At 43.5% G+C, this 144,179-nt stretch overlaps 6 protein-coding genes, 1 long non-coding RNA gene, 1 other non-coding gene and 2 pseudogenes across 9 annotated transcripts; 6 read left to right on the top strand and 4 right to left on the bottom strand.

Moving 5' to 3' along the window:
• Nucleotides 1-112: 112 nt before the first annotated feature.
• On the top strand, nt 113-2,383 carry LOC123486476 (zinc finger protein 37-like). Its single transcript, XM_045217802.1, has 2 exons — nt 113-432; nt 747-2,383. The coding sequence occupies exons 1-2, from the start codon at nt 237-239 to the stop codon at nt 1,571-1,573; spliced, it is 1,023 nt and encodes a 340-aa protein (XP_045073737.1). The 5' UTR covers nt 113-236; the 3' UTR covers nt 1,574-2,383.
• A 716-nt stretch (nt 2,384-3,099) lies between these two features.
• On the top strand, nt 3,100-17,853 carry LOC123486477 (transaldolase-like). Its single transcript, XM_045217803.1, has 8 exons — nt 3,100-3,288; nt 10,846-10,969; nt 13,760-13,867; nt 14,346-14,477; nt 15,112-15,287; nt 15,490-15,687; nt 16,945-17,090; nt 17,362-17,853. Exons 1-8 carry the CDS (start codon nt 3,189-3,191, stop codon nt 17,392-17,394), a joined length of 1,017 nt encoding a protein of 338 aa, XP_045073738.1. The 5' UTR covers nt 3,100-3,188; the 3' UTR covers nt 17,395-17,853.
• Nucleotides 17,854-18,255: 402 nt separating this feature from the next.
• On the top strand, nt 18,256-23,507 carry LOC123486478. The gene is made up of 3 exons (XR_006659388.1): nt 18,256-18,627; nt 22,768-22,944; nt 23,426-23,507. It is a non-coding gene; the product is annotated as an uncharacterized LOC123486478 (long non-coding RNA).
• A 268-nt stretch (nt 23,508-23,775) lies between these two features.
• Nucleotides 23,776-31,285, top strand: LOC121548227. The gene is made up of 13 exons (XM_045217796.1): nt 23,776-23,786; nt 24,014-24,118; nt 24,645-24,783; nt 25,105-25,246; nt 25,648-25,780; nt 26,471-26,623; nt 26,740-26,777; nt 26,972-27,001; nt 27,478-27,689; nt 29,284-29,714; nt 29,976-30,075; nt 30,505-30,754; nt 30,938-31,285. The coding sequence occupies exons 1-13, from the start codon at nt 23,776-23,778 to the stop codon at nt 31,018-31,020; spliced, it is 1,827 nt and encodes a 608-aa protein (XP_045073731.1). The 3' UTR covers nt 31,021-31,285.
• Nucleotides 31,286-33,363: 2,078 nt separating this feature from the next.
• LOC123486474 lies at nt 33,364-53,229 on the top strand (annotated as a pseudogene).
• A 4,422-nt stretch (nt 53,230-57,651) lies between these two features.
• On the bottom strand, nt 57,652-64,999 carry LOC123486472 (cellular retinoic acid-binding protein 1-like). The gene is made up of 4 exons (XM_045217797.1): nt 64,918-64,999; nt 63,161-63,339; nt 62,134-62,247; nt 57,652-57,932 (listed from the first exon to the last, which is right to left on the bottom strand). Exons 1-4 carry the CDS (start codon nt 64,985-64,987, stop codon nt 57,876-57,878), a joined length of 420 nt encoding a protein of 139 aa, XP_045073732.1. The 5' UTR covers nt 64,988-64,999; the 3' UTR covers nt 57,652-57,875.
• A 2,495-nt stretch (nt 65,000-67,494) lies between these two features.
• Nucleotides 67,495-67,569, bottom strand: trnaa-ugc. The gene has a single exon. It is a non-coding gene; the product is annotated as a tRNA-Ala (tRNA).
• A 2,604-nt stretch (nt 67,570-70,173) lies between these two features.
• LOC123486475 (solute carrier family 25 member 44-like) lies at nt 70,174-73,158 on the bottom strand. Its single transcript, XM_045217801.1, has 4 exons — nt 73,013-73,158; nt 71,332-72,003; nt 70,918-71,045; nt 70,174-70,586 (listed from the first exon to the last, which is right to left on the bottom strand). The coding sequence occupies exons 2-4, from the start codon at nt 71,960-71,962 to the stop codon at nt 70,395-70,397; spliced, it is 951 nt and encodes a 316-aa protein (XP_045073736.1). The 5' UTR covers nt 71,963-72,003; nt 73,013-73,158; the 3' UTR covers nt 70,174-70,394.
• A 3,454-nt stretch (nt 73,159-76,612) lies between these two features.
• LOC123480971 (proteasome subunit alpha type-4-like) lies at nt 76,613-80,540 on the top strand. 2 transcript variants are annotated; one of them, XM_045217798.1, is made up of 9 exons: nt 76,613-76,691; nt 77,125-77,153; nt 78,140-78,182; nt 78,312-78,474; nt 78,786-78,863; nt 79,030-79,118; nt 79,313-79,443; nt 79,838-79,961; nt 80,292-80,540. In XM_045217798.1, the coding sequence occupies exons 2-9, from the start codon at nt 77,151-77,153 to the stop codon at nt 80,444-80,446; spliced, it is 786 nt and encodes a 261-aa protein (XP_045073733.1). In that variant the 5' UTR covers nt 76,613-76,691; nt 77,125-77,150; the 3' UTR covers nt 80,447-80,540. The 2 variants fall into 2 exon arrangements, with proteins under 2 accessions (XP_045073733.1, XP_045073734.1); XM_045217799.1 differs by having other exon boundaries at nt 76,651-76,691; nt 77,111-77,153.
• Nucleotides 80,541-80,635: 95 nt separating this feature from the next.
• Nucleotides 80,636-86,803, bottom strand: LOC123486473 (annotated as a pseudogene).
• Nucleotides 86,804-144,179: the final 57,376 nt, after the last annotated feature.

A 144,179-nucleotide genomic window follows, 5' to 3' on the forward strand; every position in this document is an offset into this window, starting at 1 on the left:
ATGTGCACTGAGCTATAATAAGAACGGCTATTACTCCAGTACAGTAGGTGGCAGTGCAATGTCGGTTACGACGTTTCAGCCAATGAATGAACCATGAAAGAACAGAGGCAGTGTTTACGACTTCTTTACGACAAAATGGTCTTCATTTTCTCTGTTTACGTCCTTGTCCTGTTCAATCAGATGTATCCCTAATCTTTGCCGTGGCTCAATGTTGTTATTACTTTATTCAACCTAAAATGTCTAAACTACATTCGTTGAATGTGTTTCTTACTGCCCGATTAACTGCGGCTGCTGTGGACATATTTGGGGCAGTGGAGAAAACTATAACAGCGTACCAGGAAGAAGTCTCCAGATCAAAAGAGGAGAACGACCATCTACGGAAGCTGTTGCTAGATTTCGGTTTCAAACCTGATAGAGAATCACAAAGAGCAGGTGTGTAAGATTAATCAGCAACCTATGGTTCTGTAAATATTATTACGAGTATTAGCTAGCTAGTTAGAAAGGACAACCATAGGACAAGTTAATGACTGCTGAACTGTGCTGAACCTCAATTGTTATTAGCTAGCTAATCAGGCATCGGAATTAGATAGTTAACTAGCTAGCCAGTTTCTCAACACTTCTCAATGCTCTCTGTAATGTTAGTGAGAGTCTAGTGTGTAAATGTGTCGTGAGCTAAAGGGAAGAAGTAAAACTGAAGTGTGTTGATATGTCTCAACGGTAAGTAACTTCCCCATCTTTCCTTTCAGACCTCCAGCAGCTCACGCTACCTGTCTCTGGAGAGGAGGTTCCCTCTGAGCAGGAGTGGAGTGATCAAGAGGACACTGAGCCCATATTCATACCACCCTGTGTGGAAAGTGCCAGTGATCAGGACTCGCCCCAGAGCTCACACCTTTACCAAACTGGGAAGAACAGCAAGAAGGACTCCCTTCCCACCAATGCAACAGAACCGATCAAAATCAAACATGATGGAGAGGACTACGGGGCATCAGAATCAACCAGTAACTCTCAGACCATGTCAAAGTCAGAACGTACACGGACAGATAAAGGACAAAGTCCTCCAGACACTGAGACAACCAGTGAGCTGAAAGCACCAATGAGGGCTCAGACAGGTGATAGACCATACAAGTGTCCTGTGTGCAGGAAAGGGTTTACCAATAAGAACCATTTAAAAACGCATCAGAGAATTCACACAGTGGAGAGGCCACATTGGTGCAAAGAATGTGGCAAGTGCTTCAACCGCAAGGGGGACCTGGGCACGCACATGAGGACTCACACAGGAGAGAAACCGTACCAGTGCAGCGTTTGTGGCAAAAGCTTCCGGCGAAACCGACTGAATGAGCATATGAGGGTACACACAGGGGAAAGACCCTATCAGTGTGCCGACTGTGAGAAGGGCTTTATTTCAGTAAGTGACCTAAAACGCCACCAGCGTATTCACACGGGAGAGAAGCCGTTTCGGTGCAACAGTTGCGGCAAATGCTTCAGTCAGATGACAACCTTGAAAAAACATATGAGGACTGTTCATAAGAAGGTTAAATTGCAGAGCAGTGAGGAAAGCCCAGATCTCTGCTAGCATTAGGGACTCCTGTTCATTTATGTGATAATGACAAACAGCACAGGACATATCTTATGTTAACTTGGTACCATCTGCGTGTGCTTTAGACAATTTCTCTGACTATCGCTGTCAATCATTCATGCAATTTTGTGTGTTGGAAATCTCTTCTACAGATCTGCTGCTTTCTGTCAGGACACTGCTCTAACACCAAGATCTTCCAGATAACAATCATAATATATTGTTCTTACTTGACATTAAAGTGGATATACTGGGGGCTTTCAAACTTTGTGCGAACATTGATAGAATTAAATAAATAAAAAATTGGAAGGGTGCTCATATTTGTCCTGTTACACACAAGTGTGTAATGGAAATGTTTCTTGCATATCCCAACTGCCCTTAGACACCCGCAGTGAGTGGGGTCACGGCCAGGGTCGCCATTGTCCAGCGCCCCTGGAGCAATTGGGGTTAAGTGCCTTGCTCAAGGGCACAGCGACAGATTTCGGCTGGCCCAACACTCTAACCCCGAGGCTACCTGCCGCCCAATTTCGGAACAGTCCAAAGCAAGTGCATAAGCCTGCAACTCATTGATATGACCAAACTCTTGGGGTTGGTTTCCTAGACACAGATTATGCCTAGTCCTGGACCAAAACAAACTTTCAACAGTTTCTCCAAAAATAATGATTTTGAATCCAGGACTAGTTTTAACCTGTATTCGGGAAACCGGCCTTTGGTATTTTTGTTTGAGATGTTTTGCCAAGCCTAATGTTGGGCATATAAATGGGTTGTTAATCAGAGCAATGAACTAAAAGGACATACTGTCCAAAAGACTGTTTGTCATATCCTGTATGTACCCTGAATATACACAAAGACATCTATCAAGGTAAAATAGTTAAATTGTTTACTATTATTATTATCTTTATGATAAATATTCACTTTTTCATTTGTTTCTGTAACCCACTTTATCATGTATGATTTACGTAGATAATTGCCTTCCATACTTGAATTTTATAGTCTTACTGAATGCTCCCTATGACTTCTGTGAGTGGCTGACTTGTTCAATAGTGTCATGTGTTCTTCAGCTCAGGTAAATATTGTAAACTACTATGTAGTTAATCAAGTTATGTAGGTATGATTTTTCTTGTTCATTACAGATTATATTCTACATTATCATCTATTACAGATGGACTTTGTACTACATTATATTAATTTATTCAAATATTAAGTGCATGAGCCTATAACCTCTTGACACAACCAACAATCTTGGTATTTTCCTTTGAGGTGCTTTGCTTGTAGTATGGTTTCATAATCAGATAAATGAAAAAGGACATACTGTGTACAACACCTCCTGATGCATGTCCTTAAATATGCACACGAGGGCTATGAACTACTTCCCCGATAAGTCATTATATTGGTCAATTCAAGTAGCAGTACGAGGCGTGAGAGCAAGTATCGTTCTCTATTGGACGAGAGCAACTTCTTGCTTCAAACCGATTTTAAACAGCCAACGTGCGCGCGTCTGTCTCCAGCTTCGGAGCGCCGCCGTCCGCGTCCACACCACTGCGCTTCCGTGGATCCAACATTCCGTCTGTCTCACGTGCTTTGTGAATATAAAAGCTCTCTGTTTCCCTTCATCATGTGTAGTGTGTCACCAGACAAACGGCGAAAGATGGAGTCGGCGTTGGAGCAGCTGAAGAAATACACGGTGGTCGTGGCGGACACCGGAGACTTCAATGGTAACAGATTGGATTGACCCCTATGGCACTAGCCAAGGCCAGGCAGGCATTACCTATACTAGCTCAACACATTGATATAACATGTTGCTAGGGTTATAGCTGCGCTAGCTAACGTTACTTAACGTAATTTTTCATAAACCTGCTTAGGGTCTCCTCGACTATTAATTCCGATAAACTTCTAATGACCTGTTTTTTTTAGCTTTGACACTAATGTTGCTAGCTAGCTGTCTTATCATGTCTGCTGGTTTGGCTAATGATTAACTTACTTCCTTCTTGGCTAGCTAGTTATGACCACGGCTCTTGCACGTTTCATGCATTACAACTTGTTAGCTAGCTAGCTAACTATGGGAAGAGCTATATAGCTCTGGCTAGGGGTTTCTATTTTCAGGTGTTGTCTAATTTGAAAGACTGGTTGTGAGCTATCAAATAGGTATTGCAATTAAAACAGTGCATGCACGTTGACGCTGTCACGCCCAACTAGTCAACATTGGTTCTCCCACGTTACGCTAGGTTTAGTTAAATAACACCTTTTATGTGAAGAAGAGAACCTAAAATACCACATTCAGCATAGTTGGTTAACTACATATGATTTATACAAATGCCATGTTGACTGCCATTTGTCATCCAGATATTCACAGCTGGTTCCTCCATTGATTGAATAAGGAAGTAGTAATGATGTAATCCAATAGTTAATTCCATTGGCGCAAAACAAACATTTCCTCATGCTTGATCTGCAAGTCAGGATGACAAGACAGAAACGGTCTGCCTACCACAGGGTAACGTTAACAAGGCTGAAATGGGGCAAACTGTAAGTGGATAGGCTTTGATGACATGCTGCTTCACAGTCTACACAGAATGTTTAATTTTCTTCTCAGGATAAGTGAAGGTGCGATGGAGCTCCACAGAATTTGATCTCTGAATGCAGGGGTCTTTAGAACGGGGTTATTTTCAAATGTCTGCTCACTCTAAAGAAAATACATTCTTACAGGTTTTCCTGCAACACAGTGTGATATCTATAGGACCAGTCACTCAGTCAAATAGGCTACTATGAATCTGAAGATTGACCAATGTATCAGTGACCTTGCTTCATGCCTCAGCAGTTCCGTTTTTAGACTGTGGTGAGAGGAACCTCGATGTAGCCATAGGCCCAATTTAATGTTGTGAAAGGGTGCACTTGGCCAAATCCCATTGTGAAAGGACCTCACTGGCCAACTCTTGTGAGATGCGGTGCAGTCATTGGCCAACTGGTTTGGACAGTGGTTTGAAGACTGTGAAACCTGTTTACTGCAATACTGAAGGACAGAGGTGAACCCCACCATTTAGTATTCTATGGTGCTCTTCTCATGGTGCCACAGTCATTTTACCAGTGGGTCATGTTCAGTAGGATTTAAACGTTTAAAAACTTGATCAAGTTCAATTAGAAGCTCGCGTCTGGCATATTGTGTATGATTTTTTTTTCTTCTCCATATTGCAAAGCCTAATACTGTTGTCCACCTTAGCTATGTTAAGTTATTATAAAGCTGACTCGTGATGGCTTTTTTTTTTTAACAGTAAGTGTGGCCTCATTGACTATCTTTTGTTGGCATGCAGAATGGTGAACAGCTCAGTAAGTTGTACAATTCTTCCGTTATCCCCAAATGTGAGGGTGTATATTTCCTGTCTCTTTCAATGTAATAAATGCGGCAGATTACATTGTCACAGAACATTATTTCTTGCCAGTTGCTGTGTCTTTGTTCAAATGGGGGTGGTTCGTGTATCTTATCTTACGGTTGGTGTCTGTCTCAGTGTAGGCTTACATGGCTAGACTGTTGATTAGCTAAGCCTTTATTCCTTCAAGAAAATACCTCCCCAACAGACATTAGGGGAGTCCTGTTTTCTGCTGTGAGGATCACAGAAAGAAACGATAACATTGAAACATTTTGATGTTTGAACACTTGTGCATCCATAATTTCTCCAAAAGGAACACACTTTTGCTGTCTTTACCTTCCCTTGAATGCTGTAAAACCCACACCTGTCAATCTTCTGTCAAATATTCACTGGTTGCAAGCACAAGCTTGTTCAAATCAAGCAACACCTTTTTCTTGCCCATGTGAAATTGGTCAGTGCATGGATAAAAGTGCAGCCCCATACTCTTGCTTAGCCATGTGGGAAACGCATGGTTACTCAAGTGTTTATGCATGGCAGTCATCTGGTGTGAAAAACAATTTGGAGGGTAGTATGCAAATTGCAGAAACACTTTAGCCTGAAGTTGCCCTTTTAATATGCCATGTTACTTTGGAACTGCTTTTGTAACTTCTGTAATTACTGAACTACATGTGGTAATTGCAGATATGGCACATAATCATTGAACTGTAGTGAAAGGATGCTGCAATTTCAGTTTCAAATTGGGTACATGTTATATAGAATTCTGATGTATTAATAACTACTTGATATTTGTGCAATGTGATGTGTAGGCTTAATCCGAATAGCTGAACCCCTGGGGTACGACTCGCGTTCTCATTGTGCAGTTACACAATCTGGCTTGACAGTAGCGCAAAAAGTGAATCTAAAGCTCTTGATATGGAGAACAGTGTCTGCATGTCTTCCACCAATGTCTTTTCTGACGGCCTGGATATTCAATCTTTCTCAAAAGACCTGCAACAGATAATTCAGCTACCAGAAGTTCATACTGTTCATTCACAAACCGCTTGTTTTTGGATATGCTGTTTTGAATAGTTAAAATCACTGTCATAATGGCGTTAACATAGGTGGCTGTGGGAATGGATTGCAAATTGCTGCCTATGATGATAGAAGCATCCATAAGAAAGGGCTGGCTAAAAGAGTAGGCTATTTGAACGGAGTGAGATAGTTAGAGCCTAGAATGTTTTTCCCCCCCAGAGAAACACAGGGTGCCTTTGTGCTTCATTGTGTAGCCTACTCTCTGTCAGTGGCAGAAGCTTGGCCAGCTGGTCTAAAGCCCATCGACACAGGCCTCCCTCACTAGCTGTCCAGCTGACACAGCACATCACAACGATGGGAGGACACTACAGTTTTGATTAGTATAACAGGAGAGTACCCTGATCTCCGAAGTAGGCTAACAAGGCTATAGTAAAGGCCCTTGCCAGTGCAAAGTAGGGAAAGCAAACCATTTTTGAGTTGTAACTTGAAGATAAACAAACATTTTTAGCATTGCAATGTCTGAGGAACAGGAAAATGTGGGTTTGATTCTAAATACAAAATGTCACTCTTTCTCCAATGACACAATCCGTGAGGCACTCTGCATTAGCTATACACCTGGATAGGATGCATGACTGCTAGACTACCTCACAGGCTAAAAGTATTTAACCTTGAATGTGTCTTTTGAACATCTGGTGTCATTCTTCTACTGCAGTGTGTTGCAGGTAGACGATAGGCTGTTTTCTCCACCCACCTCTTCCCTCCCAATGTTCTGCTTTGGTTGAGTGCAGTTGGCTTGTATGTACAGTAGAGGTCACTGTTGGTTGAGACCGGTGCTTCTGGACCAGTCCAGCGCAATCTCGTTCTGTCTCCTGTAGAAGTGAATTTATTTAATATAAGCAATATCTGAATGGACCTTTTCTACTGAATTATCTGGGCCGATGCCAGTTATTTCACAGCTAAACAGCTCAAGATAGTATTGTCCATTGGTGAATAAAGATGTCATTTGAAGGCTTGTGTGTACCTTGGGACTAAAGGCGCCCGCATGCTTCTCTGCCGAAACAGTTTGGTTGAGTTCATGCCTATATTATGACGGTTTTTTGTTTTGGACTTCGGTGAGGATTTCTTTTTCGGCTGGTCGGGCACTTTTTTTATTTTTCTCTATTGGCGAGACTAAGTCTACGCCCCTTAGTAGGTGATTGGTCAACAGTAGGGATTCTTCAATAAAGTATTTGTCATTAAACTCTATTTCATGCACATTTTTTCTTTGAGAAATACTGCACCAAACAGATGTAAAATTGCATGACTAAGATCTCCTTTGCAAAAACGTCACCTTGCGAAATCTGTCAATTTTTTTATCTTGGATTAATTCTGATTTTATTTTGAGGAAGTGTATACTGGCTACGGTGTCTCAATGGACAAACAGTACTATGGCTGCTTGGAAAAAAGCGAAGGTCTTTTTAAGGGAGTATTTAAGCACTTGTTCAGCTAAGCGCCAGCTGACCTGAAGCATGCTGACGCCTTATCACTGCATGGTTTGTTTCTGGGAAGCTTCTAGCAGTTCACCTCATGTTACTGTCTTAAGCGCAAACGTATGAATGTCACACTGACGTGTGAGAAACTGGAATGTCAAGTTGACACTGAGCTACGTTTACTCCTAGAGAGTAGAGAAGCCTTGACCTTCCAATCACAACTGGCACAGGGCAGCTCTTCATTGGCTTGGCTGGGTGTTGAATGGCACCTTTTATAGGTTCGGGTTGGTGTCAATCACCCTGAATGCCACCTTTTCTTGTGAAGTCGGTGCATTTTGTGATTGAATGCGGACTGGTAACCATCCTTCGACTGCACCTGGAATGCGGTTTCAACTTTCAAGAGGCGCTAGGCCTTTTCCTCCTCATGTGAATCAATAGCTCTGAAGTAGTTCTAACGTTACCATGACCACCAGGTGTGATGTCCCAACAAGAGACTTGAGAATGTTGCATTTTTTTATTTTTTATTTTTTATTTCACCTTTATTTAACCAGGTAAACCAGTTGAGAACAAGTTCTCATTTACAACTGCGACCTGGCCAAGATAAAGCAAAGCAGTGCGATTAAAAACAACAACACAGAGTTACATATGGGGGTAAAACAAAACAAAGTCAAAATACAACAGAAATACATATAATATACAGTGTGTGCAAATTTAGCAAGTTATGGAGGTAAGGCAATAAAATAGGCTATAGTGCAAAATAATTACAATTAGTATTAACACTGGAATGATAGATGTGCAAGAGATGATGTGCAAATAGAGTTACTGGGGTACAAATGAGCAAAATAAATAACAATATAGGGATGAGGTAGTTGGGCGGGCTAATTTCAGATGGGCTGTGTACAGGTGCAGTGATCGGTAAGGTGCTCTGACAACTGATGCTTAAAGTTAGTGAGGGAGATAAGTGTCTCCAGCTTCAGAGATTTTTGCAATTTGTTCCAGTCATTGGCAGCAGAGAACTGGAAGGGAATTGCGGCCAAAGGAGGTGTTGGCTTTGGGGATGACCAGTGAGATATACCCGGCTGGAGCCGCAGACTACGGGTGGGTGTTGCTATGGTGACCAATGAGCTAAGATAAGGCGGATTTGCCTAGCAGTGATTTATAGATGGCCTGGAGCCAGTGGGTTTGGCGACTGAATATGTAGTGAGGACCAGCCAACAAGAGCGTACAGGTCACAGTGGTGGGTATTATATGGGGCTTTGGAGACAAAACGGATGGCACTGTGATAGACTACATCCAATTTGCTGAGTAGAGTGTTGGAGGCTTTTTTGTAAATGACATCGCCGAAGTCAAGGATCGGTAGGATAGTCAGTTTTACGAGGGCATGTTTGGCAGCATGAGTGAAGGAGGCTTTGTTGCGAAATAGGAAGCCGATTCTAGATTTAACTTTGGATTGGAGATTCTTTATGTGAGTCTGGAAGGAGAGTTTACAGTCTAACCAGACACCTAGATATTTGTAGTTGTCCACATACTCTAGGTCAGACCCGTCGAGAGTAGTGATTCTAGTCGGGTGGGCGGGTGCCAGCAGCGTTCGATTGAAGAGCATGCATTTAGTTTTACTAGTGTTTAAAGAGCAGTTGGAGGCTACTGAAGGAGTGTTGTATGGCATTGAAGCTCGTTTGGAGGTTTGTTAACACAGTGTCCAATGAAGGGCCAGATGTATACAAAATGGTGTCGTCTGCGTAGAGGTGGATCTGAGAGTCACCAGCAGCAAGAGCGACGTCATTGATATACACAGAGAAAAGAGTCGGCCCAAGAATTGAACCCTGTGGCACCCCCATAGAGACTGCCATAGGTCCAGACAACAGGCCCTCCGATTTGACACATTGAACTCTATCTGAGAAGTAGTTGGTGAACCAGGCGAGGCAGTCATTTGAGAAACCAAGGCAATTTGGTCTGCCAATAAGAATGCGGTGGTTGACAGAGTCGAAAGCCTTGGCCAGGTCAATGAAAACGGCTGCACAGTACTGTCTATTATCGATCGCGGTTATAATATCGTTTAGGACCTTGAGCGTGGCTGAAGTGCACCCATGACCAGCTCGGAAACCGGATTGCATAGCGGAGAAGGTACGGTGGGATTCGAAATGGTCGGTGATCTGTTTGTTGACTTGGCTTTCAAAAACTTTTTGAAAGGCAGGGCAGGATGGATATGGGTCTGTAACAGTTTGGATCTAGAGTGTCACCCCCTTTGAAGAGGGGGATGACCGCGGCAGCTTTCAATCTCTGGGGATCTCAGACGTTACGAAAGAGAGGTTGAACAGGCTAGTAATAGGGGTTGCGACAATTTCGCGGCTAGTTTTAGAAAGAAAGGGTCCAGATTGTCTAGCCCAGATGATTTGTAGGGGTCCAGATTTTGCAGCTCTTTTAGAACATCAGCTGTCTGGATTTGTGTGAAGGAGAAGCGGGGGGCATGGGCAAGTTGCAGCGGAGGGTGCAGAGCTGGTGGCCGGGGTAGTGGTAGCCAGGTGGAAAGCATGGCCAGCTGTAGCAAAATGCTTGTTGAAATTCTCGATTATTGTAGATTTATCGGTGGTGATAGTGTTTCCTAGCCTCAGTGCAGTGGGCAGCTGGGAGGAAGTGCTCTTATTCTCCATGGACTTTACAGTGTCCCAAAACTTTTTGGAGTTAGTGCTACAGGATGCAAATTTCTGTTTGAAAAAGTTAGCCTTTGCTTTCCTAACTGCTTGTGTATATTGGTTCCTAACTTCCCTGAAAAGTTGCATATCGCGGGGGCTATTTGATGCTAATGCAGTACGCCACAGGATGTTTTTGTGCTGGTCAAGGGCAGTCAAGTCTGAGGAGAACCAGGGGCTATATCTGTTCTTAGTTCTATATTTTTTGAATGGGGCATGTCTATTTAAGATTGAGAGGAAATTACTTTAAAGAACAACCAGGCATCCTCTACTGATGGAATGAGATCTATATCCATCCAGGATACCTGGGCCAGGTCAATTAGGAAGGCCTGCTCGCTGAAGTGTTTTTGGGAGCGTTTGACAGTGATGAGGGTGGTCGTTTGACCGCCGGACCCGTACGGACGCAGGCAATAAGGCAGTGATCGCTGAGATCCTGGTTGAAGACAGCGGAGGTGTATTTAGAGGGTAAATTAGTCAGGATGATATCTATGAGGGTACCCATGTTTACGGATTTAGGGTTGTACCTGGTAGGTTCGTTGATAATTTGTGAGATTGAGGGCATCTAGTTTAGATTGTAGGATGGCCGGGGTGTTAAGCATATCCCAATTTAGGTCACCATATAGGCCTACAGCATATTGTCTAGTGAGGATATGAACGCCTAGTGTGTTGACTAATATACCATGTGACTAGTTGTGAGCTGCTCTTAACTTGTGTTGTCTCTCTCCCACTTCTCTGAGCAGCCATTGAAGAGTACAAGCCCCAGGATGCCACCACCAACCCCTCCCTCATCCTGGCCGCTGCCAAGATGGCCGCCTACCAGCATCTGGTCGACCAGGCCATCAAATACGGCATCGCCAAGGGCGGGTAAGATGGGCACTCGCAAATGTATACAACCCCTATCATTTCAATGACTGGTAAAATACGCTCAAATGTAATCATATTGCAACTCTGCACTGCTTCTACACTTATACAGTAGTTCAGTGACTCAACTGACCTCTCCTTTTAAACAATGGGATTTTGCGTGAACAAAGCAGGCGTTTGCCATTGTTTGCTCAAGATAAGTGCCCTGAGGGTGCTGATCCGTCTGCCTTGCCTCACACATGCCTGCAAATTATACATGTATTTCACGGTCGCTTCACCCCGTTGTTATGAACGTTGTCTTGGTGACTGACAATCAACTTTGAGGCGTCCATTCATTCGACATTGGCGCTAATGATTTAGTCTAAACTACACTATAGTAAATAATGTAATTTCCAAGCCACTCAAGTAAATCTGACGACATCACAGTTTTGGGGTTTCCTATTAATTATTTGCCTTGTTTAGGAATGTCATTGTATTTCCAAGCCCCTATAATGCACTTTAGAGAATCTTAATCAGTGCCAATTGAGAATGCATTGAGTAGAACTGACGTGAAATCCATTAATACTGGAAAGTGAATGAACATTTCAAGTTCATTACAGCACATAATAAACTGGGTGGTTCGAGCCCTGAATGCTGATTGGCTGACAGCTGTGGTATATCAGACCGTATACCACGGGTATGACAAAACATCTATTTTTACTGCTCTAATTACATTGGTAACCAGGTTATAATAGCAATAAGGCACCCCTTTTTCCAAAATCTGTTACGTTACAGCCTTATTATAAAATGGGTTAAGTTAATTTTTTTCTAAATCGATCTACACACAATATCACATAATGACAAAGCAAAAACAGGTTTTTATATTTTTTTCCAAATGTATTACAAATAAAACTGATACCTTATTTACATACGTTTTCAGACCATTTGCTATGAGACTCAAAATTGAGCTCAGGTGCATCATGTTTCCATTGTTCATCCTTTATGGTTCTACAACTTGATTGGAGTCCACCTGTGGTAAATTCAATTGATTTGGAAAGGCACACACCTGTCTATATCAGGTCCCACAGTCGACAGTTCATGTCAGTGCAAAAACCAAGCCACAAGGTCGACGGAATTGTCTGTCGAGGCACAGATCTAGGGAAGGGTACCAGAACTTTTCTGCAGCATTGAAGGTCCCCAAGAACACCGTGGCCTCCATCATTCTTAAATGGAAGAAGTTTGGAACCACCAAGACTCTTCCTAGAGCTGGCCGCTCAGCCAAACTGAGCAATCAGGGGAGAAGGGCCTTGGTCAGGGTGGTGACCAATAACCTGATGGTCACTCTGACAGAGCTCTAGAGTTCCTCTGTGGAGATGGGAGAACCTTCCAGAAGGACAACCATCTCTGCAGTTCTCCACCAATCAGGCCTTTATGGTAGAGTGGCCAAACAGAAGCCACTCCTCAGTAAATGGCACATGACAGCCCGCTTGGCGTTTTGCCAAAAGGCACCTTAAGGACTCTCAGACCATGAGAAACAAGATTCTCTGGTCTGATTAAACTCTTTGGCCTGAATGCCAAGCGTCACGTCTGGAGGAAACCTGGCACCATCCCTAAGGTGAAGCATGGTGGTGGCAGCATCATGCAGTGGGGATGTTCACCTTCCAACAGTACAACAACCCTAAGCACACAGCCAAGACAACACTAGAGTGGCTTCAGGAGTGGCCCAGCCAGAGCCCGGACATGAACCCGATCGAACATCTCTGGAGAGACCTGAAAATACCTGTGCAGCAATGCTCCCCCTCCAACCTGACAGCGCTTGAGAGGATCTGCACAGAAGAATGGGAGAAACTCCCCAAATACAGGTGTGTCAAGCTTGTAGGGTCATACCCAAGAAGACTCGAGGCTGTAATCGCAGCCAAAGGTGCTTCAACAAAGTACTGAGTAAATGGTCTGAAATACTTATGTAAATGTGATATTTCTGTTTTTTTGCAACAATTTCAAAACTTGTTTTTGCTTAGTCATTATGGGTTATTGTGTGTAGATTTGGGGGGGTCTGAATACTTTCCGAATGCACTGTGCTAAGGGCTGTATCCAGGCACTCCGCGTTACGTCGCGCGTAAACACAGCTCTTAGCCGTGGTATATTGGCCATATACCACACCCCCTCGGGCCTTATTGCATAAATATACACTAAGTATACAAAACATTATGAACACCTGCTCTTTCCATGACACAGACTGACCAGGTGAAAGCTGTGATCCCTTATTGATGCCACTTGTTAGATCTACTTCAATCAGTGTAGATGAAGGGGAGTAGACGGGTTAAATAACATTTGAAGCCTTGAGACAATTGAGACATGGATTGTGTGTGCCATTCAGAGGGTGAATGGGCAAGACCAAAACATGTGAGTGCCTTTGAATGGGGTAGGTGCCAGGCGGACCGGTTTGTGTCAAGAACTGCAATGGTTCTGGGTTTTTCACGCTCAAGTTTCCCATGTGGATCAAGAATGGTCCACCACCCAAAGGACATCCAGCCAACCTGACACAACTGTGGGACTCATTGGAGTCAACACGGGCCAGCATCCCTGTGGAAAGCTTTTGACACCTTGTCAAGTCCATGGCCCGACGAATTGAGGCTGTTCTGAGGGGGGTGCAGCTCAATATTTGGAAGGTGTTCCTAATGTTTGGTATACTCGGTGTAAGTGATTTACTTGCTTAATATATAAAGCCTTGGTCTACTGCTGAAAGCTATGATCACACTTGTGCTGTGCTTGAGCTATTGCACCTCACTAGTATCCTGTTTCTCTGTCCACCAGACCTGAAGAGGAGCAGGTGACCAACACCATGGACAAGCTGTTTGTGAGCTTCGGCCTGGAGATCCTCAAGAAGATCCCAGGCAGGGTTTCCACGGAGGTGGACGCCAGGTACGAGGAAAGCCCCCTGCTCCGCTCGGGCCCACGGGAGCCGGAGTGATGTGGCTACTCCTGTCTTTTCTACCTAAGTGGCTCATGGCTTTGTACCTGCCGATACCAGCTATCAACGTCTGAACATAGGAGTTTCAGGGATTCTTACTTTTGGAGTGAGACAAGACCCAACCCCTCAAAAAATAGAATAATTGATCATGCCCACATGGCTATGGGGAGGTAAATGGTTCTTGTGAAATTGCAGTTGTGGCAAATATGTACACTTTAACAAAGTCGTGTTTTTCTGCATGCCTCAAATGCATCCTGGAGCCTTTTTATAGATCAGGGTAGCAAATTGATCCTTTAACTTGTTGACTCCAATATCTGACTGAACAAAGTATTTGAAGTCCACATAAAATGGCTCTACCAAATAGGAATCATTCATAGTGTTAATATTTAGATGATTGACTAACTCACCCCCCCCACCACTTGACATTAGGCTTTCGTACGATAAGGATGAGATGGTGGCTCGGGCCCTGCGGATCATTGCCTTGTACGAAGAAGCCGGTATCAAGAAGGACCGTGTTCTCATCAAGCTCTCCTCCACATGGGAAGGCATCCAGGCTGGCAGGTGTGTGTGAGATGGAGAGGGAGGGAAGGAAATCAGTCATCTACCTTTTTATAGGTGCATTTCTTCACCTGTCATCTGGGCCCAGTTTTTCAAAAGTTATCTAACTGCATTTTGCCTATCGGATAGGATTAAATGCATAGAAATGGAATGAATAGAACAAGACTTCCCATTCAAGTCAATGATAATTTTTTTTCTGTTCTATTTGTATGCATTTAATCCTAACCGATAGGCGAAATCCAGTTAGATAACTTTTGAAAAACTGGGCCGAAATGATGACTACTGTAGCTGTGTATATATGCAGATCTTGGTGGAATGTAGATGATAACAAACATGATAATATTAGGTCTTCTGTTGGTACACAGTAAAAAGTGGAATGTTTTCCAAACATCCTGTTCTTTTGACTTGGTTTGTTTAGCCAAAACTGGTGTAATTTGATAATACAAATGGTAAACAGCAAATGGTTAAATTTACCTGCTATGTTCTGTCAGTTTACCTCTTACATCTAACCTATGAATTATTTTGGTGTCAGTCAGTCTCTATAGGAAATGTTGGTTTTGACAGCCATGGAAGCTTAGTGAAGCTCTGCTGTTAAGACTGTGCTTTAATGTGCCCGACTGAATGGGTGTACCTGCAGGGAGCTGGAGGAGAAGCACGGGGTTCACTGCAACATGACCCTGCTGTTCTCCTTCGCCCAGGCAGTGGCCTGCGCCGAGGCCAAGGTCACCCTCATCTCACCCTTTGTGGGGCGCATCATGGACTGGTACAAGGAGAACACGGCCCAGAAGAGCTACGAACCCCATGAGGACCCAGGTATGGGCTGACTGATCCATCGTTTGATAGGACAACCGAACACTCATGCTAGCAACTTTAAGTTGGACTCAACAGTCCCAGACCTTACGAATATAATTAAATAAGATGCCTGACGAGTTAGAGGTATTTATTGACTTCATTACTGCTCTGGAGTGGCTTTATTAACCATAAACCTCTTTATTTTATTATTCTCTTCACTCAGGTGTGATCAGTGTGACTAAGATCTACAACCACTACAAGAAGTATGACTACACCACGGTGGTGATGGGAGCTTCCTTCAGGAACACTGGGGAGGTCAAGGCCCTGGCCGGCTGTGACCTGCTTACCATTTCCCCCAGCCTGCTGGGAGAGCTGAGCAAGGACCACAGCGCCATCACGCCAATGCTCACGGTTCAGAAAGGTAATGGGACTCATTGCTACCCCTTACCGGACACTAGTATAATGAGCTCACACTGCCCCTCCCTATAACCGTTAGGAAGTGTTATGATGAGTTTCTCTGGTATCGAGTACTTCAGGATGTAAGAGAATAGTTAAACCCTTAGATGGAGAGTTGATTCATAGTTATTTAATATTACAGTACTGGATTCACATGACAAGCGGTACGGGCGTAGCCTATTGTCATCCGAATGACTTGCATAGAAAAGCTCTGTTTATATAATGCTTTCCGAGCTAATTCCATCCAACAGTTGCCAACCATTATTGAGTTTCACTCATCTCTTACAATAGGATCCCCCTACATGGTATCGTGTGGCACCCTAGCCAGGATATTCCATCATGTACTCCTTCTAAGATTAGCACAATTGGCCCCCAAGCTATCTTGGCACGCAGACCTTCTGGCACCAACCAGTGACAGAAATAGGGCTGATGATGTGTGTCATGCACCAAACGTAATGTTTTCTCAGTAATTGACCATACACAGAAAGCAGAGGTTAAAAATGTACTGTATGAATCAGCACTATTTCAAGATATATATATATATATATAAAATTTGAATTGGTGAGAATCGTCATGCAGTTCAAGGAAAGCTGGTAAAATCGGTGTACTTCAAAGACCCCTTGAGTAGAATCTGAGCCCCATAGTTTAACCTCAAAGCAGGTCAAAGACAAGTTAATTTTTTTTTATTTTTTGTAAAGATGTTGGTTAGACACCTAAGGAGAACTTGCTGAGGCCACTTGAACATTGGTTATGCAATCACTTATGAGTAGGAATGTCTCGTAACCATCTGTCTAGTCCCAAGAATTTGAACCTCAAGCCCAACAAAATGGCTGTACTTCACAAACCTACAGGGCAAAACCAATTGATTGCCATGTATTTAGGAGCTCCAGTGTATTTCAATGCCTGGTTAATCTGAGGCTTCTCAAATGTCTTTAAATTGATGCTTGTGTCTTCCCCTGGGCCAGGTCTGCATTAAAATGAGGTATATTTATCCTGTATCCCAATGCATACAAATTATTTCCTTCCTCATTAAACACCTGAAACCGTTGATGGGGAAAATATGAGAGGTCCTCGATAGGGAAAAGCATTCTGGTGGATTGCAGCCATATTACCAGTCCTTCAAAAGCCTGGGGATGAGGACTGGGACTACGTAATCACCTTGGACCAAGGATGAATAAACTAAATGCAACTCTTAACAGCTCAAACTCTGTCCCCTGTTTAGCCAAGGCCTGTGATTTGGAGAAGGTTCACCTGGATGAGAAGGAATTCCGCTGGCAACACAACGAGGACCGCATGGCCGTGGAGAAGCTCTCTGACGGCATCCGCAAGTTCGCCGCCGACGCCATCAAGCTGGAGACTATGATCAAGGTGAGACTGGAGCACTGAGGTTGTAAATGTATTTCTGAATTCCCTGTAAAGTATCAGGAGTCGGAGAATGGTGCACATGTGAAGAAAGTGCATTTATGAACAGCAACCGTACTGCCCAGTCTTGAACATTTTAAGACTTGTTTGGAACAAAGGAATGCTGGAAATTCTGTCATGGTGTCCTGCTGGTGATACTTTGACAGTTTAAGTTTACATCCCCTTGCCTTTTGTTTGTCTGTTCCCTTTTTCATACGGTTGCTTTCCCCCTCCACAGGAGAAGATGCTGAACGTGAAGAACGGCCAGTAAAGCGGGACCAGACGTTCAGCCCTCCCCGCAGGAAATGGTGATGGTTGTACGACAACCACCACTGGGGGCCCAAGGGACCAAACTCGCCCACCTCCCCTGACCCCAAAGTGGGACCCCCTCAACAACGGAACACCTCGCCACTGTAGGCTTGGGTTGACTATGATTTACTGTGTTTTTGTCTTGACTTTGAACGTAGTCAATGCAGAGATTGATTTCAATTGTTACTCCAGCACTGATTCAATGCTCTTTTTGTAAATTACTGCTACTTGCCCCACTGCAGATTTGGTCAGAGGAGCGAATGCACAACGGTCAGGTTCAGTCCAGCCTTTTTTACTCATCAGTCCTTTTAGCGATGCTCTAGAAAAACAACTTCAAACTGTAACAATTATGAACATTCCTCAGGAAATTATAAAAAAAATGATTTAACGGTTTCACCAATTAAAGTCTTTCCTCAGTGAACCGGTGTTCTGTCCTGAATGTTTCATTAAGCCAGAAGTGGGTTGTCTGTAACGTTACATGAAGCTTCTCTATTTTCTAGCTCTTCCTCTGGCTCACTTGTTGACTTGCAACGTTGTATGAATCTCCCCATTTTTAAGAGATGATTTGGGCATGACATTTAACACATGCTAAATGTGAGCGATTGACTTGCGTGTGATTTGGTGAAAATATGCTAATATTGGTATTTGTTGGTAGTGGCTAGTTTATTAAAAGCAAGGGTGGATTGCAGTCACTGTCCCTAGACTACCTTTTTGAGGCAAGGGAACAAATCTTTGTAAATATGTAATCTCAACTATTCCTTTAATGTGACAAGAAACCGGTCAATGTTACACCTCAACATTTGGTTTCTAGTCCTGCTGGATGTCATCCTAGTGAGAGATGCTGTTCCCAATAGCTTAAGCCTTAATAATAACAAAAACTACAAAATGCTTAATTTCAGTTTGTGCTGAAAATACGTCACTCGTAATTAGTCATACTATTCTCCTCTTAGCCAGTTGCACTGGTCCAGCCAGTTTAGCATCATTCTACAATTTCAATTGCTTTCCCAGCAGTGTACTAGGTAAAATGAAAGCGGAGATGTAGGAGGTTCAAAGGCTTTCCAACCGAACCACACAGGACAACTCAACTTGTTGCAGACAGCTGTCGGACAACACCGAGAGACCCTTGGTTGAGTGACTAAGTTGGTTATTGGCGGGAAGCGACAAAGATTCCTAAAGGACTATAGTTTTATTACAGGTAAAATTAATTTCTTTGTGAGGTTGGGCTTCTTCTCCCTGATAAACATTACTATACTTCTCGGCTGTGACAAGGTGTTATGGGATTTGAGCTTCTATGGCTGTTTACACCGCTACCCTGAGAACCCAATTGTGATTTGTTTTCCATATCTGATGGTTTTTCTGACTGTCCACACTCAGTTTTATGTGACCCATATCACATCAGATATGGGGCAGTAGGTATAAAATAAATGGCAGAAGATCTGAATTGGGCTGCAGGTGTAAATGTAAATGCATACTTGGCACAGACCACCATTAGACCAATGGTCAAAACATCTTCTGGATTCCATAAATGTTCAAACACGTCCTGGTGTTTAGGAAAGAGAAGGGATGGTGTGTCAATGGTATAAGTAGTGCATTAGTTGTTTTAAAGGGGCAATCTGCATTTCAAACAACAAAATGGCCACCACTGATTTGGTAAATAGCTGAGGCATGGGGCTGGAAAAATGTAACCACTCTCAAATTCATGGAGCTATGAATGCTAGGACTGACCATCTAGAATTTTAACCATGTTTTAAAGCTATACAGTTTAATTACAATTGTTTACACAATCGGGTAAAACAAGCTTATATTTTGATGGGGTAAGACAGTTGAACTAAGCTCATGAGGCATAAGTTACGTGATACTCTTAAAGAATCAATGTGTATTGTCTATAATGAACTTAAGTCATAAAATGGATGTAGCAACCGCAGATTGCCCCATTAAAGGAAGTAAAGTTTGTTTTCCACAGTACCATGATGTAAACATGCACTACACAATGTTCTCTCCAGTCATTGTTGGGGCGCTGAGTTTTCCCTGGTCAGCTTACATAGTTCAGGCCCTGGTGGTTGTGTCAGGTACATGGTCACTGGGCAGGTATGCTAGAGTTGTGCTGGAACAAAAGCCTGCACACACTGCAGTCCTCTAGTACCGGGGTTCCCCAGCCCTGCAGTAGAGTTTCATAAATGTTTCATTAAACCAGTGTCAATCCTGGTCCTAGAGATCTTCACACCTGGGCCTGTAATCACAAAGCCTCTTGGAGTAGGAGAGCTGGGGGGTCTACTACAAAGCAGGCTCAATGAGTTAACCAGCTGACTTGGATAAACAACTAGACATAACTATTGATTTTCTGGTTCATGATGCTGAACTTAGATATGTGTTTTTGGTTGTTGAGTCCTTTAGACCAAGCCCATTGGAAGCTTATCTTACAAAAAAATGTAAAGTTATTTCAGAATATGTGAGCAATTTAGCTGGCTAACCTATTGATCCTGCTGAGACGCCCTAATTCAATGTATCTTTACCAACTTACCATCAAGCCCATTGAACTGCCGTCTAACAGGTCATTTATTTCCTTATGCTCCTGAGACTACGTTTCAATCAAATCAAATTGTATTTGTCACATGCTTCATAAACAGGTGTAGACTAAAAGTGAAACGCTTATGGGACCTTCCTAACAATGCAGAGAGAAAAATAGAGAGATAATAGAAAAATAATAACACAAGGAATAAATACACAATGAGTAATGATAACTTGCCTAAATACACGGGGTAAGTATTGAGTCGATTTGCAGGGGTACAAGGTAATTGAGGTAGATATGACTACTAGAAAGTGTGTGCCCTCAGTCCTGGAGGGAAGCAATAGTCATTCTGCTACCTAAGAATAGTAAAGCCCCCTTTACTGGCCTCCTTCAAATAGCCGACCAATCAGCCTGTTACCAACCCTTAGTAAACTTTAGGAAAAACTTGTGTTCGACCAGATACAATGCTATTTTACAATAACCAAATTGACAACAGACTTTCAGCACGCTTATAGGGAAGGACATTCAACAAGCACAGCACTTACACAAATGACTGATGATTGGCTGAGAGAAATTGATGATAAAAAATATTGTGGGGGCTGTTTTGTTAGACTTCAGTGCGGCTTTTGACATTATCGATCATAGTCTGCTGCTGGAAAAACGTATGTGTTATGGCTTTATACCCCCTACTATATTGTGGATAAAGAGTTACCTGTCTAACAGAACACAGAGGGTGTTCTTTAATGAAAGCCCCTCCAACATAATCCAGGTAGAATCAGGAATTCCCCAGGGCTGCTATCTAGGCCCCTTACTTTTTCAATCTTTACTAACGACATGCCACTGGCTTTGAGTAAAGACAGTGTGTCTATGTATGCGGATGACTCAACACTATACATGTCAGCTACTACAGCGACTGAAATGACTACAACACTTAACAAAGAGCTGCAGTTAGTTTCAGAATGGCTAGCCAGTCTCCAGACCTTAATCCCATAGAAAATCTGTGGAGGGAGTTGAAGGTTCGAGTTGCCAAACGTCAGCCTCGAAACCTTAATGACTTGGAGAAGATCTGCAAAGAGGAGTGGAACAAAATCCCTCCTGAGATGTGTGCAAAGCTGGTGGCCAACTACAAGAAACGTCTGACCTCTGTGATTGCCAACAAGGGTTTTGCCACCAAGTACTAAGTCATGTTTTGCAGAGGGGTCAAATACTTATTTCCCTCATTACAATGCAAATCAATTGATAACATTTTTGACATGCGTTTTTCTGGATTTTTTTGTTGTTATTCTGTCTCTCACTGTTCAAATAAACCTACCATTAAAATTATAGGCTGATCATGTCTTTGTCAGTGGGCAAATGTACAACATCAGCAGGGGATCAAATACTTTTTTCCCTCACTGTACAGTGGGGGAAAAAAGTATTTAGTCAGCCACCAATTGTGCAAGTTCTCCCACTTAAAAAGATGAGAGAGGCCTGTAATTTTCATCATAGGTACACGTCAACTATGACAGACAAGTTGAGAAAAAAAAATCCAGAAAATCACATTGTAGGATTTTTTATGAATTTATTTGCAAATTATGGTGGAAAATAAGCATTTGGTCACCTACAAACAAGCAAGATTTCTGGCTCTCACAGACCTGTAACTTCTTCTTTAAGAGGCTCCTCTGTCCTCCACTCGTTACCTGTATTAATGGCACCTGTTTGAACTTGTTATCAGTATAAAAGACACCTGTCCACAACCTCAAACAGTCACACTCCAAACTCCACTATGGCCAAGACCAAAGAGCTGTCAAAGGACACCAGAAACAAAATTGTAGACCTGCACCAGGCTGGGAAGACTGAATCTGCAATAGGTAAGCAGCTTGGTTTGAAGAAATCAACTGTGGGAGCAATTATTAGGAAATGGAAGACATACAAGACCACTGATAATCTCCCTCGATCTGGGGCTCCACGCAAGATCTCACCCTGTGGGGTCAAAATGATCACAAGAACGGTGAGCAAAAATCCCAGAACCACACGGGGGGACCTAGTGAATGACCTGCAGAGAGCTGGGACCAAAGTAACAAAGCCTACCATCAGTAACACACTACGCCGCCAGGGACTCAAATCCTGCAGTGCCAGATGTGTCCCCCTGCTTAAGCCAGTACATGTCCAGGCCATCCAAATGCACTCTAGCAGCATTTGGATGATCCAGAAGAGGATTGGGAGAATGTCATATGGTCAGATGAAACCAAAAAGTGTTTGGAGGACAAAGAATGCTGAGTTGCATCCAAAGAACACCATACCTACTGTGAAGCATGGGGGTGGAAACATCATGCTTTGGGGCTGTTTTTCTGCAAAGGGACAAGGACGACTGATCCGTGTAAAGGAAAGAATGAATGGGGCCATGTATCGTGAGATTATGAGTGAAAACCTCCTTCCATCAGCAAGGGCATTGAAGATGCTTTTTACCAGAATAATATTTCTCAAGCAAGAACTTTGCTAGGACTGTCTGGGAGTGGTCTGAGTGGGGGAGGGGGAAATCTGAAAACTAGCTGTTATTGACAGAGAAGTCTCCAGAACCATGTGTGTTGGAACTTTGGAAGAGAAAGGGACATTGTGCAAGAACAACAGGGATGTCCACATTCATAACATTCTAACCTTGATGTGTTGATGTCCTGTTGACTTTTACTAAGAATGCAATAATTTAAGTTGTGTTACTACTAGCACATTTACGAATGTTTGGTCATTGTCTCAATATTGATCCTGCTTTGTAAAATAAGAGTGAGTGTGTTTGTCTGTGTTTCATGTTTGTGATGGCCCTCTGACTGCCTCCATTTCTGTCTCCAGAGGTCCAAGCTTCCTTCGACACACGTCCCTGTGTGAAAAGCTCTGATGTGGATCCAAGTTTTTCTGGGGCTCCTGGTTGTGGCCCTAGGCCTGCTCCTGCCCTACCCTGTCTGTGAGGCCACCTCCCTGGGTGCAGTGGTCAATGTTGTCCCTCTAGAGAAGAGTGGAGGAAATATGGTGAGGTTACACATTGTCAATGACCAATGGTGTCAGCTTTTAACAACGTACGTTAGGAATTTCAGGATTGACCTAAAATATGCGATGCGATAATGATAGGCTTTCTATGTTACGATGCACATGTGAGCAGCATTCAAATGAATTACAATCCATGTTTATTGGTTCTTGCTGTACCTCTCAGCTGTCAATACACAGCCCCTCAAGGTTACTTACTACGCTGGTATTTTACAGTCTCTGCTATTTATCTGTTGTTGTTTTCTTTGTTTTTGTTTGTTTCAATTTACTTGATAAAATGGTAAATAGCCAATAGTTACATTGTGGTTTAGGCACCAACAACAGGTATAATATAATATAATGTGCCATTTAGCAGACGAAGCGACTTACAATGATTGTGCTGAATTCCTAAAAGCAAGTTTCTCATTGTTACCATGTAATTAATTACATGACCTCCTGACCTCATGCCACCTTTGACCTTTGGCAGGTGAGAGCCCACTACACCGTGATCTCGGCCCTTCCCTGTCCCTACGTTCTCCGGAGTGTGTCAGACAGGGGAAGACTGTGTCGTGCATACCACCCGTTACCCTACACAGGACAGAAGCCCGCCTCAGGCTGGTGCGTCCGCCAATGGCAGAGGACCGTTCCCAGCAACTACAAGGCTAACGTGAATGTGGGGTATGTGATTTGCTGAGAGACCTGTCATTTATTATCACACCATGCCCATTTGATGTGCTTTTGTAGAACATCTATAGAATCAATACACACTGACTGGTCATGTTCAGCGCTAGCTTCCGCAACATTTAAGACTGTAAAGTTTAATGAGTTGGTTTCATAATGGTGAAAATGTCATACAAACTTGCTTTAAAGCAGTTGAACATTAGACCTCCTCAGTCCTCACAATTCAGAACATTACTGTATAATGCAGTTCCATGACTGATCATTCTTACTTTATATCATATGCATTATGTTGTCTCCATGTTATAAAGCAACCATTATGCAGGTTATGCCATACCAACTCAGGAAAAGTGAAAAACAAACATGTTTATTTCACTCCCCTGTAACTGTGAATTAGGTCCAACGTGAATGTGTTTCTGTCCTTGTGGGCTGGACCCTCCAACCAGTCTAACCCATTGAGACTAAACCAGCCACCTTACTGCAGCCTGCCTCCTCCTCTCAGGTAACTCAACACACTCTAACCTGGACATGAGTCTTGTACTGAGCATACAAACATTACACCTCTGTTTACTCTAGTCTACACATTCTTACGGTTTTGACTGCTGATATGTAGTGTTTATTTATTTGGTCATGACCACTGATACGTTTTCACCCTTTTCTCTCCTCTTCCTCCTTCTCTCCCTTTTCCTCCTCTTTCGTTTTCTCCTTCCTTCCTTCCTTCCTCAGCCCCGTTCTCCCTTTCCATACTTTTCCTTTCTCCTCCGTATCTCTTCCCATTGTCGAGCTCTTCAGTTTCGCTATAGCCTCTTCAAGTCTCTCAGAACAGGGTCCCAGTCCTCAAACTGCCTGTGCGTCTGACTTACTGTTTGTGAGATATGTGTAGTCTTGTGATAATGAGGTGATCTGCCGCACACCTGACCAATAGGCTCAAAAAAAGGTGCAGGAGAAAATATATATATAATAAAGTGGGGAGAAAAAACTCTTTAAGTTGCATATGATTGTTAACTGAATGTGTATTCTTGTGTCAGGGCTCGCGTGAACTGCCCACATCACTTCCCACTGACGGTGAAGGACCTGGATGGGGACACGGTGCGCTGTCGCTTTGCCCGGGCTGACCTTGGAGAATGCCTTGACTGCCCCCAGCACAATTTTCTGAAGATGGAGGAGGTGGGTCTTAACTTATTTGTGTCTATATTTTAGTCCACACAGCAGTGACTGTAAGATGCCCCCAAACCTCCAAGAAAATGTGCAAGAAAGAGACATTTTTGTTTCTTATACAGAGAAATAACAAATATTATTAATTGGCCATTATGGATGCATCATGCACCATCTAAATGTGCGGGAAGGTTAAACCAATTGAGAGTTATTTGTTGGACTTGTTTGGTTTGAGAGTTAGGCTTTCGTCTTCAGGCATGCGCTCTGTGGGAAACAAAGAAAATTTGTTTTCAAATAAATTGTAATACATTTGTTTTAATTGCTATTTCATAGGAGTCGTGTACGCTGTTGTACAATGGTAAATCATCCGCTGGCCAATACTCTGTGCAGCTGATGGTGGAGGACTTTCCAAGTCAAACCCAAACCGCCAAACCCAAAGCACTCAGTTCCATCCCACTGCACCTGTCCCTTACAGGTGAGACTGACACACACAAACCATTTCACGCTGTCTCCTCTTTATTGATGGGCCTGTTTTAGGGAAAAGTGAATCAGGTATATTCTGCTGGTCTGCTCTCAATAACTATACATACTGGACTGTATGATGTAGCTGTGTTATTCAGTCTTGATGTGAGGCACCTTGGGATTGATTTATCAAGCGCTCTTGAAAATTAACATTTCAACACAGTAGTAATGGATGAGTTTCCCATATTTATGTACCAGTAACAACATTTTATATTGAGATACATCCAAAGTTCTTGAAAAGGAGCAACAGAAAGACTTGAATTATATTGGTTATATATGATACCTGAAGCCAGGTTAAAAAGAAAGTGGTTTAAAACTAAAGAACCTTAACTTTTGTCTTGTTCTTGGTTTCAGTGGAGGAGGCGTCCTCAAGCTGCATTTCCGAGCTGGTCACTACAGGACTAACACCAACAGGCGGAGCCACCATCTACGTTCTGCCCTACGAGCAGATCAACGTGTCTGTCACCTTTTGTTCTGACCTAGAGAGGTGTGTTATAGCAGTGTTTTCCAAACTTGGTCCTCAACCTAGAGGTGTGTTATACTACTCAACCTAGAGGTGTGTTATACTACTCAACCTAGAGGTGTGTTATACTACTCAACCTAGAGGTGTGTTATACTACTCAACCTAGAGGTGTGTTATACTACTCAACCTAGAGGTGTGTTATACTACTCAACCTAGAGGTGTGTTATACTACTCAACCTAGAGGTGTGTTATACTACTCAACCTAGAGGTGTGTTATACTACTCAACCTAGAGGTGTGTTATACTACTCAACCTAGAGGTGTGTTATACTACTCAACCTAGAGGTGTGTTATACTACTCAACCTAGAGGTGTGTTATACTACTCAACCTAGAGGTGTGTTATACTACTCAACCTAGAGGTGTGTTATACTACTCAACCTAGAGGTGTGTTATACTACTCAACCTAGAGGTGTGTTATACTACTCAACCTAGAGAGGTGTTATACTACTCAACCTAGAGGTGTGTTATACTGAGTTTCCCTCCTTTTGTGTCATGTTTCTCTCAACTATATCTCTCTCTCGCTCTCAGTTGTGTGTAAAAGTTACAAACGGGTTGTTTTCCAAACTTTCATCATGGATTTCTATTGGAGAAGTTAGTCCGTTTCTGTGCATCTTTCTACTGTTTTGACTGGGTTTGCGGTATCTCTCTTCTTCAGCGTATCAGAGATAGTGATGGTTGGTCCCCCTGGCCTCTTCAGGACAGCGCTGGAAACCAAAGGTTCCCTGGCCACCATGAATCTCACATGGATCCGGGGCCCCAATAACCTGCCTCCTCTTTTGCCACTTTGTTTCATGGCCAACACCAACAGGTAACTTTTCGGTGAAGGAGAACAATAAATGTTAGGTTGACATTTCGTCAACAACCAATGTTTTAGCATCTGTTAGAACCAACCTGTCTGATGTATACAACCTCTTGTCCTCACAGTTTGCAGTCTGAACCAAGATGTGTGTGGCTTTACCAAAGTAAGAACAATCACAGTTCTTCCACTCTGTTTTGTGTGTGTGTGTGTGTGTGTGTGTGTGTCCAAGAGTAAGCATGATGAAAGGGTCGTTTCTTAGTTGTTTACAGTGGTGAAAGCGGGGTGAGGTACAGCATAGGTGCAATTTTTTCTAAACATGTTCATAAAATGTTGGAAGTCTCTATTTGTCTTTTCCAGGACAGATGGAGACCATTCCCACTGGAACAGGTATATAACACACTGTGTATGTAGTTGATATCCACTACTGACTGACTGACTGTCTGTCTGTCTGTCTGACTGACTGACTGACTGTCTGTCTGTCTGTCTGTCTGTCTGTCTGTCTGTCTGTCTTGTTGTTGATGTATCGGTCTCTTTGGAAAAGACACACACATACAAGCAAAGAAATACACTAAAAAGACCCTTCTCTCTTCACCATAACCCAAACCCTTACCCTAAACTGGGTTCGTATCCTAACCCCAATCCCGCCCCTTACCCTAAACCGGGTTCGTATCCTAACCCCAACCCACCCCTTACCCTAAACTGGGTTCGTATCCAGATCCCTCCCCTCCCCATACACTGATACATCACACTCTTCCCTTCTTTATTCATGTTTTGGTTTAGTCTGATATTTAGTTTGGACTCCTGTAGTTTGGTTTTTCTTTTCATTTATACAATTTGTAAAGCGACTTTGGGTCCTTGAATAGCGCTAGAAGTCCCACCTATTATTTGTATTATTTCTCTCCTCCCAGAGCTGACATGTGGGAAGACTGAGATTAATCTGGTTCTCCCCATTTCCACCCTGAAGAACCTGATTGTGTCAGAGCTCCAGCTCAACCACCCTTCCTGTAGTGTCACCTCCAACTCCACCCATGTGATGGCCCGCATCTCTCTGACTGGCTGCGGCACTAAGAGAGTGGTACGAGACTCTGCCCACTGTATCAAATGCAAAACTTACATTGGCTCCTTCCCAGTAGTGGTGCCTGAGTAAAAAAAACTGGGGACGCCAAGCCAGAAATAAAGCCATATTACAACCTATGTGTTGTGATAATTGCGTTGTTCGCTCTATAACCTGTTAGTTCATATGCCTTGAGGCCATGATATGCTGTATAGGCCCAAGGCCGAGACAATAAGAAGACACAGTGGCAGAATAAATTCAACCACACCTTTGTTTCATCACAAAACCGGAAAGCAACCTCTGTCCGGTAAAGTCCACAAAGCATATTGCATGTAACAAACAGGTACAATGACCTACAGCATGGTCAAGCAAGTTAATGTTTCCGACATTTTCTGACTACTAAACAACTATTGATTTAGAACCACTGAGAGTTACCGCAAGTCACAAACAAAATAGTAGCTGCCTCCACTATTCCAGCACCATTTCAACTTCAACATTTCAACATTACCTATGCTTAGTCTAATACAGTGACAACTAAAAGATACCAAAAACTATTTAGTCCAATCAACGTAAGCTAAATATGATGTGGCTGTCCATGATTCTGCTTTCTCTGCGTATGTGTGTGTGTGTGTATTCTTGCAAGTAGGAAAAACATGTTGACATGTTGAGAAATGCCAATGCCATCCTCCTCTCATGTTGACAAAACGGTCTATGACTCTGTCATACAGTACATACTTTTAGTTTTGTTGTCCTAGGCTACCTGGCTAAAATGCTTGCTCGCTAGCCTAACTTTCATGGGTAATAATGAGCAAGCTAGTTAATATTAGCCTACTACATCTAGCTACATATTGAACATCCATCCTCTCAGGCCAGGGGCACAATGTATGAATTTATGGTTGGATCAAAATCGCCATTATAATCATTGGCCAGTAAGGAGAATTAACTAATTAATGAAATCCCCATCTCCATCCATGGCTAAGAAAGGGCCAATTTTAGCCTGCTAGCTAGCCACCGGCAGACAACAACACAACGAGATGCAACAAATCAAGTTTTTTCTGCCAATAACGTTTTGCTCTCGATGTGATGTGATTGGTGTGAATCCAAACTGGCTTCTCTTGACACTTTGTTTTGGTATGCCAGGACCATTCACAGTTTTGAGCTCACTCAGTTTAGGTCAACACTGATTGGCTATTATTTTATACTTTTTTTTATCAAGGGAGGCCAAATGCTCGCTGGCTTCCCTTGTGTTTAATGCTACGGGCGGCAACAATGTCACACTCTTTTTGACCAGACAGCATCAGGTAGATTGGCTGCACATACAGAGTCAGATAGGTGCTGTTTCACTCGCGCGGCTGCTTTCACTGGTGAGATACAGTACATTCAGCCTCTTGCCAATTGAAGGAAAATGATGAAACACAGAGAGATGAAAGATACATTCTTTTATATGTTGTTTTCTTTTTTTTTCTTGGTTAATTTTATTAGGAAGCCTGGCTTCCCTTGGCATACATCAATGCACGCCACTGCTCCGTCCATAAAGCAGGTTGAACAGACTGTCTGCTGTGATGTGTGACTGAACCAGAATATTCACACATGATCCCGTCCCTTTTCTCCACAGCACTCTGGTTCAGAGATGGTGTACACCAACACCCTGCGAAGCGTGCGCACCACCGTCATCAGTCGGCTGCCCACCTTGATTATGCCGCTCGCCTGCCGTTTCCCCGGGGTCGAGGCCAAGGGCCCGCGGTACGCCATCAACATGCCGTCGGAGCAGGAGACCTTCGGCATCGTCAAGTTCTGGTTGGAGTTCTACCGGCCTGGGGAGGGGCCCATGGCTAAAAGCACCAAATTCCCCATGTTCCGACACCTCCTCCCTCCCTCCCAGCGTGTCCGCCGAGAGACGTCGGTCCGCACCGCGAGCAGGCTGGACACACTGGACCTGCATGTGTTCTCCAACACCTCTCTGGACAGGGCAGAGCTGATGGTGGGCAAGTGCATGGAGTCCGAGACAGAAGACATGGCTGACAGCTTCTATATCCTGGAACAGGGGTCAGTGCAGGCCAGGGAACCAAGCCTGCTTAAAGGGATAGTTTTCTGAAATGTTTACCCAATCTTGATTGTTTTCTTACCCCAAATGGGGTACTTGGGTTTTTATTACAAGCTCTACGGAAAGCTGTCCTTTTAACTCAGTTGAGGTGGCAGCAATTTGTCACGTTGTTATGAAATTGATTGTTTACTGAGATTTCCGCTGTTTTGGAACCCAATCTCTCACGTACATTAAAAACATTAAATGTCTTCCTTCTTTCTCAGGTGTACGGCTGGAAATGGAACCCTGGAGATTCTGACCTCAACCTCCACTGCCAGGGTGTACCGAATCGACCTGAGCACTATCAACACTAAAGGAACCACGGTGTGTATTTCTGTCCATGTACCTCTCTTCAGGGATATGGAGGGTGCTCCCGTTGATCTCTCAGACATCCGGAACGGCCACATGATTATCCAGTTGAGCAAAAGCCCAGCAACTAAAACAGACTAACTAGCGCCTATATCCCATACTGTTTATTTACAACATGTTTTATTATTGTTATTACTGATTTATCCACTTCAATCAATGTGTCAGTCTGTCACTATGTGTTTGTCCCTTTCAGCTCTGTTTGAATAACAGTATATGTCCATCTGTATAATGCTTATTTCAAATTCTCACAATATGTTTCTCCGAGATTTTTTGGTCTTGGGTCTGACTCTCTCTAATGACATTAGCCTATATGATCACAATATTGTAACAATCAGTAGTACAAGTGTTGTATGTGTAGTTGATTGTGTCTCTTGTCCTCTGCAGATGTACGTGGAGTGTACAGTGTATCTCTGTGTCACCACGAGGCCCTCTCAGAAGTGTCCTGATCAGTGTGACAGGGACAGCAGCAACCAGGTAACGGTTGACAACATGCTGACCAGGAGCTATAGCGTCCGCTCCGGCCCCGTTAGACTCGTACCCACCACCGCTGCACTGGCAACCACCACTGTGTTCACAACTACCATCCCCACCGCCACTAGTACCACAGCAGCACCAACTACCACAGCCTCAAATGGTAGGACTTGTAGACATGCTCAGCTCTTACTCAGTCCCGTAGCTTAAATTCATCTTTGGGGGCTGTAGCCCAGCATTAACCCAACCGATATGGAAAAGACGACCAGCGCTCACCAATAAAGTATAACTATCCAGTGATATTTACCCTCAATTGGATTCTCTCCTCCACTTTCCCCTACTCTAGCTCCAGCTGAGGACTCAACCATGGCAGTGGGCGTGGTCTTGGCTGTCGTTCATGTCTTTCTTCAAGGCCTACTTCATCACTGAAGAAACAAGGCTTAGAATACCTATGATGTTAAATTGTAGCTCTCATGTGGATTTCTGCATACTAATTGACATCATTTAAAGCACACATCACAAGAAGCCAATGGAATTAGTGATATGACACACTTCTTACTTTGAATGGGCCTTTTGAATATTTTTCAAGATACTTATTTTTGTACAGTATACTCCCCATGATGGTTTCTACATTTCCCCAGAGGACATTAGTATGAAATTTGTGCATGTAAAGCATGAAACACTGAGAATCTCACTGCTGATAGGTACTTATCACAGTGGAGGCCGTTCCTTCTCTTGCTTGAACAAAAGCGGTACCTGCTGCGTGCCAACCTTGTAGCGACGAGCCTACCGGTTCTAGTCGTCAGTGGCCAACAACTTGATTTTGAGCCAATCTGAGGGGTCGTCACTAGTTACCACAGCCACAAAGTCATAAACCACAATTGATCTTCTTATAATGTGGTTTTAAACCTAACCTTAACCACACTGCTAACCTTGTTCCTAACCATAACCTTAAATTAAGACCATAAAGCAAATGTTTGTTTTCATGATATAGACAATTTTGGACTTTGCGGTAACTCAATCAGAGAGCACGAACCCCCTGGGAGCCAACAACAAAAAAAGGAAATAAGAGGGCATGTCTCCGCACATCCGCCGATGAGCCAGTCACACTTCATATGCAATGTAGGCTATGTGATAGTAACTAGCTAAGTGCACAGACACAATACTAAATTATTCCTCCAAGCTAGCTAACCACTGTAGCTAGTATTGACATTGTATGTAAATCACAATGGATTTGCTAGTTTCCATGAAATAGCTGCCTGTGTTAGTTGCCGAGTTGTGCAGTTTCCTTAGCTAGCTAGTGAATATGCTAACATTAGCTAGCTAGCTAAACATTTGGCTATGGGCTGGCACTGTGGGATTATGGAGAGTGAATAAAATTGTTTCTTCGTCACCTTGCTAGGTAGTTCTCTAGCTGCGGCCATCTGGCTAGTAGCAACATAAACACAGATATCTTGTAATCTAGACCATAAACAAGACGCACGGATATGCATTGTCAAACAACGCTACTGCCACCTTCTGGTTTGGAGTATTTTAAAAGGCTGAGTGGGTGACGACTTCCAAGGTCTTTGCTGTGTGATCACAAAACAGTGACTGCCGACACTGTTTAGAGTTGCTAAATACTGTCGGCAGGTAAATGTTTGACAATCTTACCAGACAATCTTTTTTGTTTACTCAATATTTCGGTCCAAGTGTTACCTGAACAAAAAATATATAAAGTTGCCCCAAACTTAGCTCCAAAAATGATCATGCAATTAGCAAATTATACTCGATTTTATATATTTTTTAACTGCTGTTGACACATATTTACAAGAGGTTCCTCCACTGATAAGTGAAATTGAAAGGTTTTCAACATTGTTTTTCTTGTTATAGCAACCTCTCTAATAACTCACAGTGAAATCTTCAACATTGAACCAATCAAATTCGATCAATCAAATGTATTTATAAAGCCCTTTTTACATCAACAGTTGTCACATCTTTACAGTAACCCAGCCTTAACTAATCAGTATTATTGATACTACTCCCGCTCCACTTTTACTACAAACATAGATCGTGCTTATGTAAGCACTAAGACGACTCCTGCTGGGGCTTTAGTTCATCTGTCTATCACAGTCTTAAGGTGCAAGGACAAACCAGGTTTGGTACGCAATTGGTCACAAAAAAAGGCATATTGGTCTTCTACTACCTCTAAAATAGTGATACTCTTCATGGATTTCACTTAATTCAAACATTTTATACCCATGAAACATAAACCCTCTGACTGACTACTAGATTCTTCAGAAGTCATTCATAAGAACATGTAATTTACCATTTGGAAAAGCACCAGAAGTAAGCACCTTTTATAGTATGACTTTGGTTATAAATGATTTGTGAAGCACCTATATTCTGGTTCATAAATATTATTTGTAGTGCTTATGAAGTCGTTGAACACTATAATAATACCTATGCCTGTATTGGTGTATTTATGTGGGTGTGCTGTATCCCTCTGTGTCTAGATACGACAGGGCACAAGGTGGTTTAATATGCTCATACAGGTACAGTAGCTATATTTATTACATTATCATCGAGTTTATGGTTCTATAGATTATATTTTGTATTCAATGGTAAAAAGTTTGCCGAGGTCTGAAAATGCCCAAGTAACTATTTTTTGTCTGATCTGAGTGATTGGAAATCTAACCAATAAAGTGATGTTGCTATTGTTTCCTCTGTTGATGAGTTGCCAATTGTCATTTAGAATGGGAGGAGACTAGCCCGACCTCATTGGAACCACGCCTCTGTTCAAGGAACGTACTAGCCACAGGGATTGTTGTTAGCGGGTTTTTGCTAGCAGGGGCAGTTCTTGTTTGACATTTCAATTGGAATATGCACCCTCAATCTTGATACTGTTCAACTGGCGAATCTTTGTTGCATTATTTATGTCATTTGACTGAGTAAATCAAAATTTGGTTCGACAAGTTGTTGTTGGTCGCAGTCGGTTGAGGTGAGTTTTATCTACCTAGCTAACGCTGGTTAGCTAACTAAGCCCATAAAAAAGCAAAACTAAATGGCGTTAGCTACGTGGTGTTACATCAAGTTGCTACATAACCTTGTCAGACAGATGCATCAATACATCTCAGAAAAGGTTATATTTCTGCTGGCAGACTGAGTCCTTAAACATTCACGATGCCTTTAGCATGTAGAAAATATCGCTAATGTTCGCTGGCTAATGTGTTTTTCACGATTAGCTAACTACAGTAGTTACATGAGCATGTGAACAGCATCGTACAACAGTAGTTAGGCTAGCTAAACATTTGGATAGGGTTCGAACAAATTAACGATCTCATAAAAATACACAGTATTTGCTACAGTATTGAAATAATGATAGCAAGGACAGTTGTTGTGCTAGCTAACGTTAGTCATATCACTGGGTTTCACGATGATGACGTTCGAACATGGCTAGCTAGCGTTAGCCACAATGTGTTGCTAGCAGTAGCTTACTAAAAAGACCACCGGGAAGTCAACCATCCTTATTAGCTAACGTTAACTGAACGAAATCTGTTTTTCATCTACATTTTTCTTACTACGACAGTTAAGGCTAACTTGTTATTTGAAAAGGCTAACTGGAGAACTAGTTAACAGTGCTCTATACATATTTGACCTGACACGCTCGTACATTTAGCCACACAAGTTCGGGCGCGCACGACTCCGCTAGCAGTGGATGGCGTCAGGCCCTCTCTTGGCAGAGGGGGAGGGGAATGGGCAGGTCTTATTGCTGGTTTAGAAGCTAACAGCTAGCCAGTTAACATCTCACTGTTAGCTTGTGAATTGTCTTTGGGACGTGTCGTCCCCGCTAAATAAGAAACATACATTAATTGGATTAGACTTGTGGATGTGTTCCCTAACCATATTCCTTATGGCGGTTTACCATGTTGAGCGATGAGAGTAACGTGACTTCCTAGTTATCTAGCTAGCGTGCTTGCTAAGATAAATGGTTGAGTAACGTTCGTCCAGTCGGTAGCTAGCCAATGCGTCCCATCACACTAGCTAGCTACATAGTTATCTATATATCGTCCACTAAAGCACAATATAAATTCTAGCTCATATTCTGGCCAACATCCTTCCTTATCCCTCCAAAGTGATCACAGTAACGTTCATATCATCAACTTTTTGGAAATATAGCCACTAGTTGTGGGAGATACTGGAGAATCCCATAAATGTGTGCCACAGAGTCTGAAATGTGCTAAATGAATGGAATACCAAGTATCCAACTTCAAATGAGCAGTTGTGTCAGGGTGACTATCAATTATCAACCACTCAAGTATGCCTAAATGTTAACTGTGTTGTACCTGTGCATCCTAGCGCTTTTGAGTATGGATATACAATGAAGAGGCGTGCGGAGGATCAGGAACCAGTATTTGCGTCCCAGCAGCAGCAGCGTCGCCCCCCAGTCCCGGGTACTGCGGAGGGCTTCCAGCACCGCGTCCTAGCCCCAGCCGTGTACGAGGCTGTCACCGACAACATGCAGCCATCCCCCGGCATCCAATACTCCATCCCCCAGGGTTACCAGGTATGGGAACTGTTGCCATCTCTCTTGAATCTAGATGAGAGCATGTTGCACAGAAAATAATACTTTTACTAGAATCTACAATGCATTAATTTATAAGTACCAACTAACCAGCAAACTGTAGTTTCTGCATTGGCCTTTTCCGAGGCCTTGTTTACTATTTTATCACAGGCAGAATGCTGATATTTGACTGAATCTTGACCTCCAGGTTCCCACAATGCCCCAGAACTCCAGTGGTCATGGACACGCCTCTAGTCCCGCTGCACTTGTCGGGCCCCACCCCCACAGTCCAGCTGTCCAATCACAAGGGGCTGCGGTGGTCCAGAGCCATGTCCATCCTTTGACCCCTATGGCCCCCTCACAGGGTGCACAGTTCCAGCGACTCAAGGTGCGTTTTTCATTTGTTTACATTTTATTGAACGTACAAAAGAGATTTAAAAACAAGCACATGTACTAAATGCAGAATATAGTGGAGGTATAATGGACTCAATTAGGACCTGTTGATTTCAAAGCATGGAAGATAGTAGGGCTGGGAGTTGCCAGGGATACGATATTATCTCCATACTTAGGTACCGATATTATTGTGATTCTCACGATTCTATATGTACTCTGTCATTTTATTTATTCCATGTTACAAACATTGCTCACCATATGTCTGCTGCAGAGGGACGAGAGCCATGAGAAAATGAGTTTTGATCAGTTATGGAAATAAAATTGCTGAAAACAAATTGGCTCCCAAAAAGGAAAACAAGCTATGAAAGAAAAATACTGGAGTTTAGTTGGTACAGCCAAATAGTGCAAAAATAATATTGAGATATTGTCAAAATGATAGGATATATCGTCCAAAATAATATCCCTATATGTAACTGTATTAACCCCCCCCCCCATCACTAGTAGATAATGCAGCAATGAGATTAGTCAACAATTAAAGTATGGAGCTTGTTGTGATGTTTTCATTATCTTCATCACTTCATCAACTTCTTTTTACCTTTGAAAAAATGTGGTTTAACTGGCATAACTGTGTTTGTAGGTTGAAGATGCTCTGTCCTACCTGGACCAAGTGAAACTGCAGTTTGGGAATCAGCCTCAAGTCTACAACGACTTCCTCGACATCATGAAGGAGTTCAAGTCACAGAGGTCAGTTTCAATTTAGTTAGTTTTTCTAAGCAGACACTGTAAACATCCACATAAGCAATTAACTCTTGTGCTATAGGAATATATTCAATATGTTTGAGGGGATCAGTTTGAGCAAGGCGTGGAATCGCTAATCTTGGTCATATAATTAGTAGTTATTTGAGAAGCAAGGTGATTTGTAGATCAGTGATTCTGCACAGTCTGACTGCGATGTAGTCAATCTTAAACACGCACATTGACTTTCATAGCATCGACACTCCGGGCGTGATCAGCCGCGTCTCCCAGCTCTTCAAGGGCCACCCAGACCTCATCATGGGCTTCAACACCTTCCTGCCGCCGGGCTACAAGATTGAGGTCCAGACCAACGAGCAGGTCAACGTGACCACGCCGGGTCAGATCCACTACATCACCCCGCACGGCATCTCGGTCCAGAACCTCCCCGTCACGGGCCCTCCCAGCCAGCCGGTGCCGCATCATCACCAGGCCCTGCAGCTGCCCAGCGGACCCCCCACCAGCACCGCCACAGCCAACCCCGCTCTACCCACCCAGCCCACACCAGCCAAGACCAGCAAGGTCCCAGCTCACTAAGACCCTTTTCCTTTGTCGTGTCATTCTGTGCGAGAACCTCTTCTCGAGTTCTGTTTCTGCATGTTGAGTTTCCTATTGGAGATTTGAACCCCAAGTCATTGGCTTATTTATTCATTTGTTATGTAAACATGTATTGATTTACTTATTACTGTATAGTTACGTATGTAAAGATATAATTCTACTGTTTTATCCTTGTGACATGCTGATGTGTACTTGGAAGTTGGTGGCAAAACTCATTGCCCTTCTCTGTTTCCCCCCATAGCCGATGCAGTCTCCAGCCCTGACCCCGACTAGCCAGCCCAACCCGTCGATCCCCTCCTACGCCTCCCCACGCTCCCCCTCGGTCCAGTCCCACACCCCGGTGAGCAGCACCCCCTCCAGCGGGCCTCCCCTGCAGAACAACCAGCCCGTGGAGTTCAACCACGCCATCAACTACGTCAACAAGATCAAGAACCGCTTCCAGGGCCAGCCCGACATCTACAAAGCCTTCTTGGAGATCCTGCACACTTACCAGGTAAAAACACAGCGAGAGGGCTGCCCCACACAAAGCATTGCATTCAATAAATCTGGCTTCTTTCTGAAGGGTGATTTTATTTGCAGTATAAACAACAAGCTATAAAATGACAGTGTCCACACAGATTTCTGTTCGTAACCTGGTTCACCATTCAATATGAACTTAAGGTTCCATGCCAGCTCTACAATGAAACTGCAGACAGGGCAGTGGTGCCCTTTGTGTGGTCTCCCTGGTCACTTTCTGGGAACATGGCTACAAGAACCAGAGGTGCACTGGATAATCATTGCAGAAAGAAACTTTAGAGGAAGGAAATTCTGACAATTAATTATATAATTTTGTTTACATTTACCCTATAATGTCATCCTTGGTAAAAGTTTTTGGTATAGTCTATAACCAGTGGTCTGATTGCTGCTTTTGCAGAAGGAGCAGCGAAACGCGAAGGAGGCGGGGGGTAACTACACCCCAGCATTGACAGAGCAGGAGGTGTACGCTCAGGTGGCCCGGCTCTTCAAGAACCAGGAGGACCTGCTCTCGGAGTTCGGACAGTTCTTACCAGACGCCAACAGTTCAGTGGTGAGTGTTTCACATTGACGCTAAAACGTCCTCTATTGCAAGAGATGCATTTGGCTCCATTGGTTGCCAAACTAGATTCAAGTAATGCTTCCTTCACCTGAGATGTTATTTCAGAATGATAGAAGTTGAGTTTAAACTATGTGAGGACATTGAAATACAAACCTGACCGCTGTCATATCATATTATTGTTTTGATATGACTAATACCACCTGTTTTTTTATTTACTACATCATATGACTCAGACAACAGGGTTCATGGTCAAGATGCACTGATAATGCCTTTCAGTTTGATGTAATAACTGTATATTCTGTGCAGATCTACTCAGACCTTGCCTATCTTAAACACTCACGTTTATCTCTGATCCAGAGTTGTCCCCCTTTTCTCCAGCTGCTGAGCAAGACCACAGCCGACCGGGCGGAGTCGGTACGCAACGACCACGGCACCACGGTCAAGAGGCCCCTGATGAACAACAAGCAGCGGCTCAACCAGAATGGCTGTCCAATCCGGAGGCATTCCGGAGCGGGCGCCACGCCTCCCGTCAAGGTAAACTAGCGCCCTTTCGTTGACAGTGTCAATAAGTCTTTGTATGTAAATGTTTTGCCGCCAAACTGATGGCAGTTGTGAAAAAGTCAATAGTTGGAAGAGTTGATTGAAAATAATTATATTTTCTCTTGAACCATATGATCTATCCACTAGAGACTCATGGACAATATGGATACAGATATAAGAAATGAATACTATATATTAATGCTTAAAAAAAAAGAAAAAAGTTATTCAAGTATAAATTACCAAAATGATCATAGATTACCTGTTAATTACCAAAATTACAGAAGATTCCGGTAACTTTGGTAAATTACCGGTAGTTTTGCAACCATATTTGTCAGACATGCGGCTATTAAGAAACGATTTATCAGTAGTAACAGTAACAGTTGTAGTGCTGTTCATACAGCTTAGAATGGTATATGTTTGACTAGAGCATCCCATAGATCTGTAAACTCTTTAAATGTGGGATTTGTACCTTATTTACTAACCCTAGAACTGTAATATGCTGCTGAAACCTCTGTCCCTGGATCAGTTCATTGGTCTACCATGTCAGTGGTAATGGAGTACCTATTTACGCTCAACTCCTCTCTCTTTCCCACCCTTGCAGAAGAAACCCAAGATGTTGGGGAAAGACCATGCCATGGCTGAGGCCAGCAAACATAGCATCGGCACAGAATCTCTTTTCTTTGAAAAGGTCAGTCTACATAAAAAAAACTAATGTGAATGTTAAACCTAATGTGATCTATACAAATGACGCCTATAGAAATAATTTATTCCGTTCCAACTGAACATGATTTGAATTAAATAATTGCCTGGTTGTGATGAGACGCTGTCCCCCTAACCCAATTGTAAAGTCATTCAAATCAAATCAAATTGTATTTGTTACATGCTCCGAATACAACAGGTGTAGACCTTACAGTGAAATTCTTACTTACAAGCCCTTAACCAACAATGCAGTTTTAGGAATGAATTCCCCCAAATACAATATAAAATAATACCAAAAATTAAAGTAACAAATAATGAAAGAGCAGCAGTAAAAATGACAATAGCGAGGCTATATACAGGGGGTACCGGTACCGAGTCAATGTGCGGGGGCACCGGTTAGTTTAGGTAATTGGGGTAATATGTACATGTAGGTAGAGTTATTAAAGTGACTATGCATAGATAATAAACAGAGAGTAGCAGCAGCGTAAAAGAGGGGGGGGGGGGGGGCAATGCAAATAGTCTGGGTAGCCATTTGATTAGATGTTCAGGAGTCTTATGGCTTGGGGGTGGAAGCTGTTTAGAAGCCTCTTGGACCTAGACTTGGCACTCCGGTACCGCTTGCCGTGCGGTAGCAGAGAGAACAGTCTATGACTAGGGTGGCTGGAGTCTCTGGTGCAGCTGTCGAACCTTTTGAGGATCTGAGGACCCATGCCAAATCTTTTCAGTCTCCTTAGGGGGAATAGGTTTTGTCGTGCCCTCTTCACGACTTTCTTGGTGTGCTTGGACCATGTTAGTTTGTTGGTGATGTGGACACCAAGTAGTGTGTATTTTACAGAGCTGCTTTCTAATCACAGGTGAGGAAAGCCCTCCGGAGCTCCGAGGCCTATGACAACTTCCTGCGATGTCTGCTCATCTTTAACCAGGAAGTGATTTCTCGTGCAGAGCTTGTGCAGCTAGTGCTACCGTTCCTGGGGTAAGCTTTAAGCAGCTATCACCTGCGACAAACAACCAGTTAAAAACTTTTCACAATTTATCAGCCAGACTACCGGTCAAGCATTCTTCTCTATTCGTAATATTGGCCTCCTATGCATAGATGGCCTTGCTACAGGTTGTTTGTTAACGGCATGTGAAAATAAAAGCTTTTTTCTTTGTAATTCATCCTGATATTTTGCCGCCCATCTAACACCCATTCTGGAATGTGATCCGCAGAAAATTCCCAGAACTGTTCTCCTGGTTCAAAAACTTCCTGGGCTACAGAGAGTCCAGCCACATTGAGAGCTTTCCCAAGGAGAGGACCACCGAGGGCATGGCCATGGAGATTGACTACGCTTCCTGTAAGAGGTTGGGATCCAGCTACAGGGCGCTACCCAAGAGCTACACACAGCCCAAATGTACAGGGAGGACCCCACTGTGTAAAGAGGTGAGAGCAGCAGTTATTGACAGTAAAATGTTACCCTTCAAAGTCAACCAAATTGACATAGAGGATCAATACAAATCTGAGGAATTACTGAAATACATGTTTGTGTACAGGAAAAGTAAAGAGCAATGAAAATACAATTTTAAGTCACTTTTGCATGCATCATCCAGCCAGTAAAGTCGATCACAGGGGTTTAATTAGTTAGTACTGAGATATTGAAGCGTGGTTGTTGTTCAAGTGCTCATCTTGGCAAGTGAATCAAGTCGAGCAGAGCTAACAGTATGGTCCATTTCAGGTACTGAATGACACGTGGGTATCGTTCCCTTCGTGGTCGGAGGATTCTACCTTTGTCAGCTCCAAGAAGACCCAGTATGAAGAGCATATTTACAGATGCGAGGACGAGCGCTTTGAGGTGAGACTGTCCCCCCTCTCATGGTAGTTGTATTCTAATAGTACAAACCAAAATATGCCTGAAGTGATGTACTGCCATGTTCCATACTCTCCTTCCCCTTGCAGCTGGATGTGGTGCTGGAGACCAACCTGGCCACCATAAGAGCCCTGGAGGCGGTGCAGAGGAGGCTGTCGCGCATGACGGCCGAGGAGCAGGTCAAGTTCGGCTGGACAACACCATGGGCGGCTGCTCCGAGGTCATCCACCGCAAGGCCATCCAGAGGATATACGGCGACAAGGCCGCTGACATCATCGACGGGCTCAAGAGGAACCCGTCGGTGTCCGTCCCCATAGTACTCAAGAGGTGTGATATGAAGAGGTTATATGATGGGGAAATAAATGTAAATTTGAGAAATGTAAAGCGGTCTAAGCAAACAGCTTCCAGAAAACATGTTGCTTTTCCCATGTTAACCACAGTGTGTGTTCTGAATGGCCTCGTTCCAGGTTAAAGATGAAAGAGGAAGAGTGGAGGGAAGCCCAGAGAGGATTCAACAAGATCTGGAGGGAGCAAAATGAGAAGTACTACCTGAAGTCCCTGGACCACCAAGGCATCAACTTCAAGCAGAATGACACCAAGGTGTTCCGCTCAAAGAACTTGCTCAATGAGATTGAGACCATATACGATGAGGTAAGAGGCAGTGGTGTGTGTGTATATATACCACCACTTACTTGATCTGATCTATGTGTTAACGTCTCCCTGTATTGATTTAAAGGCATAAAAAAAGAAACTCTAGCCTGTGTTTTTTTTGCCTCCCTTTAGCGACAGGAGCAGGCTTCCGAGGACGCGGCCACCGTGCCTGGCGGGCCCCACATGACCCTGACCTACCAGGACAGCCAGATTCTGGAGGACGCCGCCGCGCTCATCATCCACCACGTCAAGAGGCAGGCCGGCATCCAGAAGGAGGACAAGTACAAGATCAAACAGGTCATCCACCACTTCATCCCGGACATGCTGTTCGCTCGGCGCGGGGAGCTGTCAGATGTGGAGGAAGAGGAAGACGATGAGGAGGAGGAGGAAGACGAAACCGGGCCAGATGAAGACGGGTCAAAGAAGCACAACGGATTGGCCGGCAGTGGCGGCTCCGCTAAGTCCAAGCTGCTCTACGGCAACACGGGGGCGCAGAAACTGCGTGGCCTAGACGACGCCTACAACCTCTACTACGTCAACAACAACTGGTACATCTTCCAGCGCCTGCACCAGATCCTCTGTTTGCGGTTGTTGCGCATTTACGGGCAGGCGGAGAGGCAGATCGAGGAGGACTGCAGGGAACGGGAGTGGGAGAGGGAGGTTCTGGGCGTCAAACGGGAAAAGAATGAGAATCCTGCCGTCCAGCTGAGACTGAAGGAGCCCAGTAAGTCCAGACATCCTTTGAAACCAAACTCCATTAAACTGTGTACCCACTGACCATTTTAAGGTTTAGATCAAAGGATCACCATTTGTTTTGCACCCTGTTGCATCCATTTTCTATGGAGCAAATGTACTTTACCTTCATCATGGAATTTATATCGGCAAAGCTCTTCCTCTGAAAAAGTCTGGTCGGTCACATTGTTTTTAACTTCCATAGCTGCTCAAAAATATGACATGCACATGCAAACATCTCCAGGAGCATGTGTTTTTTGATAATGTCAATGGTTCCAACACAGACCCTTGGGGTGCTCCAATTGCACATATATTCTCTTCCTATACCACAACCAGGGGGAGATTTTCCCTCCAAATGTTTTCCTAATCACTTAAATAGGCTAACCGGGATCGATTTCGACAATGTTTTGCCAATGTATGGCTCATTCATGCACAGGAGACCATCTGTAATCAAAGCCACACAATCCTTACATTTTAATGCTTCAAATATTTCATGCATGTGAGCTTTGATCGTCTCTTTCATAGTGAACGGGCACTTGTGAAGCAACACGGATTACCTGTAAATGCTTAGTTATTTTGATAACTGAGAATAAATCTAATACATCGGTCAAATCGATGCATCAGATCAGAAGTTACAATCTAATGACAAATGAGGGTGAGACATTCGTTACATAAATAACAATAAAAAACATTTAAAAACTAAAAATAGAAATTCCTTATAGCCCATAGTGTCATACTATGAGGTTGTTGCACACACCCTCTTCCTCATTTCAGTAGGTTATATTTTGCCATAATGATCTGATCACACTGTGCTACAAGGGATATACATTTAGTAGCCTACAAAAATCTTACCTGGGCCACGTTCAGTAGCCAAATGTTGCCGAAAAAATGCCACGAATAGTCATCCTTATTCTAATCTAGGCTACGTGTCAGAAAAGGCATGTTTGTTCCACATAGATTATATGTATCTGAACGTTTCAAAACGTTGCATCTTGCTGAACTTGCCCCTGATGGACAATATTGATTGGCAGGTGGAATGATGTCCAATGAGGTTGCAAGGTAAAAGTGGGAGGCGGGATCAGGGCACCAGAACAATTAACTGATACACACGTAACGTACACAATTTTCCAGGATCCGTTTTGGCTCGTGAACACTGCTTTCAAAAACGACTTGCTGAAATTATACAAAACCTCTGTAATATCACTTTAAATCCTCGCATTTACCTTTTACAGTGGACATTGAAGTGGAGGACTACTACTCTGCCTTCCTGGAGATGGTGCGGAACCTCCTGGACGGCAACATGGAGCCGACCCAGTACGAGGACTCCCTCAGGGAGATGTTCACCATCCATGCTTACACTGCCTTCACCATGGACAAGCTCATCCAGAGCATTGTCAGACAGGTCAGTACAGTCTTTTCCCTCCGTTAGGTTCCAGACGGCGAGGAAAAAAGCAAACCTTGAGGAACATCTAGGCACCTTAGCACCAAAATTGTCAATTGAAATCCGTTGAGGCCAATCTCTTTCAGGCGGGGGGGCAGCAACAGAGCTAGATGCGGGTCCACCCTGCTTAAACAATGGTAACTTTGATGGCTGACTTAATGACTGTGTTCACACCTGGCATTGTCTGTATCACCAGCTCCAGCACATTGTGAGTGATGAGCTCTGCGTGCGCGTGACAGACCTCTACCTGAGCCAGAGCACCAACAAGGCCACCGGCGGCGCCCTGTCCACCCAGGCCTCCAGAGCCACCGCCGAGGGGGCATACCAGCGCAAGGCAGAGCAGCTCATGTCCGACGAGAACTGCTTCAAGGTATAGCTTGTGTGGGTGGAGTGGATGACTGTCCCACCTGGGATGTTATGGTGTCTCAGCAAAATACTTTGAGTTGCATTTGAACTTTCATGTGTGCTCTCTCTCTCTGTCTAGCTCTCTGGCTTTCATTTTTCTCTTCTTATGTCCCCTTTCTCTCATTATGGTACGTTCTCTCTGACCTTTGCTGTCTGTCTTGTTGGTTGTCTCCTGGTTTGACTGGTTTGTTTGTGGTCCAGCTGATGTTTGTGAAGAGCCAAGGCAGCGTGACCCTGACCCTGGAGCTGCTTGACACGGAGGAGGAGAACTCAGACGAACCCGCAGAGGTGTGTGTTAGTGTATATGGCAGGCGGGCCGGTGGTGACATCAGTCTAATGCATCGCCACATTACATTAGAACAGATTCAGATTAGTCAGATTATTGTGTGGTGACGGTTGTTCCCTCCTGGTTCTTTAAACAGCGGTGGTCCGACTACGTGGGACGCTACCTGAACTCAGACTCTGCGTCTCCAGAGCTGCGTGAGCACCTGGCCCAAAAGCCTGTGTTCCTCCCCAGGTGAGGCCTCTGGCTGTGTCCCCCCCTGTCTGCACAGCTAAAAGCATCTACCCCCTAAAGGCTCGCTCTAAGACAGGCCATGGCACTGTTTCACAAGCCAAAACCAGCTGACAAAAACGGCTCATTTTGAGAAAAGTTCCAGGTCAGTGTTTTTTGCACAAACCAAACTTTCAGGGCTTTCTCCCCGTAGTCTCAAACTAAATGGGTCCCGAGTCTTATCCATGAAGCACTTGTTTCAAAAAGCTCTGCCAATAGTGATGAATACACACACCAGTTGAACTGTAAGTGCGCTAGGTCATTTTTGTGTTTGCTTTCCTCAGAAAGGTAGGCCTAAGTGCAACAAAATCAGATGTTTAGTAGAAATGCTGACAGTGCCTGTCTTGTTTTTGTTGGAGAAAATGTAATTGGCTGTCCACTCGAAAAGCAACTTGTTTCTCTCCCTTTCTGCCCCCCTGCCTTTATCTCACAAAGATTGCACTTTACCCTGCCGTCTTTTTAAATAGAGGGGACTAATTATTTATGCATTTATTCCGTCTCTTTTTTTTAAACGGGGCCTTTTTATTTATGAATATTGCAATTTTTTGATGATATTAGTAGGCTAGTATTTATTTCAACTTTCCCACTCAACAGACTAGTCATCAAATCATTGGGTAAAAAAAAAAAGCATTTAGTTTGCTTTTTTTATTATGAGAATAAGGCTACAATAGCAGTTTGATATAAACTGAAAGGAGGGAAAAAAAAGCCAAGAACATGAGTTTACTTTTCACAGTGCTAATGTATCTAAGGGAAGGAAATATTTCTATACCATCGCGCATATATTAGTGTTCTGTTGTACAATAATTTTCTCTGTTGGAGGATAACCATTTGGTTGAGCAGACATTCTATATGTACAGTGTCTTTAATTGCATTGTCACGATGGCCATTTTTTTTGTTGTGGCATTGGTGAGAGGCTAAAGGCCCCTTTTTTGTCGGTCTAGAGAAAATGATTTATTTTTTATCAACCTTATCAGCTACCCTGTGTTTCCTGTAAAAACATTCTGTATGTGACTTCTTCTAATCCCTGTTTAGATACATGTAAATGTTGTACGAATTGAGATTTGGGGTGTTCAGCGTACTCTATTATAATGTGTAAAACTATTTAAGGATACAGTGCACTCCCGTTGCAATCTTTTTGTTGTGGGTGAGGTTTTTATACGAGTTGACCAAGACTAGTGCTAATAACTCATGAAAACCTGGTCAAGCACAGCATCTGCAACACTTGTACAAAAGAGAGGGGCTTGTGAATAAAATGGTCTGAATTGTATGCTCAAATGTTGGTGTATTTCTTTCCAGACGTCTCTGAGCATTGCATGGAAGGGTGGTTGGGTCCTCTATTAAGCCCTGAGATGAGTGTTGCACATCAAGCCTGTCTGTCTTTGGTTTTCAGTGCTTGTTGCCATTTCTCTAAATGGCTGTCCATAATGTATCATATACATTTCAATGGGCTGGAAGGACCTATGCAAAACAGGACAAAAAATTGGCCTCAGTTCCCCCCCTCACTTTTTTTTACCCATTGCATATATTTGGTACTTGTCTTGACTGGATATGATTTATCAGTGCTCTCACCCACATTTAGTCTGTTTCTCATATTAAGAATATGAGAGGTTCGTCATAAAAGTCAATAGGCATGATTCTCTTATTTTCCACCCAAACAAGTACCTTCAACAGCAGTGGCAACCAGCAGGTTTTCTTTTCAGTTAAATGTTATCCTCATTGCATGGTCATAACTGCTCTGTACATTGTCAGTGGAAGTACTGTATGTGCACATCAAAGTATCTTTCAACCCATATCCTGGCTTGTTAACCCTTTTGGCGGCAATGTGAGAGAAAAAAAAGAAAAAAGTGCCCTTTCTCCCATTCTATTGGAAATTGGCTACTCTAACGGCAATGTCTTTTAAGTGGCATTGACAAAATATGCTTCACGGTTTCAGTCCTCGCTCACCTCTACCCTGTGTGGTAAGTACACATTTAAACCTTTCATTAAAGCGGGGTGAATAATTGCATTTTTAATGCTTGCAAAATTAAATTTAAATCTGGATTCAATTTGATTGACCAAAATATTGTTTGCCAAGGATATTAAAGACTAACAAGAGAATCATCATATGAATGTCAAACGGAAGTGCACTGTACAGGAAGACTGCTGCTACTGCAATAGAGCTACCCTTCCCCTAATCATTTGTGTCCCAGTTCAACTCTTATTATTGGGTGAGTTGCTACGCGTGGGTTTATCAAGACAAGGCTTTACAGGGACGGCCCGCTCAAATTTCACACATTTTCTGATTTATTAGACTTGTTACAACTTGGAGTCAGAAAGGGAAAACATTGGCCTAAATGACTGAGTATTTTGACCTCTAAATAGCATTAGCATTTGTCTGTTATTTTTGGGAACCATGTGTCCTGTCATTTAGCCATAAGTTAGACATCCTGTGCTCAACCAATGTTACAAATGGTATGGATGTAGTGCATTGCAGTCAAACTACTCTCGATTTGACCGAAATTTGCGTGAACTGTCCTTGTAAACTGAATTGCTATGTGGGTAGAGGGCACAAGTAAGCAAGGCGTCGTTACTGGCTCTGGTCTAATGCCAATCTTTCTCCTCTTCCAATCAGGAACCTCCGGCGGATACGTAAGTGCCAGAGAGGGTGGGAGCAGCTGCAGCAGGCGAAGGCGGCTACGGGGATATCGGAGAAGTCCCACAGCGCTGAGGACCTGAAGATGGAGTGCATGTTCAAGCTCAACTCGTACAAGATGGTGTACGTCTTCAAGTCGGAGGACTACATGTACAGACGCACTGCGTTGACCCGGGCTCACCAGGTAGGCAACACCACCAACCAACGTTCCCTAAAATATTTTTTGTCACTGAGCAAATTTCAGGTCTGCTGAGTGCAAACTTGAACGTTGTGAAAATTCTGTGCAACTTCCAGTGCACGTTTACTGTGAACACTGAGTAGGTGACTGTGGCTTTTTCATCAAAAACAATGGATAGAATGGATCCCATAACATTTTAACATGGAAATAGCTGTTCTATCATTCAGCCTTCAGTAGCAGCCAACGTGTGTTCAATGTAGGCCTACATTCCATGAGACTTTTGAAAAAAACATGCAGGGCTTGACATTAACCTGTTTATACAATTGTCCTTCAGACAAGTAGGTGACTGAAAACGTTGTTGTTTGATGCAAGAAACCACTTTACAAAATAAAATGCGTTATTATTCCCATACCATTATTACAGAGAATCAGACAAATTATGCTACCCTCTGCCTATTGGCTACTTAGCTTATTCAAGCCTGTCTCAAAATACAACACTGCCTCTTTAAGACCAAATAAAAAGTATTTACCCGACTGGCTTTTCAAAGATGTCTAGAAATGTACACGTTTTGTGCTCTTGTAGGAAGCAATCACTCCCCTATTGAAGACTACAAATGATGTGTAACTGGACTAATAACTCACTAACTAGCAAAGGGTATGAACAAAATGTGCACACCTGGCTACATGCAGGGAATACTCTAGAACGGTGGTCACCAACCTTTTCTGAGCCAAGATCACTTTCTGAGTCAAAATGCAAGCCGAGATCTACCGCTCAGATTTATTTTTAGCAGGACTTAAAAAACGTAAGCCTATGCAACATTAACCAATGAAAAACAGTACTGTAGCAATGAGGTTTGTTCAGTAAGCTATATCACCGCATATTGGCTTTGCTTGAATTGCCCTGCCAATGCATTGTTGTTCGGGCCATTTAAAAAATATATACATTTCAAAATTTGAGGTAGGCTATATGACCACACCGCTAATAGATCCGTTGTTGTATTACTTGTGAGGCACAGCTGAGTGAACATACATTTAAATCATTTGCTTTGTATTTAACTGGGCTGATGCTGCCTGCATCTGATGGTCAGTCTCAGCGGAGGGAGAGAGCAGCAGACAGAGGGTCCGCCTCAACATCCCTCTGCTCTCCCTTTCCTCCACTGCCTCTCAACATCCCTCTGCTCTCCCTTTCCTCCACTGCCTCTCAACATCCCTCTGCTCTCCCTTTCCTCCACTGCCTCTCAACATCCCTCTGCTCTCCCTTTCCTCCACTGCCTCTCAACATCCCTCCGCTCTCCCTTTCCTCCACTGCCTCTCAACATCCCTCTGCTCTCCCTTTCCTCCACTGCCTCTCAACATCCCTCTGCTCTCCCTTTCCTCCACTGCCTCTCAACATCCCTCTGCTCTCCCTTTCCTCCACTGCCTCTCAACATCCCTCTGCTCTCCCTTTCCTCCACTGCCTCTCAACATCCCTCTGCTCTCCCTTTCCTCCACTGCCTCTCAACATCCCTCTGCTCTCCCTTTCCTCCACTGCCTCTCAACATCCCTCTGCTCTCCCTTTCCTCCACTGCCTCTCAACATCCCTCTGCTCTCCCTTTCCTCCACTGCCTCTCAACATCCCTCTGCTCTCCCTTTCCTCCACTGCCTCTCAACATCCCTCTGCTCTCCCTTTCCTCCACTGCCTCTCAACATCCCTCTGCTCTCCCTTTCCTCCACTGACACTGACCAAAAAGGGACACCGTCTTCCAGCTGATGGGGAAACTCATAATGCGCACCGCATTATTTCTGTTCTCATGCACAAATTCATGTTGTTACTCCTATGAACAGAGAAAGGGAAATATTCCTTGACATTAAGAAAGACCCAAACTGGTAATAATAATAACACAAGCCAATAGATACAATTTCCTACTCATTCATTACTGCTGCAGTGCTTGTTGTAGCGCTGAGTGGAAATAGGAAGAACCCGCATTTTATGGCTGATAAAAGTGTTGAATATAAAGTGTAAGAACTTAAACATGAACTCACTCATAAAAGCAGCATCTCTTTGCTGTATTCGTTGACAGTCTCTCTCTAGTCATGGTTTTAAACGTTTTGAAATGTCACAGTATCAACTTTGCTGTAGCTTTCTTTAATGTATGCTACGTTACTGCAGACACAGTCATCTGAGCCATCCGATTGGCCAGCGGTAGGCCTATAGTGCACTTGATTTGCACTCCGGGCCCGCCGGTAAGGCAGAGTTTGTACCTTCAGACACATGAAGCGGTTCAAAATGGCAACAGTTGGCGCGCAGGGCAGATGAATCGGGTGCACCTACCGTGAACAGCCCGAGACCAATAAAATAAATGAGGAGCACAAGGCTTTATCGTTGTTTTTTTACAGAAATGTTTGGCGATCGACTAGGAATGCCTTGGAGATCCAACAGTCGATCGCCATCGACCGGTTGGTGACCACTGCTCTAGAAAGTTGAGTGAAGTTCAATCTCGTGCTTCTCTCTGTGGGCTGATATTTCTTCTGCACAGCAGTCCTGGGGGAGTTTAGAGGGGAACATTGCCACCAACTGCTCAGACATTGTTTAAATGACATTCAATGATATTGTATTACCTCACTGACTTTAACACTTGATGATATGTAGGACATTGTTGAAAGATCTGTAAAGATATAGGAATATGTAAAGATATCCAAATATGTAAAGATAGTGTTTTCCATTAGGTTACAGACTCATTTTCAGCCAGCAACTTTTTCCACTAGGCTACTTCTCATTTAAATGAACGATATGCATCTTCTAGCGATCTATTGGGGCACCCGAGTGGCGCAGCGGTCTAAGGCACTGCATCTGTGCTTGAGGCGTCACTACAGACCCCCTGGTTCGATTCCAGGCTGTATCACAACCGGCCGTGATTGGGAGTCCCATAGGACGGCGCACAATTGGCCCAGCGTCGTCCGGGTTTGGCCGGTGTAGGCCGTCATTGTAAATAAGAAATTGTTTCTTACTGACTTGCCTAGTTAAATAAAGGTAAAAAACATAAATTTATAGGATGTCAGTCTCAAAGCGAGCGTTGACAAGGAATCACAGTCTGCTGTCTGTCTGGTACAATTTGTGTGCGCTGTGGTTGGTTGAAGTCAAATGTATTTACTCAGAGGAGGGACGGGAGAGCGCATGATGCTCGTGAATTGTGGTAACAATGAGTCGAAATCCACGACTTAGTCTAATTTGTTTTCTGGCACATTCGTTTATTTAGTTTTGCGTGTTTCACATAGCCAGCCACGACTTGTGGTGTATAGTAGGATATTTACTGTGCATTGATTGACAACTGAACAGCAAGTGTTGACTACTTTATAAAAGGTGTCAAACTGACTCCTATATCCCTTTGCCATTTAATAAATCCTGCAACGTGGTTATATGTTCATGGCATCGCATCGGGACAAGAAAACCAAAGGGTTTCCTTTCCTAGGATGTCGGGGCTTGCCAGACAGTGACGCTAAAGTGAGTGGGTCTCGTCAGTCAGTGTAGCCTACCGAATCGCATCGGTGAGAGAGCCTTTCATTTGGCGCCCTAATTTTGGTAGGCTTTTTGGCTATTATCTGTAGAAAAATGATGAAAACATTCGATGAGGATGGTGAATCATCACTGCAGGAACAGTAAGTAGTGGGGGTGTGGTCCTCTGTAGCTCAGCTGGTAGAGCACGGCGCTTGTAACGCCAAGGTAGTGGGTTCGATCCCCGGGACCACCCATACACAAAAATGTATGCACGCATGACTGTAAGTCGCTTTGGATAAAAGCGTCTGCTAAATGGCATATTATTATTATTATTAGTGGAGCTCCTCATTCGGGTCTAAATATGATCATTAGGGCCCTCACGGAATCCAGGCATTAAAACGGAATTCAACAATATTCTAAAATGTATTAACCTTAGTAGGGAATCAACTACATGTATCAAATTAATTAATTACCCCAAGTTTATCATAAGAAATGAACATAATGCATCATTGATTCGCATTTCCTGTAACTTTCTGAAGAGGCAAGGAGAATGCCCCTGTCTGTGTGTGTGCAGTCTACCACTTTGTGTAGCCATTAGCGATTATGCTAATAAAAACAGTCTTCTGGTATATGGAAAGGCATACTCAAAAACCCTCTCAATCAGGGGCGCAACTCCCCCCTCCCCCCACATTCTGAAATTGCATTTTTGTCCCGCCCAGTTTTATCATTGGAATGTGATACAAAACGAGGCAACAGTGTGCTTTAGGACCATGCGGACGCCTCTGAGCGGTCGGGTAGGCTGTTTTGGAGTGTTTATCTGACAACAACAAAAAAGTTATGTCCCCCTCACTTCTAAAACTAAAGTTGCACCCCTGCTCTCAATTAAACGTTAACTACAAAGTAGCCTATGCTTACCTGGCAGAATGATATCATGATTATTTTTCATCTTTCCAGTGGGTATTTGTTTTGCAAACTCTACCATCACATGTGCGCTACAAAAACGCTGCTAAACAACTGGCTCTTGCTAGGTGCACACATGAATTAAAGGGTAACTACACCCACAAATCTACATTTCTCAGATTTTTCCCAGACCTTGAGTGGTCCCCTGATGTGGTTTTAAGCATTGTTGAGGACTTATAGCATCCAATGTTGTTTTTCTATTTTTAAAAAAGTGTGGTTTTGAGAGCGAAACCCTGAAAAAACGAAACATTTTATTTTTCTAGATAATGTAGGCTATTTACTTCATTTTTCTGTTTTAATAAAATACATAATTTAAAGAACACAAACCGTGGCAATTCATATCTTGCAGTAAAACTGTAAATAAGACTTTAATCTCAATAGAAGACAGGGTATATGTTAAAGGGTTTAATGTTCTCTTAGAAAATGATCCTGATCATATAGGCCTAGACGTAGACAATATCCAAAACAACTGACAATACACTGAATTCATACATGTTCAGTAATGTCTTTCTACAACACTTTTTTTCCAATTTGGGGGGTAAACTCGATAAAGTATTCAATAATTTAGCTGTGTATTTCAGATGGAATCAAGGCATTAGAATGTACCATAGGCCACCTAAATAGAGCTCCTTCTGCGAAAAAAAAAGAAACATAATGGCCGCTTACTGACGTTTCAACCAACATAGTCTTGGTTAGAGTGCTGATATGATCGTGATGTGGGGTGTTCTGTGCAAAAAGCTTTCACTACAGCTAACCCCGTTGTCCCTCTTTTCCCCAGTCCCACCAGAGAGTCCACACTCGCCTGCACCGCCGCTTCCAAGGCTTGGTGGACACCTGGGCCAAGGAACACGTGACCAGCGACATGGCCACTGATACGCGCAAGTGGCTGATGGGAGAGCGTCGCGAGGGTCTGTTGCCGTGCACCACCACCCGGGATCCCCAGGTCCTCCATTACCTGAACATCAACAGATACCATGTGAAGTATCATGGCACCTCGTCAGGGGCACCTTAGCTCAACCGGGTGAAGAGATGATGGGAGGGTATTACTTATCGTCATTTTACTAAATCAGCGTGGCAGCAAATTGCTGGATTCCGGAAACTTCCGGAGATTACTTTAGATTTGTTTTTATAAGGACTTTTAAAATGGACCCTCCCTATTTTTGCAGCACAAAAAAGCCAAATTTCTTAGGTGGCCACCGGCCAGTTGTCCATCAGTCCCCTAAACTCCCACCCACCCCCTACCAGCCTGTCTTATGTCACCTTTGAATACAGCAGAAAAGATATGCTGCGACCGAATATGCTATGACTGCAAGAAAGGAAGCAAGACGTGTCATTGTAGTTAAACAGCTATTGATCCTTGGCTGGACCGATCCTCAGACTGAAGGATACTGTTGAGAGCCACGCAGAAAGAGCACGCCATACAGAATGAAGCAATATACACCCATTGAAGTGGTTGAGGTGCACCACACATCCCGGTGTACAGAACTGCTAAGGGGAACCACAGAAGTCTCTCACAACCACTGTGAGTAGGAAGATTAGCATACAGGTATGGACTATGAACATGTATTTCATCCAGGCCACAAGATGGGTTTTGGATTTTGTATAATTGTATAGCCTGTGAATGTTTCTTTTTCAGTGGTACAGGAATGTATGCCGTGTGTCCACAAACATCTCTGGCAACCATGGTGTAGATATTGGGCAGATAAATGCTAATATAGCAGGTTTTTCCCAGTCAGTCAAGTATAGTAACATCAGACTACCCACATACTGCTGATTTGTAAATAGCTTGTTGATAGTCGTCCTTTTTGTCAGAGATGTGCATTGATGTGTACCCTAACAAACTTAGTATAGACCTCGGTCAAACGTTGCTGAAGAGAAATAGCCTATATTGAAAATGCTAAAAATTTTAACAACTGTTTTTACCAAAGGAACTTTATTAGAGCCTTTTTCCTTTGTGTTCTGTTTTTTTTGTGTTATGTCATGTAAGCCTTCATTTAGCAAAATATAACTTTTTCATTGTCTTAAAATGTGACAATTTTATACAAAATGTTTCAAGACAGTATTGTCTATCTGGTTTTTCACTCAAGTCATTGGCACCAGTTCCCATTCGGAATTTCTGAACAATGAATGTAGCCTAGAAACTATTTACGCTTTCCCTGTACATAGTGTAAACGGTTTGTTTCCCCGAGACCAATTCTCCATTTAATATATCCATCAGAATTTCTGGATCAGTCATGAAGTATGGAACAGCTAATCCCATAAATCCCATGTAATCTTATTGTGGTCATGATGATAGTTGCCATTTTGTAGCGGTCATGTTGTTGCGCGTTAAGATTCCCACTTGATCACAGTTTCCTCCTCCAGGGCTAAAGTAGAGGGATCAGTCATGGCACCTCCACAGGACCAATCAGCCACATGCATCATCCCCATCTCAACTTTCTGGCAAATGTCACTTTAAAGATGACTCAGACTAAGACTCCTGAGTCCGTTTCTGATGCACAATCATGCTCCATTAAAACCAGTCCAGATGAGATGTAGTTCTGCCTCCTTTACAAGGTATTGATAATGTCTCAATATAAAAGAGAACGGTATTGGCCCCCAAACATAAACAGTACTGTTTTATAGTGTCATGTTGTACACTTTCAGAAGGTGCAGGTGTAGACACAAATACAATGATTTGTGAAATTGTATTCTGATCCCCAAATCTGGTCCATGTCCATAATAAGATAAACATTGACAACCATATGAGTATATGTGAATGTATATCATTCAACCGCTACAGTTTTATCATCAACAACCAAGCAACAAGCACACTGCATTTGACAAGCTATTAGTTTATATTTTTTTCAAATACAGAAGATAAATGTTTTTTTTGTTTGTTGTTGAGAAATACTGTCCCCAGAAAAGTTGAGCCTCTAGTTTTTTGGGGTTGGTGGTAATACTTCACTTTTCCCATAGTGTTCCATCATCATTGTATACAGTGGGGGAAAAAAGTATTTAGTCAGCCACCAATTGTGCAAGTTCTCCCACTTAAAAAGATGAGAGAGGCCTGTAATTTTCATCATAGGTACACGTCAACTATGACAGACAAAATGAGATTTTTTAAAAATGAATTTATTTGCTAATTATGGTGGAAAATAAGTATTTGGTCAATAACAAAAGTTTCTCAATGCTTTGTTATATACCCTTTGTTGGCAATGACACAGGTCAAACGTTTTCTGTAAGTCTTCACAAGGTTTTCACACACTGTTGCTGGTATTTTGGCCCATTCCTCCATGCAGATCTCCTCTAGAGCAGTGATGTTTTGGGGCTGTCGCTGGGCAACACAGACTTTCAACTCCCTCCAAAGATTTTCTATGGGGTTGAGATCTGGAGACTGGCTAGGCCACTCCAGGACCTTGAAATGCTTCTTACGAAGCCACTCCTTCGTTGCCCGGGCGGTGTGTTTGGGTTCATTGTCATGCTGAAAGACCCAGCCACGTTTCATCTTCAATGCCCTTGCTGATGGAAGGAGGTTTTCACTCAAAATCTCACGATACATGGCCCTATTCATTCTTTCCTTTACACGGATCAGTCGTCCTGGTCCCTTTGCAGAAAAACTGCCCCAAAGCATGATGTTTCCACCCCCATGCTTCACAGTAGGTATGGTGTTCTTTGGATGCAACTCAGCATTCTTTGTCCTCCAAACACAACGAGTTGAGTTTTTACCAAAAAGTTCTATTTTGGTTTCATCTGACCATATGACATTCTCCCAATCCTCTTCTGGATCATCCAAATGCACTCTAGCAAACTTCAGACGGGCCTGGACATGTACTGGCTTAAGCAGGGGGACACGTCTGGCACTGCAGGATTTGAGTCCCTGGCGGCGTAGTGTGTTACTGATGGTAGGCTTTGTTACTTTGGTCCCAGCTCTCTGCAGGTCATTCACTAGGTCCCCCCCGTGTGGTTCTGGGATTTTTGCTCACCGTTCTTGTGATCATTTTGACCCCACAGGGTGAGATCTTGCGTGGAGCCCCAGATCGAGGGAGATTATCAGTGGTCTTGTATGTCTTCCATTTCCTAATAATTGCTCCCACAGTTGATTTCTTCAAACCAAGCTGCTTACCTATTGCAGATTCAGTCTTCCCAGCCTGGTGCATGTCTACAATTTTGTTTCTGGTGTCCTTTGACAGCTCTTTGGTCTTGGCCATAGTGGAGTTTGGAGTGTGACTGTTTGAGGTTGTGGACAGGTGTCTTCTATACTGATAACAAGTTCAAACAGGTGCCATTAATACAGGTAACGAGTGGAGGACAGAGGAGCCTCTTAAAGAAGAAGTTACAGGTCTGTGAGAGCCAGAAATCTTGCTTGTTTGTAGGTGACCAAATACTTATTTTCCACCATAATTTGCAAATAAATTCATAAAAAATCCTACAATGTGATTTTCTGGATTTTTTCTCTCTCAATTTGTCTGTCATAGTTGACGTGTACCTATGATGAAATTACAGGCCTCTCTCATCTTTTAAGTGGGAGAACTTGCACAATTGGTGGCTGACTAAATACTTGTTTTCCCCACTGTATGAATTTGAGTTTCATTTTGTCTAACCACATGTTGCACCACTCGGTACCTCTTCACCCCTGACCAGAACCTTCTCATCCGGTTCTGTTTCTGTCCAGCAAAGCCTGTAGATTCTGGATGTTAATTCTGATCTTACATGAGAAACTGGGCATTCCGATTTACATGAAAAGATTTAAACAACAAAAACACTTTGGATATGGACATCAACCAGAGCATGAATGATACTCAGATCCACCTGACTGACGTATCGCTCCTACACTACCAATGGAACCATCTCCTGGAATATATTGACGCAGCTACAGCAGGCAATACTTTGAGGGGAGTTGTAAGTCGTGGGAGTGTGTGTGAAGTTGAACTGCCACCAATTTATCTGGAAGGAGGACATTTTAACAACCCAAACAGGAAAAGTTTCCCCATCAACATTTGTCCCCACAAGGCTACTCTGTCAGTGCTGTAACCAGCTAAAGACAATCTTTGGACTGTTTCTATCTTTGGACTGATTTTCATTTTTCTATTTACTGTGTTGAACATGGAGTACAGGAGGACTACCGGGCAGCTGAATTGTACATACAAACTACAAAGACTACATTTGTAGTCCATTTTCTGTGTCCCTTTGTCACCTCTTCTTTGACTTCTATGATGTTGTGTAGTAATGGTGTTTGGCATTAAACTCTCATTTGAATAGACTGAAGCCTTGTCCGTAGTTTCCTTTTAATCCTCTAGGTGGCGTTCAAGTTGCTTGAACACGAGAAATATGGTCTGCATCTGTTTTGATTGGTCAAATCTGATGCCCGTTTCTGCATCCTGGCTGTGGCATTTCTGCATATTAAAGCGATAGGTCACCTAAACTTACAATTAAGTTTTAATAATTTTCCTACCTGATGTTTGTCTTGATACAAGCAGATGTGTTTCTTTTAGACATTTCTTTGTCACCAGACAAATTATACAAATGTTGAAATAAATTATACGTATATTGTCTTGCTCTTTTATTGACAATACTGACAAAACACTGTAAATACAAAAAGGAGGATGGATGATCAAAAACATTTTGTTTTATTAAAGAGGCAGTTGGCGTGAGAAACAATGTTGTCTAGATACAATTGCGTGTTTGGTCTAGTTACATGAAGCATGGTAAATCTCTAATGTCTGTTTAATCCGATATATGATGCTATGTTAGGAAATATTGATCTGAAACTGCAGCTGTACCAAGGAGGGTGCAGCCCATTATGATGGTCCTGGTCGGTCCTCATGCTACGTTCTATTTAATTTCTCGTACGTAAATCCGTGTGCAAACCACGTCGTCTGCCCCAAAGGTCTGAAAAAGAAGGGAGAGGGAAAAACACTCCAATTATCTCAACACAAGTGTTTCTTGCTGTTGTAGATCAGTGTTTGAACCTTCAGATAAGAACACAGGACGATTTTATGTTCATCTCAAATACGACAACTGGTGTCAGAAGTGGGATAAAAAAAAATATTTATTGTTCAAACTCTCATTGTGACAGAATGGAAGACTGCTTTAGCACACAACTGGCTGAGATTTCCTGTCCAAAGACTTTAGTCATTTTGGCATGTGGCAGCTGCTACAGTATCAGTGAATGAATGGGGGAAATGATAGAGCTGTGTGGGTGGCGGAGGCGCATCGAGCCCCAAAGATTTATGGTACTTTCAGAGGTGCAGCAAGACTGCAACCGAACTTGTGTCAGCACCACAGATCATCATTACCCCAGCACCCAGGGAGGGAGGGAGGAAAGTAAGTATCATTCGGGTTTAAAGAATGGCGTTAAGATGGGGCCATCTGCCGTGTGCAGCGAGTGTCCAGGGAGACATTAACGTGTGATGCGTCAGGGACCATTGGCGTTTTCCAACACAACATGATCAATGAGGCACATTATTGCGAGCAGGAGCAGGCAGACAGCCAGTAGCATTTAACCCCCCTCCACACACACACACACCTCTCTGGCGGTAAAGGCCTGCACTGGAGAAGGAAAAGCCCCCCTCTTACCTAGGGGATACTCTTCAGTACAACAGCAGGGTAGATAAGAGTTCAGTGTGTCAGTCACGAACACATGCAGTATCAGAATAACTGAAGGCACATTCCCTGCTGCCCGTCCTATTAAACTAAACTAGCCCCCCGAGATTTCGCCAAGCTAATGAACCCATCCTGGACTCCATCCGTCTTCCATCACTGGAGACAGTAAAGCCAGAACATACGGTCTTCATTACTTTCTTTCCCCCAACAACCCTCTCCTCCCCTCCTTCCTTCCCCCCTCCTTGAAAGCTTCATTTCTTAATCTGCTCATAGATGCTTTGACGTGAGCCACCTGCATTTCCGTTTTACTGGCCAGGTCCAGATTCCTCTGTCACCGGAAGGAGAGCAGGCTTGTTTTAGTGGAGGATGAGGTGCTGCCCATTAGCTCCCTGGAGTTAATAAACAAATTGTTCACGGGTGACGTAGTCTGAAATGTAGATCCGTTGATGATGGAAAAAAACTCTAACTTAGCCTGTGAGTACAACATTCTGGAGGTATGTGGGGGATCAACCTTTCAAGAGGTTTGTGTTTCGATTTGTGGGACCTGGGAAGAAGTGTATCGTGGCACCTTGTTTGTCATCAATAGGTTTTGCCGCATATGGATGGGCAGATGCAGTGCATTGGTGGCTTTCTCCATATTGCGGTTATTCAATAAGAAAAAGTCATGGTTCCCACCTTTGAGACCCTACCAAGTTGAGCATTTGTTGACAACACCACGCCATAGCGAAAAGTATTTTCCTCCACAGTAAAACACAAGATGATGTGTGCCTAGCGGGAAATATGTTTGACTTTTTAAAAAACACACGTGTCTCACAGACCTATCATATGGCTTATCGGTTCAATATGCACAGAACTACACACCCTTGAGTTGAAACACACACATTTCATGTTTGCTCAAAGCATCTCCTGTTGCAAAGTCCAAGCATGCTATCCAGAAAGGAGTCCCTTACTTAGAGGTTTTCCCCTTGATTTCCCTCTGGGCTTTGTAAGAGTCAATAAAGAGGTTATCCTCATCACTTATAAACTGGAATCTAAGGTTATTGGCACCATTTATTGTTGTCAATCTGGTCTATAAAATTAAAACAGGCCAGAAGTTTACAGAAAGCACATTTTCTTTTTAATATGAAAGTCAGTGTCGTGAAGTCATCAAGAAGTGTTTTGGACGGATGTAAGGACCTGGTATGTGAGGAGCTTAACAACAAACGTATGTTTGTGCAGTATAATATCAGCCAGTAGCAATACATCAAAGAGAAAGATTTGAAATCCCTTAGGAACCCTTTCAGAGGTGTTCATAACAGTGACAATAGTTTCCGAGTTGGGCTGTGCAGAGCTAAATTCATCATATGGAGTGCTCTGGTGGAAAAGCTTATCTTAGCTTTGACATCAAGCGTCTGTTTGAATTTACAGTATAATCTCTTGGGGCATAGTATGAGTTGCAGGCCTACTCTCTTTTGGGTTCAGAATGAAGTGTTATCACTAACAGTGTGGGGTACCAGTGCACCAAGTCTGGAACCAACAGGACGCCGCTTCTACCCCCAAGCCAATCGACTGCTAAATAGCTAATCGAATGGCTACCCAGACTACCTGCATTGACCCATTTTTTATGTTTTGCACCAACTCTCTTGCACTGACTCTATGCACACACACTGGACTCTATCACACACTCACACATACTTACACTGACACCCCAACACACACATACACACACACACTTTCACACTCACCACATACAGTGAGGGGGAAAAAGTATTTGATCCCCTGCTGATTTTGTACGTTTGCCCACTGACAAAGACATGATTAGTCTATAATTTTAATGGTAGGTTTATTTGAACAGTGAGAGACAGAATAACAACAAAAAAATCCAGAAAAACGCATGTCAAAGATTTTATGAATTGATTTGCATTTTAATGATGGAAATAAGTATTTGACCCCTCTGCAAATCATGACTTAGTACTTGGTGGCAAAACCCTTGTTGGCAATCACAGAGGTCAGACATTTCTTGTAGTTGGCCACCAGGTTTGCACACATCTCAGGAGGGATTTTGTCCCACTCCTCTTCGCAGATCTTCTCCAAGTCATTAAGGTTTCGAGGCTGACGTTTGGCAACTCGAACCTTCAGCTCCCTCCACAGATTTTCTATGGGATTAAGGTCTGGAGACTGGCTAGGCCACTTCAGGACCTTAATGTGCTTCTTCTTGAGCCACTCCTTTGTTGCCTTGGCCGTGTGTTTTGGGTCATTGTCATGCTGGAATACCCATCCACGACCCATTTTCAATGCCCTGAGGGAAGGAGGTTCTCACCCAAGATTTGACGGTACATGGCCCTGTCTATCGTCCCTTTGATGCGGTGAAGTTGTCCTGTCCCCTTAGCAGAAAAACACCCCCAAAGCATAATGTTTCCACCTCCATGTTTGACAGTGGGGATGGTGTTCTTGGGGTCATAGGCAGCATTCCTCCTCCTCCAAACACGGCGAGTTGAGTTGATGCCAAAGAGCTCGATTTTAGTCTCATCTGACCACAACACTTTCACCCAGTTCTCCTCTGAATCATTCAGATGTTCACTGGCAAACTTCAGACGGGCCTGTATATGTGCTTTCTTGAGCAGGGGGATCTTGTGGGCGCTGCAGGATTTCAGTCCTTCACGGCGTAGTGTGTTACCAATTGTTTTCTTGGTGACTATGGTCCCAGCTGCCTTGAGATCATTGACAAGATCCTCCCGTGTAGTTCTGGGCTGATTCCTCACCGTTCTCATGATCATTGCAACTCCACGAGGTGAGATCTTGCATGGAGCCCCAGGCCGAGGGAGATTGACAGTTCTTTTGTGTTTCTTCCATTTGCGAATAATCGCACCAACTGTTGTCACCTTCTCACCAAGCTGCTTGGCGATGGTCTTGTAGTCCATTCCAGCCTTGTGTAGGTCTACAATCTTGTCCCTGACATCCTTGGAGAGCTCTTTGGTCTTCGCCATGGTGGAGAGTTTGGAATCTGATTGATTGATTGCTTCTGTGGACAGGTGTCTTTTATACAGGTAACAAACTGAGATTAGGAGCACTCCCTTTAAGAGTGTGCTCCTAATCTCAGCTCGTTACCTGTATAAAAGACACCTGGGAGCCAGAAATCTTTCTGATTGAGAGGGGGTCAAATACTTATTTCCCTCATTAAAATGCAAATCAATTTATAACATTTTTGACATGCATTTTTCTGGATTTTGTTGTTGTTATTCTGTCTCTCACTGTTCAAATAAACCTACCATTAAAATCTACACCTGTTTACGAAGCATGTGACAAATAATATTTGATCTGTATACATTCTAACATGAACGTCATAAAACTAATTTGATAGACAAATTTGAGATCTTTGAATGAATTCTTTGTGAAAGGAACAATCTATATTTTCAGTATACAAATAGATCAAACTGAGGGGGGCCTGACATGACAGCCTTGCCTACTACCTTTCTCTAGTCCCAAACTTGTTGGTATTGATCCTCACCAGTATGAGTTCATCTCCCCTCAGCTCTCTGGTCCAGAAGGTTCTTGGGCCGTTGCCATCCAGTAGAGTCTGCCTGCAGTACATTTTGCTCTCAGTCTCCCATGTGACCAGGCTCTGTTGATAGGATGCAAATGAAGAGGGTCCATGTCAATACAGCCATGTACTTTCCTGTCCTGGCCATCTTTACCTTTACATTGTATAGGGGCAGACTACCTTTACATTGTATGTGGGCAGAACACCTTTACATTGTATGGGGGCAGACTACCTTTACATTGTATAGGGGCAGAGACTACCTTTACATTGTATAGGGGCAGACTACCTTTACATGGTATGGGGGAAGAGACTACCTTTACATTGTATAGGGGCAGATTACCTTTACATGGTATGGGGGCAGAGACTACCTTTACATTGTATGGGGGCAGAGACTACCTTTACATTGTATGGGGGCAGACTACCTTTACATTGTATAGGGGCAGAGACTACCTTTACATTGTATGGGGGCAGAGACTACCTTTACATTGTATGGGGGCAGACCACCTTTACATTGTATAGGGGCAGAGACTACCTTTACATTGTATGAGGGTAGACTACCTTTACATTGTATAGGGGCAAAGACTACCTTTACATTGTATAGGGGCAAAGACTACCTTTATATTGTATGGGGGCAGACTACCTTTACATTGTATAGGGGCAGATACTACCTTTACATTGTATAGGGGTAGAGACTACCTTTACATTGTATGGGGGCAGAGACTACCTTTACATTGTATAGGGGCAGAGACTACTTTTACATTGTATGGGGGCAAACTACCTTTACATTGTATAAGGGTAGAGACATTACCTTTACATTCTATAAGAGCAGAGACATTACCTTTACATTGTATTGGGGTAGAGACACTACCTTTACATTGTATTGGGGCAGAGACACTACCTTTACATTGTATTGGGGCAGAGACACTACCTTTACATTGTATTGGGGCAGAGACACTCCCTTTACATTGTATTGGGGCAGACTCAGAGACTTTACCTTGCACTTCCTGCCATCTATTGTCTCCTCGTTGAACTCCTGGCCAATGAGGAAGTTGATCTCGGTGGTGCGCACGGTGGTGGAGGTCTTGATGTAGAACTGCTCATCATTCTGCCTGATCTCCACGTGAGGTTTGGACGCCGCGGCGCCAGCGACCTTCCTCAACATAGCATTGACGCCTGTGGGCAAATAACACCTGTCATTACGCTTACTTTAACGGTCATAAGCGCTGCATAACCAATTGCATGTCAGAATGTGTCATTGATCAGTTTTAACTTTGTCAGGTTACGGCAACTGACGGCAACTGACTGGACACAACCATGACATGCCACTGGGTTGAACCCATGGTGACAATACGGCTTCACAGGGCTACCGTTTGACTTTTACTGACATCTGGTATGTCATGTTAGCAGATTTCATAAGATCCTCATCTCCCATTTCTTTAATTCAAGGATGAGTACAGTTACATTTCTGTCTCCTCCTGGCGCCATTAATAGGAGAAGGAAAACAATCATGAATTCCACTTGCAAAGGTGTAGGTGGTGCTTATTTACAAGAGGAATGAATAGTGGCAGTGTTACCTATTTGTGGCAAAGTCATGGTAGACTGGAAGTTATTGGAGTGAGAGAAGATATCAGTAGTGCGCTGTAGTATTCAGGTTTTTATATACAGAGTTCTCAAGGCAAGCAACCGCAAATGAGATGGTTATCAGCAGATGTTGCAAATATGGGGGGGACGCTATGACAAGGTGATGAAAACAAGGAATGCTGGAGTCATTAGCTTTGTTTAGCTCTCCTGCAGACTGATGGATTCCTCCGAGAAAAAAAATTGTGGAGCTAGTTGGCTCTTCTGTCCCAGTGTTACAGTACAAACAGTTGGATGAGAAAATGTCTGGCTGTTTCCATTAATTCCCAACATGCATATGTTTTCCGAGCTGCTCTCTCTCTCTTTCTCAAATACTGTATCCTTCAGTACTATGAGTCTTATTGCTCTCATTTAAATTACAATCTGTGTACTTGCGTTTCCCAGAGGAGAGGTCAATCTTTCCTCCTTTTTCCTCCTCTCATCTCTTTGTTCCACGATGAAAAAACAAAACAATGGCAACAAAAGCCAAAGTTCTGTCCAAGCCAATATCTAGACCTCAGATTAAGTGAGATCTCAGTGCAGTCACAGGAGACGTATTTGAGAAAACAAACACAGTGAATTGTCTCATCTGTTCCACACCAGCTGGGCTCAACTGTGCAGCATTGGGCTGATCCACCCACACTGCTTTCACTGAAAATATGACTATTCTAAGGCAGGAAGCTACACGCAAGATCAAGCTTACATGCAATTAGTGATTTGTAATATGTATTACATGTGCACCTGGTGTACATTTTCTATTATGTTTTATACATGCCCAACTCCATTTTTTTGTATATGTTTTTGAAAACTGATGTGAAAATGACTTTCGGAATATCAACCCACGACAACATAAAATGCAGCTCAAATGAACAAGGTACATGGCAAAAATACATGATGGAATGATCCTAAAACTGAGGATATAGGCAAAACTGAAAGATGATCAAGATGTGTCACACCCGGTGGCCTTTCCCAATAATTGTTTTCTCAAATATTTCCCCAAATAATAGATCACAGATCAAAATAATGATGGGTTTGGTGGTGAGACACAATAGGGAAACAACAGTTAGGATTTTGAAGTATTTATTCTATCAAATAGCTCTTAATGATAGCAGGTAAGAACTATAGATGTCTTACCAAGGGCTTTGAGTAGTTCGTCAAAATTCTCACTGCTTCTCATTTTCCAAGTGCCTGCGAAATTGGTCATTTTCTTGGGAAGGCTCGCGTGTACCGGTCTCTCTCTGCCTCTTGATATGCTCTGTCTCCTCTGTTTCTCCTCAGTTCCCTGTCCCACTATCCCTCCCCTACACTCTCCCTTTCACCCTCCCTCCTTTTCTCTCGCTCTCTGTAATAACCCCTCACAGCATGCTCCGCTCTCTCTCAAGTCCTGAAAGAGAGTCAGTGAAATGTCCTCCCCTTAATGACCATTGTAAATGACAGATGGACAGGGGTTCAGGTGGTCCAGTTTCAAGCCTGCAAAATAAATAGGACAAATAGGGCATTTAAATGGAACAACTCCATAGAAGAGAACCATGGATGTCACCATCACAGCAATATAATAATGTGTTGAATGCAATTATGGTTTCCAATATAAACCAATATTGTAGTTGTGATAAGATCTAAGATCTTTCTTCGATAAAAGATGGGAGTCAATGTCCATCTAAAGATGGGATTCCTAGGGAACCGTCTCTTTGAGGGTGGATATAGACGTTCATCCCATTGACAAGCCCTCTCTCTCCCTGGCTACAGCTAAGGATCAGACTAAACATGCATTCAATTCATCCCAAGCAAGAAACTCACTGAAACAGCCCCCCAACACAGAATGAGAGGCCCCGATAGCTTCACTCACACCCCCTCCCATCACGTCTGATTTGTTCTCTTTCTGATGGCTCTTCATCAATCTCTTTGACAAAGTGGCTTCCAGACAGCGGTGGATAATTAATGTATAGAGCAGAGCAGGGAGCACTCTGTCATCCCTCCAGGAAGTGTCGCGTTAAAAAGGCTCCCATCTAGTTCCCTATGCATGCTCGTCCACCACAGTTTGTCTCATCAATCAATAGATTTGTCTTTAGTCTTTGGGTGGTGTTTTTCTTTGAACACACAGAGAGCGGTAGGGGAAAGAAAAACAGAGATGGTTTGATTTTGTGTTAAGCGTTGAATGAATGATCCTTTCACGAGGTTTGTGATGCAGCTTTGTTTTAGTTTTTTTAGTGAGTGAACTTATTTCATTATTACTATCATGCTGTGAGGGGGAAAATACACATTAAAGGGATAGTTAACTGATTTTCCATTCTTTGATAAACATTTTCTAACTTTGAAAGTACTCTGCTGGTCGTGACGAGACAATCCATAGACATTTGAATGACAAAATATATTTTTTAAATGTATGGGTGACAGTTTAGTCAAGATGTTCATCCCCTCTGAAATCTGTATCACTTTCATATCTGCCTCACTGTTACAGATACGCTAGCCATGTTGCACACTTTGGACTATGAAGTAGTTAACCACACTCTTAAAAAAAGAAAAAAGGTTAAGAACCCAAAAGGGTTATATCACTTGCTTCACCTTTAGGGGCGCAATAGAACCCTTTTTGGTTCTATATAGAACCTTTTTTTCCTAAGACTGTATATTGGATTTAAACGAAATGGACCCTATCCATCTCACCCGACCAACTAGCAACAAAGATACATGACCTTGTGTGTCAGAACGTCACCTCCAAATAGACATGCTAAGGCCCCCCAGTCATAAGAACATCTAGGAGACATTAGCCATTCAGAGCAGTGAATCGCATTGTCCTCTCCCAAAATGTCTGCTAGCCCAACGTGGACCCTTTCAAAACCCTGGGGCTTTTTCTACGGACTCCTAAAGGACTATCTTAAAGACCCCCTCCATCATTCTCTTAATGGTAATTTCTCATGCGTAACCTTAGTCATGGCAGAACAACGCAAGGTGAGTCTGCCATCCAATCGGGATGTTTTAATTACCCAAGTTAGTGAAACACTGCCACATAAAACCATCAAAGAAACTTGGGTCGTATTCATTAATGCAAGTAGTCTCTCCATATTTCTGTCCTTTTTCCTTCCATTTGGTTTCAAGTGAATGTCCATTATGTTGGAGCCATGTGATGTGACCATAGCTGATGTTTTAAACGAGCCACTCGGCTGTCACTGTGTAGACAACAGAACACACTTTGTTAAACAGCAAGCCTGTGTGCTGCCTGGATTCCTTTTTTATAGTTTTTCTGATAAAGTTGGATATTAACATTCCAGGCAGTAGCCTATATATTTTGAATGTGCTTGCTTATTGCCTTCTTTGAAGTCCGATGACAGTCCCTACTCACCCTAGGGGGGTATGGATTTACAAAACAAGCCTCTAAAGAGGGTAGCCTTATTTCCCATATGAAGTGCCCTTTCCAATACATTTTTTATTTTTTTTGTCATTTAGCAGACGCTCTTATCCAGAGCGACTTACATGAGCAATTAGGGTTAAGTGCCTTGCTCAAGGGCACATCGACAGATTTTTCACCTAGTCGGCTCGGGGATTAGAACCAGTGACCTTTCGATTACTGGCACAACGCTCTTAACCACCTGCCGTCCAATACATGACAGAGTATTTGAGACAGAAATACTAATGTACATTTTACATTTTAGTCATTTAGCAGACGCTCTTATCCAGAGCGACTTACAGTTAGTGAGTGCATACATTTTTTCATACTGGCCCCCGTGGGAATCGAACCCACAACCCTGGCGTTGCAAGCGCCATGCTCTACCAACTGAGCTACAGGAGGCCTACAATGTACATAAATTAACCTAGAAGGCAAGATCTAAACTACACTGAACAAAAATATAAACGCAACATGTAAAGTGTTGGTCCAATGTTTCATGAGCTGAAATAAAATATCCCAGAAATGTTTCATACACACAAAAAAGTGTATTTCTTTAAAATGTTGTGCACAAATTTCTTTACATCCCTGTTACGGAGCATTTCTCCTTTGCCAAGATAATCAATCCACCTGACAGGTGTGTCATATCAAGAAGCTGATTAAACAGCATGATCATTACAATAAAAGGCCACTCTAAAATGTGCCGTTTTGTCACACAACACAATGCCACAGATGTCTCTAGTTTTGAGGGAGCGCGCAATTGGCATGCTGACTGCAGGAATGTCCACCAGAGCTGTTGCCAGATAATTTAATGTTAATTTCTCTACCATAAGCCTCCAACATCGTTTTAGAGAATTTGGCAGTATCTCCAATTGGCCTCCATAGATTAGGGCCTTATGAATTTATTTCAATTGATTGATTTCCTTATATGAACTGTAACTCAGTAAAATCTTTGAAATTGTTGAGTTTATATTTTTCTTCAGTATAGTTTGAACCTTTGCTTTGCTATTGTCCAGAGAAATATGAATGTGAAAATCTTTTTTCAATAAATAACATCAGAACATTTTCTTTTAAGACAATAATATTGAGAAATTCAAAGAAATGTACATTGTGCAACTACACGTTTGAGCTGGAAGTGATGAAGTTAATACACAGATTACACTCAGAGGTTTACTACCACAATACACAAAGTGACATGCCTTGTCTTGTTCTCTGCCTGGAGTCCTCATCTCACATCGCTTCCTTTAAAGAGCAGTTTACTGCTGGTCCAGCACACTAAAAACAAATCCCTCCCAAAGTACCAGCCCTGAAACCATCAAAAAATTTATTTACTGAATATTTTAAAACTACAACAGTTAGCATTTCACAATTGGCCAACAACCTTGATTGTTCAGTACAATATTAGTTGAATATTGCTAATATTGTCACAGCAGCAATGCTAAATACCAGGGTTCAAACTATTGAATACTGGAGTTGAGGTGAAGACATTAATTGGAAACAATGTGCTTTAACAGTATCATTTACAGCATCACGTCTTTTTTTATTCACAATAAGATGGCTGCCCTAAACACAGCACCGTTACATGTACTACTAATATAATCATTTTATCATTTAAATCTACCCTCCATAGCCTGGATTTCTGTTAAATAGTGTGACTCTACCAACTTCTTTATTTTGTACTCGGAGTAACCTTGTCCGACCCCAGGCTCAATTGCTAGAGAGCTGGCTGGGTGGACGAGATTAGGTTGGGAGGACTAAAGGGGAGGGTCTTCGCAAGTGCAAAGTCAAAGAAGAGGAACATGTGCCCTAATTGGTTGTTTTGTCATGTGTGTTTGAGCTGAAATTGTGTATGCAATTTGCTGTTGCTACCTCCTAGGACTAAACCTGATAAAGGCTAGAGGGCAGCTTTAAACAGATTTAAGTTGATCTATCCTATTACTAAGACAGTAGAAATACATTAGGAGTGATGGATCAGTTCAGTGTTTATGCCTGTTGAAAAACAAATGACAACGAATCCCTGAAGGAACCAACTAGTGCTGAGCGATTAGTGCTTTTTTGAGGTCGGGTTCGGTTTGATAATAAAAAAATCTACGCATTATGTGGGTTGAATGCTTTAACACAGAATAAAACAATTAAAAGTCCCATGATGGTAGTGACTGCCCATTACTGCTTATCACTTATTAACCATCATTTATTCACATTACTTTAATGAAATATTTCAGTTGTTGTGTATTTCATTTGTTTTATTTGATGACTTTATTATTTCATTCCAAGTCATCTCATCTCTATAGAGCACTGCCTATGCTGTCTGACTAAATCACTATTTCAGTAGTTCTTCAAAGTAAATAAGGCATACTTTTATGACTGCTGAATACCAACTATAAATCTTAGATCATTTATTTTCAGGTAGATGCCTCACTACGCAACTGCTTTCTATTCCTCCCAATCACGTTCTTCTGTCTCTTCTCTCCCTCTCACACCGGACAAGTAGGCGCGCAATGGATTATGGTCACTGTAGTTAATTACCATGTTTTCTGCGCTAAACTATGTAGAATATTGGCCTGTTGGATACTGCAAAATCGCACAGTTTGGGCTTGATCTGATTTATCTCTAGAGAAACTGCATATAGCGCTCAGACAAAAACGAACAAAATGGAATTCAAATAATTGAACAGACATCGATCAATTAGTTGTTTAAAAAACGAAAAATAACCGACATTTCGGTTAATCGCTCGACACTAGAACCAACATGAGGGTGTACCAGTCACAAATTACACATTCTAATGACATCAAATCTCAAACTACTGTTCCTTCATTCACTCACAACATAAGATAAAAATCCCCACCAATTCACACTAAAAGGCAACAGTAGTTTAAAAGGCAAACAAAATAATTAGGACAAGGAAGCCATTAAGGAATAGGAGCAGGCAGATCTTATTGGCCCAGTTCCATTTCAGTCCCTGGGCCAATATTGTGCTCTATTGCTATCACCTATGCAGTGGTGAGGTCAGGGAGGTCAAGAGGCCGGATTGGAACCAGGGCCACAGCAACAATGTCCAATCCCAAATCAATCCGTGTCCCTTACCCCCTATGATTGTATATATAATGTGGTGAAAATTCAAGTGGGAAATGTGTAGCTATTACCATATTGTTAACACCTATCCCCTAATCCCCTCACCAGGGCATAGAGGGTATGGGTTAGGGGTGGGTTTGGGATTGGGTGCTAATGTCCTCTACCAGTGTCTAGAGTCGACCAGCTCCGGTCGCAAGCTCACTCTCTTGAGGGTTTCGTAGCCCACGACCATAACGATGGCGGTGGGAATGGAGGATATGATGCGTGCAGACAGCCCTTTGGTCATCCCCCAGAATCCCTCCTCTGCCAGCAGGTTTTTGAACGTCTCGATGACGGAGGTCCTGCCTTCAACCTGTCACACACATACAAGGCTGTTGTTACAAAGGTATTTATCCATGTACATTTTTTTTTTGTAAAATTCTATTTGCTATTCCAGGATTTAGACCCTGGGTAGGCAATTCTGGTCGTGGAGTGCAACAGACACTGAAGGATTTTGAATCAAAAAAATATATAATGTGCCTGTGGCACTCCAAGACCAGGGTTGCCTATCCCTGATTATACACTGTGCCAGTGTGCCACTAAAATCTATTAGAGAAAACAGTGGACCCAATGATGGCCACATGTGGCTATCCAAACAGACCCTTTACATTCCACCAGTACATTTAGCTGAAGTTGCACTCTACCTGCACTCTAGCTCTGACCACATCCATGGGGTTGGTGACAGTGGATGCAGTCGCAGCAGCTAGTGGTCCGGCCATGGCTTGGAGTAGTAGATGAGGGCAGTCACTGGGCGCCATTTTGGATAGCTGTTCTGTGAAACGTTGTGGAAGATTTGTGCTTTGAAATGCTCCTTATAGACAATGTATGTTGACTATATGGACTCTATATGGACTATAATTATTACAAGAGATGATTAATCTCCAACCCTTCTTGAAGAAAATAGTAATAATAACATTAAGGACAGGTTTCCCGGATTAAGCCTCCTCCAGGACTCAAAGCATGCTCAATGAAGTGCTTTTGTCCAGGACTAGGCTTAATCTGTGTCCGGGAAACCGGTCCTGGGATAAATATCCTTGTAAACAAACACTCCTTTATACCTGCGTAAAAGTGATAAAAAGGCCACCAGACCGCACTATTTGGGATGTATGTTAGAAGGGAGGCCACATATCCCCTGTAGAAGCCTCGGAAGCCGTCGGCCGCAAAGATCTGAGCAATCATGTTCCTGGTTTGGCCAAACGCCATTTTGGTCTTCCCGTCGGCCTCCGTTTTCAGCTTGACCCGGAAGCGAGTCAGGTGCTTCCCTTGGCCTTGCATCATCAGCTGTTGGGAAATCACGTCTATGGGGACAGTGATGGTTTGGGCGACCAGGGACGCCGTGCCACCCGCCACCAGAGACTTGACGGTATTGTCCTTGGAATAGTTGGAGACATATTTCCTCACCAGCTCGTAGGTGGTGATGTAAGCCTGGCCCGATATGAGGGTGAAGGTGTTGACCATGAAGCCACGGTAGAGGCCCCGCACGCCCTCGGTCCGCAGGATCTTGAAGAAGGCATCGAAGGTCCCGTTGTAGAGCGACTTGCCCTTCTGCACTTGCAGTCTGGTGCGGATGAGGGTGGCCGGATAGACGGTGGCCCGGATGGTCATGGTCATGAATACCCCGAAGGAGTAGAACTTCCTCTTGTCCAGGTCCTCCCATTCAATGATCTGGATGTTCCTCTTCTGTTGCATTCTACCTCTCTGGAGAGCCCCCTCATCAGACTAGCCTCTACCTGGGGAAATACAGACCACACAACACTGTCAAAGGTTTTCTTCCACGAGGTTGCACAACATTGGAAGTCTTGAATGTACTCCAATTTGTCAACCGTTTCTCCACAACGTAGTACAACATCAAATGTTATTTGTCACATATGCGTGTTTAGTAGATGTTATTGCGGGTGTAGCGAAATGCTTGTGCTTCTAGCTCCGACAGAGCAGTAATATCTAACAAGTAATATCTAACAATTTCACAACATATACCCAATACATATACCCAATAATTTCACAACATATACCCAATACATTTTATATATTGAATGTGCATCGACTTGTAATGAATTCTAGATGGCACTAGTCCCCTGTAGCTCAGTTGGTAGAGCATGTCGCTTGCAACGCCATGGTTGTGGGTTCGTTTCCCACGGGGGGCCAGTATGAAAATGTATGCACTCACTAACTGTAAGTCGCTCTGGATAAGAGCGTCTGCTAAATGACTAAAATGTAAAATGTCTGAAGTCTGTACCAGTATCATGACAATGGTTCACAAACTACTACATCAGAAAACAAGGCCTGAGCGATGTCTAAACTGACTGGGGTTGTGTTAGGAAGGATCAAAGGTCAAACATACACTGTACTGCTTCGTAGCAGTCATGACCATGTTATCAAATGCCTGACAAGGTAAAAACAGGTCGTACATTGATGGGGGGAGCTTCAATGTGCTCTATACAGCTGAAGTAGCTATGCTATGCGCTAACATTACAAGATACTGCTAGTTGCAGGTCACAGGACACAATGTTCCCTACGCCAAAGCCTATTGTCAATCGCGCAATCCGGAAATAACAATGCTAACTAACAATGCATAGGTTGAATACTTGTGCATGTGTAAACAGTAGGTTAGACTGTAGGTAGTCACAAATTAGCTAGTTAGCTAATAATAATGCAGCTAGCCAGCTATGCGTTGGTTGATGTCCTTGCTAGCAAGCAGGCTAACAGTGAACTATTTTAAACAAGCAAACGTTAACTTACCTCGTTGGACAAATGTCTATCAAAATATTATGTCCATAGTCAGACATAGTAATGTCATATCCGCAAGTGAGTAAAGCGATAACGAATTTAGAGATATCTGTCCGGGTTATGATTCGATTTTATGTTGTCAAACTAAACCAGAGAGGAAGAGGGGAGAGGGATAACTGAGCAAAACATTTGTCTGCTCCAGTAGGTGGCGTTTTTTCGTTTTTTTAGCTCACCAAGCGAGGGGGGTTTTGTAATAATTCAACTTTTCTCCTCCACTGTACTGCGCTACCACAGAGAGACACCACCTTGACGATAGATGGCGCTACAGTATTTTCTTAGACCAGTTCTTTGCCAATGAGAAAGCATTTTCTAAACTCTATGGCCCGTGTGTCAGACCAAGAATAAGCAAGACTAAGCAAGAATAAGGCCGTGACCTCGACGATTTTCCTTCAAAATGAAAGTCCCGCAATGAAAAATAATACAAATGGTCGAAATTCGTAACATTTTATGAGGAAATGTTAATAATTTTTGTATAATAATAATAATCAACTTTAGAAAACACTTTAAAATCCCATTGTTAATTAGCCTATTTGTATTGCATGATGTTCAGTATGTTTTTCATATTGAACATTCTGCACCGTAGTACACAACTTCATGTACATTGTGTCGCAGTAAAAGGGAGGGGGGTCCATTCTACTCAGGAGCACTTTTAGTTTCCAAATCCACCGTTTGTGCCGCGTTCAAAACAACTGGAAACTCGGAAATCTCCGACTTCCGAGCGTTCAAAATAAATGGAACTCGGGAAAAAAATTGCTCAGACTGGGAAAAATCGTTTTAAACAGTCATCCAACTCAGAATTCCAACTCGGGAATTCGGGCCTCTTTCTAGAGCTCCGACTTTCCAATCTGAAGATCACTGACTTCATGATTTGACCAAGTTTTTTTCAGAGTTCCCAGTTGTTCTGAACGCAGCATCACACCCAGAGGAGCGTCACTGCTAATTTGGCCCTTAAAGTGGCCAATCATCTTAAATCCAATCGTTTTTTTCATACTGGAAATACATATTGCACCGTACACAACTATCTGTACGTTGTGTTGCAGTAAAAAGGAGGTCCATTCTACTCAGGGGCACTTCTAGTTTCCCCATCCACAGACTTTACAGTGCAGTGTGGTCGGTGCCTTTAAGATGAGGGAGGACGTTTTTTAATTTTATTTTATGAGCATGGCTTTATTTCTATTACAGCATATTGGATGACTGTCATTCATATTCCATTCACCCAGCTCAATGTAACATCGATAGGTTTAGGTTACTACATGATACTCAAAGTTTCCCTATACCCATCATGAGGTTGCTACAACCTGGTCTACGAATGAAATTTTACAACGTAAGTGCACAGGTCGAGAGAAATTTGCGTAATCTAGGTGACAGACAGTTACACATTCAATACCGCCTTGCACATTCTTGCCTGCATCTAGCTGATCTAGGTTGTAATCATTAGTCCAACAGTTGCAAACGAGATTCTATTGGACAAATTCAGGTATGTTTGTTCCGTTTGCTTCCGTTTAAGAAACGTTCTTCAACCGAATCGGCGGAATGAATACACCCCTGATCACACACACACAAACTACCAGCCACATATAAACCACATTATCACTTTTCTCATTGTATATATAATTCCTTCTCGCATCTACGCTCTCTCCTCCTCTCACCTTTTCCCTTCGCTTGTGGACTTCAGTGCACAATACAACAGCTGTCTGTGACCAGCCGAAAAAACCTTTCCCAAGCTAAACTTTCATATCAAAACCGCTAACGGCTACACACAGGCTACATCCTTTTCACCATATTAACGTCATAGTCAACATAGCTACTACAACGCATGTTTAACCCAATCATGCAGCACAGTGTACAGCAAGCTATTTAGCAGTTACACAGGCGGGCCCGGTCGCAATAAATTACTAAAACCAAAAGCTTACCGTGACTTGGAAGAGTTCCAGTGTTGGATAGACAAAGCCAGCTAGCTAACATAGAATCCCTCTCTGTTTGAACCGGGTGTTTGAGTAGGCTAAACTAGCTAGCTGCATTACTAGTTAAGTAAGTAAAAGTGATTTTTTGTTGTTGTAGAATATTGTAGAATAATAGTGAAGACATCAAAACTATGAAGTGCAGCGGTCTAAGGCACTGCATCAAAGTGCAAAGCTGTCATCAAGGCAAAGGGTGGCTACTTTGAAGAATCTAAAATTTAAAATATATTTTGATTTGTTTAACACTTTTTTGGTTATTACATGATTCCATATGTGTTATTTCATAGTTTTGATGTCTTCACTATTATTCTACAATGTAGAAAATAGTACAAATAAAGAAAAACCCTTGAATGAGTAGGTGTTCTAAAACTTTTGACTGGTAGTGTATATATATAATGAAATATAGCTCCCTCTCTCTCTCTCTTGCTTCTCCTTAATTTTGGAATCAATTAATTTGTTCAAAACTTTTAAACTATTGTCTTTTTCTCTCTTTGCGTCAACTACTCGCCACATTTTATGCACTACAGTGCTAGCTAGCTGTATCTTATGCTTTCAGTATAGATTCATTCTCTGATCCTTTTATTGGGTGGACATGTCAGTTCATGCTGCAAGAACTCTGATAGGTTGGAGGACGTCCTTCAGAAGTTGTCATAATTACTGTGCAAGTCTATGGAAGGGGGTGAAAACCATGAGCCTCAAAGGTTTTGTATTGAAGTCAATGTACCCAGAGGAGGACAGAAGCTAGCTGACCTCCGGCTACACCATGGTGCTACCCTACAGAGTGCTGCTGAGGCTATGTTTTAATAGATTATTTGGTGACGTGAATACATTTAGTATAGTTTTATCTAAAAATGATAACTTTTTTAATGTTTCACTATTTCTATTTTAATGAAATTCACTGAGGAGGATGGTCCTTCCCTTCCTCCTCTGAAGAGCCTCCACTGGTTTACACCCAGAGGAAACTAGAAGTGTTCCTGACTAGAATGGACCCCCCTTTTACTGCGACACAACCTACAGATAATGTTGTATGGTGCAATATATATATGTACAATATGAAAAAACAATTGGATTTAAGTTGATGGGCCACACTATAGGGGCCGCCAAATGAGCAGTGGCGCTCCTCTGGGTGTAAACTCTGTGGATTTGGAAACTAAAAGGGCTCCTGAGTAGAATGGACCCCCCTTTTACTGCAACATAAAGTACAGATAATGTTGAATGGTGCAATAAATGATAGAACACACACAAAAATATTGTTGACCATTTAGGCTTGAAAAAATAAACCAATAAATGACATTTAAGTCATTTAGCAGACGCTCTTATCCAGAACGACTTACAGTTAGTGAGTGCATACATTTTCATACTGGCCCCAGTGGGAAACGAACCCACAACCCTGGCGTTGCAAGCGCCATGCTCTACCAACTGAGCTACACGGGGCATCTCGTATAGAAATACTTTTAATTATTCTTTGTATGATAACTAGTATAAAATATATTGATAATTGTGAACATTTACAACATTTTAAACCCTAATTATTAATTTACAATGTATACAGGACGGAACTTTTATTCTGAAGGATTCCAAAAAATCCGGGACCCGGAAGTGCTTAGTTATTCTTGTCTGCTTCGCAGCAGTGTGTGTCAGCAACAAACTACTACATCAGGCTAGCTAAGGTAAATAGCGATGTTTTATATTACTGTCTGTTTAGCCACACGTTTACTATAAAAGTAAAACATTGGGGGCATATCTTATAAATTGCATATACGTGACCTGTTGTTAAAACGGCCCCAAAAGTCAGCTAGCCTCTCCAGGCATTGTAAAGTTAGCTAGCTAAGGTTAGCATGCTGGCTGGCTAGCTAGCATATTTCTGTTTGTAACACATTTGCCTTGTATGAATGAACTAACGTGACTTCGCTAACGTTTTCTCACTACTCTAGCTAATTCAGATACTACTGTAGCTATATGTTAACTTTCTAATTGGCTAGCTAGATATTCTTTGTAATCAAATAATATAGCTCACGTTAGCGAATTAACCAGCAGTTCTTATTGTTTTGAGATTTGTATTATGGACCTTCATTAATATTATTGGAAGTGTTGGTTTCGCAGGTTTTATTTTACAGGCAGGCTGAATCATGGTAAGTAGCTAGCTACGTTAATGTTATTATCTGTAATGTACAGGTAACTTCCAAAATAAAGGAAACACCAACATAGTGTCTTAAAGTGGCAATATGTCACTTTTTGGGCGACCCGACAAAATTCACATAAATGTAGATATAGATCTATAATTCTACGTGAACGCAAGACTAAGAAGCGGTATATATGTTCTATGTGCGCTATTTCTATGCTCCCTGTTAAGTTTTGTTTTTGCATCTTTTTACTTTCTGTTTTGTACACCAGCTTCAAACAGCTGAAAATATAATTTTTTTGGTTATGGGAAATATATTTCACAGCGGTTTAGATGATACAATGATTCTCTACACTATACTAGCTTATTTTGTCACAAACTGAAATTAGGCAAACTATTAGAGTTTTACCAAACAGGAAATGGCGGAACGGTTTCGGTAAAGTGCAACTTTGATAGGTCGGTGAGCCGCCAGAACAGCTGCAATGCGCCATGGCATATATTCTACAAGTGTCTGGAGCTCTAATGGAGGGATGTGACACCATTCTTCCACGAGAACTTCTATCATTTGGTGTTTTGTTTGATGGTGGTGGAAAACGCTGTCTCAGGCACTTCTCCAGAATCTCCCGTAAGTGTTCAATTAGGTTGAGATCTGGTGACTGAGACACACACCCTTTAAACCCTGTATGCTCCTTTGAGACCCCTCTTTCAAAGTCACTGAGATCTATTCTTCAAGCCATGGTAGCCAAAAAAAATGGCAACTGGGTACTTTTTATAAACGACCCAAAGCATGCTGGAATGTTAATTGCTTAATTAACTCGGGAACTACAAATGTGTGGAAGCACCTCCTTTCAATATATCTTATATCCCTCATTTACTCATGTGTTTCCTTTATTTTGGCAGTTACCTGTACATGTTTAATATGATGCAGTTGACTACCTTTCAACCTTTACTTGGGTGCTTTCTTCGGAAATTGATAACACTTATTTATTTTTGTAGTCTCGTAGATATGATTCCCGGACTACCATTTTCTCACCTGAAGGCAAGTGTTATCTTTCCAATAACGAGTTACTGTCCATAATGAATGTTATCATCACATTCAAGACTATACTGTCAAGTGTTCTCTGACCAACCATGTCAGACACAACAATTTATAGTTGCTGCTTTACAGGACGCTTATATCAGGTGGAGTATGCCATGGAGGCTATTGGCCACGCCGGCTCATGTCTTGGGATTTTAGCAAATGACGGTGTACTGTTGGCTGCAGAGAGGCGCAACATCCACAAGCTGCTTGATGAGGTTTTCTTCTCGGAGAAGATCTACAAGCTCAATGAGTGAGTATGACCATAGTCTCCCTTGCCAGGCTTATATGTAGCACTACTATAAGAATGCCAACAAGACAGATCAGGACCTGCTCATAAAGCGTCTCAAGACTAGGAGTGCTGATCTAAGATCAGGTCCTCCCTGTCCCTGTAATCGTATTCATTATGATCTAAAAGGCTAAACTGATCCTAGATCAACACTCCTACTCTGAAGCTGGGATGCTTTGCTCCATCACCATCCAGTTGTTAGTAGATGTCAGCCATGCTGCTACATTATACCCATGGACTGCTCTGTGATTTGATTTGGTGTCGTATCGTTTCAGAGACATGGCTTGCAGTGTTGCCGGTATCACCTCCGATGCTAACGTGCTAACCAATGAGCTGAGGCTAATAGCACAGAGGTATGTAGGGTAGTAAAGTCCACGGTCTCTACCTGTGACACATTTGTTCATTAATTCATATACAAAGCCATGTATGGTGTTAGTGCAAGATCAACAAGGCACCCCTAGTAATCTATCACTGTGTCTATCTGACAGATAATGTGTATGTGTTATTTAATTCACACAGATATCTACTGCAGTACCAGGAGCCAATCCCCTGTGAGCAGTTGGTGACCGCGTTGTGTGACATCAAACAGGCCTACACACAGTTTGGAGGTTAGCTAATAGACAGAGGCCACAAACACCTCCGTTGGGTTCTCTAGTAAACGCCACCCTGGTTACACTTCCACCATAGTTGCTGGAACCATGCTGGGCCAAATGGCTGTGTGAAAAGAACAGACCAGAGGCAGCAGAGTACAGTTAGGGTCAGCACACGTTTTGATTGTGTTTGATGTGTTGTGTGTCTTCAGGGAAGAGGCCGTTTGGAGTGTCTCTGCTGTACATGGGCTGGGACAAACACTACGGCTTCCAGCTCTACCAGAGTGACCCCAGTGGAAACTATGGAGGATGGAAGGCTACTTGCATCGGCAACAACAGCGCGGTAAGCCTGCTGTCGTCAACGTTGGCACAATGCACATTCATTGTTTTGGCAGTAGCATTGCCACAAAGTAAAGACGTGAAACGTCACAGTAGATGGTGCTACGGTGTTGACTGGGAATTGAAAATATACACTTTTGTGGCATAATATTTCAACAATTCAGCCCTTGGCTGGATATCAGACTTATGGCTGCCTAACTGGCATACTACATCTCAATGAAAATAGACACAATTATCTCATTGAGTGGTACTGAGGTGTTACATCATTAACGTCATAGATTTAGCCGGTGGTAAGCTTGTGGAATAGACACCGGCTGGAATGCGGTTTTAACCAATCCGCATTCAGGATTAGACCCACCTGTTGTCTAAATCATCATGTTGTATCTTCTCCTCCCCAGGCTGCAGTGTCCATGTTGAAGCAGGATTTCAAAGAGGGCGAGATGTCACTGTCCTCTGCCCTGGCGTTGGCCGTCAAAGTCCTGAACAAGACCATGGACGTCAGCAAGCTCTCGGCGGAGAAAGGTAAGATCCACACCGGACATCACCATTCTAAACAACTACTGAGCCTCTCCTGCCTTGGAACACACTGAGTAAACCCAGACTGTAGATGGTCTTGTGTAGAGTGGGACGGTGTTATCCTAATCCACAGCTGTTCTATGGAGAGTAGGCTAGAAATGATGAAGATGATGATGTCTAAAACAATAGACATCATCAGCTGTTGTACATTATACACACAATACTGTATATAATAAATATGTTGTATAGAGATGTATATAGTAAGCTATACGTCTGTAATGCAGCCTGAGATATGAACATAGACGTTATGACTCATGGATATCTTGACCTCCCCAGTGGAAATAGCCACCCTGACGCGAGAAGACGGAAAGACCAAGATCAAGGTGCTGAAACAGAAAGAGGTGGAGGAGCTGATCAAACGACACGAGGCCGAAGAGGCCAAGGCAGAGAAAGACAAGAAAGACAAAGAACAGAAGGAGAAGGACAAATAAACACTCGTTTCAAATTCATACTTTCCTAAAACACCCGTAACGTGTTACGCTCTTGTTAGTCTTTTTCTTTATTAAAACATTGAAACCAAATGTACTGATATAATCTCTATTTTCATTATGTTGTGATAACCATTATTGTGTATCCAGGCAGACTTCTCAGAAATACTTTGAAGACTTCAGTAACCCGCCAAGGCAAGGGAAAGATTAAGGCCACAGGGTATGTCCTGATTGTTTACAGAATTTCACTGTGTTGTGAACTGGGTCATGTTCAGTAGCGTACACCGTAGCAAAACACTTGTTATTAAGTTCAGCTAGTATCTCCTTGTTTCTCTTAAGAAGAACCAATATACTTGTAGGCAATATAATTTGATTCACATCATTACACATGGGCTGTTAACTGGTGCCAAAACACAATACCGACAAGAACAGAGGTATAACAGGACTTTTATTCCATCTGTAGTGTCATTACATGAAAATGGAAATCTGAAATGTGTGTGTGTATATAGAAATTCTAGAACACAATAGTTTAGAAAGTAGGAAGGGGATGTGTGTATAGTATGTTGGATCAGCTACAGGGGAATGTAGGCGCTTGCTTTCACACATGCAGCCTAATCTTCTCAACTGAATGCACAAGAAGAATGTCAAGTGAGTCTAGTACACAGTATGTATGTATTTAGTGCTCCCCTGACCTAAGATAAACCTCTTAAGTGTGAGCAACATTACAGTTAAGCGATGTATTGTCACTGACTTAACGAGTCTTTGAAGTCTGCATGTCAATAATGGGAGTTTCCATCGATCATTCACTCAATCCAAGACAACGGAGACATTTGCATTGTAAAATACATTTGTTGCAGCGGTTCAGTAAAACAAAAAGATCTACCAGGGTTACTGAGTCCTGAACGCATACCCATGATTTCATTATCCAGACATCTGGATTCCAATGTTATGTGCCATATTGCCCTTAGCCCCCTCTTCCGGTACACTGTAGTTTTATTAGAGTCCCTCACCTTTAGCTGCACTGTGGAGTTTAAAATAATAAGTTAGTATTTTTAGCACAGAGTGTCCCACTTGCAGTAGAAGCTGTGGCAACTGGCGACACAACATGCAAGAGGTCAAGAACACAGCCACCTAACAGGATCAATCTTTTTAGTTCTATCCTTGAAGGTTCAATCACCAAAGAGGTCTACAGAATGAAGGGCTTGCTCTCCGTCACGACTACAGCACTACATATGGGAAGAGAGAGATGGGTCTTGTCCCAATATGCTTAAATAGCTTCCTTTCCTTGTTTCCTATCCCCACCATAGAAAAAAAAACAACAAAGGTCAGGTGGGCATGGAAAAGAGACTATTGGGCCAGAGCAATAGATTAGTGATGTTTGGGTTGATCAGGAGGGCATTAATCTTCTTCTGACTCCGGACATGTTGGACTCATGGAGTAGCCCAAAAACACAAGATCTGCTCGGGGCGGTATCAGAGGGTGGCCTGGTTTCATAATCTCAAAGCCTATGTAGTGGAAAGTCCTGGTAAGGAGCGCTGGAAAGATGTAGAAACCGTAGGATTGTTAACGTGACTGTTCAGACAGTATCTAAATTATGTTTCCCTTTTTCAATTTTAGTGTGCACTTTGCATTATTCCTGATTGTTTTTTTTAACACCAGTACGGTTAGAGGTTACTAAAGTGACATTAATTTGATCAATAAACAAATAATTCAACTAATTTAATAATTTGTCTAATATAAAGCGCATGAAAGAACACGTCTAGACTTAGACATACCTTGATCCCCTCTGCTTTTGGAGAACCACAGAAACACATGGCTGACTCCTAACTTTTCTTCGGAGAACATGAGGAGACTGGTGAGTCTGATAAAAGAGAAGAGAGGGGTGTATCTCAAATAATGTAAGTGTTGCTCATTTGTATTCCCTTACATATTCATGCACACTGTAATATGCAGGATTCTCCCAAAGTAGTCCTCTGGAGCTCCACCCAGTACAGTGCATATCCAAGATAAAGTTACATCTAGATTTGCTTTCCTCTATCGTAATCGCTCCTCTTTCACCCCAGCTGCCAAACTAAAACTGATTCAGATGACCATCCTACCCATGCTAGATTACGGAGATGTAAATTATAGATCAGCAGTAAGGGTGCTCTCGAGCGGCTAGATCAGGGTTCTTCAATTCCGGTCCTGGAGGGCCGAAACACTTCTGTTTTTTATTTCTACCTGGTAGTTAATTGCACTCACCTGGTGTCCCATGTCTGAATTAGCCCCTGATTAGAAGGGAGAGGATGAAAAACAGAGGTGTTTCGGCCCCTCCAGGACCGGGAATTGAAGAACCCTGGGCTAGATGTTTTTACCATTCGGCCATCAGATTTGCCACCAATGCTCCTTATAGGACACATCACTGCACTCTACACTCCTCTGTAAACTGGTCATCTCTGTATACCTGACGCTTATTTATAAAACCCTCTTAGGCCTCACTCCCCCCTATCTGAGATACCTACTGCAACCCTCATCCTCCACATACAACACCCATTCTGCCAGTCACATTCTGTTAAAGGTCCCCAAAGCACACACATCTCTGGGTCGCTCCTCTTTTCAGTTCGCTGCAGCTAGCGACTGGAACGAGCTGCAAAAAACTCTCAAACTGGACAGTTTTATCTCCATCGCTACATTCAAAGACTCAATCATGGACACTCTTACAGGCACTTGTGGCTGCTTCACGTGATGTATTGCTGTCTACCTTTTTGCCCTTTGTGCTGTTGTCTATGCCCAACGATGTTTGTACCATGTTGTGCTACTACCATGTTGTTGTCATGTTGTGTTGCTACCGTGTTGTTGTCACGTTGTGTTGCTACCATGTTGTTGTCATGTTGTGTTGCTACCATGCTGTGTTGTCATGTGTTGCTGTCATGCTGTGTTGTTGTCTTAGGTCTCTCTTTATGTAGTGTTGTGGTGTCTCTCTTGTCATGATGTGTGTTTTGTCCTACATTTTTATTTTTAATCCCAGCCCCAGTCCCTGCAGGAGGCCTTCTGTCGCTTGGTAGGCCGTCATTGTAAATAAGAATTTGTTGTTGTTTGAAATGATTTATATATATATATTTCCCTTCACTGACAATCTTTAAAATGTATTTTTTAGACTTAATTCCAGCCTTCCCGATGGCATAATGCATGGTTATAACAGGTGTATGTATGCATGATTATAAAGCCAGCGAGGATAGACGGCAGTTCCTCCTCACCCCTCTTTGCTGCCCTCAGGGAGTGACCCCTCTGGGATCTCCAGGAAGAGGCTGTCTGAGGTGAACACAGTCTCCCAGCATGCATTGCGGTGCTCGCTCAGCTGGTAGTGAAAGTGCAGGATGGGGAGAGCTCCACGAACAGAGGTCACCTGGGTCACTGTCAGCCTTCCATCCTGAGAGAGGAAAGCAAAACGTATTGGCACACTGTTCGATACAGAACTTCCACAGTTATTAGATGGACAAGGTTTCGACCCATAACATAGGTCTTTGTCAGCTATTAATCTAGGAACTAGGTAGGTTACACTTTAGCCTGATCTAGCATCTATCTTAAATAAGGGATTCCTGTTGTTATGATTTGCCTATGAGCATAATATTTTCAAACCAATGGACCTCCAGCAGAATTACTCTCTTCACCATTGCTGTTTGATCAATACAGTGACCGACATTAACCTATACACATAGCAATATTCAAGCCATTCTCTGCCTTTTCTCAAATGTTGAGTCATTACAGGCAGTCTTGGGTGAAACTTGTCCTTGTGTACAAGGGTCACTTTTCACTATGAAAGTAGCAAGGATTAACCTAACTTTAAGAGCATGCTTTTGGGTATGTGCAGGAATGTTGAGTGTATTTGGGCTTGTGTCATTTTGTGGTTCAGTAGCTTTCTGGGTTAATGAGAGTGGGTTTTGGCGCCTGACACAGTGACCCACATCCCTGAACATGTTAACAAGTAGCTAAACAAACCATGTAAATAGACTGTAGTCTCTCAAATGATAGATGGAGCATAGATCAAATGAAAGGCCTGTAGGCTTATGACTATAAAGCTAAACAGTAAGATGCAATGTATCTTTTGACAACATTAGCACATTTTTACCATTAATCTTCGGAAAGTCCTCATGGTTATAAAAACAGACATCCTTCCTAATTTCTTCCCTTATGACCTGTGTGTTTGGATAAGTGAAATTCAGGTTTCCAACCCCATTGCTTTAACCAATCCAATTATCTCAGATCTTTGATTGATAACTTCAATGAAGGAAGAATGCATTGTTTGGCTATTGGGATGGGGCCCTATAGGGACTCACTTTGTGAAGGAGCACATGGAGAGAGGGATCCCTGCCAGTCCCTCGCCCACCTGGGAACTTCAGCGGTGAGTGAGGGGCATCAGGAGCACCACAGAGGCCCTGGGGCCTGGTGCTTAGAGCAGCCCATATACGACACCAACATGGGACTGGAGGTACACAGAGGCCCTGGAGGCTGGTGTTTGGAGCAGCCCATATACGACACCAACATGGGACTGGAGGTACACAGAGGCCCTGGAGGCTGGTGTTTGGAGCAGCCCATATACGACACCAACATGGGACTGGAGGTACACAGAGGCCCTGGAGGCTGGTGTTTGGAGCAGCCCATATACGACACCAACATGGGACTGGAGGTACACAGAGCAACAAGGTGAGGTTGGGTAAGTCAAGCTAAAGTTATTGTAATATAAGTGGCTTTGGATAGGAGGGTCAGTTAGCATAGGGTACCAGTTCAAATAAAATCAGTAGAGACATGTTAAGAGGAACTAGCCTGAGAAAAAGCCTTTCACCTCAGAGTGCTATTTTACTGTATATGCAGGCTGTGATTAAAGCTACGTAGCCTATTGTACTTCCAATGAAACATTTAATGAAAAATGTCTGCAGAGTTTGTTCACTCAAAACACCCCACATTTGAACGCACACTCAAAACTGTTCCAAGGTTCTATTGTTGTACTAAACCAACCTTTAAAAAAACTCATTATTTACAGCTCACTGGCAGAGAGGGAATTAGGTCAGGAATTAAGAGCCTTGGTAGGAAACCATGACCTAGTGTGGGCTAGTGGACGTCACCTCTAACCTGACCTATATACCAGTGGAGGCTGCTGAGGGGAGGACGGCTCATGATAATGTCTGGAACGGCGCAAATGGTATGGCATCAAACAAACGTATTTGATACCATCCCACTAACTCCACTCCAGCCATTACCACGAGCCCGTCCTCCCCAATTAAGGTTCCACCAACCTCCTGTGCTGTATACTGAGAACACATCACAACAAGACACATATAGAACTGTTTCTAGACAAGTAGGCCTCAGGTCCATCTAGCTACCTTACTGACCACCCACTTATTATAATCTGCATCTCCGTTTGCTGCACTGTGGGAGGAAGAGGGTCTACTATCCATTCAAGTAGGGGTACTATTTCCGAGTGGCTTATCCAATCCTCTGGGGGGAGTCTGCATAAACCATGGGTTGTGTAACAGGGACAGATCAGGTGGCAGGAATTGTGCTGAGGCAGAGATTCTCATAGCCCTACTATGTGCTTGGAAGGAGGTTGAAGAAAAAATGATGCAAAGAAACTGCTCCATGCAAATGACAACATTATGTTACAGTGATGTAAAATGGAGCTGGATTTGCCATTGGTATTTTGTCATTGGATAGTGGTTCATTAATCATTAAAATTAAGCTGTTGAGCCATTAGTCAATAAAAGTGATTACTGAAGAATGCATGATGCACTCTTTTGAGGAACAATGGGCAACACGGGTTTCAGACAGCTAGTCTGTCTACATTGGCATTATCTCTGTTTTGAATGCATGCACTTTTCACAAATTGGAAATTATACCTGGTGACCTACATGAGTCAATATTATCAGATACACCAGTCACAGGATCCATTTTTTAAAAACTTCAAATAACAATCACTTTAAGTAGCTCGCTATCTGTAATAGAGGAATCTGTTGAAGGAGCGCACAATCGCACCCTTCAAAAAACTGCATGAATTATTGTAGGAACTACACCAACAGAATAGCTGCAAAAGTGTTGTTGCTCTCTAGAAAGTAAGATATTCGTGTTTTTAGACAGCAGCATATTTTACCATAAATTATGTTTGCAATATTAATTAATATATTTACTCAATGTTGTCCAAATCATGAAATCAATCTGCTCCACAAATTAAACCATCAACAATATCAGGAATACTTACCTCTCTTCAGCGGCTGACATTATGAGAAAATAAAATAGAATGAAAAAGGAATTTCCTTAAAACCAAAACAATAGCTATTCAATAGACGTTCGGCAGAATAATTCACCATCCGTGAAGTGCAAACTAGTCCTAAGGACCGTCCTATTTTTCAGTTCGCGCAGCGCAGCGCAGTTAGGACAGAACTGCTCTCCGACTCGCCTGTGTGCACCGTGCAAAAGACGCACTGGAATCATGACAGGAGTTCCCTGGTGATCAATCCGACAGATTTCCAACAGTAAAAACAAGTGTAGAAATCCGGAAATGAAAATGTAGTTACAAAAGAAAATCCCCCAAAACGTTGATACTGTGTTGAAGACGAGCAGCTGCTGAACCCAGCTATCAAACGTTTCGTCTCCGTAGTGTAAACGTAGCCGACTGAGTAGGCATAGCTATATAACTCCTGTCACTTATGATAGAGACCCAATGGCAGGCCTTCAGTGTGTAAAGGTGAGTATTATTGCATAGTTCCTGAAAAAGTTGTCCATTATTACCTGGCTGGGCCTGACGGTGCGCAGCTAGCTAACGTTATCGCGCGCTCAAAGTGGTCACATTTATCTAGCTAAACTCACTGTAAAAATGCACACATTTAATATCATTGATTCATAATGTCAACATGAAAAATAATGACATGTAATATAGGCCTGTAATACTAATGCACACCAGACCAAGGTAAGGCCTGGTTAAGGCATAGCCTGGCATACTCCAGACCAGGGATGAGCAACTCCAGTCCTCGGGCGGTTTTTCAAAACATTTTAGGGGATCAGAATGATCCGGATTCTGTAATCCTCATTTTTGCTATCCAGGACAAGATCGATCTGTCCGTTTTGAGCCGGTTTTCCAGAAAATAATTGGATAGGATCATTCTGATCCAGATACCACAATATCAAGATCACAATCCAGATGTTCAGTGCTTTGAACAGGCACACCTGCCATCTACTGGACAGGTTGTGGTACTACTTCTTCACTGTCAAGGAAACAGAAATGAGTAAACTACATGAATAAGGTACCTTGATTAAAAATAATAGAGCCTGCATATCACTTATAAGTAAATAGATGCATTTATTTGACACTTCTCAATATAACAACTGACCACATTGGCCTACCTATACTGCGGTCAATTTAACATAATGAACCTTTGGTTTTTTCAACCTCTCCATAGTTACATTGACATTTCTTGGTTGTAGTACCTTTCACCTTTCTAAATCCACCCTTCTAGTGGAATCAAGATAATCCTGATTTTTGGGATCAAAACTATTCTAATCACTACCTTTGAGTTTTGAAAAACGCAGAACGACCTACAATCCCTGATTAAAGGTCAGATTGGATGACCAAATCCTTATCCCTCTCCGGTGGATCAGAATCCTATTTTTCAGTTTGAAAAAAAACTATTCTAATCCTATCCGATAGGGGTAATCCAATCAGGTCACTTTTGAAAAACCGTCCCCCAGCTCTGATTGACACACTTTTGTCCCACACACTACTAACACACTTGACTCCAAAAATCTACTTATCATGGACTTCAGTTTAGAATGCAATACATTTAATCAGTTGTGTAATCATTAGTCCAAAACGTTTTGCAACGAAAAATAAGAGTTTCTATTGGACCAATTCAGGTAGGTCCCTCCCAGTTTTGTTCCATTTACTTATTTTTGCTTCTGTTTGGTTCTATTAGGTTCTGTTTGGTTCTATTAGGTTCTGTTTGGTTCTATTAGGTTCTGTTTGGTTCTATTTGGTTATGTTTGGTTCTATTAGGTTCTGTTTGGTTCCTAGTGAATACACCCCAGGTGTGTGAGCTGCTTCAGACCTATTTGTGTAATGTCTTTAAAAAACTCAGTTTTCCAAGGCTACTCCAGAACATGAGGCCGGAGGACTTAAAAGGCCAACAAACAGTCAAAGCTATTGTCACAGCCATTACTAAGTACAAATCCAGTGATTTAAGGTATGCAGTGCAGGTTGGAGGTATGTTCATACTCATACATTTAAAATAACACTAATAAAAAAACATTTTAGTTTGTGAAGAAACGGCAGTTCTCTAGAGAATAAAAAGACGTCGACATGATACAATCCCTGTTCTTTCTTAGTTTTTCTCAAGTGAATTACAAACAAACGCTATTTCTTCTTCTTGTTGCAGTGGATTATTTGGCAGAGAGGGAAAGTCCTGTGCCAAACATCAACATATTTGATGTCTGACCTGATTGTTCTATCTAGATGGATACCATATACAACCTTCTCCAGCAGCACAGACTGGACACCTACTACCACAAATTCCTCATTTTGGGTATCCAAGATGAGAGCGATTTCACTGACGGCGTAAATGGTGAAAATGTAGACAAAATGGGTAAGGTCACAGACCGGTTACTGACTCTGTGATTTAAAGTATCCCATCATGCCATCAAACTGCATTATTCCACTTTAAACTGTTCTGCTTGGTCATATGTAAACTGTTCTGCTTGGTCATACAGTGGGGAAAAAAAGTATTTAGTCAGCCACCAATTGTGCAAGTTCTCCCACTTAAAAAGATGAGAGAGGCCTGTAATATTCATCATAGGTACACGTCAACTATGACAGACAAAATGAGGGAAAAAAAAATCCAGATAATCACATTGTAGGATTTTTTATGAATTTATTTGCAAATTATGGTGGAAAATAAGTATTTGGTCAATAACAAAAGTTACTCAATACTTTGTTATATACCCTTTGTTGGCAATGACACAGGTCAAACGTTTTCTGTAAGTCTTCACAAGGTTTTCACACACTGTTGCTGGTATTTAGGCCCATTCCTCCATGCAGATCTCCTCTAGAGCAGTGATGTTTTGGGGCTGTCGCTGGGCAACACGGACTTTCAACTCCCTCCAAAGATTTTCTATGGGGTTGAGATCTGGAGACTGGCTAGGCCACTCCAGGACCTTGAAATGCTTCTTACGAAGCCACTCCTTCGTTGCTCGGGCGGTGTGTTTGGGATCATTGTCATGCTGAAAGACCCAGCCACGTTTCATCTTCAATGCCCTTGCTGATGGAAGGAGGTTTTCACTCAAAATCTCACGATACATGGCCCCATTCATTCTTTCCTTTACACGGATCAGTCGTCCTGGTCCCTTTGCAGAAAAACAGCCCCAAAGCATGATGTTTCCACCCCCATGCTTCACAGTAGTTATGGTGTTCTTTGGATGCAACTCAGCATTCTTTGTCCTCCAAACACGACGAGTTGAGTTTTTACCAAAAAGTTCTATTTTGGTTTCATCTGACCATATGACATTCTCCCCAATCCTCTTCTGGATCATCCAAATGCACTCTAGCAATCTTCAGACGGGCCTGGACATGTACTGTCTTAAGCAGGGGGACACGTCTGGCACTGCAGGATTTGAGTCCCTGGCGGCGTAGTGTGTTACTGATGGTAGGCTTTGTTACTTTGGTCCCAGCTCTCTGCAGGTCATTCACTAGGTCCCCCCGTGTGGTTCTGGGATTTTTGCTCACCGTTCTTGTGATCATTTTGACCCCACGGGGTGAGATCTTGCGTGGAGCCCCAGATCGAGGGAGATTATCAGTGGTCTTGTATGTCTTCCATTTCCTAATAATTGCTCCCACAGTTGATTTCTTCAAACCAAGCTGCTTACCTATTGCAGATTCAGTCTTCCCAGCCTGGTGCAGGTCTACAATTTTGTTTCTGGTGTCCTTTGACAGCTCTTTGGTCTTGGCCATAGTGGAGTTTGGAGTGTGACTGTTTGAGGTTGTGGACAGGTGTCTTTTATACTGATAACAAGTTCAAACAGGTGCCATTAATACAGGTAACGAGTGGAGGACAGAGGAGCCTCTTAAATAAGAAGTTACAGGTCTGTGAGAGCCAGAAATCTTGCTTGTTTGTAGGTGACCAAATACTTATTTTCCACCATAATTTGCAAATAAATTCATAAAAAATCCTACAATGTGATTTTCTGGATTTTTTTTCCTCAATTTGTCTGTCATAGTTGACGTGTACCTATGATGAAAATTACAGGCCTCTCTCATCTTTTTAAGTGGGAGAACTTGCACAATTGGTGGCTGACTAAATACTTTTTTCCCCCACTGTATGTACAGTCACTTAAAAATAAATAAATAGGTTGTCTCACTCACCATAGACATGCATTCAACTTGTCCAATGCCCATAATTTGCTAACAGGTTTCAGTCAAGTAGAGAAGAATCGCTTTGAGAAAATGAAAGATTTGATCCAAAGACTCAGAGCGCCACAACAAGCGATGCCTGTACAAAAACCAATGGAGGCTTTCCAACTCCGTTACACATACCCTCACTGTCCTGAGCCAAAAGAGATCACAGGTGAGACATACACCATCTTTATGTAGTCCTTATAGATATACACCATCTTTATGTAGTCCTTATAGACATACACCATCTTTATGTAGTCCTTATAGACATACACCATCTTTATGTAGTCCTTATAGACATACACCATCTTTATGTAGTCCTTATAGACATACACCATCTTTATGTAGTCCTTATAGATATACACCATCTTTATGTAGTCCTTATAGACATACACCATCTTTATGTAGTCCTTATAGACATACACCATCTTTATGTAGTCCTTATAGATATACACCATCTGTATGTAGTCCTTATAGACATACACCATCTTTATGTAGTCCTTATAGACATACACCATCTTTATGTAGTCCTTATAGACATACACCATCTTTATGTAGTCCTTATAGACATACACCATCTTTATGTAGTCCTTATAAACATACACCATCTTTATGTAGTCCTTATAGACATACACCATCTTTATGTAGTCCTTATAAACATACACCATCTTTATGTAGTCCTTATAGACATACACCATCTTTATGTAGTCCTTATAGATATACACCATCTTTATGTAGTCCTTATAGACATACACCATCTTTATGTAGTCCTTATAGACATACACCATCTTTATGTAGTCCTTATAGACATACACCATCTTTATGTAGTCCTTATAGACATACACCATCTTTATGTAGTCCTTATAGACATACACCATCTTTATGTAGTCCTTATAGACATACACCATCTTTATGTAGTCCTTATAGACATACACCATCTTTATGTAGTCCTTATAGACATACACCATCTTTATGTAGTCCTTATAGACATACACCATCTTTATGTAGTCCTTATAGACATACACCATCTTTATGTAGTCCTTATATACATACACCATCTTTATGTAGTCCTTATAGACATACACCATCTTTATGTAGTCCTTATAGACATACACCATCTTTATGTAGTCCTTATAGACATACACCATCTTTATGTAGTCCTTATATACATACACCATCTTTATGTAGTCCTTATAGACATACACCATCTTTATGTAGTCCTTATAGACATACACCATCTTTATGTAGTCCTTATAGACATACACCATCTTTATGTAGTCCTTATAGACATACACCATCTTTATGTAGTCCTTATAGACATACACCATCTTTATGTAGTCCTTATAGACATACACCATCTTTATGTAGTCCTTATAGACATACACCATCTTTATGTAGTCCTTATAGATATACACCATCTTTATGTAGTCCTTATAGACATACACCATCTTTATGTAGTCCCTATAGACATACACCATCTTTATGTAGTCCTTATAGACATACACCATCTTTATGTAGTCCTTATAGACATACACCATCTTTATGTAGTCCTTATAGACATACACCATCTTTATGTAGTCCTTATAGACATACACCATCTTTATGTAGTCCTTATATACATACACCATCTTTATGTAGTCCTTATAGACATACACCATCTTTATGTAGTCCTTATAGACATACACCATCTTTATGTAGTCCTTATAGACATACACCATCTTTATGTAGTCCTTATAGATATACACCATCTTTATGTAGTCCTTATAGACATACACCATCTTTATGTAGTCCTTATAGACATACACCATCTTTATGTAGTCCTTATAGACATACACCATCTTTATGTAGTCCTTATAGATATACACCATCTTTATGTAGTCCTTATAGACATACACCATCTTTATGTAGTCCTTATAGACATACACCATCTTTATGTAGTCCTTATAGACATACACCATCTTTATGTAGTCCTTATAGACATACACCATCTTTATGTAGTCCTTATAGACATACACCATCTTTATGTAGTCCTTATAGACATACACCATCTTTATGTAGTGCTTATAGACATACACCATCTTTATGTAGTCCTTATAGATATACACCATCTTTATGTAGTCCTTATAGGAAAGAGGGAGAAACCAAAAGCGTCACATCACTAACTTTCCTTACTCCCTTTTGTACAATTTAGAATGCAGACATGGATCCTGTCCAAAACACAGTGGATGATCTGATGCTAAGGATCTGTCACCAAGAGGGCACTGAGAACTCTAAAGCTGTGTGCCTCTACACAGTTGATGGAATGCCTTTAACTGATGATCCTTTCTTCAACACATGTCAGTTAACCAGACACAGTTTGCATCGTTTTCTTATTTCACTCAGTCCCCATCATTTATGGCCCCATAACTGTATCACAGCTATAAAATCAAATGGATGTAGCCTCTAAGACATATTTGCATGATACAGGGCCTATACAGTACAGTATATTAGGATACAAATCATTCTATACGTCCATTTGAAAGGGTTGGCAATTATTGTCTACTTCAGTATAATTTGAGTGAAAATAAACTTGTGTAATGACGTGGACCATCCCTTATGTTGACATGCATCTTACATTTCACCCATTAGGGTCTTTGAAAGACAGGCACATTGAAAATTGAGGTGAGCTCTATGCCATGTTTACACCCAAGGAGAACTTGAGACCAGCCCTGCTAGAGACACTGCAAGAAATGACTGACATGACAGGAGAGGATAATGTTCGATGCCACATCATGCTCAAGGTGAATTCATCTTTACATTGGTGCACTCTATTGGGTCTGCGTTCGATACACAGATGGTTATACGTTAACTGGTGAAGTGGGGGAAGTGTTTTTTCAATGCCACATTCTGTGTGTGTGAGCGTACACACTGTGAATGCAGGATAAACAACACATCAGCTATTACTGTAGCCTGTGTGTATGAAAGGGTGTGATACTAGGATTTCTTCGTAAAATCATTGCTGTCCCTTATTTAAAGGTAGACTCAGCTAAATGATGTTGCCAAGAGCAGCACCGCAGATATTGCGATGAGCGCGATGCAAGACGATGCTCACACACAGTATCTGCGTATGTGTGCAGGTTCTATTCCCGCTGCTACAAGGCGTTAGCTACGGGACCAAGGCGTTAGCTATTGGACCAAGGCGTTAGCTATAGGACCAAGGCGTTAGCTATGGGACCAAGGCGTTAGCTATAGGACCAAGGCGTTAGCTATAGGACCAAGGTGTTAGCTACGGGACCAAGGCGTTAGCTATAGGACCAAGGCGTTAGCTATAGGACCAAGGCGTTAGCTATAGGACCAAGGCGTTAGCTATAGGACCAAGGTGTTAGCTACGGGACCAAGGCGTTAGCTATAGGACCAAGGCGTTAGCTATAGGACCAAGGCGTTAGCTATAGGACCAAGGCGTTAGCTATGGGACCAAGGCGTTAGCTATGGGACCAAGGCGTTAGCTATGGGACCAAGGCGTTAGCTATGGGACCAAGGCGTTAGCTATAGGACCAAGGCGTTAGCTATAGGACCAAGGCGTTAGCTATAGGACCAAGGCGTTAGCTATAGGACCAAGGCGTTAGCTATGGGACCAAGGCATAGCTATGGGACCAAGGCGTTAGCTATGGGACCAAAACAGCTGAGAAGTTTAGCCTTGCGCTCTTTATTTGACCCACTATGCTGTTTACTTTGTGCATCTACGTCATCTCGCTGAGTCTACCTTTAATACTTTATATGAAAACTTTTCATCAACAGGGACACTTTGAGGTCAAGGTGGACTTGGTAAGTGACACACTACGAGATCTGAGACAGAGGCTCTCTGGTGAAAGTGACACACTACGAGATCTGAGACAGAAGCTCTCTGGTGAAAGTGGAATCCCAGCACATGTCCTCCATTACAAGTAATCTTATGTTCATTCATTAATTTAATTGTTAAGGAATTTTTAATACATTTGATAGCATAAAAAACACATACATTAAAAAAACCTCAGCACATCTAATGTTTTGACTACCTATAGTGTCAATACAACTTTTTCTCTCACACAGCATCACTAGCCACGATAAGACGTCATTATTAAGTCAGTATTGATGTTTCTGCAGAAGTGAACTCGGTGGAGTTGGACAAACTTTGCTAGATTGTGGAATCACTGAGGAGTTATTTGTAAGTCGCTCTGGATAAGAGCGTCTGCTAAATGACTTAAATGTAAATGTAAATGAGTCAACTGTGGGATTTTCTTTGTCCTCCTTCCTTGATGAGCGTCCAGACACTACGGAATTCTACTTGAATGATGTCGTACCCCCAGTGGAACAAACCCAGAAAGGACTCAGTGCTTTCTTTTCTTCACTATATACCATTGTGAGATATTCCAATATTTACACTGTCTTGTCATGTTTGACCATGCTCAGGCAAACCGTGCAATGGGGTTCCTTTGTCTCATTGGTTCTGACATGGACTTCGTCCCCTGCTATAATACATTCGATGCTTTCCCCCTAATCTTTACAGAACAGTAGAGAACAACGTTCTGGAGATGGATTAAACAAAGTGACTGCATACATTCGAAAGCTCAGTGGGTGCAATCCTTTGGCCCAAAGTCTGCATCAGCTGTTGTGCAGAAATGAGATTGGAACAAGGACCCAGAAGGTGATATATATTTTGTCACAAAAGCATACACATATAATATAATTTAATACGTCCACAACTGGATTCATAAAATGTTTACATTTGTTTTAGGTTGCTATCGTTGAAGGATTGTACAATCTCTTCAGAGAGCTGTTGCCAAGCCTCCACAAAAGAAGAGGTGACAAGATCATTGAAGACTGAGGTTTTTGAGAATGCACCAGTGTGCTGGGCCTACCTGTTATCTGTAGCAAAGGTATACCCATTGTGTTTTGAGATGCTGTTGATTAAAGCTGTTCCTGCTGTAGCCTAATGAAACACGTTAATAAATAACTTAAATGGGAATTGAGATACTGCACCTTGACTTTACAGCCATAACACTGTGTACATATATCAAACAAACCACTGTGTGTGATAAATACTTTTGACCTTTCTATCTACCCTAGAAAGAGAGTTCACAACATGAGGTCTATGTACCGACAGACTTGACCTCTCGACCAGGAGAGCGACTTCTGCGACCCAGTTCGAGTACCTGGGTTACCAGATGTCTTTGAAAGAGAGTATGTTCTGCAGAAAGTCAAAGGTAAAATGAAACATCAGCAAACTTCAGTGTTTTTTTAATAGTTGTATGTAGCATGATCTCTAATTGCATTATATACTGTTTTCCCATTGTTCAGTTGGAGAGAAAATCCTAAACTGCTCTGTGGAGATCCTGACAGAGACTTCAATGTCTAGAGCCTCTGATGTTGAAAGGATTTTGCTCAGTCTGCCTCCATTCATCAAAACATTCCCTAAGTGGGCTTCATCTGGACTTGTGACTGGCCAAAAGCATGATTCCTCTTTACATTGCTTTTATCACACAATAAGTTCAATATAAATATATGTGTTGATAATAATGCTAAATGTTGAATAGAAATTAAAGCTTTCAGATTGATCTCGATGACACATTTGCCAAGATGAACGAAAAAGTGAAAGAATACTTAATCTCACGGTGACTCCAGCATTACAGTTGAAGGATGTTGGAGTGAATGGGCCACGTCTCGTTCTCTTGGAAAAAGTAGGCTACTGTGCCTTGTTTCCCAAAATATGTGTTATGATAACTAGGATAATTGGAGTCTTGGTACAATGCATCAGGGACATTCCGTGTGAATCTGACCAATGTTTTAGATATTCCTGCAATGAAATCTATTGAAATGTCCTTAGGGAGAAGGATGTTAGCATACATTTGATAATCTAAAATAATGATTGGGAAATAATTAACTAAAGTTGTCCAATGTGTTGATATTTTGGACTGTACCCAGGCCTCTTGAAGGATGCTTCATAGTCTGTGTTGGTGTCATTTCAAGTACAGTGACATGCCTTAATTGCAAGCTCTTTCCCAACAATGCAGTAATCAATATCAGTAGTTCTATAAAATAAAGTCAAGTAGACCAAAAACACACAAAAAACATTTGAAACTTTAAGTAGTGTTTAGATGTTCATTTTTGAGTGGGCTCTGCTTATGAGTTATGATCCATTTTAGGAGAATAGAAACGTTCTGCCGCGGCTGTCTAGTTATTGTAAATGCTGGACTATTATTGTCATTTGATTGTCATCTAATGATTGGTTGCAGGTTGTTTTTTGAGAAATACTTGTTTGTTGTATTTTAACAAATGCCTCTCCTTGACAGATAACCTTGGTGTTTACATCTGTAAACAAAAAAGGATCTCCTCGGGATATCTACGTTTTTGATTGCTTAGCTATGAAATTCAAAACGTTGAATGTGGAACCAATTGGCAAATGCTTAAGTACCTCATCTGAAAATGAGTCAAATACTTTGTTTGCGATGACATGAAGCATCACAATAACTGTTGGGCTGTTCATGAAGAAAAACATTTGATCAACTAACGAACTGAACTATCTTTTTCCATCAAACTTCTGGCCTTAAAGCTGGAATCCTTAATTGAAACGATAACAAAGCTGAGGGATGGGCCTGGAGTAGGTGTAACCATTCTCAAATTCAAAGCCGAGCGCTATGTATGGAAGGACTGACCATCCATGACATGAAAATTATAGTTGTAACCATGTTTTGAGGCTATACAGTGTTTGTTTACATTTACTTTGTTTACAAACATTGGAGTAAAACAAGTTTATATGTTGGGTTCAGATGAGATGACGACAGTTGAACTAAGCTCATGAGGCATTTATAAGTTATATTTTTCACGAATAAATGGGTATATATCATTAATTTATAAGTCCAAAAATGGATGTAGCAACTAAGGATTCTAGCTTTAAACCTGATCTACCTCATCCTGTTAAATTGTAATGGACATGAAAAGTTAAATGTGCTTTACTGTTCTTCAGACTTGTGAAATGCTGTATAATGTAGGTTACCTGGCAGCAGAACCAGATTCATTATTTAAAAGGTAGGGTACAGGGCTGAATTGCTTTCATAATCAAAAATTAAAATGCACTACTTAGACATTTCTGAAAGCCAGTCCATAATATAGTACCTATTGAAAGCCAGTCCATAATATAGTTGTACCTATTGAAAGCCAGTCCATAATATAGTTGTACCTATTGAAAGCCAGTCCATAATATAGTTCTACCTATTGAAAGCCAGTCCATAATATAGTACCTATTGAAAGCCAGTCCATAATATAGTTGTACCTATTGAAAGCCAGTCCATAATATAGTACCTATTGAAAGCCAGTCCATAATATAGTTCTACCTATTGAAAGCCAGTCCATAATATAGTACCTATTGAAAGCCAGTCCATAATATAGTTGTACCTATTGAAAGCCAGTCCATAATATAGTTCTACCTATTGAAAGCCAGTCCATAATATAGTTGTACCTATTGAAAGCCAGTCCATAATATAGTTCTACCTATTGAAAGCCAGTCCATAATATAGTTCTACCTATTGAAAGCCAGTCCATAATATAGTACCTATTGAAAGCCAGTCCATAATATAGTTCTCACCTATTGAAAGCCAGTCCATTATATAGTTGTACCTATTGAAAGCCAGTCCATAATATAGTACCTATTGAAAGCCAGTCCATAATATAGTTGTACCTATTGAAAGCCAGTCCATAATATAGTTGTACCTATTGAAAGCCAGTCCATAATATAGTTGTACCTATTGAAAGCCAGTCCATAATATAGTTCTACCTATTGAAAGCCAGTCCATAATATAGTTCTACCTATTGAAAGCCAGTCCATAATATAGTTCTACCTATTGAAAGCCAGTCCATAATATAGTTTTACCTATTGAAAGCCAGTCCATAATATAGTTCTACCTATTGAAAGCCAGTCCATAATATAGTTCTACCTATTGAAAGCCAGTCCATAATATAGTTCTACCTATTGAAAGCCAGTCCATAATATAGTTCTACCTATTGAAAGCCAGTCCATAATATAGTTCTACCTATTGAAAGCCAGTCCATAATATAGTTCTACCTATTGAAAGCCAGTCCATAATATAGTTCTACCTATTGAAAGCCAGTCCATAATATAGTTCTACCTATTGAAAGCCAGTCCATAATATAGTTCTACCTATTGAAAGCCAGTCCATAATATAGTTCTACCTATTGAAAGCCAGTCCATAATATAGTTCTACCTATTGAAAGCCAGTCCATAATATAGTACCTATTGAAAGCCAGTCCATAATATAGTACCTATTGAAAGCCAGTCCATAATATAGTTGTACCTATTGAAAGCCAGTCCATAATATAGTTCTACCTATTGAAAGCCAGTCCATAATATAGTTGTACCTATTGAAAGCCAGTCCATAATATAGTTCTACCTATTGAAAGCCAGTCCATAATATAGTTCTACCCCTATTGAAAGCCAGTCCATAATATAGTTCTACCTATTGAAAGCCAGTCCATAATATAGTTCTACCTATTGAAAGCCAGTCCATAATATAGTTCTACCTATTGAAAGCCAGTCCATAATATAGTTCTACCTATTGAAAGACAGTCCATAATATAGTTCTACCTATTGAAAGCCAGTCCATAATATAGTTCTACCTATTGAAAGCCAGCCCATAATATAGTTCTACCTATTGAAAGCCAGTCCATAATATAGTACCTATTGAAAGCCAGTCCATAATATAGTTCTACCTATTGAAAGCCAGTCCATAATATAGTTCTACCTATTGAAAGCCAGTCCATAATATAGTTCTACCTATTGAAAGCCAGTCCATAATATAGTTCTACCTATTGAAAGCCAGTCCATAATATAGTTCTACCTATTGAAAGCCAGTCCATAATATAGTTCTACCTATTGAAAGCCAGTCCATAATATAGTTCTACCTATTGAAAGCCAGTCCATAATATAGTTCTACCTATTGAAAGCCAGCCCATAATATAGTTCTACCTATTGAAAGCCAGTCCATAATATAGTACCTATTGAAAGCCAGTCCATAATATAGTTCTACCTATTGAAAGCCAGTCCATAATATAGTTCTACCTATTGAAAGCCAGTCCATAATATAGTTCTACCTATTGAAAGCCAGTCCATAATATAGTTCTACCTATTGAAAGCCAGTCCATAATATAGTTCTACCTATTGAAAGCCAGTCCATAATATAGTTCTACCTATTGAAAGCCAGTCCATAATATAGTTCTACCTATTGAAAGCCAGTCCATAATATAGTACCTATTGAAAGCCAGTCCATAATATAGTTGTACCTATTGAAAGCCAGTCCATAATATAGTTCTACCTATTGAAAGCCAGTCCATAATATAGTACCTATTGAAAGCCAGTCCATAATATAGTACCTATTGAAAGCCAGTCCATAATATAGTTGTACCTATTGAAAGCCCAGTCCATAATATAGTACCTATTGAAAGCCAGTCCATAATATAGTTGTACCTATTGAAAGCCAGTCCATAATATAGTTCTACCTATTGAAAGCCAGTCCATAATATAGTTGTACCTATTGAAAGCCAGTCCATAATATAGTTCTACCTATTGAAAGCCAGTCCATAATATAGTTCTACCTATTGAAAGCCAGTCCATAATATAGTTCTACCTATTGAAAGCCAGTCCATAATATAGTTCTACCTATTGAAAGCCAGTCCATAATATAGTTCTACCTATTGAAAGCCAGTCCATAATATAGTTGTACCTATTGAAAGCCAGTCCATAATATAGTTCTACCTATTGAAAGCCAGTCCATAATATAGTTCTACCTATGGAAACTGTCACGATCGTCGGAAGGAGCAGACCAATACGCAGCGCGTGGAGTGAACATGATGACTTTATTTATAAAGCAACCACGAAAAAACAACAAATGACGATAATGAAGTCCTCAGTGACACAACTGAACTTGGAACAATAACCCACAAAACAAAGGTGAAAACTGACAGTTTAAATATGGCTCCCAATCAGAGATAACGAGCCGACAGCTGACACTCGTTACCTCCGATTGGGAGTCATTGACTACAACATACAACACCTAGAAAAACAACCCACAGACCTGCAAACATAGAAATACACCCGACAGAACTACCAACATAGAAAAACACCCAAATCCCCAACAAAACAACATACACTCTAGCTCACATACAAAAGTCCTAGAGCCAGAGTGTCCAGTACCCCCTAAAGGTGCGCACTCCGGGCGCACCAGCATACGCTCTAGGGGAGGGTCTGGGTGGGCGTCTGTCCACGGTGGTGGCTCTGGCCCCGGTCGTGATCCCCACCCCACCACAGTCACAAACTGCTTAGTAGGCAGTACCGGTCTAAGGGACAGCACCTGACTAAGGGGCAGCACCGGACTAAGTGGCAGCACCGGACTAAGGGGCAGCACCGGACCAAGGGGCAGCACCGGACCAAGGGGCAGCACCTGACTAAAGGGCAGCACCGGACTGAGGGGCAGATCCTGGCTGGCTGGCTCAGGCGGATCCTGGCTGGACGGCTCTGGCGGATCCTGGCTGGCGGAAGGCTCTGGCTGATCCTGTCTGGCAGAAGGCTCTGGCTGATCCTGTCTGGCAGAAGGCTCTGGCTGATCCTGTCTGGCAGAAGGCTCTGGCTGATCCTGTCTGGCAGAAGGCTCTGGCTGATCCTGTCTGGCAGAAGGCTCTGGCTGATCCTGTCTGGCAGAAGGCTCTGGCTGATCCTGTCTGAGCGGAAGGCTCTGGCTGATCCTGTCTGGCGGAAGGCTCTGGCTGATCCTGTCTGGCAGAAGGCTCTGGCTGATCCTGTCTGGCAGAAGGCTCTGACGGCGTTGGGCAGACGGGCAGTTCAGACGGCGTTGGGCAGACGGACAGTTCAGGCCCCGTTGGGCAGACGGGCAGTTCAGACGGCGTTGGGCAGATGGACAGTTCAGACGGCGTTGGGCAGACGGACAGTTCAGGCCCCGTTGGGCAGACGGCAGACTCTGGCCGTCTGAGGCGCATCGTAGGCCTGGTGCGTGGTGCCGGAACAGGAGGTACCGGGCTGAGGACACGCATCTCAGGGCTAGTGCGGAGAGAAGCAACAGGGCTTGCTGGACCCTGGGAACGCACATGACGCCTAGTGCGGGGAGCCGGAACAGGGCATGCTGGACCCTGGGGACTCCCATAACGCCTAGTGCGGGGAGCCGGAACAGGGCATGCTGGACCCTGGGGACTCACAACCGCCCTAGTGCGGGAGCCGGAACAGGGCATGCTGGACCCTGGGGACTCCCATAACGCCTGAAGTGCGGGAGCCGGGAACAGGGCATGCTGGACCCTGGGGACTCCCATAACGCCTAGTGCGGAGAGCAGGAACAGGCCGGGCGGGGCTGGCGACGCGCACCGTATCCCTGGTGCGAGTGGCCGGAACAGGCCGGGCCGGGCTGACGGCGCACCGTATCCCTGGTGCGTGGAGTAGGAACAGGCCGGGCTGGGCTGGCGACGCGCACCGTATCCCTGAGTGCGAGTGGCCGGAACAGGCCGGGCCGGGTTGGCGGCGCACCGTATCCCTGGTGCGAGGAGTAGGAACAGGCCGGGCTGGGGCTGGCGACGCGCACCGTATCCCTGGTGCGAGTGGCCGGAACAGGCCGGGCCGGGTTGGCGAGCGCACCGATCCCTGGTGCGAGGAGTAGGAACAGGCCGGGCTGGGCTGGCGACGCGCACCGTATCCCTAGTGCGAGGACCGGAACAGGCCGCATGCATACGGGAACACACACTACTGGCTGCACCACGGGACTAGGAACGGGCCGGACCGAACTGGTTACACACCCCAGTACCTCACGCCGTGCCTCAACACTTTCCTTCCCTGCTTTACCCAGTTGCCCCCTTGACCTGGTAGCCCACTGAATCCGTCCCTTCTCTGCCTCCGTCAGCCCCTTAACCTGGCAGCCCTCTGACTCTGCCTTGTGGCAGCCTCCTGCTGCTCCGTCGCCCAAGCCATGTGCCCCCCAAAAAATTTCTTGGGGTTGCCTCTCGTCCTTCCGACGATGATGGCCCTGCTGATGCCGTTGCTCCTCTCGCCGTCGCCTCTCCACCGTCTCGTTCCATGGTCGGCGATCCATACCATCTAGGATCTCCTCCCAAGTCCAGGACCCTTTACCCTCCACCAGTTCCTTCCATGTCCAGACCCTTTGTTCCTGGAGCGCTGCTTGGTTCCTTTATGGTGGGTTATTCTGTCACGATCGGTCGGAAGGAGCAGACCAATACGCAGCGCGTGGAGTGAACATGATGACTTTATTTATAAAGCAACCACTGAAAAAACAACAAATGACGATAATGAAGTCCTCAGTGACACAACTGAACTTGGAACAATAACCCACAAAACAAAGGTGAAAACTGACAGTTTAAATATGGCTCCCAATCAGAGATAACGAGCCGACAGCTGACACTCGTTACCTCCGATTGGGAGTCATTGACTACAACATACAACACCTAGAAAAACAACCCACAGACCTGCAAACATAGAAATACACCCGACAGAACTACCAACATAGAAAAAACACCCAAATCCCCAACAAAACAACATACACTCTAGCTCACATACAAAAGTCCTAGAGCCAGAGTGTCACAGAAACTCCTAGAAGTGAATGATATTTCTATAGGTAGACTATTGTTGCAGCTACAGCTCATGATGTCAACGTCATGTTTAAGATGTTTTTACTGACTTTATTCAATTTCAACGATGCAAAAGATACAGAAGTGCGTTGGACAACAAAACCAGCAAACCTTTGTTAAACGCATTCAACCAGATCACTGGAAATTACACAGAGAAGAAGACCACCCTTGACCAAGCTCTGAGGCAGGTCCTGGAGGAGCAGATTGTGGAAAAGAAAGCACTCGTCGATGACTTCCTGTCTCTCATCTATCTCAGCATTGATGGAGTCACTGAAGGTATCTGCTCCGCCACCACTCCTTTCCTACTGTTGGGAGATGTTCTGGACTGTCTTACTCTGGACCAGTGTGATAAGATCTCCTTTGTTGAAGAGAATGTCTCCACCTGGAATTCTAACTCCTTTTACACTGCTGGGAAGAACTACTCGTTAAGGATGTGTAATGATCTTTTGAGGTTGTCCAAGTCTCAGAACACAGTCTTCTGTGGACGGATCCAGCTGTTCCTGGCTCGTCTCTTTCCCCTGTCTGAGAAATCAGGTCTGAACCTGCAGAGCCAGTTTAATTTCGACAACATCACAGTAGGTTATAAGTGGACACTGCACTGTATTGAATGTACACCGTGTGCCCTGTGTAGCTCAGTTGGTAGAGCATGGCGCTTGCAACGCCAGGGTTGTGGGTTTGATTCCCACGGGGGCCAGTATGGAAAATAAACAAATATGTATTCACTCACTAACTGTAAGTGGCTCTGGATAAGAGCGTCTGCTAAATGACTCAAATGTAAATGTAAAATAATGCCAGACGTGATGTTCCATGGCACTTTCATTCCTGATTGTATGTTTTAAATTTTTCTCCAGAATGAGAGACATTAGAAGTGACCTGACCTTCATGACCACCAGGACTCCTAAAGAGGCCATACTGGTAATTCAAGATATTCTGATATATATGATACATATTTATGATAATTAATTATATATATTGTGGCAGACCAGGGGGTTTGATCTACACAGATCAGACACAAGTGTGACACCTCAGTTTCAAGGGTGTTTATTTAAACCAATAAAGAAAAGAAAAGAAACAGGTCCCCTCCAGGAAACCTCTTCCGGGTTACCGCCTTCTGGGAATGCTGTCTCCTCTGGGGTAGAACACCGAGCCCCTCGGTTCTAGCAGACCATGAGGACGTCTATCCGGTAGCAACCTCTCACTACCTCCAACCCTCCCGTGTGCTGCCCTCCTGGCAGCCCCGTGCGGCTGGTGAGCAATCAGCCCCTTGATTACTCACCAGCCTCAATCGGCCCCAATTAGTCCTGGCGGGAGGACCCGTTGAGACCTGGCACGTCCAGCATGAGGGAGCCACCGCCGCGTGATGTAGACTCAGCCTGGTGGCTTGTCCGCGGTACGCCACAATATATAATTAATTATATTTATATTTGCATCTATTTATATTTCTGCATCTAAGCTAAGGTCAGTTTTTGACACTTGGCAAGTTTGACCCCCCTACTATGGCTCAAATTATGAGATGTTGGCAAACACCAAGGAGCAGCCAATGGTCTTACAGATAGATACCTTGAATGATAAAGATGCTAGCCAAAAACGATCAATGTTGGTGTAATAAAGGTATACAATATAACAGATAGTTAGCTCCTCCGTTTTGTTATAGCTAAATAATACTTCTCCATCCAACCTTTTAGGTGCTAGTGGATTCGAGCTCCTCCATGAACAGAGACATGCTATGATTCTGATGACAAAATAACACGGTTGGATGCTGTTAAACAGCTCTTTGATAACTTCGCAACTAGAAGGCATGGCGTACGATTTTCATAATGTCATTGGCTTGGTGAAGTTTGACTCATCAGTTAAAACTCTCCACACATTTACAGAGACTCTGGAGACCTTCAAGGTAAATATATTTGATCATTTCTATTTTATGAATGCAAAATGGCGACGGGGTGATTTTAATAAGATCCATACAAGTACTTACTGTACTGAGATCACATACGTACTCCCCTCAAACCTGTTTCAAGACTGAAACTGAGTCTCAGCGATATGACGTTGCCACGAGCAGCACTGTACATGTTACAGATGAGTGTGATGCACTAAGATGCACTCACAGAGTATCTGCACGTGCATGGGTGAGCTTCAAATTGTCCAGATGTTGTATCTTACGTGTGCGTTGCTGACGCTACCGGTCAGTCAGGGATTGTGTGGCATTTATGATATAATTCTTTAGCATGCATCTGCAAACGTCATATAATATTACTTACATGTAGATATTTTTGGCACTTACAGGAACACATACACAATCTGGAGGCCAATGGATGCACTGTGCTGTATGATGCCTTGAAACGTGGCATGTCACAACTGAAAAAAGTTGGAGAGCAATTTCCAGACTGCAGACTTCGCATCATATGTCTCACAGATGGGAATGATGATGGGTAAATAGAATGATACTTTTTCAGTGCGTAAAACAGTTTGCGCCCACGAGCTATGCCTATTTTGATGTTACATTCATTGCTTTAACGAAACGGTATTGTTAGATTTGATTGTTTGGTTAATAATTATATCCGTGAGGTCAATGACCGAACCAGATGCTGTCACAACCAAACTGATGATCCTTAACATTGTTGTTGATGCCATCATTGTTGGAAAGGTGGACAACAATGTGCTGCGTGGAATCAGCAATGCAACAGGTACTGTATAATGTCGAAGGTGATTCTGGTTTATATCCCAGCAGAGGACGTACGTCATCATAATGATGTCTTCTTGTGGTTGAAATATGGACGCAAAATCAGAATGAATGCATTTTGTCTAATTATTTCTCATTGTGATATTATTTTGGCCTCACTCAATGTCACGGTTTCGGCCGAGACTGCTCCTCCTCCTAGTTCGGGCAGGCTTCGGCGTTCGCCGTCCCCGGAGTACTAGTTGCCACCGCTCTATGTTTCGTCATTTGATTGCTTTTGTCTGTCTGTTACACCTGTGTCCATTTGTGTGTTGATTACGTGTCTTATAAGTTCCTTGTTTTGCACTAGAATGATTGTGTGTTGTTATGACTGCCACTGTGTCGGAGCTACGTGTTTGCACCCTGTTTGTTTTGTGTTTAGTGTTTACGCGTGTGCTTAATTTTCCCTCGCCTCTTGGTGTATTTTGAGGTCGGGGTTTTTCTCGTAAACATTAGACTATTAAAGTCTGTTGGACTTAACCTCTGTGTCCTGCGCCTGACTCCTCCACCACATCCACATCGGTTCTAGTGACAGAACAACACACCACCATGGAGTCAGCAGGAACAGCGGCGGCACCCGAATCCCTGGAAGACCGGATCAACTGCCAGGACACCATGATCCGGCAACTCGGGGCCGCCATGGACGCAGGTGTCCAACACTCTGCGCCGATTGGTGAATCGAGAGGTGCCCACGCACTCTTACAACATCCCATCACCAACGGCCAGTCCTCCTCTCTCAGCACCGGAACCCAGTGGCATTCGGCTCTCGCTCCCGAGGGCATATGGACGGTTCTGCGGCCGGGTGTCAGGGATTCCTCCTGCAGGTGGAACTTTACCTTGCCACCATACACCCGGCGCCCTCGGGATACGAGCGTCTCCGCCCTCATCTCCTGTCTATCCGGCAAGGCGTTGGAGTGGGCCAACGCCGAATGGAGGGGAATAGACGCGCAACCATCACCTAGCGGAGTTCTCCCGCCGCTTCAGGGCTCTCTTGATCATCCACCTGAGGGGAAAGCGGCGGAGAGCGTCTATTCCACCTCCGACAGGGGAAGAGGAGCGCACAGGAGTTCGCACTGGAGTTCCGGACACTAGCGGCGGATGCGGGGTGGAATGAGAGGGCCCTCATCGACCACTACCGGTGTAGCCTACGAGAGGGACGTTCGTCGTGAGCTGGCCTGCAGGGACACCAACCTGTCGGTCGACCAGTTGGTGGACATTTCCATCCGTCTAGACACCCTGCTGGCTACCCGCGGGACGTCCCCGAGTGGGGGTCGTCCATTCCACCCTCCAGCACCCCTGAGCCGATTCCCATGGAGCTCGGGGTGCTGGCGCTAGAGAGGGAGGAGAGGGAACCCGAGGGGGCCATCCCCTGCACCACCTGTGGTCGTGGAGGACACACCGCGGCCAGGTGCTGGGGAGGGTCTCCTGGGAGAGGTGACAACAGGCCACGCACTGGGGAGTCATTTCAGGTGAGTAGACGCCCCACTTACCCAGAGCTTTCTGTTGGTCACATGAGTATTCCTGTGAGATTTCCACAGGTGGCACCTCATTCCCAGCATAAGGCGCTAGTAGATTCAGGCGCAGCTGGGAACTTTATTGATCGGGCATTTTGTTGTAGGTTAGGAATTCCCCCTTCGGCGGTAGAAGCTCCATTTCCAGTCCACGCATTAGACAGCCGGCCGTTGGGGTCGGGCCTGATCAGGGAGGTCACAGCACCACTGACGATGACGACGCAGGGGGGTCATGAGGAGATCATTCAGTTTTATCTGATTGACTCTCCCTGCGTACCCGTGGTGTTGGGCCTTCCTGGTTAAGCACCCATGATCCTACCATAGCGTGGCAACAGAGGGCTCTTATGGAGTGGTCTGCCCAGTGTGTAGGGAGATGTCTAGGTGTTTCCGTAGGGGCGACCTCGGTAGAGAGTCCGAACCAAGTGCCCGCACTGCGCATTCCCCCTGAGTATGAGGATTTAGCACTCGTGTTTAGCAAATCGAGGAACACGGCTACCTCCTCATAGACAAGGGGACTGTGCGATAAATCTCCAGACAGGAGCGGCTCTTCCACGAGTCGTGTGTATCCCCTGTCTCAAGAGGAAACAGCGGCTATGGAGACTTACATAGCCGAGTCCTTGGCACAGGGGGATACATACGGTCCTCCACTTCCCGGTCTCTCGAGTTTCTTCTTTGTGAAGAAGAAGGACGGGGATTGCGCCCGTGTATTGATTACCGTAGTCTCAATCAGATCACAGTTAATACAGTTACCCACTTCCACTGATTGCGACGATGACGGAATCATTACGCGAGTGCGGTTCTTCACAAAGTTGGATCTCAGGAGCGCGTACAATCTGGTGCGCATTAGGGAGGGGATGAATGGAAAACAGCATTTAGCACCACCTCGGGTCATTACGAGTATCTCGTCATGCCATACGGGTTAATGAATGCTCCTTCAGTCTTCCAATCCTTTGTTGACGAGATTTTCCGGGACATGCATGGGCAGGGTGTAGTGAGTTTACATCGACGACATCCTAGTGTATTCTTCTACACGAGCCGAGCATGTAGCCCAGGTGCGCCGAGTGTTGAGAAGACTGTTGGAGCATGACTTGTATGTCAAGGCAGAGAAATGCCTGTTCTTCCAGAGTCCGTCTCCTTTTTGGGTTATCGGTTGTCCGCGTCTGGTGTGGAGATAGAGGTAGACCGGGATCGCCCGTGCGTAATTGGCAAACTCCAACCACTGTAAAAGAGGTGCAGCAGTTCTTGGGTTTTGCTAATTACTACCGGAGGTTTATTGGGGTTTTGGACAGGTTGCAGCTCCCATTACGTCCCTGCTAAAGGGGGTCCGGTTCGTTTGCAGTGGTCGGCTGAGGCGGACAGGGCATTTGTCAAACTAAAGAACCTGTTCACCTCGGCTCCTGTGCTGGCGCATCCGGATCCCTCTTTACCATTCCACGTAGAGGTAGACGCGTCCGAGACCGGTATTGGGGCAGTTCTGTCACAACGGTCCGGCACGCCACCTAAACTCCGCCCTGTGCGTTCTACTCCAATAAGCTCAGCTCGGCGGAGCGCAACTATGATGTTGGGGACAGGGAGCTGTTAGCCGTAGTCCAGGCCCCTAAAGGTGTGGAGGCATTGGCTTGAGGGGGCTCAACACCCTTTCCTCATTCTGACTGATCACCGTAACCTGGAGTACATCCGGGGCAGCTAGGAGATTGAACCCTCGTCTGGCTAGGTGGAACATGTTCCTAACCCGGTTTGTTTTTAAGATCACATACATCCCTGGGTCCCAGAATGGTAAGGCAGACGCCCTGTCCCGGCGGTATGACACAGAGGAGAGGTCCAACGAGCCTACTTCCATATTGCCGGAGTCTTGTTTGGTGGCTCCGGTGGTATGGAGGTCGATGCGAAATCGAGCGGGCACTGCGTACCGACCCTACTCCCCCGAGTGTCCTGTGGGGCGGACGTACGTTCCGCTCGAGATTCGTGATCGACTTATTTATTGGGCTCATACATCACCCTCCTCTGGACATCCAGGTATTGGCCGGACCGTGCACTGTCTTAGCATGAAATACTGGTGGCCAACGTTAGCTAGGGATGTGAGGGTTTATGTCTCCTCCTGCTCGTGTGCCCAGTGTAAGGCGCCTAGACATTTGCCCAGGGTAAGCTACATCCCCTGCCCGTTCCATAACGACCATGGTCCCACCTATCGGTGGATTTCAGTAACCGACCTACCCCCCTCCCAGGGGAATACCACCATTTTGGTCGTTGTGGACGGTTTTCCAAGGCCTGACGTCTCCTTCCCATGCCGGGTCTCCCTACTGCCCTACAAACCGCTGAGGCCCTATTTACCCATGTGTTCCGGCACTATGGGGTCCCCGAGGATATAGTGTCTGACCGAGGTCCCCAGTTCACCTCCAGAGTTTGGGGGCGTTCATGGGACGGTTGGGGGTCTCGGTAAGCCTCTACCTCGGGTACCACCCAGAGAGCAATGGGCAGGTGGAACGTGTCAACCAGGATGTGGGTAGGTTTTGAGGTCCTATTGCCGGGACTGGCCGGAGGAGTGGTCTAGGTTCATCCCCTGGGCAGAGATGGCCCAGAACTCTCTCCGCCACTCCTCCACCAATTTAACACCTTTCCAGTGTGTTTTAGGTTATCAGCCGGTCCTGGCACCATGGCACGAGAGCCAGATCGAGGCCCCTGCGATGGACGAGTGGATTCGGCGCTCGGAGGAGACGTGGGACGCTGCCCATGTCCATCTGTCAACAAAAGGCGAGCGCCGATCGCCACCGCAGTGAGGGACCGGTGTACGCACCGGGAGATCGAGTCTGTCTCGACTCGAAACCTGCCCCTCCGCCTGCCCTGCCGGAAGCTGGGTCGGCGGTTTGTGGGGCCCTTCAAAGTCCTGAGAAGATTGAACGAGGTGTGTTACAGGTTACAACTGCCTATAGAGTATAAAAATATTAACCCCCTCGTTCCATGTGTCTCTTCTCAGGCCGGTGGTAGCTGGCCCACTCCAAGAAGATGAGATAGGAGAGACCCCTCCGCCCCCTTTGGACATCGAGGGCCCGGCGACAGGGTCCGGACCATCTTGGACTCGAGGCGCCGGATGAGTGGTCTCCAGTATCTCGTGGAGTGGGAGGGGTACGGTCCGGAGGAACGGTGCTGGGTGCCCAGGAGGGACATACTCGATCCATCCCTCCTGACTGAGTTTCACCGTGGGCATCCCACGCGCCCGGGTCCGCGTCCTCCTGGCTGTCCCCGAGGCGGGTCGGCGCGCTGGCTGGAGCCGCGCGTCAAGGGGGGGGTACTGTCACGGTTTCGGCCGAGACTGCTCCTCCTCCTAGTTCGGGCAGGCTTCGGCGTTCGCCGTCCCCGGAGTACTAGCTGCCACCGCTCTATGTTTCGTCATTTGATTGCTTTTGTCTGTCTGTTACACCTGTGTCCATTTGTGTGTTGATTACGTGTCTTATAAGTTCCTTGTTTTGCACTAGAATGATTGTGTGTTGTTATGACTACCACTGTGTCGGAGCTACGCGTTTGTACCCTGTTTGTTTTGTGTTTAGTGTTTACGCGTGTGCGTAATTTTCCCTCGCCTCTTGGTGTATTTTGAGGTCGGGGTTTTTTCTCGTAAACATTAGACTATTAAAGTCTGTTGGACTTAACCTCTGTGTCCTGCGCCTGACTCCTCCACCACATCCACATCGGTTCTAGTGACACTCAAAAGTGCACACAAGAACACAAGCAAAATGGAGGCAGCATTCCAAATGTTTCAACATGAAATTTACTGCGGTTGTGATCAAAAATGTTTTTAAGCATATCTTAATATTACAGTTTATCGTAATATAGGTGACAATTGACATTAAATGATACTTTATAACAGGGTTGTAAAGGGTTTAAAATCTTGATGTACTTAGTTTCTTAATCACTAACGTTAGTGGTGTAGTTTTTATTTTGTTGCATCCATTTACAGCCAGTGTGCGTTTTCTTGAAAGTTTGAATTGCATTTGGTTCAATTAAGATGACACAGCAGTCTACAGTGTAATAAAATGTGATGCAGCCATTGGGTGTTTTTTTGAGCCCCTACATAACGATGGCCTATTTGTATTCATATTTGCTTCAAGTAATAACAATGAAGCAACTGAATCCATCCATCATGTATTCTGGTAGGAGGGTGTTGTTTCAAACCATCCATGTCTAGTAGGAGGGTGTTGTTTCAAACCAGAGATGAGTAAAGCTGGTCTGAAGCTCTTTGAAATGGAAACCGTTCTGTCTTTGGAGATGAGGAAGCTGAAGAAGAAATTGGACCCATCCTACATTCGGAGCGAGGTATGATCTATTAAATGAAACCTATTCAAATAGGGACAAATGTTTCCATGTATTTTTATATAAAATAATACGATTCTTGTTCTTTATTTTACTCTTTACTTTATTTTACTCTTATTATTATCTGTCCTGATGCCTAGTCACTTTAGCCTGCCTTCATGTACATACAGTGGGGAGAACAAGTATTTGATACACTGCCAATTTTGCAGGTTTTCCTACTTTACAAAGCACGAGAGGTCTGTCATATTTATCATAGGTACACTTCAACTGTGAGAGACGGAATCTAAAACAAAAATCCAGAAAATCACATTGTATGATTTTTAAGTAATTAATTTGCATTTTATTGCATGACATAAGTATTTGATCACCTACCAACCAGTAAGAATTCCGGCTCTCACAGACCTGTTAATTTTTCTTTAAGAAGCCCTCCCTGTTCTCCACTCATTACCTGTATTAACTGCACCTGTTTGAACTCGTTACCTGTATAAAAGACACCTGTCCACACACTCAATCAAACAGACTCCAACCTCTCCACAATGGCCAAGATCAGAGAGCTGTGTAAGGACATCAGGGATAAAATTGTAGACCTGCACAAGGCTGGGATGGGCTACAGGACAATAGGCAAGCAGCTTGGTGAGAAGGCAACAACTGTTGGCGCAATTATTGAAAAATGGTCAATCACCCTCGGTCTGGGGCTCCATGCAAGATCTCACTCGTGGGGCATCAATGATCATGAGGAAGGTGAGGGATCAGCCCAGAACTACACGGCAGGACCTGGTCAATGACCTGAAGAGAGCTGGGACCACGGTCTCAAATAAAATATTAGTAACACACTACGCCGTCATGGATTAAAATCCTGCAGTGCACGCAAGGTCCCCCTGCTCAAGCCAGCGCATGTCCAGGCCCGTCTGAAGTTTGCCAATGACCATCTGGATGATCCAGAGGAGGAATGGGAGAAGGTAATGTGGTCTGATGAGACAAAAATAGAGCTTTTTGGTCTAAACTCCACTCGCCGTGTTTGGAGGAAGAAGGATGAGTACAACCCCAAGAACACCATCCCAACCGTGAAGCATGGAGGTGGAAACATCATTCTTTGGGGATACTTTTCTGCAAAGGGGACAGGACGACTGCACCGTATTGAGGGAGGATGGATGGGGCCATGTATCGCGAGATCTTGGCCAACAACCTCCTTCCCCCAGTAAGAGCATTGAAGATGAGTCGTGGCTGGGTCTTCCAGCATGACAACGACCCCGAAACACACAGCCAGGGCAACTAAGGAGTGGCTCCGTAGAAGCATCTCAAGGTCCTGGAGTGGCTCTAGCCAGTCTCCAGACCTGAACCCAATAGAAAATCTTTGGAGGGAGCTGAAAGTCCGTATTGCCCAGCGACAGCCCCCGAAACCTGAAGGATCTGGAGAAGGTCTGTATGGAGGAGTGGGCCAAAATCCCTGCTGCAGTGTGTGCAAACCTGGTCAAGACCTACAGGAAACGTATGATCTCTGTACTTGCAAACAAAGGTTTCTGTACCAAATATTAAGTTCTGCTTTTCTGATGTATTAAATACTTATGTCATGCAATAAAATGCAAATTAATTACTTAAAAATCATACAATGTGATTTTTTAGATTCTTGTTTTAGATTCCGTCTCTCACAGTTGAAGTGTACCTATGATACAAATTACAGACCTCTACATGCTTTGTAAGTAGGAAAACCTGCAAATCGGCAGTGTATCAAATACTTGTTCTCCCCACTGTATCTACCTCAAATACCTTATTATTATCTATCCTGATGCCTAGTCACTTTACCCTGCCTTCATGTACATATCTACCTCAAATACCTCTTACACCTGCACATTGATCTGGCACTGGTACGTCCTGTATATAGCTCCACATTGATCTGGTACTGGTACTCCCTGTATATAGCAGCAAATTGATCTGGTACTGGTACTCCCTGTATATAGCTTAATTATTGTGTATTTTATTCCTCTTGTGTTACTATTTGTATGATTTTTAAAACTTTGCACCGTTGGGAAGGGCTCGTAAGCAAGCATTTTACGGTAAAGTTGCATGTGACAAATACATTTTTATTTTATTTAAATATGGAAGTTAATAACATTGATATTAAATTGTACTGAACAATGCTCATTTGCCTCTACAGAAAGTTCTAGTTGCTCTCTTCGCCAACCGAGGTTATGATGAGAAGCCAGAGGTTGCTCTGCCAAGTCGACTAAATGATAAAGTGGCTGGGACAGAGAGGTAAGTGCAATTCCATTATCAGCATTTAATTCTGGGATCCAATTCCATCGCAAACTGTCATTTACTTCCACTACTAACTACTATTCAAGAAGCATTTATATAATGTTGAAATTGAGGTACACTACTTTATTGCTCTAACAAAACTAATATGTCACAAAATAGTGCATTGAAAAAAGAAGATCCAGGAATCCAAGAGCGGCCGCTTTTTAGAGAAGGACAAACGCCTTCTGGAAGAGCTGAAGAGCCTGCACTGTGACCACACCCATTCTGCACTGTTTTGCCTTCAGAGTCAGACTTCAGTAAGTAAACATTATTGGGGTATTGTTTTAAGTGTTATTGATCTGGTAACGCTTAGTATAAATATACTTTTCATAATGATTTATACTAACATTGTTAATGCTTGATATACTCTATATGGACCGTGACAGTAACAGCCTCAAGTTATTGGTTTGTTTTTGCTTGACTGTAAAGTGGTCAAATCAACCCCCCATCCAGATGACCAGTTGGTCATTATTTGAATCATTTTGCACAATATTGTCTAAAACATTTAGCCCCTCTGATTCCATACCTTTCAGCATTTTTGGAAGATTCTCATGCAAGGCCCTCCTGATACACCTTATGAGGATGGAGTCTTTGAGTTGTACTGTCAGTTTGGGGCTGACTACCCCGTCAAACCTCCACTTGTGCGCTTTGTCACGCCTGTATCCTTCTACACAATGACAACATGGAAGACAGTGTTTATTCTTATTGCCTATGTCATACATTTTATAATTCTATCCAGTTGATTGATGCTTTTTTCAGTTATGTAAAATCCTCAATGTGGACAAAGGTGTACCGCTGTAACATAAACAGTGTGGGTCGTATCTGGCACAACATATTTGGTCGCAGCTACAACACTCCCATAACCATGAGAGAGATCTTGGATGCTGTGGATGGAGTTCATCAGCTCATCGTTCCTGAACCCCAAGATCCACTGGACAGGTTGGCTTCAAGTTGTTTGATGACCACACTGTATACAAAGGTGGTGTTAACTCTGATTCTAAAATAAAAAATGAAAAGTATGAAAGTAGTGTATTATATACAGTGGGGAAAAAAGTATTTAGTCAGCCACCAATTGTGCAAGTTCTCCACTTAAAAAGATGAGAGAGGCCTGTAATTTTCATCATAGGTACACGTCAACTATGACAGACAAAATGAGAAAAAAAAATCCAGAAAATCACATTGTAGGATTTTAATGAATTTATTTGCAAATTATGGTGGAAAATAAGTATTTGGTCAATAACAAAAGTTTCTCAATACTTTGTTATATACCCTTTGTTGGCAATGACACAGGTCAAACGTTTTCTGTAAGTCTTCACAAGGTTTTTCACACACTGTTGCTGGTATTTTGGCCCATTCCTCCATGCAGATCTCCTCTAGAGCAATGATGTTTTGGGGCTGTCGCTGGGCAACACAGACTTTCAACTCCCTCCAAAGATTTTCTATGGGGTTGAGATCAGGAGACTGGCTAGGCCACTCCAGGACCTTGAAATGCTTCTTATGAAGCCACTCCTTCATTGCCCGGGCGGTGTGTTTGGGATCATTGTCATGCTGAAAGACCCAGCCACGTTTCATCTTCCAATGCCCTTGCTGATGGAAGGAGGTTTTCACTCAAAATCTCACGATACATGGCCCCATTCATTCGTTCCTTTACACGGATCAGTCGTCCTGGTCCCTTTGCAGAAAAACAGCCCCAAAGCATGATGTTTCCACCCCCATACTTCACAGTAGGTATGGTGTTCTTTGGATGCAACTCAGCATTCTTTGTCCTCCAAACACGACGAGTTGAGTTTTTACCAAAAAGGTCTATTTTGGTTTCATCTGACCATATGACATTCTCCCAATCCTCTTCTGGATCATCCAAATGCACTCTAGCAAACTTCAGACAGGCCTGGACATGTACTGGCTTAAGCAGGCGGACACGTCTTGCACTGCAGGATTTGAGTCCTGCAGGCGTATGTGTTACTGATGGTAGGCTTTGTTACTTTGGTCCCAGCTCTCTGCAGGTCATTCACTAGGTCCCCCCGTGTGGTTCTGGGATTTTTGCTCACCGTTCTTGTGATCATTTTGACCCTACGGGGTGAGATCTTGCGTGGAGCCCCAGTTCGAGGGAGATTATCAGTGGTCTTGTATGTCTTCCATTTCCTAATAATTGCTCCCACAGTTGATTTCTTCAAACCAAGCTGCTTACCTATTGCAGATTCAGTCTTCCCAGCCTGGTGCAGGTCTACAATTTTGTTTCTGGTGTCCTTTGTCAGCTCTTTGGTCTTGGCCATAGTGGAGTTTGGAGTGTGACTGTTTGAGGTTGTGGACAGGTCTTTTATACTGATAACAAGTTCAAACAGATGCCATTAATACAGGTAACGAGTGGAGGACAGAGGAGCCTCTTAAAGAAGAAGTTACAGGTCTGTGAGAGCCAGAAATCTTGCTTGTTTGTAGGTGACCAAATACTTATTTTCCACCATAATTTGCAAATAAATTCATAAAAAATCCTACAATGTGATTTTCTGGATTTTTTTTTCTCAATTTGTCTTTCATAGTTGACGTGTACCTATGATGAAAATTACAGGCCTCTCTCATCTTTTTAAGTGGGAGAACTTGCACAAATAGTGGCTGACTAAATACTTTTTTTCCCCACTGTATATTAGTGTATAGTGAATTCATATACCTACATTAATTTTATCTGAATTAAAATGTCTTGTAAAAGTATTTTGGCAGATGAATACCTGACCAGCAGATACAAGTATGAAGAAGAGGCCAAGAAAAACACAGAGGAAGTTGCAGGCCATTCATTGGATGACAGAGAGAAGGTGAATGCACTTATTTAATTGTTCTTATTTTTGTAAGCTCTGCTACATATTTTATTAGGGGCTCTTGTGTGTAAAAAACAGGTGGATTCACTTTTCAGAGATTTCCATGTAAAACTGACATATCAGAGTCTACGTTACCAGTTTCGCAGATACATTTCTTTTAACAGCAAGCCTTTTTGTGTAACAGTTTATTCAGGGTATGATAATCCTTTCCTTTTAAATTTACAGAAATTGTTGGGTGAAGAGTTGACTGAGAAGTTCATAACCTCACACCTGATTTGTCCCCTCACCAACAAGATGTTTGTTGACCCAGTGAAGAACCAGGAGGGAACCGTGTACGAGCGAAAGGCCATTGAGAAACATCTGAAGAAGTAAGCGTGTTACTGGATTATTCATATTGATAAGTCATTATTTATGATTCATAATTAACGTGTTACTTTTATAAAGTAATCCAAAAATATTAAGCTAATGTTGTTATGTGTGGTTGTTTCATTGGCTGCTTCTGAGTTTGTTTAAACACAGGCCACATTCATGTATTAATCGTGGGCTCAAATATTACTAAATGACTGTTAGTTTATTTACAAAATACATTTTTCGTATTCCCTTACGTGCAGAACTGAAATAACACATTGCTAGCAACTATGTGACAATTCGGTGTCAGTATTTTTTGTGTCACATTGCAATAGGCTTAGAAAGCCGACTGATTGACAATTCTTCAAACAGGAAAGTCTTCGCCAACTGTAAACATTTTAAAATGAATTAACTAATTAAATTAATTATTTGACCACTATTTTTTGAGAGTGGTTTACTGTCTTCCTAACTTTTACAGGACATGTATTGGGACTGATCCCAAAACAAACAAGTTACTGACATTAACTGATCTCAAGCCATACCAAGACATGAGAAAAATGGTGAGGGATTATCGCAAACAGCAAATTGAGGAGACAGATGCTTAAAACACAAAGTGGTAGCAAAAATGTAGCCTTCCTGCCTTGTAGCCTACACTTTTTGGTGAAAATGATGATGGAACTAACGTTACCCCACCCATTGGGTTATTAAAGTATTCTAACAATTGTATGTAACTGATATTTGTACTGACATTTTCTAGAGGGAATAGGCCTTCATTTCTTTGGGGTTTGTACTTGATTATAAACTGGATGGTTCAAGCCCTGAATGCTGATTGGCTGACAGCCGTGGTATATCAGACCGTAAAACCACGGGTATGACAAAACATACATTTTTACTGCTCTAATTACGTTGGTAACCAGTTTATAATAGCAATAAGGCACCTCGGGGGTTTGTGGTATATGGTCAATATACCACGGCTAAGGGCTGTATCCAGGCACTCCGTGTTGCGTCGTGCATAAGAACAGCCCTTAGCCGTGGTATATTGGCCATATACTACACCCCCTCATTCCTTATTGCTTAAATATAGCACACTTCATGTGTAGCTAATTAAGATTCATATCCATGGCCATTTCATATTAAACTCTTGTCAATAACCAGTTGAATTTCTGCATGTTAAAATTGATTTTGTATATTACACATGCATAACATTAGACTGTTACATCATCTGAGATCTAGGAGATTCCGCGCTCTACACACACACGTACATTGTAAAATTGTTGTATGGTGGTATTATACATTTTGTGTTGTAGATATGGACTGGCGTAATAATGTTACATGATGTACTGTTTCATCTTTTGTTTTATGTGTGATGTAAGTGCCTTAATGTGTTTGGACCCCAGGAAGAGTAGCTGCCGCCTTGGCAGGAACTAATGGGGATCCGGGATAAATACCGATGTGGTGTTTTGTTGTTGTTTATGAGTCAAAGGCCCACATTAATGATGGAGATGAAGTACTTTACTCTTTCAATTTACCACATTACAACAAAGGGTATGATATCCACCATGCCTAAGGCTGCCACAGTTAGGTTAGTGGTGCAGTGCTTTCTATTCTTTAATTTGTGTAATGTTTTTAGGTTCTGCCACTTGATGGCGCTGTGTAGCAACTATCACTTCATGGCCATTTAGCTGAGTTGCCTGTTAACACGTGGGACAATCAATCACTCCTTGTGGAGAAATGTTAAAAAAAAACTATAATGCAACTGTAGAGATCCTTAAATAAATGTCAAGTTCTTATCTTCAGTGTCTTAATGGAAGGAGAGGCCTATTGCATCAGAGTCCGTTGTACATATGTGTGTGTGTTCCTACCATTGCTTAGACAAGTGTTGAGGCCCGTGCACATGGTCTCACAACTATTTTATGAGGTGTTGAAAAACAGTTCACAACAGGATGGGTTAATTTAGAATTCACAATGACATCTCTACCGGATGAAGATATTAAATGTTATACTGTTAATGAAGACATTCAATGATATACTGTTAATGAAGATATTCAATGATATACTGTTAATGAAGATATTCAATGATATACTGTTAATGAAGATATTCAATGATATACTGTTAATGAAGATATTAAATTATATACTGTTAATGAAGATATGAAATAATATACTGTTAATTAAGATATTAAATTATATACTGTTAATGAAGATATTAAATTACATACTGTTAATGAAGATATTAAATGATATACTGTGAAAGAAGGTGATTTAGTGGGAGACCTTAAAGTGGGAGAAGGCTCTGAATGATCATAGAAAAGCAGCCCATTTTGGGGACAGTTCCACCATTTGGACAATCCAGATCTAACTCAGAATGTAGCAGTAGAACCTCGGCTATAGGTGAGAGGTCGAACACCAGGTGGTGCTTCTCTGGTAAAGACCAAGTATTTGATGTGTGGTGTATCAGTGTGTGTGGTCAGTAATGGAGACCGAATGACCATTAAAGTCTGATGGTGGTCACGATTGATAACAGCTGCTGCTGTGGCTGTGCCACACAGAAACACTGTCTGTATACCGTATACCCAGGGATTGAATTGGGATGGTGTGTTTTGTGTGCCTATTATTTTGTGGGTTTTCCTGTGATGATTCTATTAACAAGGTTATATTAACCACTCAGTGGTCACAGCAAACATGGCTACCCTGAAAGGAGGACGGTAGGCCTAACATACTCAACTTCAACTCATTTAGCTAAGCACATATACTTGTATTACTAAAAAGGAACTCCTACCCACTTTGAACTGTGGTTTCTCCACTAAACTCGACTGAACACAGAGCCAATGTTACAGTCTGTCAGATCCTGATGACAGACGTCAATGAGCTTGGGATAAACTGAAATGGAGCTATTGCATGGAGTACTGAGTCTGCAAGACAGTGTGAACGAATTCTCTTTCATCCACGGATCACTTTCATTCGCCATGCGTCCATGGTTAGGTGCGCACACATCCAAACTACTAGTTTTTCCATTGCTTACAATGAACATAAAGTGTAAATCAACAGTCATTAAACTGCTCAAAGGTCAGTAACGACGAGGTCATGTTCGCTAGTGAGCCCCAATTGTTTTGACCCCTCCTCGGCTCTGGGTTGTGTTCATGAGGGCACGCAATGGAAAACGTTGAAAAACATTTTGCAACAAAAAACTAAAATTAAAGTTCCTTATTGGAAGAGTCCATGTAGTATCTCCTTGTTTCAGTCCATTTTCAGTTTAATAAACATGACTGTTTTTATGAGTGGGAGGATCTTGGCAGCGAGGCAGTGGTGGTGGAGTAGCCCCTTGTCCTCCCTGTCCTTAACCAGTAGAGAGAGAGAGAGAGGGGAGTGCTGGGTAATCTGTTGCAGTGTAAACACAGGCCCAGAAAAGGCAGTGGAATGTCTCTGTGGTGGGAGCTGGAGGAAGGTTCAGGGAGAGGCCAAGGCAGGTGGTATACATCAGCAACAAGCAGACGTCTCCCCACTAACTTATCCAAACAAGAGACGGGCGCTAGCGATGCTAGGAGAAGGAGGAACAGAAAGAGGAGGAGCGGGTGGTAGATAGACAACAGCCAGTATCAGGGGGAGGCCTTTTTCTTCCTGGCTCAGCTCTGATTTGCTCTGGTCTGTCCTCTATCCCAGAGGGGAAAAACAAGCGTTAGTGCATGAGGCTGAACATGAGACAGGACTGTTGCCATTTCCATAAGCCCTTGATCCAGAGGCCTCCAGTCCTCCACTGATCTTGAGAACACGTCACAAATCACTGGCGGGGCAGATCAGAGCTGGTTTACATTGCAGGAGAACACTGAAGATACACAGACCGAGGGAGAAGAACGTGCCATCCCACTGGGCACAGCCGTCAGTTCAACATCTACTTTTGATGTACTTTTGGTTGAGTTGTCAACTAACTTGAATTCAACGTGAAATCAACCAAAAATGTCACCCTGTCATTGGATTTAGGTTCAAACCTGGGTGAAAAAAATACGAAATTCCCTTACCTTGATGACTTTTTGCAAATCCAATCAGTTGTTCGCGTTGATTCAACGTCATCACATTGAATTTTTGGGTTGAAATGACGTGGAAACAACGTTGATTCAACTAGTTTTTGCCCAGTGGGATGTCAGCTGATGTCTGTTTCTCCTTTTGTTTTTACAGAGTCTGACCAATATTAATGTCCCACTGGGCACAAACAGGTTAAATCAACTTTGTTTCAACATAATTTGTCAACTTATAGTGACGTGAAATTTACGTGGAAAATACATTGGATTTGAAAAAAGTAATCAACTGTTGTTTTGAGGGTAAAATTCCAACCACATGATTATGTATGTCATCATGGTAACCAATTTTCAACATAGACAAACCTTGTATAAAATATGTTGAATTTGTACCTTTGAAATAAGGTCAGATCTTCAACGTAATATCCACTATAAGAAAAAAACAATAGGCTGGGCAGCACTTCCTACTGGAGAGTCGATCTATCTACAGCTTCCCTTTGCTCTCCCATCCGGGTTTTAACCAAGCCCAGCGCTGCTTAGCTATGATGTCACTGACTAGTACCAATGTGCTATCATGAGAATGATTGTTGAGAGATCTCCACTTAATTGATTCACTGTTGCTATCGAAGTAATTCAAAAGGGTACGTTCAATAGAGAAAATGAAATGTAACCAACCATACTTTAATAATGATATATCATCAATGATGCTATTTATATCATCAACAGCTATTGCTTAAATTCAGCCCAGGATTGAACTAAAAATACACAATACATATAGGCCTTGGGGTTTCAAGCTTTGGTTGATTTCAAATGGAATCTACAAGTTAATTATAAATATGTTGGATTCACGTCTCTATCTCAACCAAAAACAAAGTCCTATTCTTTAACTTAGATTTTTTGTTGAAATGGAGACGTGAATCCAACATATCAATTATTAATTTGTAGACAAACTGGAATTAAAGTCAGACTCAGTGGCACAGATGGAGCTATCTGAGCTATCTCCTTCAAATGTTGATATTTGGTTGCGTTAATAACCAAACACAATTCAATATCACTTTTGCAATATGGTAAATAGCCTAATGTTAAGGCTATTTTACAAACTAATGTAACAGTATTCATTCAACCTTAAAATGAGTAACACATCCATGGCCATATTTGGAGGTTACTGTAACAATAAATGTCTTCTTATGTAGAAAGCGTGCATGTTCAGGGTCGCAGGTCTGTGGAAATCTTCACAATGGCTAAAATAAACTTGCGCCATGTACTTTAATGTAATCTCAACTAACTGCAATCCAGGTAATTTGGTTGTGCTATTAGATGAAGCACAATGATAACACATTAAGTTGTTGTATAAATAAATAAAAGATCTGACATTGTATTCCCATTTGAACTTTGGTGTGTTTTAAAATGGTTAAAAGCAGAAACTAAAGCAAAAATCAGACATTGATTTTCCATTGGAATTTGGTTGTGCTTTTAAATCGTTGAAATCATAGTGATAACACATTGGGAACTCAACAAACTTTTGGCTGTCTTTTTGAGTGGGTGAAAATATGTTGGAATCTTATTGATCAATATCTACATACTAAATATGACGTAATTCTCCACGCTGAAATGATGTGGTGTGCCCAGTGGTGTCTGACATGTAAACATAATGGAAGTTATTCTTTAAACATTATGGCCATGATAAATTCACCACAGCATCTAATGTATCTCTTTTAATTTATTTGGGCATGAGACTAAACAGAAAAACACTATTCTCAACAGAGGCCTAAATAAATAACGGACTCCTCTATAACTTGGTTGATATTGATGGTGTCCCCTTTGACCTTGCAGTGGCTCGGCCATGATCCAAAACCTTACTTTGAGTAATTACCATAATTTGACCATAACTGGTCATTCATGACCAGAATTTGAGCAGAATTAGAGAGTAGGGTTTAGTGATGTCCTGACAATATCACTACAATAACAGACAAGCCTTCTGGTGCGTAGGTTCACCTTACATGGAGGATGATTAAGGGTTCATTTTCATGGATGTCAACAATAATTAGGAACGGGCAAACATTACCTTCTATGGAGATATATTAACCTTCTACCTTCTGTGTCTATTGGCACACGATCACATGGTTGGATTGTATGGTATCCCTCTCTGGGCTGGAAGAAGACCTGCTTTGTTCTTGTCTTGTTGGGGCAGACAATTGAACTACAAATGTATTTTATTGCTGAATAACGTTTTGCTTCTTAAATGTACAAGAATGAAAGAACGAAAAAATATATTAAATACATCTGTAGCAGCTGTTTTCTTATTTTGACATCATGTCTTAGGAGAAAGTTTTGGCAATATTTAAAATGATTATTTCGATCTTGAAATGAACTCAGTGTGGGGGGCAATTTCAAACTATCTAGCATGATGAAAATGGTTTTGCTTTGTAACCGGTCTGTTTCTGCTCTAGCAATTTATGCAGCCAGAGTTTAGACATACTGCATTTTTTACCACATCAAGTTAGTATGTCTTATGCCATGTAATTATATACCTGCCTGCTAGATGTAGCACATTTCATTTATGCTTAGGCCAGCTAGATAACACAAAAATAACACTCCCACTCCACAACTCACTGGCAAGCAAATAATCCCAGACTTGACACCTTGACTCTTTAGTAGATTCACAACCATGCCTGTACTCCCACTCAGTGTCCTCTCACATTCATATGACTGAATACACTAGAGCAGGGCTCTCCAACCCTGTTCCTGGAGAGCTACCCTCCTGTAGGTTTTAACTCCAACCCTGTTCCTGGAGAGCTACCCTCCTGTAGGTTTTAACTCCAACCCTGTTTGTCAGTGGGTGCTGTAGGTAGGTGTGGTGCAGGAATCAGATGCAGGACGCAGAAAAATAAGTCCAATATACTTTAGTGAAAAGCACACTCAAAATAACGAGTCAAACGCCCGGAGGCGAGAAAGTCCGCACACAGGCGAAAACCAAAAGGCGCACAAAACAGTGCGTAAATAACCTCCTAACACAGAGGAGGAAAATACGAAATGCACAAGGCAACAGTAGCGCACAAACACGACAGCGAAACAATCACACACAAACACAGACACACACAACGAGAACTAAATAGAACACTAACGAGGACTAACTAGACACAGGTGTACAACATCAAGACCAAACTAAACGAACATGAAACATAGATCGGTGGCAGCTAGTACTCGGAGACGACGACCGCCGAAGCCTGCCCGAACCAGGAGGAGGAGCAGCCTCGGCCGAAACCGTGACAGTACCCCCCTTGACGCGCGGCTCCAGCCGTGCGCCGACCCCGGCCTCGGGGGACGACCAGGAGGACGCGGAGCAGGGCGCGCGGGATGGTCCCGGTGGAACTCCGACAGGAGAGATGGGTCTAGGATGTCCCTCCGCGGCACCCAGCACCGCTCCTACGGGCCGTACCCTCCCACTCTACGAGATACTGGAGACCCCCATCCGGCGTCTGGAGTCCAAGATGGACCGAACGGTGTACGCCGGAGCCCCCTCGATGTCCAATGGGGCGGAGGAGTCTCTCCTATCTCATTGTCCTGGAGTGGACCAGCTACCACCGGCCTGAGAAGAGACACATGGAACGAGGGGTTAATATTCTTATATTCAACAGGTAGATGTAACCTATAACACACCTCGTTCAATCTTCTCAGGACTTTAAAGGGCCCCACAAACCGCCGACCCAGCTTCCGGCAGGGCAGGCGGAGGGGTAGGTTTCTGGTAGAGAGCCAGACTCGATCTCCGGGTGCGTACACCGGCCCCTCACTGCGGTGGAGATCGGCGCTCGCCTTGTGACGAAGGACGGCCCGCTGCAGGTGGACGTGGGCAGCGTTCCACGTCTCTTCCGAGCGCCTCATCCAATCATCCACCGCAGGTCCCTCGATCTGGCTCTGCTGCCACGGTGCCAGAACCGGCTGGTAACCTAATACACATTGGAAAAGGGGTTAGGTTAGTAGAGGAGTGGCGGAGAGAGTTCTGGGCCATCTCGGCCCAGGGAATGTAACGCGCCCACTCCTCAGGCCGGTCCTGGCAATACGACCTCAGAAACCTACCCACATCCTGGTTGACACGTTCTACCTGCCCGTTACTCTCCGGGTGGTACCCCGAGGTAAGGCTAACCGAGACCCCCAAACGCTCCATAAACGCTCTCCACACACGGGAGGTAAACTGGGGGGCCTCGATCAGACACTATATCCTCGGGGACCCCCGTAATGCCGGAAGACGTGGGTAAATAGGGCCTCAGCGGTCTGTAGGGCAGTAGGAAGACCCGACATAGGGAGAAGACAACAGGCCTTAGAAAACCGGTCCACAACGACCAGGATGGTGGTATTCCCCTGAGAGAGAGGGGAAGGTCTGTTACAAAATCCACCGAGAGGTGGGACCATGGTCGTTGTGGAACGGGTAGGGGCTGTAACTTACCCCTGGGCAGATGTCGGGGCGCCTTACACTGGGCGCACACCGAGCAGGAGGAGACGTAAACCCTCACATCCCTAGCCAAAGTAGGCCACCAGTATTTAGTGCTAAGGCAATGCACTGTCCGGCCAATACCCGGATGTCCAGAGGAGGGTGACGTGTGAGCCCAGTAGATGAGTCGATCCCGAATCTCGAGCGGAACGTACTTCCGACCCTCAGGACATTGTGGAGGGCTGGGGTCGGTATGCACGCTTCGCTCGATCTCGGCATCGACCTCCCACACCACCGGTGCCACAAGGCAAGACTCCGGTAGTATGGGAGTAGGCTCAACGGACCTCTCCTCCGTGTCATACCGCCGGGACAGTGCATCTGCCTTGCCATTCTGGGACCCAGGGATGTACGTGATTTTAAACACGAACCTGGTGAGAAACATACTCCATCGAGCCTGGCGAGGGTTCAGTCTCCTCGCTGCCCGGATGTACTCCAGGTTCCGATGGTCAGTCAAAATGAGGAAAGGGTGTTGAGCCCCCTCAAGCCAATGCCTCCACACCTTAAGGGCCTGAACTACAGCTAACAGCTCCCTGTCCCCAACGTCATAGTTACGCTCCGCCGGGCTGAGCTTTTTGGAGTAAAAAGCACAGGGGCGGAGTTTAGGTGGCGACCCGGACCGTTGAGAGAGCACGGCCCCTATACCAGCCTCAGACGCGTCCACCTCAACCTGAAAGGGGAATTGTGGGATCCGGATGCGCCAGCACCGGAGCCGACGTAAACAGGTCCTTCAGTCTCCCAAAGGCCCTGTCCGCATCAGCTGACCACTGCAGGCGCACCGGACCCCCCTTCAGAAGGGACGTGATGGGAGCTGCCACCTGTCCAAAACCCCCGGATAAACCTCCGGTAGTAATTCGCAAAGCCCAAGAACTGCTGCACCTCTTTTACAGTGGTTGGAGTTTGCCAATTACGCACAGCGGACACACGATCCACCTCCATTCTCACCCCTGACGCGGACAACCGATAACCCAAAAAGGAGACCGACTCCTGGAAAAACAGACATTTCTCTGCCTTGACATATAGGTCGTGCTCCAACAGCCTCCTCAATACACGTCGCACCAGGGTTACATGCTCGGCTCGGGTAGACGAGTACACCAGAATATCATCAATGTACACGACCACCCCTTGTCCCTGCATATCCCGGAAAATGTCATCTACGAAGGATTGAAAGACTGATGGAGCATTCATCAACCCATATGGCATGACAAGATATTCGAAATGACCTGACGTGGTACTAAACGCTGTTTTCCATTCATCGCCCTCCCTAATGCGCACCAAGTTATACGCGCTCCTGAGATCCAATTTTGTGAAAAACCGCGCCCCATGCAATGACTCCGTCATGGTCGCAATCAGAGGGAGTGGATAACTGTATTTCACAGTAATCTGATTGAGACCACGGTAATCAATGCACGGCGCAACCCTCCATCTTTCTTTTTCACAAAAAAGAAACTCGAAGAGGCGGGGGAAGTGGAAGGCCGAATGTATCCCTGTCTCAAAGATTCGGCTATGTAAGTCTCCATAGCTTTTCTCTCCTCTTGAGACAAAGGATACACATGGCTCCGTGGGAGCGCTGCTCCTGCCTGGAGATCAATCGCACAATCCCCCTGTCTATGGGGGAGGCAACTGCGTCGCCCTAGTTTTGCTAAACACAAGAGCTAAATCCCCATATTCAGGCGGAATGTGCAGTGCGGGCACTTGGTTTGGACTTTCCACCGAAGTCGCCCCCACGGAAACACCCAGACATCGCCCCTCACACTGAACAGACCACCCATCGAGAGCCCTCTGTTGCCACGAAATAGCAGGGTTATGGGTGTAACCAGGGAATTCCCAGCACCACTGGGTACGCAGGAGAGTCGATCAGATACAGCTGTATAGTCTCTTCATGACCCCCCTGCGCACACATCCTAAGTGGCGCTGTGACTTCCCTGATCAACCCCGACCCCAACGGGCGGCTATCTAAGGCATGAACGGGAAAAGGTTTGTCAACAGGTAGGAGAGGGATCCCTAACTCTAAACAAAACTTTCGATCAACAAAATTCCCAGCTGCGCCTGAATCTACTAGCACCTTATGCTGGGAATGAGGTGCAACCTGTGGAAAACCAACAGGTATACAAAAGTGCGCAACAGAAAGCTCTGGGTAAGTGGGGCGTCTACTCACCTGGGAGGCCCCCCAGTGCGTGGCCTGTTGTCTTCTCCCCGGAGAACCCTCCCCAGCACCTGGCCGCAGTGTGCCCTCCACGACCGCACTTGGTGCAGGAGACAGGCCCCTCGGGCTCCTCCTCCTCCGTTCTCTAGCGCCGGCACCCCCGAGCTCCATAGGGCTCGGCTCGGAGGTGCCGGAGGGCGGAATGGACGGACCCCCCTCGGGACGTCCACGGGTGGCCAGCAGGGTGTCTAAACGGATGGACATATCAACCAACTGGTCGAAAGTCAGATGGGTATCCCTGCAGGCCAACTCTCGTTGAACGTCCTCCCGGAGGCTACACCGAAAATGGTCGATGAGAGGCCGTTCACTCCACCCTGCATCCGCCGCTAGAGTCCGGTACTCTAAAGCAAACGCCTGTGCGCTCCTCCTCCCCTGTCTCAAGTGGACTAGCCGCTCCCCGCCGCTTTGCCCTCAGGTGGATGGTCAAACACGGCCTTGAAGCGGCGGGAGAACTCGGCGTAGGAGATGGTGTTGGCGTCCATCTTCCTCCACTCAGCGTTAGCCCACTCCAACGCCTTTCCCGAGAGACAGGAGATGAGGGCGGAAACGCCTCGTGTCCCGAGGGCACCGGGTGTACAGTGGCCAGGTAGAGCTCCACCTGCAGGAGGAACCCCTGACACCCGGCAGCTGTTCCGTCATACGCCCTCGGGAGCGAGAGCCGAATCCTCCTGGGTTCCGGACCTGGGACTGGTGGACCGGCCGATGGGGTGGGCAGGGTAGGTGGAGGTGTGGGTACCCTGCTGGCTTCCCATCGGTGCAGGGTGTTGATCACGTCCTGTAGAGCGGTCTCCAGTTGTCTTATCTGGCCATCTTGCCAATGGATATGCTCCTCGAGCGACACAGGTGTCACGGCCGATCCTGCTGATTCCATTATGGTGTGTGATTCTGTCAGTGGATGCTGTAGGTAGGTGTGGTGCAGGAATCAGATGCAGGACGTAGAAAAATAAATCCAATATACTTTAGTGAAAAGCACACTCAAAATAACGAGTCAAACGCCCGGAGGCGAGAAAGTCCGCACACAGGCGAAAACCAAAGGCGCACAAAACAGTGCGTAAATAACCTCCTAACACAGAGGAGGAAAATACGAAATGCACAAGGCAACAGTAGCGCACAAACACGATACAGCGAAACAATCACACACAAACACAGACACACACAACGAGAACTAAATAGAACACTAACGAGGACTAACTAGACACAGGTGTACAACATCAAGACCAAACCAAACGAACATGAAACATAGATCGGTGGCAGCTAGTACTCCGGAGACGACGACCGCCGAAGCCTGCCCGAACCAGGAGGAGGAGCAGCCTCCGCTGAAACCATGACACTGTTCCTGGAGAGCTACCCTCCTGTAGGTTTTAACTCCAACCCTGTTCCTGGAGAGCTACCCTCCTGTAGGTTTTAACTCCAACCCTGTTCCTGGAGAGCTACCCTCCTGTAGGTTTTAACTCCAACCCTGTTCCTGGAGAGCTACCCTCCTGTAGGTTTTAACTCCAACCCTGTTCCTGGAGAGCTACCCTCCTGTAGGTTTTAACTCCAACCCTGTTCCTGGAGAGCTACCCTCCTGTAGGTTTTAACTCCAACCCTGTTCCTGGAGAGCTACCCTCCTGTAGGTTTTAACTCCAACCCTGTTCCTGGAGAACTACCCTCCTGTAGGTTTTAACTCCAACCCTGTTCCTGGAGAGCTACCTTCCTGTAGGTTTTAACTCCAACCCTGTTCCTGGAGAGCTACTCTCCTGTATGTTTTAACTCCAACCCTGTTCCTAGAGAGCTACCCTCCTGTATGTTTTAACTCCAACCCTGTTCCTGGAGAGCTACCCTCCTGTAGGTTTTAACTCCAACTCTGTTCCTGGAGAGCAACCCTCCTGTAGGTTTTAACTCCAACCCTGTTTCTGGAGAGCCACCCTCCTGTAGGTTTTAACTCCAAACATGTTCCTGGAGAGCTGCCCTCCTGTAGGTTTTAACTCCAACCCTGTTTCTGGAGAGCTACCGTCCCTGTAGGTTATACCCCAACCCTGTTCCTGGAGAGCTACCCTCCTGTAGGTTTTAACTCCAACCCTGTTCCTGGAGAACTACCCTCCTGTAGGTTTTACTCAACCCTGTTCCTGAGAGCTACCCTCCTGTAGGTTTTAACTCTAACCCTGTTTCTGGAGAGCAACCCTCCTGTAGGTTTTAACTCCAACCCTGTTCCTGGAGAGCTACCCTCCTGTAGGTTTTAACTCCAAACCCAGTTGTAACTAACCTGATTCAGATTATCAACCAGCTAATTATTTGATTCAGGTGTGCTAGATTAGGGTTAGAGTGAAAACCAACAGGAGGGTGGCTCTCCAGGAACAGGGTTGGAGTTAAAACCAACAGGAGGGTGGCTCTCCAGGAACAGGGTTGGAGTTAAAACCTACAGGAGGGTGGCTCTCCAGGAACAGGGTTGGAGTTAAAACCTACAGGAGGGTGGCTCTCCAGGAACAGGGTTGGAGTTAAAACCTACAGGAGGGTGGCTCTCCAGGAACAGGGTTGGAGTTAAAACCTACAGGAGGGTGGCTCTCCAGGAACAGGGTTGGAGAGCCCTGTACCAGAAGCATGAGCACAGATATAATATTTTAGCCCAGGGATGGGCAACTCCAGTCCTCAGGGGCCTGATTAGTGTCACACTTTTGCCCCAGCCCCAGCTAACACACCAATAATCAACTTATCAGAATTTAATCAGCTGTGTTTGCTAGGGGTGGGGGAAAGTGTGACATCACATCCAGCCCCCGAGGACTGGAGTTGCCAATCCCTGTTCTAGCGTCTTTAGTAAAACACCAACGACCTCATCAAGAGGTTTGGATCTCTTCGCGTAATGGCTAAGGTGTTAAACTGACAGTCACGGTGTCGTAGGTTTCCCATTCGGGCTAACCCCAGAATGAATTCACTACAGTATTATTTAGAAATGAAGTTAAAACACTTTCCCAAAGACTTTCCCATGCAGCAGGTGTTCAGATGTTCCTTACACCTCTCCACTAGTCTTCCTCTCCACTACTCTTCCTCTCCACTAGTCGTCCTCTCCACTACTCTTCCTCTCCACTAGTCTTCCTCTCCACTAGTCTTCCTCTCCACTACTCTTCCTCTCCACTACTCTTCCTCTCCACTAGTCTTCCTCTCTCCTAGTCTTCCTCTCCACTAGTCTTCCTCTCCACTAGTCTTCCTCTCTCCTAGTCTTCCTCTCCACTAGTCTTCCTCTCCACTAGTCTTCCTCTCCACTAGTCTTCCTCTCCACTAGTTGTCCTCTCCACTACTCTTGGCGTGTTTCACCTTGACCTGTCTAACTGCAGCTGTCCTCGCTGGCTCCCTGCCCACTGCTGTCAATTGGCCTTTTGTTCCATGATAATCAGCACCTCTGTTTAATAAACACACAGCTCAACTACTATGCTATCACCATTTTCACATGCTTCTCCATTTGCTTTCATAGGCCCATTTAGTTATGGTGACTACCTAACTGCTCCACTGTGATAAGGGGTGAGTGGTGAGGTTTCTGGTGCAATTGGCTGCCATGGCTTGGCCGAGGTGGGTGCAATAATTATATTGAGAATGTTCGTTTTTATTAGTGCTGATAAAACTGGTCGTGCAGACTGCTTTTCTGTCAGGAGAGGTAGGCTGATAAAACTGGTCGTGCAGACTGCTTTTCTGTCAGGAGAGGTAGGCTGATAAAACTGGTCGTGCAGACTGCTTTTCTGTCAGGAGAGGTAGGCTGATAAAACTGGTTGTGCAGACTGCTTTTCTGTCAGGAGAGGTAGGCTGATAAAACTGGTCGTGCAGACTGCTTTTCTGTCAGGAGAGGTAGGCTGATAAAACTGGTCGTGCAGACTGCTTTTCTGTCAGGAGAAGTAGGCTGATAAAACTGGTCGTGCAGACTGCTTTTCTGTCAGGAGAGGTAGGCTGATAAAACTGGTCGTGCAGACTGCTTTTCTGTCAGGAGAGGTAGGCTGATAAAACTGGTCGTGTAGACTGCTTTTCTGTTAGGAGAAGTAGGCTGATAAAACTGGTCGTGCAGACTGCTTTTCTGTTAGGAGAAGTAGGCTTGCCCATTTTGTTAGTCCCCTTTATGCTTCTGACCCTTTAGAGATCCTAGCCTTGAAGTGGTTGGATGCTTAACTGTTTCCTTTTGCTAAAAACACCAACAGTTCAACATTCCAATGGGAAATGGATGTAAAAAAAGTATTCCTTTCAAGTAGAGTTACATTAATACTGTACACAGTATTGCAAGTGGGTGGATTAGCTTGCTCCAATTAACCAACCTATTGGCTGATGCCTTTGAATATGCATAGGTTTCTGCTTTCCTGCACGCATGCACTGTATGTGTGTAGGTACACACGTTAGCATACACAGTATCCACACACGTTAGCATGTACAGTATCCACGCACGTTAGCATGTACAGTATTCACACACGTTAGCATGTACAGTATCCACGCACGTTAGCATGTACATTATCCACACACATTAGCATGTACAGTATCCACACACGTTAGCATGTACAGTATCCACACACGTTAGCATGTACATTATCCACGCACATTAGCATGTACAGTATCCACGCACGTTAGCATGTACATTATCCACACACGTTAGCATGTACAGTATCCACACACGTTAGCATGTACAGTATCCACACAGGTTAGCATGTACAGTATCCACGCACATTAGCATGTACATTATCCACGCACGTTAGCATGTACAGTATCCACGCACATTAGCATGTACAGTATCCACACATGTTAGCTTCCCAGTGGTTTGGACAGGAAAAATTCTTGACAGAGTCACACTACTACTTTGGACTTCACACACATCTATTGTCTGGACTAGCTCTTCAACCCACGCCCGTCCCAAATACAACCTCCCTGAAGTTCAAATCTGATACATTTTTGATAAGCGATGGGGCACCATTCACAGCATGGGCCGTCTAAATTATGCAAACTTCAGCATCCTCTTATGGCCAGAAGTGGAGTTGTGCCTATGTTACACCCCTGAAAAAGGGGAGAAATAATCACGAACGTGACGCAGTTATGTTTCCTCACTGACAAATTTAGTGTAATGATTTTACAAAAATACCACATTTTACAGAACAACAGATCTACAGGAACCAGAGTTTTGTAGGGTACAAAGCTTATTCAAGTCACAACAGCATAAACTGTAATTCACTAAAACATATACAAATGTTTCAATATAACTGTCAAACACAAAGTAGCTTTAGCTCAGTAACCCATAACTACATTTATCAACCATGTCAACAAAGTATTCGGAAACACATTATACAAATAACCCCAAATATATTATTAACAACGCACATATTCATTCACAATTAGCATAAAATGGCAGCTACTCTCAGTACGAAGCTATATCGCTGCAACCAAGCAGATTACAGTCACACACGCACCTAATAACTCTCTTCAACTTAACTCTAACTTCCTCAAGATGTTACTAACACATACCTTAAACTCTCTTGACATGTTAGCAAGTTATTACATTCAAATTAACTCGTTTCATATCAATAACGTACCTGAAAAAAGGGGAGAAATAATCACGAACGTGACGCAGTTATGTTTCCTCACTGACAAATTTAGTGTAATGAGAAAAAGACCGCGATTCCCCCAGGAAGTTGGGTGGAGACCAGAGCAATCGATCTCAGGCTCATAGATTAAGAGCATTTAGTAGATCACAGATGAACACTTTTACCCTTAAATTAGGCACCACAAAATAAAGTAGTCAATATAACATTTTACACATTCCTCTTACAATATTAACCCTTTGACTCTTGACGGATTTTAAACACATTTATGCATTTTATCAATCTCTATGAAGTAGTACTGGATGCATAATCTTTTTAACCTTAGATATTTTAAGATCCTTACATACCATGAACTTACTAATACTTTTTAGTGTATAACAGGCTATGAATATGTCCTTTAACCTGTCACACTCTCCCCGACAAAAATAAATGTTGTCCCAACATTACCAACATTGTCTTCTGAAACAGTCTATAAGCACTGGACGTAGAAAATCCTCTTCTGTAAGATAGTCCTTGAGCAGAGGTCAAAGTTCACAGTTCAAATAGAACCAAGAAGTTATATTCACAGTCCATATCTGTTGACCAGCTGTATAAACAGTCCATAAGCAGTCTTTTCTCATACTATTGTCAACAGTCCATCAGTTTTAATGATCTATATGCATAGTCTGCTAATTGTCTTGTGAAAGTCTGTGAAATCAGTCAGTAGTCCATGGTCAAACATGTCAACTCTGTCTGTGGCCTCAAGTTTGCTGAAGTCCATACATGTAGGGTGGCTGAAGGTAATATCGCTGTAGTGATGGCAGCCATGGAACCAGTCCTGGTGCAGGGTAGACAGGGAACAACTGTGGCTGTGGCTGTATACTGTAGCAGGAAGGGATACCAAGCTGATCATAGGTGATACGCCTTGGAGGGTGTCTCTCTCTTTGTGGCAGCTGGTAAGCTGGTTCCTCAGGTTCAGCAGCAGCAGTTAATGAAGGAAAGGCACTTAGTGGACGATCATCAGGCACATTTTCAGCAGGCAAGTTCATCTCCTCAGCAGGCAGTTCTTTAACTGTTGTTTTCTCCTCCAGCTGATTTTCAACAAGCGGCTGTGCTGGTAGCATATCAGGAACTGGCACCGCAACTGTTTGTTTCACTGGTGGGGGCCTGTTTTCCGACTCTCTCGCTGGTTCAGCATACCTCTCAGGTACTGTAGGAAATGTGGGGGACCTGTAGCGGCTCATGATGAAGGTCATATTCATCCCCGCTGTCTTCATCAGAATCTAGAGGCTGTGATCCAGGCTGATGTCTCTTTTTTCTTACTTTTGTCATCTTTAGTCATTTCTGGTTGTCTCTCAAAGGTAAGTGGTCACAGGACATGAGCAGGTTTCTGTGCAGGACCCTGGAGCGTCCCCTACCCTTTTCTGGTCTCAACTCATAAATCGGCAGGTCTGAACCCATTTGTCTCACTACTGTGTGAATTTGATCTTCCCAATAGTTACGGAGTTTGCCTGGTCCTCCTCTTGGTGTCAGGTTTTTAATCAGAACTCGCTTCGCCAGGCTGTAGCACTGAACTCCTAACTTTAGTGTCATAGTACTTCTTACTTCTTTCAGCAGCTTTCTGAGCATTTTCTTTTGCAATGGCGTATGCTTCTTCCATTCCTCGTTTCCAGTTCTCCACGTAGTCTCGCTGGTTACTGGAACCTGCCTCTGTGCACAATCCAAAGAACATATCAACTGGAAGCCTGGGTGATCTCCCAAACAGAAGATAAAATGGTGAATAGCCAGTCACTTCGCAACGGGTGCAGTTATAGGCATAAACCAGTTTGTTTAGAGACTCCTTCCAGTTTGACTTTTGTGTCTCAGTTAGTGTCTTTAGCATTTGCAACAATGTTCTGTTCATTCTGTTCCACTTGACCGTTCCCCATCGGGTGGTAGGGTGTTGTTCTGGACCCCGCCATGCCACTGAGTTTCTTTAACTGATGGAACAACTGATTTTCGAATTCTCCCCCTTGGTCATGGTGGATGCGGAGGGGAACCCAAACTTCAGGGCAAAGTCATTGAAGATGAGATTTGCAGCAGTTTTTCCTGACTTTGATGTGGTGGCGTAGGCTTGAGTGTAACGTGTAAAATGATCAACAATCACGAGGATGTACTCATATCCCCCCTTTGCATCTGTCGAGATGGAGGAAATCTATACATACCAGTTCAAATGGCTGTGTTGTCACAATGTTTGTCAGAGGAGCTCTTGTTTCATGGCCTGGCTTTTTCTGCTTGACACAGCTACAAGTTTTAGTCACATAGTGCTCAATGTCAGATTGCATATAAGGCCAGAAGAAGCGGTCACGTACTAGTGATACAGTGCGGTCGAGTACCTTGGTGTCCCATGTTATTGTGCAACTCTTCCATCACTTTACCTTTGTACTGCTCTGGTAGAACTAACTGCTTGCGGGCTGTAGTGATTCTGTACAGAATACCATCACTGTCGATTGTCAATTTGTCCCATTCTCTGAATAGGCATTTTGTCTTTGGACTGAATTCCTTTTGCTCTTTAACTGGCGGTTTGGAACCAGACAGCTTGAAATCGAGCACAGGACGGATGACCGGATCAGACTCTTGTGCCTCTCTTTATCCCCTCTTTTGGGATCGAGCTGATTGTTGCTGTAGTTGTCTCACCTTCAGCTGATACTGACATAGATGCAGCTGAAATTGACCAAGGCACAAAAGGCTCTTTCTGTACCTCTACTGCTTGTATAGTGGCGGCAATGGTGTCTGGTGGAAGCTCCTCAGAACATTCTCTCATCAGTGACTCTACATCCAGTGGCATCCTTGACAAAGCATCTGCATCACCGTTCTCTCTGCCTGGCCTGTACTTTATTGTAAAGTGGAAATCAGCTAATTCTGCAACCCACCTGGAAGTGGTTGCGTTCAGTTTGCAGTAGACAGAATGTAGCTCAGCGGGTTGTTATCACTGTATACAGTGAAGGTCGGAGCATAGTACAAATAATCATGGAACTTATCAGTGATTGCCCATTTTAGAGCTAGAAATTCTAGCTTGCCAGAGTGGTAGTGATAGTTCTTCTCAGCTGCTGTTAAGGTTCGAGAGCCATAAGCAATGACCCTAAGCTTCCCATCTTGCTCTTGATAAAGAACTGCTCCCAAGCCTTGGTGTGACGCATCAGTGTGTACAACAAATGGCTGAGTGAAGTCAGGGAAACCTAAGACTGGTGGGTGAAGCAGACACTCAATCAGCTGTTCAAGTGCCTGTTGATGCTGGTCAGTCCACAGGATTGGCTTGTTTGAGGGCACCACATGACTTACTTTCTTTGTTTTTGCTTTCCGTGGGTGGTCAGGTAATTTCTCTGAATCTGCTTTCAGGAGGTCATACAGACAGCTGGCCCTCCTAGAAAAGTCTTTGATGTACTGTCTGTAGTAAGTGAGTAAACCAAGCATTTTTCTGAGCTGGCCCACAGTCTGTGGTCTGATCTCTTTCAATGCTCTTACTGCTTCAAAATCGGCTGGGTCAACTTTGCTGCCGTCTGCAGACACTATTCTGCCCAAATAACGGACCTGGGGTTTAAAGAGATCACACTTACTTGGCTTGAGTTTGATGCCATACTCTCTGAGACGCTGCAAAACCTTTTTGCACATCATTCACATGGCTGTCGAAAGTTTTACTGAAAACTAGCGTGTCGTCCAGATAAGGAATGCAGATGTTGTCCTCGGAGCCCTTCCAAACATTCCTCCATACAACGCTGAAAAGCTGCAGGAGCGTTCATGAGGCCGAATGGCATACGTATCCACTCATAGAGTCCCCATGGGGGTCACAAATGCTGTCAGTGATCTGCTTTCTTCAGAGATGAACCCTTGGTGATATGCTTTTCCCTGATCTAAAAGGGAGAACCAGGAATTACCACCTAAACTGTCCATGATGTCCTGGACCCGAGGGATGGGCTGGCGGTCGGGATGTGTCTTTCTGTTCAGGTCTCTGTAATCTATACACAACCGGAGGGTCCCGTCCCTTCTTCCCTAACGCACACGACAGGTGAAGAATATGAAGAGTTTGACTTCCTAACCCAACCCTGGGCTATGAGGTCATGAAGGTAACCCCTTCATCTCCTGATACAGTGGCCTGGGCACTGACATGTATGTGCGCTTGACTGGTTCAGAGTCCTTTAGAGAAATAGTCATTTTCAATCGTTCAATGCAGCCAATGTCATTGTTTGATCTGGAGAAGGAGTGACACTCTTCTCTAAGCATTTTCCTAACAACCTCTCTCTGTTCTTCGGTTAGGTGACTTAAACCTACTGGTGGATCCCACTGTTCAGTAGCAGTACATGGAGTTTGAACACTAGTGTGATTCACTGTGGCTGGGGTGACAGCTTTTTCAAAGACTTGGGCAGGTAACACAGTCATAATGGTTTGTACTGTACCGATTATGAGTGTGTCCTAGCAGGGCAATGTCGTGGTCAGTGGGGTTAGAGACATCAAGCATGACAACTGGGAAAAACACCTTTCTTAACTCTGACTAGTGTGTCAAAGAACTCAAGTTCATCTGGCCACTGCGGGTTCAGGTCTGGCTGGAAAAGCATTGTCATGTCATCTTTGAAAGGCTGGGAAGCTACCCGGCACTCAATCTGAATGCTACTGTGTTTTGGTACAGCAACCTTCTCTTTCTTGGTCTTCACTGCGTATTCATCTGTCTGTTCTGCGCTAACAGCCTGTATAAAAGCCCTCACCTTATTTCTTTTGAGGCTTGGGAAAGCTTTTTTTTACTGTACTGTACCGTTTAGTCTTTTCGGTCATTGTCAGGATGTGCTCAATAACATTGAAACCTATGATGGGATGAGATAGGTGACAGCCTTTCATTACCAGCACTGGGATGATCAGTTCCTTCGTTTGGTCAGTTTCAGAGGCTAACCGAAAAGTTGTTTCAATCCATCCCAGGTACGGCATTTCAGTCCCATTTGCTGCCGTCAATCTTAGATCATCAGGTGAGTCCAGAATTTCTGAAACATCCCTCAGCCTTGCGTTTGGGAGAGATTCCGCTTTCCATCGTTCATCAATGACCGATACCTGAGAGCCTGTGTCCCATAGAGCTTGGAGGTGGTGGCGATTCAGGTGACACTCAACAAGGCACTGTCTACGACTAGCGAGGTGACCTTATGGGGGGTGGCAACCTTGAGCTAGGGATGGTAAAGAGTGGGCATTTTCTTCTGTACAGGAAAGCTTTTCACAGGTAGAGTCCATTTTCAGGTGAGTGCATTTTTCCTTATGTTTAGTCCAATGTTGGTTTTGACATCCTTTGGAACAGTACAGTGTCTCTTTACATGATGAACATTGTTTCAGGTTCTCAAATGAATCTTCTCTGGCACAATTTGCACATTTCTGGGACTTTTGGTAGCTACGGTTAACACTTGTCCCTCAGCGGTAACCCCTTCCCCGTTTAAAGGGGCCTCTTTGGATGGTCTGACTCCCGGATTTTACATCCAGCTTGAAAATGTTCCCCACTCCCACATCGGAAGCAGTGTGTGCAGCGTGCATCTGTTCTGGCCTGCTGGCAGACAAAACACCTCCTTGGAGCTTGAGCAGAGCGGTTGGTATACAGGTTAGGTGCATATTGATACTGCGCAGGGTCAGGTGCTTGGGGCTGACTGTAGTTGCTGTAATACTGCTGCTGGGAAACAGGTGGCTGGGGGTCCCTATCTGGCCTCCTAACTGGAAGTGGGGCATGGGCATAAGGCGATGACTGAAACATAGGCTGCTGTAATGTCTCCTTAATCTGAGCAATCTCTGCACTGAGACCTTTTAGGGAAGCTACACCTGTCTTAAGTTCAGCTAACTCTGTTAACAGTTCTGCGGGTATCTTAGCTTTGGCTTCCTTCACAGGACACTTTGCAGATGGCGTATCTTCTAACTGAACTACACTTACAGTTGTAGCAGGCTGTGGGGCATTAAAACGCTTTTTGTTTCGTCTTTCTATCTCATTAGCACAAGCAATGTTAAGCTTCTCTAGCAAAACCTCATCTGATGTTTCGCTATCAAGCAGGAGAGGCTGCATGTCTATCCTGATACTGTCACTCTGGAGACCTGTAAGGACTGTGTGTAAACACATGCGCTGGACTAGAGCAGGGTCATACTTAAGCCCTGATTCTGACTCCTGGGACGCAAATAGTACTTTCTGCCTCAAATCTAAGACGCGCATCAGGAAGCTTTGAGGGGTCTCCTTGCTATGCTGTGCTTCTGAAGCTAGCTGTTTGTAAAGCTCTGTTGCACTCTTCTCTTGGAAGTGGGAACGCAGGATGCATCTAAGTGTGGGAAGAGTTAGCTGGGGTTTACCTTCCAAGTAGCTGCGTAGCTGTGAGCCTGGAGAAATAGCCCTGATTACTGCGTCTACTATTTCTACCTCAGGATAGCCTCTGTTAAGTCCATTCTCAATCTGATGGGCAAGGCTGGAAAAAGTCAGTTTATCTTTCTGGCCCGGTTCACCTATCTGACCAGAAATTTTTAACTCTTTGCGCCAGTATGAGCCGGGCTGTGCACTGGGTGAGAGCTGCATGCTCCTCTGAAGATGGGCAGGGGTTGGGGCTGGCGCAGAGAATCACTGGCTTGGTCTGCAGTACTCTGCTCAGTTCCCACCCCTTGTTGTGGGGTTACAGTTCTCAGTCCCTCTATTCTGTGATGTGTTCTGGCTGTTTCAATATCATGGTCAGTTTGCCCTGTCTTGCTATCTATGCCACTGATCATCTCTGTCATTTTGTCTTTAAGTAACAATAATTCCGACATGCCGCCATCTTCTAACTCTGCAACTTCCTCTCTTTCAAGGAACATCATAATGTGAGTCATCAGTGATATGCGGGATTTGTCTTGAACATCTCTTCTCTGTTCGCCTGATATGTCAAGGAAATCACATACGTCTAGTAACTTGTCTTTAGTCAGGGTGTGCAATTCTCCTACTACCTCTTCCTGTAGTTCTTCCAAGGCGGTTGTCATGTTGACAGGACAGGAGGAACCTTTACTGTGCAGGAGTTGACTCTGAATTAGATGGTCCTTACTGTCTCTGATGGTCTCTCAACGGCCTCAGTTGACACGCATTTAACCACCAACTTCCAGCTCCTCGAACAGCAACACTTTCCTCACTGCAGCCTGCCTGGGTTGTTATGTAGGGATTTAGCTGGCTCGGAATTCAGCGACCAGGATGTGGAAGCCGGACATCTGAGCAGCAATCTCAGCGGAGCCTTCAAAATGTTACACCCCTGAAAAAGGGGAGAAATAATCACCGAACGTGACGCAGTTATGTTTCCTCACTGACAAATTTAGTGTAATGATTTTACAAAAATACCACATTTTACAGAACAACAGATCTACAGGAACCAGAGTTTTGTAGGGTACAAAGCTTATTCAAGTCACAACAGCATAAACTGTAATTCACTAAAACATATACAAATGTTTCAATATAACTGTCAAACACAAAGTAGCTTTAGCTCAGTAACCCATAACTACATTTATCAACCATGTCAACAAAGTATTCGAAACACATTATACAAATAACCCCAAATATATTATTAACAACGCACATATTCATTCACAATTAGCATAAAATGGCAGCTACTCTCAGTACGAAGCTATATCGCTGCAACCAAGCAGATTACAGTCACACACGCACCTAATAACTCTCTTCAACTTAACTCTAACTTCCTCAAGATGTTACTAACACATACCTTAAACTCTCTTGACATGTTAGCAAGTTATTACATTCAAATTAACTCGTTTCATATCAATAACGTACCTGAAAAAAGGGGAGAAATAATCACGAACGTGACGCAGTTATGTTTCCTCACTGACAAATTTAGTGTAATGAGAAAAAAGACCGCGATTCCCCCAGGAAGTTGGGTGGAGACCAGAGCAATCGATCTCAGGCTCATAGATTAAGAGCATTTAGTAGATCACAGATGAACACTTTTACCCTTAAATTAGGCACCACAAAATAAAGTAGTCAATATAACATTTACACATTCCTCTTACAATATTAACCCTTTGACTCTTGACGGATTTTAAACACATTTATGCATTTTATCAATCTCTATGAAGTAGTACTGATGCATAATCTTTTTAACCTTAGATATTTTAAGATCCTTACATACCATGAACTTACTAATACTTTTTAGTGTATAACAGGCTATGAATATGTCCTTTAACCTGTCACACCTAGTTGTCAGAGGGAACGCACCATGACAGGCCCATGCAAGGGGAAGGTGGCGTATGAAATATTTATCCCGCTAAGTAAAGCCTCAGCTGGCGCTGGTGGAGTTGACTGGAGGCGTTGTGTAACGTGCAACGGGCCTGCCAACCCCATCGGGCGCCCCCGGATAATGCACTTCACTCTGACTAAGTCTGGAATGTTCCTTTTTCTGTTCCCATTTCTCCCTCCCCATTACTGCTTCCCTTTGAAAACTCCACCTGCTCAAAACTCAACCTCCTCTACCCACTCCAAAACTTTAGATTAACTTGTGGGAAAGACCAGCAGAGCGGTACAACACCAGGGTAAGAGTGTGACTTTATCAATGACAGGGTTGTGGGTTCAATCCCTCTGGGGCCATAATGCTCAAATATATTCTGCACTCACTGTAGGTCTTTTTTGGATGAAAGGGTAAAGGGTATAGGGTAAAGGGTCTGCTAAATGGCATTTTATTGTGTATACAGTATATATTGTAGCGAACGGTGGGGCAGGAGAGCAAACCCAGTTCGCTGGCATTAAACGCAAACACGCTAGGCATCGCGCCAATAGGGTTAACCCACTTGGTGGGAATTGTAACATGGCTCATATAGCGAGGATCACTACAATATACAGTACCAGTCAAAAGTTTGGACACACCTACTCATTCCAGGGTTTTTCTTTATTTGTACTATTTTCTACATTGTAGAATAATAGTGAAGACATCAAAACTACGAAACAACACATATGGAATCATGTAGTAACCAAAAAAGTGTTTTGTGTATATTTGAGATTCTTCAAATAGCCATCCTTTGCCTTGATGACAGTTTTGCACACTCTTGGCATTCTCTCAACCAGCTTCACCTGGAATGCTTTTCCAACAGTCTTGAAGGAGTTCCCACATATGCTGAGCATATTAGCACCAAAAATCTCAAATTTAGACTCCAGTCCAAAGGACAAATTTCCATTTTTTCCATTTGACATTTTAGTCATTTAGCAGACGCTCTTATCCAGAGCAACTTACAGTTAGTGAGTGCATACATTTTCCACTGGTCTAATGTCCATTACTCGTGTTTCTTGGCCCAAACATGTCTCTTCTTCTTATTGGTGTCCTTTAGTAGTGGTTTCTTTGCAGCAATTCGACCATGAAGGCCTGATTCACACAGTCTCCTCTGAACAGTTGATGTTGAGATGTGTCTGTTACTTGAACTCTGTGAAGCATTTATTTGGGCTGCAATTTCTGAGGCTGGTAACTCTAATTAACTTATTCTTTGCAGCAGAGGTAACTCTGGGTCTTCCATTCCTGTGGCGGTCCTCATGAGAGCCAGTTTCATCATAGCGCTTGATGGTTTTTGCAACTGCACTTGAAGAAACGTTCTAAGTTCTTGAAATGTTCCATATTGACTGACCTTCATTTCTTAAAGTAATGATGGACTGTCGTATCTCTTTGCTTATTTGAGCTGTTCTTGCCATAATATGGACTTGGTCTTTTACCAAATAGGGCTATCTTCTGTATACCCTCCCCTACCTTGTCACAACACAACTGATTGGCTCAAACGCATTAAGAAGGAAAGAAATTCCACAAATTAACTTTTAAGAAGGCACACCTGTTAATTGAAATGCATTCCAGGTGACTACCTCATGGAGCTGGTTGAGAGAATGCCAAGAGTGTGCAAAGCTATCATCAAGGCAAAGGGTGGCTATTTGAAGAATCTCAAATATAACATATATTTTGGTTTGTTTAACACTTTTTGGTTACTACATGATTCCATATGTGTTATTTCATAGTTTTGATGTCTTCACTATTATTCTACAATGTAAAAAATTTAAAAAATAAAGAAAAACCCTTGAATGAGTAGGTGTGTCCAAACTTTTGACTGTATATATACTGTAGAGGTAGGAAGTTTCATTGCAAAGAGCTGTGTTAACTGTTTTTTTTCTGTCCTCTACAGACTCTAAAAGAGGATGTGTTGGCCTCGTTTCTTGTGGTTTAGAAAACGCTTCTTGTTGACAAGATCTACAAAGTATGTTGATGTCACCTATCTCCTTGCATGCATCAGCTACATTGTTAGAGTTTAATCTATACGTCTGAAATGGAAGTGTTGGCACAAAACAACATTGTCCTTCTTTCTGTCGGTTTCTTCTTGGCATAGCCTACTCTTTCAAAATGGCTGCTCCAGGTTTCACTTCCTGTACACTGCGTTCTATAATCCTGAAGCTTTGCCT

Source organism: Coregonus clupeaformis, unplaced genomic scaffold, assembly GCF_020615455.1.
Source record: "Coregonus clupeaformis isolate EN_2021a unplaced genomic scaffold, ASM2061545v1 scaf1233, whole genome shotgun sequence".
NCBI lineage: Eukaryota > Metazoa > Chordata > Actinopteri > Salmoniformes > Salmonidae > Coregonus > Coregonus clupeaformis.

What these genes read in the sequence shown, in the direction of transcription:
- LOC123486472 (XM_045217797.1), bottom strand. Translation starts at nt 64,987, where the DNA reads ATGACCAATTTCGCAGGCACTTGGAAAATGAGAAGCAGTGAGAATTTT. An exon ending in CGAACTACTCAAAGCCCTTG is followed by an intron (nt 63,340 to 64,917) that starts GTAAGACATCTA and finishes ATTTGCCCACAG; the next exon opens with GCGTCAATGCTATGTTGAGG. An exon ending in GGGGAGATGAACTCATACTG is followed by an intron (nt 57,933 to 62,133) that starts GTGAGGATCAAT and finishes CTTCTTTTTCAG; the next exon opens with ACCTTTGGGGCAGACGACGT.
- LOC123486476 (XM_045217802.1), top strand. Translation starts at nt 237, where the DNA reads ATGTCTAAACTACATTCGTTGAATGTGTTTCTTACTGCCCGATTAACT. An exon ending in TAGAGAATCACAAAGAGCAG is followed by an intron (nt 433 to 746) that starts GTGTGTAAGATT and finishes CTTTCCTTTCAG; the next exon opens with ACCTCCAGCAGCTCACGCTA.
- LOC121548227 (XM_045217796.1), top strand. An exon ending in TTCTATATCCTGGAACAGGG is followed by an intron (nt 29,715 to 29,975) that starts GTCAGTGCAGGC and finishes CTTCTTTCTCAG; the next exon opens with GTGTACGGCTGGAAATGGAA. An exon ending in TCAACACTAAAGGAACCACG is followed by an intron (nt 30,076 to 30,504) that starts GTGTGTATTTCT and finishes TGTCCTCTGCAG; the next exon opens with ATGTACGTGGAGTGTACAGT.
- LOC123480971 (XM_045217798.1), top strand. An exon ending in AAGATCTACAAGCTCAATGA is followed by an intron (nt 78,475 to 78,785) that starts GTGAGTATGACC and finishes GTATCGTTTCAG; the next exon opens with AGACATGGCTTGCAGTGTTG. An exon ending in GCATCGGCAACAACAGCGCG is followed by an intron (nt 79,444 to 79,837) that starts GTAAGCCTGCTG and finishes TCTCCTCCCCAG; the next exon opens with GCTGCAGTGTCCATGTTGAA.
- LOC123486477 (XM_045217803.1), top strand. Translation starts at nt 3,189, where the DNA reads ATGTGTAGTGTGTCACCAGACAAACGGCGAAAGATGGAGTCGGCGTTG. An exon ending in GGACACCGGAGACTTCAATG is followed by an intron (nt 3,289 to 10,845) that starts GTAACAGATTGG and finishes TTCTCTGAGCAG; the next exon opens with CCATTGAAGAGTACAAGCCC. An exon ending in TCCACGGAGGTGGACGCCAG is followed by an intron (nt 13,868 to 14,345) that starts GTACGAGGAAAG and finishes ACTTGACATTAG; the next exon opens with GCTTTCGTACGATAAGGATG.
- LOC123486475 (XM_045217801.1), bottom strand. Translation starts at nt 71,962, where the DNA reads ATGCAACAGAAGAGGAACATCCAGATCATTGAATGGGAGGACCTGGAC. An exon ending in TTTTTATCACTTTTACGCAG is followed by an intron (nt 71,046 to 71,331) that starts GTATAAAGGAGT and finishes AACGTTTCACAG; the next exon opens with AACAGCTATCCAAAATGGCG. An exon ending in TGGTCAGAGCTAGAGTGCAG is followed by an intron (nt 70,587 to 70,917) that starts GTAGAGTGCAAC and finishes TGTGTGTGACAG; the next exon opens with GTTGAAGGCAGGACCTCCGT.